Here is a 144,179-nt window from a genome sequence, read left to right as displayed (position 1 = left end):
ATAATATGTGTGTGTGGGTGCACACATGTGCACAAATTTTGAAGTGACAATGGTGGATTCCTATGAACATGTTAGGATTGTTGAACACATGAGACAATGGTGTCATGTTAACAAGTGTTGTACTCACTTGCACTAATTGAAGTTTCCTACATATCAATGTAATGAGTCTAGTCATATTTTTAATGGCTTGAATATTTCTTCTATGTTCAATTAGTTTTATAAATATTAGGTAACATTAATAAAATCTGCAAAGAAGTCTATCAAAAAAAATTAATAAAATCTGCAAAGAAAGTCTCCATCCCCTAGCTGCCTCCTTGACTGTGCAAATAGAGAGTTCACAAGGATATCTTTGGACCTTTCCTTCCATAAATGCTAAAGGAAGCATAGTGGGGCCTTATTCCATTAGTGCTTCTTGTTAGGACTGCAACTCAATGGGTTGGGTTAGGTTGATGGCTTAATCTAAGCCCAACCTGAATTAAGAAACAATCAATCCGAGCCTAATCAAATCTGACCTCTAACTTGAGGTACTTAACCCAAATCTACCTTAACCTTATTTTTCTAAGCTTAGGTTGAGTTCGAGTTGGTTGAATTAGACTTGGATTCATTGGGTTATATGATTCAAACTCCACCCACAATATTTTTTAAAAGTTTTTTTTCTATATATTTTTACCAGCATTTAAATATTTAATAGGATGATATTGCAATATAATAACCAAGAAGTAAAAAATTTATATATCTTTCTAACAAAATGAAAAAGTATATGATATTACTATTATTTTTCCTTAAAAATCTTAAAAAATAAATAAACTAAATATTGTTATATAGGATAATATAAATCATAAATATTATAAAAATATTAAATTGGATTTGAGTTAGGCTCTAGTTCTCCAAACCTTTACTCAAGCCTAACTCAAATTAAGTTCAAATTGAAAAAATTTAAGCCAAAGCCAACCCAAATAGTAAACATGATAAGGCAAGCTCCCCCAAAAAGTAGGGTTGGGTTGGGGTTGTCAGGCCAGCCCACTCAAGTTTCATCTCACCTCTACCTCTTTCCGTTGTGTGTCCTTGCCACCTAGCCAAAGTGGGACCACAAATCATCTCATGGTGAGTAAGAGTTTGATTAGTTTCTTCATGCTTTTTGCACAAATAGCACTAGGTGATTAACATCCTACCTCTCCCTCTAAGTTGTTCTAAAGTAAGAATTTTGGCTATACCAAAGTGTTAAACTACCAATTTTTTTTTTTTATAGATAAACACAGAATATATATTAGAAAAAGGGCGCTTAAGAGGCAACCCGAAAAGTTTAAGTTAAACTTCCAATTGTTGTAAAAGTTTAAGTTGTTTGGATGAGTTTGCAATATATGCTAGGCTAACACCCTACCTAACATGCAATCCCACATACCCACGTGTAGAGACAAATTAACAACAATTACATATTAAAATTAAATAGATGGGAATGGTAGTAGTAGGAGAGACTTGAACTTGAGTTTGGTTAACTAGAGGTCTCAAATTCGAGTTTCTCCTATTGTTAATGTTCCCATCTACTTATCTATAATCTGTAATTGTTGCTGATTTGTCTTTTGATATGAGAGCATGGGGCCACATGTGAGGAAGGGTGTTAGTTATTATACATTGTGGGCTCATAACCGTTTAAGATTTTGGAAAATTAGTGGCTTAACACAAATAAATTTATTTTAAAAGAGGCAAGTGATTCCAAAACCCTTTTATGTAGGAAAAACAATACCAATGTTTTGACTTAGAGCCTTACAGTAAGAATTGAAAAAGAAACAACTGTTTTTTTTTTTTTTTTTTTACTTCTTTTGTGGTGTAGTGGAGAGGACAAGTTTTATAGTAGCTTATCTTCCCCTACCTTGATGAACAATCCCATCTTAGATATACAATAAGAACAACACCGACAATTCTAATTCCTAATCGTGGAAGCTTGTGATGAACTTTAGGTTCCAATATTAATCATACTAGAAAAATGGTGCACAATTTCATAATCAATATGATTTGTATTGCTTTAGAGAGTGATGGAAATGAATAGAAACTTGTGAGTACTTGAAAACTTCTAAGATAATATAGAAGTATAAGCACTAGTGTGATTTGCATGTCTTAAGTCATTGATATCATGTCAATATGGCATGAAACACTTAAGAAATTCAAAATATATGAAAAATTAGAAGGAAAAGAAGGGGAATCAAAAGTGATAATAAATTCTTGGCCTCATGGCAACATTTTGAAATGGAGTGATAAAAAGAACTAATTATGTGTGTTAAGGAAATTGATTTTAAAAATTTTGAGTTTCTAGAGGAGAATTTTCTAAATTTCAATGAGCAATTTTTAGAAATTGTATAGATATGGAGAGTAACTTTGCTTGTGTCTTGTGTTGCTGGAGAAGGAAGAAGTCATGCATTAGCAGCAGAAGACTATGAAGCATGGACATAGACATTCCAACATGACTAACAAAATGGGACACAAACGCAAAGTTGATAATAATATATTTTAAATTTTTATATACATGGTAAGAATCTTCCTCCATTAAAGTCTCTCACTGACCCACACAAAGGAGCACACTTCAGAGGAAGCAATTGAAGCCTAGAATTCTTTCAAGGGGAAAGAAATGCAATTTCATTAGCATAGCAAAAGATAAAAGGACTTCACAACAGAAATACTCTTCTTAACTGCCAGCCATACCAACTTATCCTGACAATTCTACATGGTGTAATAAGGATGGATAAGCTGCCAAAAGGACTCCACAGTTGTCAACTCCAATCTTGAAAGTTCTTCTGAATCTAACAACCAGTGGCCAAGGTTCTCCCCTTCTTCTACCTACAAATCCACAACTCTAGCATCTGTGTACAATGCTAGAACATAAAGGTCAACACAACAATCCTTTAATGCTATCTACCCACAACCCACATCATGCCAGAACTTAGTCACTCCTCCCATTGCTATGGATGTTTGCAGTGGATAAAATGAGGAATTCTGACCATTCTTGAATGGGAGAATGCAGTTTATTAGGTTTTTGAGAGGGATATGAAGTTTGGAAAGTGTCTAGGTATCTATTTGAGAGACTGAAAAGGAAATATAGGTGTTTTTTTCTGCTATAGAAAATATTTTAGCTCTATTCTTGTCCCCAATTTATTAAGCTTACATGCTAGCCTAAAAGAGACTGCTCATGAGGCAGAATGGTTAGGGTTAAAGCCGCCCACTAACTAATGGTTTGAGCGTTTAGGTCAATTGGTAGCTTAATGATATCAATTTTTTTTTTTTTTTTGGTAAATAATAACTATTAATATAATATTACTCTTTCTCTAATAAATTGGAAGGTTGGTTTACTGTACATCGTTATGATTGGACATCATTGTCAATTGTAACTATAAATGTGGCTAACTAACAGAGATAGTGTGCTTAACATTGTTACCTTTAGTGCTCCAAGCACTTAGGGTCTATTTGGCAACGCTTTTTGGAACAGTTTTATTTTGTTTTTATGAACAAAATTTTGTTTGGGAACTCAATTCTAAAAAATAATTTTCTTGACTTGTTCGCCATGAAGGGCACTATGTGCTTATGTACAATGCGATATTCCCAGCCTCTTGATGCCTCTAAATTTTTTCTGAGAACATCTATAAAAGAACACTTGAAAAGCACCTCAAATTTATTTTAAAAAAACCACCTTGTTTTCAAAATAAATATTCAAAAAAGTGTTTTCATCCAAAATTTGCCAAATGTCTTTTTTTTTTTTTTAAGTTGAAAAACTATTTTCTATCCTAAAGAACATAAAAATGCTTTTAAACATAGTTATCAAACAGGCTCTTAGTTTTTTTTGGACAAGATGAAATTGTAGTGCCTTTAATGTACCAAGGCAAAGTCCCTTTAGAAGTTCCCATGTTCATAAGATGTATATATCATGGTTCTCTTATTCCTCTTCTTAAATGGTTGGAACTAGAGGAGAAGAAATTAGAGGATCTGTTTTGTGAAAAAGAAGATTATGTAATTGAAAAGAGGACTCAGAGAGAAAAATATTAGATATTAAGTAAGTTGACCTGCTTTTCAAAGGTCAGTTGCTTTTGTACACCTCCCCTTTTAAACTGGAGGACTCAGGGAGAAGGTTGTGGAAATCAGGGAAGATTATTTCTGGTTTTCATGGTTAGTTGATGACCAAATCATTTGCTTTCCTAATGACATTATTATGACTCTTGCTGTTGCTGCCTTTTTTCTTTGGGGCTGTTGTTGCTGTTACTGATTTTACTTGTCTAGCATTGCTGATACTACCATTTTCATGCCATGCATGTAGTGTCTCGTGCAAATTTTTTTTATGGCTATTTGAGAAAAAGGTTATGATAATTGAATTTACTAAATTCAATCTCTTTTAACTTTTAAGCTGCACTTCTTTATTTATTCTTTACTTTTAGTTTTTTTGCTTTATGAAGTTATACTGCCCTCGACCTACTAAAAAAAAGGATATATTTAATTTCATGCCCCTGAGGTCTGGCTCAGGTGGCATGGATTTAGGGTGGGAAGGAGGCTCAAGTTTGATTCAATGTAGAGTGAAAGCAAGATATATAAAAAGTAGTTTTTTACCCCATAAAAAGAGAGAGAGAAAGAAAGAAAAAGAAATAAGTTTTTTGTGAATATCATCCCTTTTACATCCTCGTCTGTACAGTATGACACTTGTTTTGTCTGTTGTTCTGTGAAGCTTATAGATTATTATGCTGATTGCTTTAAGGTTATTATCTCTGCAATTCATTGGCTCATCAACTGTTTCTTCATTTTGTTACAGGCCATACTGGAGATGTTATTTCCCAAATACTCAAGCAATAATTTATGTTGTTGACTCAAGTGACACTGATAGAATTGTAATAGCCAAGGATGAATTTCATGCAATTTTGGAGGTATTTTCATATGATTCATGTTTTGATATTTTATGACTAATTTGCAGAAAAAATGGACTGCACTTTTAATCTTTCCTACAAAACGCACAATTTATGTGCTCTTTCACTTTATTAAGCTAACGGTCACAAGCTGATTCCAAATGAGCCTCCCCATGGGCTTATATAGAGTCAGGAAGCTTCTGGAGACTCCTAGAGTGGGAAGAGTGTGGAAGGTTCTAGAGAAGCCTGGAGGAATCCATACCATTCTACACTATGGTGGAAGGCATAAGAGGAGTCTAGGGCTTTCTAGAGAATTCCAGAAGACTCTTGTATATACTTGTACATAGGCTTGTACCTAGAATGATGTAGGACATTCTAAAATAGTCTTGAGTTGTAAGGAACCCTCTAAGGTTCCAGAGAGTTCTATTGGTGCCTATAAATAGGTGAGGGCCTCATTTGGCCAAGACACCAAGCAAGTGAGCTTCCAAGCACTTGTAAAGGCTTTCTTAAGTTAATAAGAGCTTCCATTCTTTAAAGAGTTGCCTACCAAGCTTCTTAAGCTTTTGAGTCGCGAGTGTCTTAGCCTAGCAAGCTAAGCATTGGGGAGCAAGGCTGACTTAGCAAGATCAAGCGTCTTGGCTTGTCTAAGTGCCGCACGAGCTTAGTGAACGACTAAGTCCATGACATAATGCTAGCTTAGTGGGTAAAGTTTATCCGAGGATGATGTATCACAGGCTTGAATTCAATTTCCCTCCTAAGCATGTACTCTTTATTCATCCACTTTCCTTCAAAAAGTGGTATTCAAATTATCAATATTTGAAGTTTTTATTGTAAGGTTATCTGATAAAAAAATGGCATATTGTAAGGTTATGGATGTTGGAGAAAAATTTTCAAGAATGCAAACAGAACAAGTGGTGTTGCAATGTTGGAATTGCAGTCATGTTTGCATTCCCTGCAGAGGTTCCCTGCAGAGGTGCAGGGGGTGTTTCATGAATGAGATATGGGACTTGTGGTGGTTGAGAGATTCCTTGCTGTCAAAATCAGTTAACATGTTGCTTTGTCATTTTCTCTTTAATGGCATAGCTCATTGCTGCACAGCCAACAACTTGGTCTTGAACTGAAAATTGACGTTCTTTTCTGGTGCTAATTTGTATGTTTGCATCTACTGACAGCCTTTACCTATTTTTAGTGTTTAGCTTAGTGGGCATTTTGGAATGCTGATCTGTGTTATTGAACATTTGGGCAGGAAGAAGAATTGAAAGGCGCCATTGTCCTCATCTTTGCAAACAAGCAGGTTACTACCATTAGTCTTCTATCCTTGGATATTATCAGATAGGAAAATGTTCTTTCCAGAGATTTTTGTTCACTGTCCACAGTTCTCACTTGTGCATCAAGGGAGATGCTTCAAGCTGATTGGAATGCATCAAATACAATGCTTAAGCTGTTTCAGCAATTCGGGAAACTTTGACATAATCTAGTCATATTTATTATATTCTAATGGGGAAATTGACCTGATGGTCAAGCCCTAGTCTGCATTTTCCATATTTCTCCTTTGAAAAAAAAACTGTTGTAGCATATTATATACCCAATGTGGTGACAATTTTCTCTGCTCTTGATGGAATTCTTAGAACTTTGGTTCATGATTCATCTGATGGTTCAGCTCACTGTTTTAATGTAAATTAGGATCTTCCTGGTGCACTTGATGATGCTGCTTTAACAGAAGCTTTGGAGTTGCACAAGATAAAAAACCGCCAATGGGCTATTTTTAAAACTTGCGCCATAAAGGGTGAAGGCCTCTACGAGGGCTTGGACTGGTAAGCATGGTTCATTAGTAAGTGCTCATTTTTTCAGTTGTTTAATGCCTACTCTCGGTATCAACTTAAGATCAAGTTTCTGTAGCATATTACCATGCTCGCCTTCATACAAGGTCTATGCAAAATTGCTAATTGTTAGACATCACAGGTTCTTCCTTCCCTCTTGGGCTTGTCGTCTTATATGGTGCCTCCAAGACTAGTCCTTTATTTTAATCTCATAGATTGCCTCTGTACCATTTTATAGTTTACAACAAAAGCTGTTGCTTTTGTAATCCTAGAGTGACAATTGAACCTCTTGCTGAAATCCTGCCAAGATCTTTATCTTGTGATGTTGAAGGATTTATCTTTTGGCACTGAAAGGGATAAATACTGCAGATTTGAGGACGATGATGAAAACCACAAGCAACGCCTGAATCATCAACAACATTAATGCATAATCAACAGCAAAAATATCATAATCAGGAAATTAGTACATTACATGTGTATGATTAATTGATATTAAAATGTTGTCTGGATTCTTGTTTCTAAACTTAAAATCCAATGAGCATGATTTGCCTTCTACACAATATTCGGTTTGCACATCTGTGGCTGAAATCTAATCATAAAATTTGTTGTCAAACTGCAGGTTGAGTAATATTCTCAAGTCAGGTGGCTAAATTCATTTTCAGGAATAATCAGAGCAAGCTTTCTGTAGACTTAGAAGGGGCTTTGTTGTCAACATGGCCACTGGGGCTTTCGATTCCTTTTCTTAGGATTGGGGCTTTTTCTGTGAATTTTGGACTAAAAAGATATTTAATCACCCCTTAAAAATGCTGATTAGATATGATTTCAGGGAAAAGGTAAAAATTATTTTTCTATTTTTAATGATATATTGTGTATTTTTATTCTTTTCTCTTTCTTTAGGACTTTTGCTTTCTTATGCTTGGTAGGATTCTGGGTGAGGACCAACTCTTTACGAAAAAGGAAAAAATTTGTTTGACATATTTGTATTTTCATTCTAAAAAATGAGGACAATTTTTGAATATTTAAGTTATTGATCGATGATTTATTGATCGGACTAATAGTTGAATCGACAACATCATAAATATATAATTTATATGTTATTGAAAATAAAAATAATTATAAGAAAATAAAAATAATAAATTCTATCAAAATTTTGATAGCATCTTCTCTATTTGTTGAATTTTTTTACAAATTTTTTTGCCCTATAGAGGATACCATATGTCATCTTTAACACACTGTAAAATGTTATACTTTCATTAATGTAAATCAACACAATGTTTATCAAAATATTAATTAATGACATTCACACATAAGTAAATAATGATCAAATCTTATAAATTTGTTAACACATTAAACATAATACAAATGTCTATAACACTTAAATAGTTACTCAAAATATAACATATTATATGTCAATATTTAAGTAATTTATGAATTATTTTTTATATTAATAAATATAAATATCATGCCTTCATTCATCTTGAAGATAAAAATATGAAGATTCTAAAGGAACATATGGATCACCAAAGTTTTCCAAAGTAACCCCTTTTAGAGCCATGTCATCATCATCCTCATCATCTATAAAAATATTGAATACCTATTAACAAGAAATCATTTAAAAAAAAAATATTAATTATTGAAAATTTGTAACTTTACATAGTCTATTAATCAATATGACAAATTGAACATTCTATTTCATTGATCCTTCTGTGGACCCACATTTTTCACAATGCGTTCCCACTCGATTGACGAAACTCGCTTTTGATTAAAGTGAAAAAGTGATTTTTATAAAAAAGTTGGAGTCACCACTATTATTTATTTTTAAAGGAGAAAACAAGTAAGAACAAAACCCTTAAAACTACTCCTGATTTTTTTTTTTTTTTGGAAAAGTTGTTTGCGAAAAAATTGAGTTTGGGTCCGAGGATTAGGTTACCTATCAAGAAAGTACCTTCAAAGTGGTAGCACCCCTGTAAGCCCTAACAAGGTCTCTACTAGCTTAGTTGAGGGAAATATGACAATTAATCAGTTGATTACGAATACCTAGATAAGTTAAGGTGATTTCAAAAACTCTACTAATTCTAACATGCCAAACAAGCATTCAAACCACTATCATAAGGAAAGGATAATACACATACCTAGATCTATAACTTAAATGCTATCATAAAACACCAAAGTTAGTTCAAGTATTATATTACTCAACATGCATTTTATCAAAGGAAACCAAATGAACATCAAGGCACCCAAAGTCAATATCAAACAAGGATATAGTTCTTAATGACATACATATTCATGAAACTTTAAAATGGGAAGATAGAAAGCGTACCTGTGTAGCAAGCGTCAGTGATTCTATAAAAATGAGGTTAATTCACCAATAATAATGATAAGATTAAAGAATAATAAATAACAAAAATAACTAAACCTATATATATACACTTAGCATGTCTCAAGTCAAGGAAAGTTCACAAGTATGATCAAAAGTGATTAAATTATCAAAAGCCAAGGAAATATCATTAAAATGGTAGAATATCAGTTCACAAAATAAACTCCAAATAAATATCAAGAAAGGTTATCTCACCAAAATAAAAATTAGGTAACATCTTTAACATGTCTAGATAAACATATAATAGGCCAAATTAATCGATTATATTCCAATCAATAACAAATTTATTCACAAAAGGGTTACTTCACAGAAAAAAGTCAGCAAATGATTAGAATAGACTCGTACAAAATAAATCTAAAACAAACACCTAGAAGTTAAGTTTTATCAAGAAATTTTTTAGAGAACATCTCCTATATGTCTAGTTTATCATCTAAGTGATCAAATTAATTAACCAGCCCTCATTTAGTACCAGATTTCATGATGATGATAATAGGTCCAGAACAAAGCATCTTTTAAAGGTATTCAACAATTGATTTTTTACAATTAACTTATAGATGTCCTAAAATCATATGAAAATTCAACTATCTTAATGTGTTTATTTTATATTAAAAATAATCTTAGAAGATAACACATTCATAACATATTTAAATATAAATAAAAATATCTTAGCTCTAGAAGAGCACTCATGCAATGGGTACAAGAATAAAAAAATATATATTTTATTTTAGAAATTATTTATTAATATTTTATACATCAAAAATTAAATTTAAGAAGTCTAAATTAAAAAAAAAATATTAAAAAAAATTAAAGAGATTGTTTAGTAATTTAATTTTGTAAAACAAGACTGAGTGTCAAAAACAGAGTGAAAACTGAACCTTCTAAAAAATTGATTTATATCTCCTAATTGGAAAACCCTATTTGACCCAAGAAAGATTCTAAAATCAAGTTCAAGGAGATAGAATGTCATAGAATAGTTAGAAAAATTTAAAATGGTTTCTAAGTTATCAAATTCCAATTTATAGATGCAGAAGTATAGTGCACTATAATGAAAAATTCTAAACTAACTAAAACGAATTAAGATAAATCAAGACAAATTTCAAAATAAAAATTGCATCACCTAGAAGCCAATTTACCAAAAATATAAGAGACACTCAAACTAAAAGAATGGGATCAAACAAAATCAAAGCATGAACTATAACACCAAGGATCGATTAAATTAATGATGAAAAATCATAAATGGACCTAAACTAATTGAACAAATTAAACTAATCTAAAACAAGAATTTAAAAAGAGAACTTACCTTTCACCGTGTAAGAAGGGTTGGTGTTAGAACACTCTTAATCCTTCCAATCTGATGCTTTATATGTTGCATGTTCTAAAAGAAAATCCCGAGATGTCCTCAAAGTGGCAGCTTGTTGTCATATTCTTTGCATGGTATGGTTGCTCTCCAAATTCAAAAAAATGTGTGGAAACCTTTCACAAAATCTAGTAGTGCCATATTCTTAAAGTGGCAGCCTTTTTTTTTTTTTACAAAAAATAGACTGATGTGTAGTAGAGGTTCAAAGTGGCAACCTTATTCTCATCCTAGTAGTGTGTGGTGGATACCTCTCACAAAATTTGGTGGTGCAAAAATCTGTGTGGAGGGGCTTTTTGAGTGGCAATCTGCTATGTAAAATCGACGGATGCAGCCTTGATGGAGATCTCTCAATGGAGCTGATTGTGAGCAAAATGGTGCCATCCTCCAAAGACCATGCAGGATGATGATCAGATTTTCTCCCCATGAACTCACGATCTTGTTAATCATGTGATACATGTATAGTTTTTGTTCTCAAAACTGAGACATGCACACACCCCAAAGTGGAGTTCCAAATTTTGTGTGATAGTAGAATCCCCCCTACAGCTTGAACTGATCTTCCCTCCAAAACTCAAGAATTAATCCTAGTATTCTCAAAATGGATGTTAGAAATCATGTGGGACCCCGCCAGAATTTACATATCAACATTTGAATCAAACCCATTTGCCAACTATTGCAATCAAAGGTGAATACAGTGATGGTGATCGAGGGTTGTACTGTTGACCCACTTCTTAAATTGTTTCAATCTTCATATCTCTGAAGACTTTTCTTTTTATTATCATCTCCGAGTGGTAGTCTCCTCCATTTTTCACCAGTCCATGATTCCCTTCATCCAAGATGCTCCTTCATTCCTTCGTTTGAAACCCCCATTTACGCTACTCCAAATTTCTGCCAAAAATCTTTGTGATCTCTTCAACCTCTCCTTAGAAAATTCTGGTGTTAATCTCCACCCAAAAAATTTTGGTGCTTGTGTTCTCTCCCAAAAATATAATCTAATGATCTTTCTCTTCCAAAATCATGTCTTCAATCTTTAAGAGAAAATCTGGTTCTCAAATTTGATGCGCACTATTATTCAAGGACAAATTGATGACATTCTCTCACCTCCCATGGCTCGTGTTGATGCTTCCTAAAATCCTCAAATGGTTGCCCTCTTCATCGTCTCTCCTATGCATCAATCCTTGTTTTTTAAATGGTGTTCATCCCCACAACAAAATCTGCTCATCCTCTTGAAAGTTCCCAAAATGTCTCTTTAAAAAATCACGCCTATGTTGACCTTCCTCATCCCCTTTCTTCTCAATTCTCACGTCTCGTAATCCCTCAGTCTCTCCGTCCCAATGGAGGCTCATTTCCACTTCCCCACTAATTTGTTTTTTCTTTTTTACCTAAATGAACGAGTAAATAAAATAAAAATAAATAAAAAGGTATTTTTAAAATAGAAATGAAAATATAAATATAATATAATATAATAGTAACAATAATATTAATAATATCAATAAAAAATAATAATCTTAATAATAATAATGACAATAGAAATAATGGTAACAAAAACAATTCTAATTATGATAATTAAAAAAAAAATACAATGACAATAATAATAATAAAAATATACAATGACTATATATATATATATAAGTAGTTATGAAAATGAACAAATAAATAAATAAATAACTAGATATAAGTGCGCAACATGTATTTATAAAGAAACCATGCAAGCTACGTAGGCCATGCAAGCCACGTAGGCCATGCAAGCCACGTAAGTCATACAAATGCCTTAGGGGTGTTGGAGCAAGCCCTAAAGGACTAGGCGCACTTAAATGGGCCAGGTGTGCCTAATAGGCCTAAATAAGTCTAAACAAATTGTCATAAATGTGTATCTAGTATCCAGAATGACTCAAAGAGGTAAGAGATGTGAGTAACAATAGGTTTCCAAGAACTGCTATAAAGTATTGAAAGAGTATTTAATCAAGGTATGTGCCAATGGGACAAAATGGAAGGTCTACACCTTCCTCATACAATTTTATTTTATTTTTTCATTTCTTCAATATCTAACTCTCTTGACTCATCACCATCAACTATCTAAAATTTAGTCTCATCAATGCATGCATAATCTATAGGATCATAGTTATTTTCCTTATAAAACCTAAAAATGAAAAACATGTAATCATTCAAATCTTTCAAAGCAGAAATTCACATTCAAAACAACTAAGAAAGTATTTATACTGATTTTTTAGCCACAAGTTATAATGAATTGGGAAAGTTTGGTTTTGGGCTTTTAATAGCTCAATATAATTAAAATGAGAACCCACTTTTACCATTTCTAATTTTACAATGTTGAACCCAAAATATTTTGGGTTTCATGCACTTTGGGTTGACATGTTTTTTAATGCCTAATATGCCATCTCTTACCTGCTAGGTCAACCTCCACACACACACACACACACACACACACACACACACATATATATATAAACCAAAAAAAAAAACTTAAAACATTTACCTTGTTCACCTTCTCCGGTATACACTGAAATCCAAATAAAAAATTCTCTATTTGCACTTTTCCTTTTCAAAACCTAAATTCGGAAAAACCCTAACCTCCCCAAGTCTCACTTTCTTCCTATTTTCGTCTCTTTCTTTCCTGCTACCTCTCACATCTACAACTAGCATGCTTCATCTCCCTTTTGTTTCCTATGACGAGGACTCCCTTTTGTTTCCTATGACGAGGAGGCCTGCAACCAAGGAGTGGAATAAGGGAAAGGAATTTTAGATCACGATGAAGATGAATCATGGGTAGATCGACGTCGCTTTTTTCTCTGCTCCTCAGTCTATGGGCTTCTCTACAACTCAAACCCACAACCTATTCAATTTCTCCTCCTCTTCACACTAATTAGGTTTTTTCTTGGCCAAAACCCTACTTTATTTTGCGATTTATGCTCAAATTTAAAGCTTCTACAAAACAATGCTCATTGAGTTCTGCAAACTGAGAGTTGATAATCGTATAAGGAACCCTAGTGTTCGTAATTTGATACCCAAATGACTATTGGTCAAGTTATTACATCATGTTTTAGTATTAATGAAAACAACATATCAACAATTTGAAATTTGGTTTCAAATGTGTTGGAACAATGTGTCTTTTTGTTATGTTGCTTCGATATGAGGTAATGAGGTTTGCACTCTTTATGAGTATTTTTGTGTGTTAAACCATGCAGAGTTTCAATGACAAGAACAACCTAATTCAATTTAATTGAATTGTGTCTTGATGTGTTTTACATTTAGGACCATGGTTCTCTCTAGTTTCAGAAATGAGGTTCAATATGAGCTTGCAAGACATATTATGGAAAGTATTTATCCTGCTCTGTGACTTGTGTCTAGTACACCACTTGTGTATGATCTGGAAATTAACATTCTTATGTAGCCTCCTTTCTCCAATAAGGCTTTGACCCATTCTTAGTGTTCTGATAGGGTAATTAACAATATTGTTAGTAGAAGTTGATGGGATAGTTCTTGTTTCTTATGTTGAAACGGACATATGATGAGGGCACTTGTATTTTGAAAAAAGAAATATGATGCCAATTGAACTCTCTTATTGCATATCAAAGACTTCAGATGCTTGATTAAACAAATCTTCATCTTTATTGTTGATTTATGTTTCTAGATACAACTTAATATTATTGATGTGTATTAAAATATCTACACTCTCTTGTATCCTTCTTTGTTGTTTTGCTCATGTCTAACTATCCTTGCCATCTAGGAACATTTGAGATAAGGGCTTTATTGAGTTGAATTCAGTTAGATAGCATAAGATGATAGGAGAAATTGTTTTTCAGAACTTGGGCAAATTAGGAATGTGCCTCTTTTCTTTTATTGGTTATTCTTGCATTCCAAGAACAATTCATGTTGCATCTAACAAAGGAATTTAAGTCATTTACCTTTAAAAAATCAATCCCTATTGGTCCTGGAAAATTTTTTTTTGTACAAAGTCTCTTTTAAACTGTACTATCAGAACATTTAAAACCAATATTTCAAAATGTTGTCAAGAAATTTATCAAGAACTCTAATTTTCCTTAACATCTTAGGAGCCAGAATTAATTTTTTTATTTTCTCAAAGTATTTTATGGGAGTAGAATTGGGTACATTCCTTTTTTTTTCACTCTATTCTTAGTATGATTTCCTAGGCATTCTAACTGTTTAGATGGAACTACAGGCCTTTACATGAATATTATATACACTTAATTAAAATAAAAACAGAAATAAGTTTGTCAAAGTTACGTATTCCTAAATCCTACTAATGCTACCTAATCCATGCTTTCATAAACAAATTATGCTATGGTTGAGCAAGGTGCTACCTAGGATTGATAAACTAACTACCTAAGGTTCACGAATGAACTACCTAAGCTCCATTAAGGTAATACCTAAGGTTTACAAAGGTAGTACCTCAGGTGCATTAGGGTAGTACTTAAGGTTCACTAAGGTAGTACCTTAGGTACATTAAGGTAGTACCTTCACACCATTAAGGTATTACCTAAAGGTTCTATCGACTAACCAATTACAATATAATAATGTCATTATTAGCAATTTGTTTAGGATTATGGAAAGATAAGTTAGCTACAAACTATAATGCTTAAGTGAGATAATTTTAACTAGACTCTTGAAGCAAAACAAACCTTTCACTTGCTCAAACACACTAAGAAAACAACACTAGTTTTTGCAATGCACAATTTTGATAAGATTTTTGTGGTGATATGTGATGTCTTTGTTATTGGATTAGGTGAAATACAAATGTAACAAAGAAGACTCATTGCCTTTGTAAGCAAAGCCGTAGCTACTATCATAGTGAACCTTGGGTACTGCCATAGTGAACCTTAGGTAATCAACCTTAGGTACTACCTTGATCAACCTTAGGTATTACCATAGTTAAACTTGGGTACTACTTGTGTGAAGCTTCAAAACTTCATTTGTGAACATTTGTGAGACTTAGTTACTTCATTTGTGAGCCTAAGGTTCACTAAGGTAGCATCCAAGGTTCACTAAGGTAGCACCCAAGGTTCACTAAGGTAGGACCCAAGGTTCACTAAGGTAGGACCCAATGTTCACTAAGGTAGTACCCAAGGTTCACTATGGTAATACCTAAGGCAGATTTGAGCATGACATTTGTTTTCTATTGGTTTTTCCCTTTCCAACCTCAAGTATTAGATGTTTCAACCTTAGGTACTACCTTAGTGAACCTTGGGTTGGGTATTACATTAGTGAGCCTTAGGTGCTACTTTTGTGAGCCTTGGGTACTACCTTAGTGAGCCTTGGGTACTACCTTAATGAGCCTTAATTACTTCCTTAGTGGACTTTAGGTACTACTTTTATGAATCTCAAGTACTACCTTTGTGAATTTATGTACTATCTTTTTTTTATGTGGTTCAACCTTTAAGTTGCTTGGAAATGAAATACAAAGTTGTTTCTCTTTGAAAAGGAAAGAGAAAAAATGATATCTTTTGCCAATATTTTGGAGGTTGTTCATTCCAAACAATTTAATAGTGCTACACCAACTCAAGGATTCCATGGTGTGTTTTTTATCACTCATAAATTTGAAGGTACCACAATTCACCTATATACTATCCATATTATTTATTGATAAAGTTTTTTTGTCGTTATTAGACTTTATTGTTTGGTTGGCTTCTAGTTAAAGGGATGGAGGTTTATTTGTCTTACCATTTTTTTCTTGGTTGGTTAATGGTTGTCTTACACTACTTGTATACTTTGGTTGGGCCCTTTTTGTTATGCTCTTTTAATAGTGTTTGTTTGTCAAAAAATATTTTAGCATACCATGTTTTTGGATTAAACTGAAAAAGTTTGACTGAAGAATTTTTGCATCATATTGTCTGCATCATATTCCTTCCCACATTTTTTTTTCTTATTTTTTTCTTGGATAAATACGCTATAAAGGATTTTGTATGCTCTATCTCAACTCTTTTTCTCATTGACTTATGATAGTTTTTTTTGTGGGATGAATTTATATTTTTTTTTCTCAATTCTATGTATTTACTTTTGATTTGAATTTATATGTGGTTGTGGTGCAGATATATGATGTAAATTTTGCTATCCGAGGCTTGAAAAAAATCACATAAGGCTTTTGTGGCTGCTAATTTACTCTTGCAAGAGGCACAAGATAGGGACAGTATCACTTCCATTAGTCATTTAGGTCTCATTGGTAGTACAGATTAAGTCGACCCTATATATCTAATGTGCACTTGGAATCAAGAAGAAAAAAAATGAAAAAAGAAGCCAATTGGACCTATACTTGGAATCCATCAAAGGGGTTGTCATTCCTCTTTGTACATGTGTGCAAAAAGTGAAATTGATTTTTGAATTTTATAATGTATTATTTCAATGTCCAACTTGGGCATGACATGTTCCCCAGTTTTCATATGGGTGATAAGGACTTTCTATATTGCTACCATTTATTTGAATTTTTAGTGAAATAGAAAATCAAGCTCTTGGGGAATATTTCTTGTATATAAGAACCCTTAACTGTGTTGGCTTTCCCTAGTTTAAAAACTATTTGAATACATATATATCTAATATTTTATCACTATTTCGAGAAAGTTCCTCTTTGCCCTCATGTTTTCTAATGCACAAAGTGTAGTGATTTTATCTTCTTTGTTTTGGTCATATTTATAGAACTCTTTGTTGCTTCAATTGGAATTTAAATCATTGTTTTCAATAAGACAGAAAGAAGCTAATATGGTTAAAACAAGAAATTTTGCAATAACCTACATGGAGTCTTGGCACACTGAGATTTTGGCTAACTTGAGTTTTCTTTACCAAGGTTAGCAAGGTTTTGGTTTATGTCAATGAAACAAATTATATGGACCATTGCTATTTACTCAAAATCACCAAACTACAAAAACAAAACCCATCATATAATATAGGTACCCATGAATGCATTTTCATTGTAGGTAATTAAGTTTTTATCTCCTTGAGCTCTTCTCATTTGCTTGATATCCAATTGGACCATATAATCTGGATTTTAACTGTTCGGGAAGACCCATTTTTGCTACTATCATCACCTACACCAACTTCTTGTTTAATATAGTGACAAGTATATATATATATATATATATATATATATATTTTCTTGGCAACAATTAATTGGAATGTAAATCTTGAATAACTTAATATAAATTGAAACACAATTTATCAATATTGTTTTTTTTTTTTCTGTTACTACTTGATGAAAGTTTCAATCTAATCTTAAATTAAAAGAGATACAAAAATTGTACAGAAAATTCACACCACCACTAACAGAAAATTTCATGCTCCACTAAAAAGAAATGAAAATTTTTATGGAAAAAAAATTAAATTAAAACGGATGCATCCAAAAATGCCTTCGCTTTGGGTGGTGTCAATCAGCTTGCCGAACATAGGAAGCACACCCTTAACAACACCTGTATGCCCACCTTCAAGGGTGACCCTATTGCTTCCATTAATTGAAAAATGATAATCAACAAAATAATAAACCTGCAAAAACACAAACGCAATAGGAAAAACTAAGGTGCTTTCACATGAAAACTCTAGAAAATTTTACACTAATTAGCTTGAATGAATTCACACATTAACAATAAGTTCTTCCCAAGAAAACCTAAACTTGGAAACTCAAGGAACCAGCCCCAAAAACTTATCACTTCCTACTATGTTCCAAGGAGCTAGAAGTAAATTTAGGGTTTGCTTCTACTTAACATCATGTTCATCTAACAATTCTAATATCAAAATCAAAACATGCAAATCTCATAACCATGATAGCGTAGGATCATCAAGATCAATATTAAGTGTAGAATGAATGGGTAAAACTGCTATAAAAATTCTTATGCAAATTATTTCACCTATTATGAACAAGTGGAAGGGTATACGCTCGTATAGGCAGTAACATAATAAATAAGGAACAACCTACAACTTGGTACTACTTTGCAAAAAGGAAAAAACAGAAACACAAAGAAATGAAAAATATATAAGCAATAGAAATTAAGGAAACCCTCAAAGATGGGAATGTTAACCTAGGTTGCATGCAAAATGAAACAATACCCTAAAGTTCTCACATTTGCTTTAGAAGAAGCAACACCTATAAGTTGTTGATTAGTTGCATTAGTATGGATGTCCTCATACATCTTTGACGCCTAACAACATATGATCAATAATGAATTCACCAATAATTAAAATGAAATTTTATATTAATTAGATCAAAGGCTATCAAATGAGCAACAAAAAAAAAAGTGTCCAAAAATGAAGTCATAGAAAGCTCAACCAGGTCACAAGAACATCATTGCTTGATTAGTGAGGCCATTTCCTTGGCACCATAATGCTTCATGTTGTATGGGATTGATTACTTATGCCTCCTCCAGTTTCAGAATGGAATTTGCAGTATTAGTAATAGTTCCCCACAAAATTGTTATTACAAGTTAGTATACTGTAAATCACAGTCATTGTTTATCACATATATTCAACATAAAACTGAAAAAACAACAACAGTTATCTTAAAAGTATATGAAGAAAATCAAATACCTTCTATCATTTTCTTTGAATCCCTACCATTTTGAAAATGTGATAATTCAAGTAATGTTCCTCCCAATGTTGTTATATATATATATATATATATATATATCTAAAGAAAAAAATATAAAGATATCATTATATCATGAAATTAGAACTTCAAACACCCTAAACAATTAATCATTCAATCTAAATGAGATTTCACTAAAGCAATAAAGAACACAAAAAATATGAGAATGCATGATAGAAAAAATTGGAAAAGTCAGGAAAAATGATAAAAGAATTCCATGCCATGTCATGCATGTAGGGAGAATGAGAACTTAAAGAAAATAAAACCTTTTGGTTGCTGAGATATCCAGGAACAGGGAAATCAAATTTGAAACTTGCATTAGATAATTCAATGGGTAAATAAAAGAAAATACCAAATATGGATGCATGCAATTAAAGAGAATGTGTATCAGAATTTAAAAATAAATTAGAAATATTTGCTTGGTTAGTAAGAAAACAAAGGTAAAACAATAGAGAACTCAGAAACTTGCAAAGGCAAATTCAAAGACAAAATATGTGCTTATTTTCCTACAAGAAAACAATATCATGGATAAATAAAAGACAATATCAAATATTGATTCATATAAATAACGGATAATCTAAATTGAAAACTTAAAAGTTTTTTTTTTTTTTTTTTTTAAAAAAACATTTGTCACTGCATACAATAGCTAATTCAACCATAACCTTTTCATTTATTTTCTTAACAATTTATCAGATGAAAAACACTGCAAAAGTTTAAACTTTTTCTTAACAAATGTTTTTCTTCTCACTTAGCAAATTGAAGCATGAATTTATTAAGTATGCTTGAAGCCTTAAAAGAGTAGCATCCTAAATATCTACTGACATCATAAATTTGGCAAAACCACTATAGCATCCTTCAAAAAATAGTTTTAGGCATCTCATTGCCTCTAGTAACTACATATTGCGAATCATCCATAAAAATCAAGAAAATAAGCAAATCAAATAGCATGGTCCCAGATTCCTATTAAAAATATATGAGAATGAGCACGATGGAAGATCCAAGGCCATATAAACCCATTCACCAAGCTTAAATAACAGTGCATGAATCATTGCATCAGAAAATTAACTAAAAAAATTAGTAATAACCAAAAGTTCTAACAATCCATGGCTTCAATTAAGCATAATCCAAAATAAACAATAAGAATGCAAAAAAGAATAACCATCCACAAAAAAAAAAAAAAAAAAAAAAAAATTATGTTAATTTATTAAGCCCTAATTTTTCAATATTAAATCCAAAATCAGAAATGCCAAATTTCTCCCCCTTTTTCCCTTCCTACCTCATCCATCGAACAACTAGCGACACATCATTAACACACTCCATCTGTCATTATCCAACTACATCCAATTTCATCAACATATAAAAAAAACCAAAAAAATAAAAAAAATAACAACAACAAAACAAAATCACAAAATGAATGATACAAGCATGATCGGAATAGCTATGGAAAAAGATATTCACCTAGTGATGGCGACGAAGAGAGAGACTAAGAATTAGAGCCTTAGAGAGATAACGACAGAGCACCTACAACTCCCCATGTCCTTGAATCTACACCGTGAAGTTGTGAGTTAACAATTTTCTCCATTTCAGTTACATGAATTTTGTGATTATGGAGGGTTTATGGGAAATGAAGAGGTTAGCATCACGGGATTTGGGTTTTCAGGATGAGAGGAAAACGAGGCAAAAGTTAGGGTTTTGAGGGTTTTAGGACTTTGCATTTCTTGAACATCTTCTTCATATTCTAGTATATCCCTTCAAACTATGATACATTAGAGTTATATAAATGTTCATATTCATAAGCTTCTTGAATAGGCTTTTTAAATTTCACAAACTCCTACAAAGAATTTTTCACGCAAAATTTAACATCAAAAGGAACCGATTTACATGGTCTAATATCATCTTTCACTCTAACATGGTGTTGTTTCATTTTATAAATTCCTCTATCTTTCATAAATTCTTTTGCAATACAAACAAATGAAAGCTTTTCTTCTATTTGCATATCTTTCTTCAGAAATATGGTCTCATGCAAGGTTGGTCTTACCTTTAAATGATTGTGAATTTCTAGTTGACTATTGAGCAAATGTTGGTGCCAAGTTTGATTTTTTTTTTCTTTCTAGAAAATTGTAAAAAAAAAATTAAATGATTATGAATTTCTAGTTGACTCTTGAGTAGATGATGGTGTGGAGTTTGATTCTATTTTTTAGAAAATTGTATAATAATAATAATAATAATTTTAATCATCATTCAAAAAATAAGTTATCAATAATCACATTGATACTTATTATAAATTAAAAATAATAATTTAAATTTTTTTTATCATCATTTAAAAAATATCAAAGCTTGCTTCCAACCTTTTTTTGTGTCAAGAAATTATGCAATATCATGAATCAACTATCAACCCATCATCACTTCATTGTGATGTTAAATTATCAAAGTTCAAATTCAAGCTAGCATCAACCAAATAGCCTCCACTTGATTGAAGCTTAATAAACACTACATCATCTAACCTTTTTTCTCCTTTAACACAAGCATAGAAACAAAATTTCAAACTTAAAAATATCCATATGATCTAAACGTTGTTGTTGAAAATTAACTTTTAGTTCCCAAACTAGGCATGTTCATATATATATATTCCTTAAACCCTTGAAAGCTAAAAAGAGATTTATCAACACACATAGTATCATTATTAGTGAGTTTGTAATGCTAATTTGCTTAGGATTAGAAGGAAAGGTTTCAATAAGGGTGAAGCTAAGTTAAATTCCCAGATGAGTAGGGGTGTAGTAAACATGATATCCAAGTTTGAAGCATGTCATGTTGGCTTGAACTAAATTAAGATGCTACTTGAAGAAAAAATAAGGAAGAGTTGTATTAATTGAATCCAATAACTAATAATAACATCAATTTTCCCTATCTTACATTCTTCATTATTAAAATGGCAAATAGTCTTGGGTACGTTTCTAAATCTAAGTCAATTATTTTCTTAAAAATAGTGCCTAGGCTTAGGTTTTAAACATCTCATCCAAATTTAAGATCTATTATAATGTTTTTAAAATTGGTGCTTAGGTTTTAAATATCTCATCCAAATCTAAGCTTGACTCTAATGTTTACAAATCAGTATGAATCATACAAATCAAATAACCAATCTTTACCAAATTTATCATTTTTGGAAGAATCAAGAGCTTCTTTTGATCAAGATACAAAGTTTTGAAATGATGATGGGGCATTCTCGATGAGCTTCAAAATGGCGATGGGTCATCATTAGTCCTTTTCTAGAATCCAGTGGTCGAGCATCATAGTGAAAGAGCTTCAAAATGGTGACGGGGCGTTGTCAGTTGACTTAGTCATCCTCCAAATGTCATTGTTAATGTTGGCGTTGGTCACCTGTTGAGTTATCATCAACACACATGAGCGAAGAAACAATTAAGAACTAGAGAAAAAACTCAAGCAAGAAACTAAGTTTGAGAAAGAGTAAAGCAAGAGGGTGCTAAATTAACATTAGCATGAGATGGTGTTGTTTAGTTCTAAACAACATCAAAACATTATTTTGACTAGAAATATTTCAAAAAATAAATAGCATTGAATTATCCAATTCAAATAGTTCATTGATCCAACCATCAATTCAAGCGGTTTAAGGCTAATGCTTTGTAAAAATAGTTCAAATTAGTAAATTAGATTGAAAAGGTCACTAGTCATTGCTTAGACAAGTTGGATTGACCAATCAAGTCGGGTTTTTAAAACATTGCAATTTAAAAAAAAAAAAAAACCATTTCTGATTCAACTATTTAAACCATTTTTTAGCTAGTCCAATATTTGGTTGGGCTTAGTCCATTTGGAAATTATGGGATAAAAGTTTCTCGACAATGTCGGGCCAATTGAAGTTTGACTCGCTTTAGGCATAAGTTGTTAACGTTAATTCATTTCTACTAGTGAATTTTGAAAATAATCCTCAAATTATGTTCCAAAATTAATAAATAAATATAGAATCCTTCTTTGTATCATCAAATTTATTTTTGGGTTGCCGATATTTTTTTTTTACTCCCACTTCAATTCCAAAATTCTTCCTTTATAACTACAAAACCTTTTAAGGATTAAAAAAAATGCAAAAATAGGGTTCGAAAGGTGTAACATAAATCTTTTTTTTTTTTTTTTTTTCTAGAGTGATTGATTATAATATTAAAAAACAGCTAGTAAGTTTATTAATATCTCATCACTACCATCACTTAACTAGAAGAAATATTATTTTTGTATTTTTTAACTTTTATTATATCAAATTATCTTTAAAAATGTTATGGAGTTTTAGGAAATTCATTGATATAATAATCATCAAATCAAATGATATGCATGTATTTTAAAAACAAACTGTTGGTGAAGAAAAGTGCTAAGACTCATGTTATTTATATAGATATTGTTTGTTACGAGTTTTTTAGCCCACACAACTTTAAAATTTGTTTATTTATTTATAACACTATGGAGGAGCCATCCATTATTTATTTATACCCTAAAGTTCTCGCATTTGCTTTAGAAGAAGCAACACCTATAAGTTGTTGATTAGTTGCATTAGTATGGATGTCCTCATACATCTTTGACGCCTAACAACATATGATCAATAATGAATTCACTAGTAATTAAAATGAAATTTTAAATTAATTAGATCAAAGGCTATCAAATGAGCAACAAAAAAAAAAGTGTCCAAAAATGGAGTCATAGAAAGCTCAACCAGGTCACAAGAACATCATTGCTTGATTAGTGAGGCCATTTCCTTGGCACCATAATGCTTCATGTTGTATGGGATTTATTACTTATGCCTCCTCTAGTTTCAGAATGGAATTTGCAGTATTAGTAATAGTTCCCCACAAAATTGTTATTACAAGTTAGTATACTATAAATCACAATCATTGTTTATCACAGATATTCAACATAAAACTGAAAAGACAACAACAGTTATCATAAAAGTATATGAAGAAAATCAAATACCTTCTATCATTTTCTTTGAATCCCTACCATTTTGAAAATGTGATAATTCAAGTAATGTTCCTCTCAATGTTGTTATATATATATATATATATATATATATATATATCTAAAGAAAAAAATATAAAGATATCATTATATCATGAAATTAGAACTTCAAACACCCTAAACAATTAATCATTCAATCTAAATGAGATTTCACTAAAGCAATAAAGAACACAAAAAATATGAGAATGCATGATAGAAAAAATTGGAAAAGTCAGGAAAAATGATAAAAGAATTCCATGCCATGTCATGCATGTAGGGAGAATGAGAACTTAAAGAAAATAAAACCTTTTGGTTGCTGAGATATCCAGGAACAGGAAAATCAAATTTGAAACTTGCATTAGATAATTCAATGGGTAAATAAAAGAAAATGCCAAATATGGATGCATGCAATTAAAGAGAATGTGTATCAGAATTTAAAAATAAATTAGAAATATTTGCTTGGTTAGTAAGAAAACAAAGGTAAAACAATAGAGAACTCAGAAACTTGCAAAGGCAAATTCAAAGACAAAATATGTGCTTATTTTCCTACAAGAAAACAATATCATGGATAAATAAAAGACAATATCAAATATTGATTCATATAAATAACGGATAATCTAAATTGAAAACTTAAAAGTTTTTTTTTTTAAAAAAAAAAAAAAACATTTGTCATTGCATACAATAGCTAATTCAACCATAACCTTTTCATTTATTTTCTTAACAATTTATCAGATGAAAAACGCTGCAAAAGTTTAAACTTTTTCTTAACAAATGTTTTTCTTCTCACTTAGCAAATTGAAGCATGAATTTATTAAGTATGCTTGAAGCCTTAAAAGAGTAGCATCCTAAATATCTACTGACATCATAAATTTGGCAAAACCACTCTAGCATCCTTCAAAAAATAGTTTTAGGCATCTCATCGCCTCTAGTAACTACATATTGTGAATCATCCATAAAAATCAAGAAAATAAGCAAATCAAATAGCATGGTCCCAGATTCCTATTAAAAATATATGAGAATGAGCACGGTGGAAGATCCAAGGCCATATAAACCCATTCACCAAGCTTAAATAACAGTGCATGAATCATTGTATCAGAAAATTAACTAAAAAAAATTAGTAATAACCAGAAGTTCTAACAATCCATGGCTTCAATTAAGCATAATCCAAAATAAACAATAAGAATGCAAAAAAGAATAACCATCCACACAAAAAAAAAAAAAACATTCTGTTAATTTATTAAGCCCTAATTTTTCAATAATAAATCCAAAATCAGAAATGCCAAATTTCTCCCCCTTTTTCCCTTCCTACCTCATCCATCGAATAACTAGCGACACATCATTAACACACTCCACCTGTCATTATCCAACTACATCCAATTTCATCAACATATAAAAAAAAAACCAAAAAAAAAAATAAATAACAACAACAAAACAAAATCACAAAATGAATGATACAAGCATGATCAGAATAGCTACGGAAAAAGATATTCACCTGTTGATGGCGACGAAGAGAGAGACTAACAACTAGAGCCTTAGAGAGATAACGATGGAGCACCTACAACTCCCCATGTCCCTGAATCTACACCGTGAAGTTGTGAGTTAACAATTTTCTCCATTTCAGTTACATGAATTTTGTGATTCTGGAGGGTTTATGGGAAATGAAGAGGTTAACATCACGGGATTTGGGTTTTCAGGATGAAAGGAAAACGAGGCAAAAGTTAGGGTTTTGAGGGTTCCAAGATGAGAGGAAAACAAGGCAAAGGTTAGGGTTTTTCCAGTTTGTTTTGGGTAACTATGAATAAGAAGAAAACAAACCATTAGGGTTTGGCTTTGAGGTTTCTGGAGAAAATTTTGAGGGGTTAAAGCAAAATGAGAGAAAGAATTTTTGAGAAAGTAAGAAATTTCAGATGGTTCTCGGGTTTGAGTGGTGAGTAAGTGAAGAGAGAGAGAAATGTAATCAAAACATAAGATTTCCTTTTTTTTTTTTTTCTTAAACCTTCCCAACAACGTGAATGCTAACGTGGAGACTGGTGAGGGCAAAATGGGTATAAAAAGCCTACTCAACACAAAGTGCACATAAATTATATTATTTTGCACATAAATGGGGGAATCTTAAATTTGCAATTCTTAGGTTTCGAAAACCCAATTAGTCCTAAAGGGTCGACCTAAAACATAAGTTTTCCTAATGAATTTATACAAGATTATTAAATAATTGATGTTCCAATCTATTCCTCTTATGGTATGTATATGTTTAAACACATTCCAATTCATCTCACATCTAGAAGAGGATGAAGTTTGATTTAATATTTGATTTCCCAACTTTTGCAAATTTGGTGCACTATACTTGTGTAGCTTACACCATTCATCTAGTTATCATTTTCACATTAAAAATAGGAGGAAAAAGGAATTAACAAGTTTAAAAATATAATAATCTATATGTAAAAGCACACAAGTAAATATTAAATAGTAACTAGTGAAAAATAGTAAGCATACTAATTAGTTATCTTTTACCTGATTGAAGTATATCATGTGAAGAACAAGTAAGGTCTCTTCCAAAGCTTTCTAGTTGATCACAGAACAACCTCAATTGATTCATCATTTTATACTTAGCTTTCATAGTTTTCTTATCAATAACATCTATGACATCTCCAATAACTTCTTACTTATTACAAATGTTTTCCTAGCTAGAGTGGAAATGTGGATTCAACCAATAAGTTGTTGCATGAATGTTTTTGTGTAGTTGTCTATCCCAACGTTGTTTTACAATATATGTATAAGGCTTTTATGGTTTTTTGTTTATAGTTAAATATTTTATTGATGCTCACATGAACTTTATACATGCCTTCATACATGTATACCATTGAAGGTCTCCCATCATAATCAACAATACATAGTAAGTGCACAACTAGAGATATGAGTTTCACAACTACAAAACAATCATTCCAAAATTTATTATCTAAAATGATAGAAACTACAATTTTACTTTTATTATCCTTCAAATGTCTAGAGTCCACAAAAAACTAGCTAGTCACTAAAGCTTGCAAATTATGTTCATGATTACGAAGACTTTTTAGTGCAATGAATGTGATAGCAAAGCCAATTGCACCATATCATATAATCTCTATCTATTCTTCTCTTTTTCTGAACCAACTTAACAAAATAACATGATTATACACAAATACGATCACCTTTGATGCACATCTTGCAAATTCAACAACATGGTCCTGCATACTAATATCCTTCAATATTCAAATTAAGACAATGAGATGGACAAGGAGACCAATTGATGTGTTTATACTTTTCAAAAATCATACTTCCTACAACTATATAATTTGTTGCATTATTAGTGACCATATGAACTACATCACTTGGATTGACCCATTCAAATATCTCATCAAATAGATGAAACAAATTAGTTGCATTCTTCATAATATTTAAAGGATCAATGGATTTCATAAATATTATTCCTTAGGGACACTCAACAAGGAAGTTGATGAGTGTTTTTGTATTTTTTTTTTTTTTTTTAATCCATCTAACCATCACTCATTATTATACACCCAACTTTTGTCAAAATTTCATGACAAGAGTTCACAAGTAATTGAACTTCCTTCTTAACGTCCTTTAACAAATTAATCCAAAATTGATGGTAAGTTGGACCCTTACATCCAAGACTAATTGCAAGCATATCATCTAATATTGGTTTGAAATAAAAGAAATACATAGCATTGCGAGGAATGCATGCATCATAAAAGAATCTTCCAATGGTTATATTTACTCTCCAAATATCTTCTTTTCTAGCTAATACACTCGTATTGGAAGGTTGTGCTCCTAAAGTACTTCTTGGTGTAAAATTCTTATCCATTATTGATTGTTTTTTCTACTACTTGTTGTTTTAGGACTTTGCATTTCTTGAACCTCTTCTTCATATTCTAGTATATCCCTTCAAACTATGATACATTAGAGTTATAAATGTTCATATTCATAAGCTTCTTGAACATGCTTTTTAGATTTCACAAACTCCTACAAAGAGTTTTTCACGCAAAATTTAACATCAAAAGGAACCGATTTACATGGTCTAATATCATCTTTCACTCTAACATGGTGTTGTTTTATTTTATAAATTCCTCTATCTTTCATAAATTCTTTTGCAATACAAACAAATGAAAGTTTTTCTTCTATTTGCATATCTTTCTTCAGAAATATGGTCTCATGCAAGATTGGTCTTACCTTTAAATGATTGTGAATTTCTAGTTGACTCTTGAGTAGATGATGGTGTGGAGTTTGATTCTATTTTTTAGAAAATTGTATAATAATAATAATAATAATAATAATAATAATAATAATAATAATAGTTTTAATCATCATTCAAAAAATAAGTTATCAATAATCACATTGATACTTATTATAAATTAAAAATAATAATTTAAAATTTTTTTTTATCATCATTTAAAAAATATCAAAGCTTGCTTCCAACCTTTTTTTGTGTCAAGAAATTATGCAATATCATGAATCAACTATCAACCCATCATCACTTCATTGTGATGTTAAATTATCAAAGTTCAAATTCAAGCTAGCATCAACCAAACAGCCTCCACTTGATTGAAGCTTAATAAACACTACATCATCTAACCTTTTTTTCTCCTTTAACACAAGCATAGAAACAAAATTTCAAACTTAAAAATATCCATATGATCTAAACGTTATTATTGAAAATTAACTTTTAGTTCCCAAACTAGGCATATTCATATATATATATTCCTTAAACCCTTGAAAGCTAAAAAGAGATTTATCAACACACATAGTATCATTATTAATGAGTTTGTAATGCTAATTTGCTTAGGATTAGAAGGAAAGGTTTCAATAAGGGTGAAGCTAAGTTAAATTCCCAGATGAGTAGGGGTGTAGTAAACATGATATCCAAGTTTGAAGCATGTCATGTTGGTTTGAACTAAATTAAGATGTTACTTGAAGAAAAAATAAGGAAGAGTTGTATTAATTGGATCCAATAACTAATAATAACATCAATTTTCCCTATCTTACATTCTTCATTATTAAAATGGCAAATAGTCTTGGGTACGTTTCTAAATCTAAGTCAATTATTTTCTTAAAAATAGTGCCTAGGCTTAGGTTTTAAACATCTCATCCAAATTTAAGATCTATTATAATGTTTTTAAAATTGGTGCTTAGGTTTTAAATATCTCATCCAAATCTAAGCTTGACTCTAATGTTTACAAATCAGTATGAATCATACAAATCAAATAACCAATCTTTACCAAATTTATCATTTTTGGAAGAATCAAGAGCTTCTTTTGATCAAGATACAAAGTTTTGAAATGATGATGGGGCATTCTCGATGAGCTTCAAAATGGCAATGGGTCATCGTTAGTCCTTTTCTAGAATCCAGTGGTCGAGCATCATAGTGAAAGAGCTTCAAAATGGTGATGGGGCGTTTTCAATTGACTTAGTCCTCCTCCAAATGTCATTGTTAATGTTGGCGTTGGTCACCTGTTGAGTTATCATCAACACACATGAGCGAAGAAACAATTAAGAACTAGAGAAAAAACTCAAGCAAGAAACTAAGTTTGAGAAAGAGTAAAGCAAGAGGGTGCTAAATTAACATTAGCATGAGATGGTGTTGTTTAGTTCTAAACAACATCAAAACATTATTTTGACTAGAAATATTTCAAAAAATAAATAGCATTGAATTATCCAATTCAAATAGTTCATTGATTCAACCATCAATTCAAGCAGTTTAAGGCTAATGCTTTGTAAAAATAGTTCAAATTAGTAAATTAGATTGAAAAGGTCACCAGTCATTGCTTAGACAAGTTGGATTGACCAATCAAGTCGGGTTTTTAAAACATTGCAATTTTTTTTTTAAAAAAAAAACCGTTTCTGATTCAACTATTTAAACCATTTTTTAGCTAGTCCAATATTTGGTTGGGCTTAGTCCATTTGGAAATTATGGGATAAAAGTTTCTCAACAATGTCGGGCCAATTGAAGTTTGACTCGCTTTAGGCATAAGTTGTTAACGTTAATTCATTTCTACTAGTGAATTTTGAAAATAATCCTCAAATTATGTTCCAAAATTAATAAATAAATATAGAATCCTTCTTTGTATCATCAAATTTATTTTTGGGTTGCCGATATTTTTTTTTTACTCCCACTTCAATTCCAAAATTCTTCCTTTATAACTACAAAACCTTTTAAGGATTAAAAAAAATGCAAAAATAGGGTTCGAAAGGTGTAACATAAATCTTTTTTTTTTTTTTTTTTCTAGAGTGATTGATTATAATATTAAAAAACAGCTAGTAAGTTTATTAATATCTCATCACTACCATCACTTAACTAGAAGAAATATTATTTTTGTATTTTTTAACTTTTATTATATCAAATTATCTTTAAAAATGTTATGGAGTTTTAGGAAATTCATTGATATAATAATCATCAAATCAAATGATATGCATGTATTTTAAAAACAAACTGTTGGTGAAGAAAAGTGCTAAGACTCATGTTATTTATATAGATATTGTTTGTTACGAGTTTTTTAGCCCACACAACTTTAAAATTTGTTTATTTATTTATAACACTATGGAGGAGCCATCCATTATAGGTGATAGGAACTTCTCTCTTCAATATCATGCATGGTTCATGAAATATCAAAACTCAATAATTTTTTATTGGTTTGAGATAGACTATTATAGCATCTTGAGTCCATGTCTAAGGTAAGAGTCATTTCACACATTAAGCTTGAAGACCCGATATTAAAAATGATATTTGAACACACTAATTATAAGTGGCAATGAAATTGAAGAAAATGTTGAGATGTCAATTTTATACCTATTGAACTTATAATCTCAATCATTGAAGGTATATGGTTAACATTTAGGTCGTTATATGAGGGTATAAATATATGGAATAAGAGTATAAACAAATAGAATCAGGTACAAATAAATGAGACCAAAGTACACAAAAATAATACCAAAATACAAATGAATGAGAGGCAAGTGAGGTACAAAGAAATTAGATCAAATTATACACTTGGCATATTATGGTTGATTCCACTTTTAAATACATATCGACTCAATATTATAGCAAAACTCTTTAAGTTATTTATTTCAAATTAATCACACTTAATATGAAATTGAGCTTTAGCTTCCAATACAATGAATAAGTATTTAAATAAAAATTAATTAACTAATGAAAAATGTATCCAAATTTTACAAAAAAGAAAAGCTAAAATGATCACTAATCATTTCAAACTACACAAAATAAATAAACCAGAGACGAACTAATCTTTGAAAGACCCATCCTAACTTATTTCAAAATGCTCCTTACTTGATCCATAGATGGCTAAAACTTGAAAGGTGGAAAGGAGAAAAATTCAACAACTCATAAAAAAAAAAAAAGAAGGAAAAATATGCAAATGTCTCTTAAGGTATTTGGCAATTAAACTTTACTCATTTAGGTTTTTGAAATTACACTAGCACTTTCTTAATTGACCATTGGATGACATTATCACCTTTTTGACTAGTGACAATTGTTGACTATTATCTATCTAATGACGTTATCATTTAAATTTTTGTAGAAAGCCTAAAAATACTCTTGCTTTCTTTCAAAGTAAAACACAACCCTCAGTAAAACATCATCTTCTCCATTATCAACTAAAATCGAAGGCTTAATCTCATATTTTCTTTTAAAATATCAACTAAATCTCAAAAGCATTACACTTCTATTTCATTTTTAATTTCAAACATTCTAAGTGCTCTATACCTCTATTTCATTTTCAAGTGAAACCCTAAATCAAAGATGAAGAAAAAGTTGAAAAGGAAGATAAAGATGATGGTTCATGAAGGTAGTTATTCAAACCATTCATAGTGCAAAACTTAAAATTTTAGAGTAGATGAGCTTAAATTAGATATAAGGTTTCTCCTCTATTTTTTTAAATTAGGCTTTGTTTTTTAATGATTGCTCTAATTTTTATGTTTATTTTTTTTATTATTAAAGAAGATTCATGTTCGTCATCTACTACGTCCCCGCTTAGCATTAGATTCAAAAATTGAAGGTATTAGTGTAAGAAGAAAGTTGTTACAAAGATCAACCAAGCCCAAAGAAATTCAAATATACTTTTCTAAATTTATTTGAGTGATGGGAGCCTGATTAAAGGGAAATGGTTGAAGATGAGAATTTCATTTACAGTTGGAAATCCAAAATCCCCTTGCATTGATGTGAAACATTTTGCACAAAAGAGGTTAGAGAGATCTAGAAAATTTTCAAATAATTTGTAGTATTATTTGTGTGTGTGTTTTGTCTATATGATGTTGGTAATGTTCTTCATCATTGTTATACATGAATGAGAATATTAGTTAAAGAGGTTGTGATGTTTCAATTTGCAGAGTAGATGCATTGGTTGGATATTTAAGTTTAAAGTGCAATCTTTGAATTTTAGTTTGACTCTTAGATTTATTGATATTGATTCTTGATATTGTTAATTGTTCTTATTATTAATGTATTTTAGTTATTGACTGTAAGGATATGGTAGCTATTCATCGTAGGAATATTGACCAATTCATTCTTATCATAATTGTAGTAGTTCCAATGCTTTGAAAATCATGCAATGCATTGGAAGTCATGTAGTGCGACTGCATATATATATATATATATATATATATATATGAGAAGGAGGTTAGTGTGCCATTTTGAAACTCTCCTATAAAGAATTTTGTAGACATCCTACAAGGAAAATCGTGTTTGATCAAGCATATATCTTGGTTGGATCATCCTATATCAATAGTAGTCAACAAAGGATATTGTGAAGGCTTTCAAAGTGGCTAGATCATCCTATATCAATGCTCTTGCTCTTACTTATGCCCTTGCCCCTACTGTTGCTCCAACCTTAATCCCTACTCCTAATTATGATGATAGTAAGAAAGATGATGAGGATGATGAAAATGATGACACATTTCTTACTAATGGCCCATGTTTAGTATATGATGATATGATCTTTGTATTTTATAAATTATCACCCTCCTTCCCGTCACCCTCCTCCCTTTCCCTCCCTTTTACCTACCCCTACTATTAATGGCCAGTATATTTTATAACACAAGTTTGATATTAATGGAGAAATGACTTTATTTCTTTAGTATGTTGTAATTTTTTTAATTTATAATTTTCTTTATTATTCTAAAAACATTGAAACTACTTCAACCGTTATCCTAAAAACTATTGAGTTCTTAATAAAAAAATCCTAAAAACAAGAGGTAATAGAATATTTAAATTGAATCATAAAGTGAGGTAGTGAAATTGGTTCCATAATTGACTAGGACATCAAACTAACATCCACTAAAACAAGAGAGCTTGTTTGTTGAAAACAGACATGAAACATCCAAACAAATATTTAAACAACCATCTAAACTAACCAAACTTATCTAAAAAATATTTAAAAACATGATAAAAAAAATGTTGAAATAATACCTAGATAGCCCCCACCCAAATCCTTATCTCTATTGTTAGTCAATAATCATAAAAGTCTCCCTGCTTATTACTTGCTCTTTGTTCCTAGCCAACCTAGGCTATGACTCTAAGGTCACTTTGAGCAAGCTTATTTCCTCTCTCTTTTTATTTTTTTATACATTTTCGTTTCCATGTTATATCTAACTTCATTGTTGTTCCCCTTTGTTCTCATTTTCCTTCTCATTCTATATCCAACTTTATTGTCATAACTAGTAGTTCCTCCTCAAGTAGCTCTAGTTGAAGTACCAAGTTGAAAATCCCCTTACATTGTTATAGCTAGCTTTACCTTTATTTTCATTGGCTGCTCTACTTAATCTTCCTCTAGCTATCTCACTTTCTAACAAGGCCTATTATAGTCAAAGTTTCTACATGAGAAATACCTTAATATTAAAGACTAATGCTTCCTTCTTAGATCAAGCTCATTAGTTTCCTTCTTCTTTGTTTATTTTTTTCTTTTTTTGAACCTACCTAGTTATCATTATAATGGTGAGGATTGGCTAGGGCTAGTTGACTAACATGTCTTATCTGGAATTAGGTGAAACTTTCAATCATCCCCTTTCACATACATATTATGAAAATAAGGATGAAAATATTCTCCTAAGTTCCCATTTTGGCCAAAATGCATGTTATAAAATTCCCAATAGGGAATTCTTAAAATTTGTCGAGCCTTACACCCTCACTTCTATTTTTCCAAATTGATAATGGTTTGATTATATGGTCATTCACTTGTTTATATTCAAAACCCTTACAAAAATAACAATGTAATTTCTACTATCAAACCTTCATTTTTTAAATAAATCTTAAGACATTGGGTGTGACCATTCCTTCCAATACTAATGCTTACTAGAATCTCTTATAAAACTATTTATAATTTTGTTTCTAATAAAATCAATCAAATGCACAATAGGCTACCCCTAAGCTCATTAATCCAATGATCGAAAGAGTTATATTGTTTGTTAGATGATCAATCTTAACCTTTCAACAAAAGCATAGAAACTCTATTATGCTATTGAAATCTTTCACTATCCATCATAAGCATTTTTACATGTTTTTTTCATATCTTCCATCACCAAATTGAATTTTACATTTGTGTAAGCTTAACTATTACCTAAAACTAATTCCTCAAAATGAGACCCCAAAATTTCAACTTGAAATTGTTATAAATGTGTTTATAACAAAACCTTTGAGTACTCTCTAGTATCACTGCATTTATAGCATCACAACACTTTGTAAAAAAATCTATCATTATACCATCTTTTAACAATGCAAATAAAAAATATATTTAAAGTCGAAAAAACATCATATCTTATGTCCATCAATCATTAACACCCAATGCATATTTAATGAATTCATACCTAAAATTGTCTTCAACCACTGAACAAAAAATGTCCAACACTCTTTGTTCTCACTCTTTACAACCTCTATTGCAATAGAGAACAAACCATTATTCACATCCAAAGCTATTACAAATGGTAGAACACCTCCATACGACCCTTTTGAATGACATCCATCCAATCCAATGAAAAGTATACATCTATTTATGAAGCTTCTCTTCATAGCCTCAAATGAAACAAACAATTTTTTAAATGTATGAGCATAATTGGAGTTTCTTTATCAACATTGATCTTCACTAAAGACCTAGGATTTTTTACCCTAACAACTTCAACATATGCTTGAAGTTTTGCAAATGACTCTAAATGTGATCTTTCATTCTAATCCTTTATTTTCCATTTAACCTTGTAAAGTTGCATCTTACTTGACTTAATACCATGACTTCCACTGAATTCTTTCCTTATTCCAATCAATTTCATGTCAAGATCCTCCTTTAACCTTTTCCTTAATTTATTCATTATCCATGTAAATGTTGCATTCAAAGTTTTTAAGATTCTCACATAAGTGTGTGTGTGTGTGTGTGTGTGTGTGTGTGTGTGTGTGTGTTTGTCAATGTCTTGAGCATGTATATCACCCCATCAATAATAAGAGAAGTGTGAATTCTCCAAGTACAACCTTAAATTACACATTTCAAAGTCATTCTTAATCTCTCATTATTTATCCTTTTTACTTCAAAATTCTCCTATATCGTAAAATCCCTTAAGACAACTCTAAATTAATGTACATTTTCAAATAAAAAATTTTTCAAATTAGTCTTCTCCCTTTCAAACACATTGTAGTATCCATGCTAAAACTCTTATTTATGTCATAACCAATCTTTTTTTATTCTTCATTTCTTAATCTTGAACTACCTTTGTCCCAATCATCATCATCATTTGGTTCATACTCTAATAGTTCATCATAAATCTCTGTTGTGTATATCAAAATCTTGATGGCTTGATGTGCTTCTCTATATAACTTGCTAGAAAGCACTCAATGTCATTTTCATCATCACTAATGCCAAAACCTTCATACTCATCAACAAATTCCTAATAATCCTCACCATCATTGTCAATTACTACATTCTCATCCTAAACCTCACATTGAACATCTTTTGTGGCTCTATAACTACATTTCCTCCCACTACTCTCCAACTTTATGTCATCTTCAACTTTTGAGGTCAGTTCTACACATGGTATTTAAGCCTTTACTACCAATAAACCCATACCCAATGGGCTAAAGGCTCAACCTCATTTTCAAATCTACATTGATCAAGCTTAACTTCTATCATGTGACTTTCCACAAGCTTGCGAAGATTGTGTTAAGACCACAAGCTCAACTAGAGTCACTCTTCTAGTTACACCATGAAGTAAATTGTCCTCTACTATTCATAAACTCAAAACATCTATAGCAATTCTTCATTAGTGTTCAAGTTAAGACATTGATTCAAACTTGACAAGTAATAGGTTACAATAAAATGTAACACTACTTTCTCCCAAATCATCCAAACTAGTAGCAAACAAATCTTCAAAGAAGTCAAAAATGTAATAACGATTTACAATACATATATGATGTTTCTTTCCTTGTGGTAGACAACCTAGTCATGATATCCCATTTTTTCACCTATACAAAAAAAACAAAAAAAACAAAACAAAACAAAAAAAACAAAACAAAACAAAACAAAAAACCCATAAGAAATTACTAACCATCACATCTGCAAAAATGAAACAAAACTCTAATTTTGAGAACTTTGTGTTCACACAAATCAATCTTTGCATGGTTGTGTACTACAATTCCACAAACTATTCTTTATAATTCAACAACTCAGACAACTCTTGCTAATGTAATTTCAACTCATGGAAACTTAATTTCAAGCTTTAGATTTTGGTATTGATGTACCTTATGTTGCAATTGCAAATTTTTTATCTCAGACAACTTAATTTGGGGTCCAAATTCAAGACTAGAAGTTATAAAAACAAAAATTATGGCTTTTTTCTTTTCAAACTATGATGTTTCAAATTGGGGCTTCATGTTTTCCTCATATTATGTGATCAAATGATACACTCTATCTTATAAAGAGTATATGTCAAATTTCATTAAAGAAATTACTACGGCGTCACAGGTTTCATGATTACACATTCTTAGGATCACCCAAAGGAACACGTTGTCTCAAAGTCCATGAGATATCATAATGCCTTTATTGAGAATATTTATTACTACCTTTTCTATCAACAGTGACCCAATCCATAGGGAATATGTGATCACTTTTGGATCTTACTCGTAGGTTAAACCCATTGCTAACTTTGGCATAAGCGCAATATTCTCTCAAAATTGAGAGACAATATAGTGTAGTAGCTTAGTAAAGTCATCATGACTACCTAATAGCTTTATGTCATGACTCACTGTAAGTCTCATTTTAATGTGCAACTATACACACTAGTGCACTAACCATAGGAACCTTATCCCAATGGCCAAGACCAGTCATCCTTCCGTAATGCATTCAATCTCAAACAGATTTCCCAAGTCCATGAATTGGATGTGAATAAATCATTTATTTACAAGGAACCCCTGACTTGAATCTTCTATATAACTCCTAATGCACCTAAGTCATGTACAATGCAAGAGATGTTAAGCAAGAATGCTCATAAAGTACAATATATGAAATAAGGATACATGAATGTGAAACTGGAATATCATTAAATAAATGATAAATTCTTAATTTTTTATGTCATGTTTTTAACAATTCTATCCTAACAATTATCAAGTTATACATGTATGGGAGAACAAATATGGCATTTTTCATTCCTGGTTGAGCGTGAATAAGTAGTCATTGAATCAATCCTAATTTAATTTTTTATTCCCAATTTCTAGTTTTATCCCTTTAAATTAATTTGTTAGTAAGAGCAAACAATCTATGCACAAATAAATAAAATTGACTATACAAATGAACACAAGATATTGCATGGAAAAATCTTATAGAAACCTACTAAATATAAAAAATCATTAAATAGTTCACTAACTATGAAAAAAATTGCCCATAGTTTTTACCTTATCACATGAACCTATTCCCTAGGATCTTATCATCGACACCTACACTCCTTTTCCACGCCCCTAATGCAGGACTCCACTGTGCTCCTTATCGAATCCTTTCAAACCTTTATCAAAGTTTCATGATAAAAATCTCTAACCTTCACTAAAATCAAAAGGTACTTTTTTCTAGAAGGTCGTAAAGGTTTTTTTTTTTTTTCTATTGGATTTCCTTTTAAGGGCAAATTATAGTTTACGAAAATGTCTATTGCCCCACTTTAAAAATAGTCTCTCTCTTCCTTAAATGCATGTTTTACTTTGTTTCTAAAGTGTCTTTGTTTTGTTCCTTTTTTCATACACCCATTCATGCAAAGAATAAGTCTAAAAAAGTTATTTGATAAAAGCATAGTTTTATCACAATGTGACATTTTTTTTTTTTCCAAAAGTTTGAAAAATCCTTATCTTACTTATACTAATAAAGTATTTATGGATATCTGTTTTAGGAATACAAAAGCAGTCGAATGGTTGCCAAAATTTATGAATCAATGTTGAACTATTTGTCATCTTACAAGGAACTTATAATTGAATCTTTTGTATAATTCATAATACACCCAAGTTATACACAATACAAGTGATATAGGTGTCAATGCTCATATAACGATTAGTGCAATCAAGATAGAATTAGGAACAAAAATCATAATACTCTTAGGGTTCTCTATCCAAATCCACAAATGTTCAATAAAACAAATCCTTTTATTCTTCAAAAACCCTAATAACCATTATGGAGAGTTTCTCAATTTTATAACATTTTAAAAACCCTAGTAACCAATTAGAAGAGTTTTCAATAAAATACCCAAAAAAATTTCTTTTTCAAATTTAAACCGATTTAATTAGGAAACAAAAGGAATGAGGCCATCTAAATGCTTGTGGAAGGACGTTTGAATACCCTTAGTGGCATTTGAATGCCTACCTTGGGTGTTTGAACATCTAAGGCAACCATTTTTCTAATTTCGCTATTTTTCGAGTTCCATTTTCATGTTATTTCAACTTGAATCATATAATTGTCATTCCAAGAGCCTTACCATACCAAAAACGCATACTTATCTCAAATTTAGCAACTTTGAATCAACACGAATCCAAATATGATAAAATTTGAAGTTGTCTTTAGATAAATAGAACCCAAGGAAGTAAATCACATCTAATGAGTAAAAAATGAAACAAAATTGCTAACTAAATAAAATATCCTAACAATAATGACTTGTTTAACTCATTTAACAAATGTGCTAGGTTATATTGTGTATGAATTAACACATATAACCAATTAATAGGATTATAACTCATCAAACCTATGAACATAATTATAACATGTTTAACCTATTTAAAATTCCAAATTTATAAGAATATTATTTTAAAAATCTTTTTAGTTTCTTTAACTTTTAATTTTTAATTTTTTAAATATTAATTCATTTAATTGTTTAACTTTATTTTTATTTTTTTAATTATTTTATTTAATTTTTTAATTATAAAATAATTTTAATCTTTATAATGAAATATATAAGTTTTACTTTAGTTAGTTATTCAAAAATTTTAATTATATGATTTTTATAATTAAAAAAGTATTTTTAATTTTTATAATCTTTAAATATATAGAATTAAAATTTTATATGGGTTAAATAGATCATCAATGGGTAAATTATAAAGGAGTCATTTTGACACAATTAAGCGATTAATTAAACGTGTTAAACGGATTAGACAAGTTGAATAGACAATCCCAGTTTATTTATTAAATGATTTATACGAATTGTTAGGATTATGATACAAACACCATTATACATAACTCAAATGCATAAAGAATTCATCATCTTATCATGGCAGTATGTGTTAAAATTATCAAAGGTGGGTTGAATGTGATAATGACCCTAAAGAATCACTAATTAAATTATTGTGAAAGACTCGATCTATAAGATGACAACTTTACTTTTTGTTCAACATTTTCCCATTACTCCTTTGTTTTCGTAGGATTGAAAAAAAAAATTAGAAAAATGAGCCATGAGATTACAATTTTACCCTTTAATTCACATTTTTTTTCCGTTACTCTTTTGCTTATGTGGGGTTGAAAAAGAATTAGAAAAGTGAAAAAATAGAAGAAAAAAAATTATATATATATATATATATATAAATCAATAAAAATAGGTCAAAGGAAAAATAATAAAAAATTAAAGTAAATTTTTTTTTTTTTTTTGCTTATTATTATTATTTTTTCTTTATATTTTTTAAGAGAACACACACAAAAAAATAAAATAAAATAAAATAATTTTCAATCTCTCTTTAATAAGAACCGAACCCTAAGGTTACTATGTCATTTTATGCATGTAACAACAAGCTTTAGCAATAGCTTGTAAATAAGTGAAACTTTATCACCCTAATAAAATGAGTAGTTATTTTTCATAAACACTCATCAATTGAATAACATACAAATATTTATTTGGCATTATAACACGTGAAAAATTCAAAATTTTCTAAATTAGGTTATGTTGTAATATATCATAATGTTTGTGTATTTGTATTTTAAGTGTAATGTATTAACATATCATACCGTATATTAACATCATTCACTCAGTGCATTGAATCTGCTTAATCATTTTTATAAATGATAATAATAATAAGTCTCATGAATTCAAATTTGTACTTCATTTGGCTTCAAAGATGCTTCATAATATAATTATGCTAGGGAGTATGTTATGATCATACCCTTGTATTAACATCGACAACTTGTGCATTGAAAATAAATAAATAAATAAAAATTAAGAAAAAAACTATGCAAAGGAAAAAAGAAAAAAATATACAAATAATATAATTTTTAAAATCATTTTATCATAATAAAAAATAAAAAATAAAAACTAAAGAGGATTAAGCATTTTGCATCATTTTTTAGTTCTTTTAAACAACCCAAATGAAAAATTATGAGTCTGTTTGACGGAGTTTTTAAAAACTATTTTCCGTTCTTAAAAACAAAAAAAAAAAACAGTTTTTAAAAACTCATAACGCTATCTGGTTATTATTCTATGTTTCTAGTTTTTAAAAACAAAGTGAAATAAAGAACAATTTTTAGATTTTCACCGGTTTTTAAAAATAATTAAAAAAACACACATACTTTATTATTTCTCTTCTACATATAATCATTATTTTTCTATTTTTTTATTATGCAAATTAACTCCAAATTAAACAAAACTTAATGCTTTAGATTTGTTAACAAGTCTATTAATTTTTAAAAATAATTTAAAACTTAAATAATACCAAAAATTTATGAACAAAAATTGGCTTAAAACAACTCTATTGTTTCTCTTCTATATAAAAATATTTTTTTTCAATTTTTTTTACTAGCCAAATGAACTCCAAATTAAATCAAAGTTAATGTGTTGGATTTATTAACAAGTCTAATAATTTTTAAGAATAATTTAAAACTCAAATAATAAATTTATTAATACCATAAATTTATGGATAAAAATTGGTCTATAATGACTATTATTTATTTTTTGCATCTAATTAAACTTTTATAAATTTTTCCACTAGAAAAATGAACTTCAAATCAAGTTACACTTTTTATTGAATTTATTAATGAGTTTAATAATTTTTTAAAATAATTTGGAACTGAAAAATAAATCTAATCATTGAAAAAAAAAAATAAGAGAGGAAAACCGATATACCATGAGTCATGACTTTACTATTTATCCTATCCACAACTATTTAAAAAAAAATCACTAAGTAAATAGATTATAAATTAAGTAAAACATAATTAATACTTTAAAAATTTTAATAAATTCTTTAAGTTTTACAAATAATTTGCAATCAAAAACCAATCCAATTAATTATAGATTAAATAAAAAAATTCTAGAATATTATGTTTAAAATTGAGTACTAAATTTGTGCATATGTAATAAAAAAAAACTTGACTCATTTATATGTTAAAAAAAGTAAAACTTTATTCATTATTCATTTTAAATAAAATATTATAGACAATTAGTATTATTCTTTTTTAACAAAAAAAAAAAAAGCAAAGATGTTAATATCCTTATTTTCCTAACATATAATAAAATAATATATTTTCTACTAAAAATATAATTTATGATTTTATTATAATATTATTATTTATGCTTTACTAAAAACTATTTATTTTTTAATTAAAAAATTATTTTTATTTTCAATAAGACTTCAATTAAAAAATAAAAAAAAAAGCATAAGAAATCATGGTCAAACAAGAAATTAAAAAAACTTAATTAAAGTACTTATTTGGCTTATATTAAAAATAAATATTAAAATTATTTTTATCTTACAGTAATTTTTGCTTCACTAGAATAAAAAAAATTGTTTCATAATTAAAATATAAATATATCTTTAAATCATACATAATTGTATATTTATTTTTTATTTTTTAATAAGACTTAACTTGAATTTGATTTCATATTATTATAAATTAAGCTTATAAAATTTCTATAAAATAAAAGTAAAGACATTATGTTTAAAAACAATATAAATTTTTTCATCCAAACAAGTTTTTTGTTTTTTGTTTTTAAAAATATATTGCCAAACACCATTATTTAAAAAAAAAATTAAAATTTATTTTTTGTTCTTTACTTTGAAAACAAATTTTAGAAAACAGCGCCAAATGGGCCCTAAGTGTTTATTGATTACAGCTAATATGAGGGCCACATGCTTTAAATGTCTTGAAAAACTTTCATACTCTTTAAATGCCTTGAAAAAATGCCACCCACTTTTAGTTGAAGAATATTTATAAAATTTTATAATATTATTTTGCTAAATGGTATTTGAGGAAATTTCTCTCTTTTATCTAATCCTATACAAGAATTATCAAAGTAGATGACCCTTTAACGTCATTATCACCTTTAACCCACCCTATTCGATAATTTTCCTTTAAAATGAGTAAAGATGGTTATTGTAATTGTCTTGTCTAGGGAGTGGGGATAAGAAAAAGGATGCATGAGATGCAATGAAAACATGGATTTAAACTCAATCCCCCATTTTAAATGCATTAACAATCAAAAATACTAAAAGCAAAAAAATAAACACAAAAGCCTAAAACAACTTAATTAATATTTAGGTCAGACTAAAGTAGCAAATCAATATATATATATATATATATAATTACATATAATTAATCAAATCATAACATATGTATTGAAGTCACATTGCATCTTGCTCTCATTATTTATAACTTCATCGAGTCACTTAGAGGTGTTTAGAAACGTTTTACAAAAAAGTTCTCAAAAAGCAATTTTTGAAAACAATTTTCAAAAATTGTTTATTGATATTTTCTAAAACAAAAGTTTATTTGAAAACTTGATTTTCTTAACCTATTTTTCATGTTTCCAAATTGGCATAAAAATAATTTTTAACTATAATTTTTTATCTTCAATTATTTTTCATATTTGTACAATTAATTTTTAAAACCTCCAAAACATAAACAAAAACAATTCAAACAAATTCTTAGAAAATATCCCATTTTTAGAAAAAGTTTTTAAAAAATTGTTTTCTATAAAAAAAATTATCAAACATGTTCTCAAGTCTAAAAAACAATTTTTATTTTTAAAAAATTATTTTGAAGAACACTTTTTCATCATACTATTAGATTTTTATATACACTAATATGAAGACATGTATCATGCACCTAAATACATGAGTAATGTTGGATTTTTTTATAGTCACCCATAATAATTACTATTTCAAATAAATTCAAAATTTACTATGGTAACTCACTATCAATTCTTTTTTATTTGAGAATGAATAGATAATACGTGTAAAAATATTAATAATATAGGCTATTAATCTTTATGTTTTAGAAAGTGTTAGAAAATTACATTTACAAAGAAGAAATTCAAGCTTACAAATGAGAGATACAGACAAAATTTCTCTAGCATGAAGAAGGAAGAGACACTGAAAGATAATCAGAAAAGATTAAAAAAAAATGAAAAATAATGGTTATTATAGAATGGGGAATGAACTGATATCAAAAGGGGAATGAAAGGCATGAACTAAAATCAATATGGATAGGGGAATGAATGGGCATTAACGGAAAAGTTACAAGGAATGAACCAATGTCAACATGCATACAAGGGAAATTAATTAGTTTTTTTAGGTTTTATTTATTTATTTTTTGAATAAAAAATATAAATTAAATAAATAATGATTAGGCAAATAAGTATCCAACTTTTATTAAAAAAAAATCAATTTGAATTGATATAATAATAAATACATAAAATTTCATTAAAAATAAATTAGTTAAAGGACATGAAGAAAAAAAAATTACACTAATGGTTCCAACTTTTGAGTAGATGATCATGTTAAAGGGTATCCGTTTCTAGCAAATGTACTGGCTCAAAGGATAAAAGTTTATACATAATTTATATAAAAAAAAAACATTTTAAGAATTTATCAAATGAAATACCAATAATACCCTTAAAATGCTTAAAAACATTGCAAATATATTCACAATAAATAAATACAATACAAGCATATATGTAAATACAGATATCTTAGTATAAATGTCTTGTATATAAAAATATAAAAGAAATCACATTTAATATTTATGTACGTGCATAAATAATGTTTGTAGTGGTATAAAAACCGAAAAAGAAAAAAAAAAGAAACATAAAAACATTAACAATGGGAAAGCTTGTACAAGTTTTGTATAACTAGGTTAAATGTCTTGTTTATTTAGTATATATATACATATATTTAACATAGAAAATAAAACATGCAAATATATGGTGTGAATAGGAAAGAGTGTTGAATTATGCATGTGTTGTGGACATGGGCCCATGGATGAGCAAAAGACAACGACTGGACACTAGTGTACCATAAAAGTTTGCATGCTACCTCAATGTCACCTTAAACATTTCTTTATTATTTTCTCAAAAAGTTGGTGCAAACTGCGTCATGCATGACCTAAGTTCTAACCCTTTCATTGACCACACGGCATTCTGCAGTAGCTCTTCACAAGGAGTTTGGAATTTGGACCACCTCTCATCACCTGCAATTTTCCTCCTCCAAAATCTCGTTTATCCTCTAAGCCTCACATTGGGCTTCGTAAACTAAAAACCATTCACCAACTCCCAAGCCCCATTCTCCGTCTCATTTTGAGCTCTCCAGTCTCCACTACTTCGAACAAACTCCTAGTTTACTTACACGAACTCAGACATGGGACTCATTCAATCAACCCATTTTATTTTTCAATTTTTTTTTAAATAATTAAAAATTTTAAATAAGAAAATGCATATTACAAAAAGAAGGTCAATAATACGTTCTACTATTAATTTTCTGATTTGAATTCAATATATATATATATATCATGTTTTGTACCATTATTTATATTTAATTTTTTTTATATTAATTACATTATTTATATATTTATTTAATGATGGAACATTTTTAACAACCCATTTCAATTCATGGCAGGGAACTTTTCTAATAAATTTTGTATGGTGAAACATATTTTTTGTACTTGTACGAACAAACTCACAGGATAAGTACTAACAACGAATAATTGAAATGAAGAGACCGGATCTAAAAGGCCTTTGGAAAAAGACGCCTTACATAGCTATAATTATCAGGATACTGTAGATTTCGTAGCGTATGTTTTGTCAATCAATGAACGTTAATTATCTCCCCCCACCTCAACGTGTCCAAACCGACCATTCAAAGGACTTACGTGTGACTTTCAAATCATAGTATTATGCCACATTAGCATCAAATATGGACAACAACCAAATTAATGTGATGTGAGTGTGGCTTTTAGTAAAAAGAAAAAAGAAAAAAATTTGTGACAAAAAAAAGAATTTTTTATTTAATGTGAAATTTTTTTAATTTTAGAGTTTTCCTAAGTGGGCTTTCTCACCTCATCCTCCCAAACGAGAAATTACCCATTTTCAACCTCTTCTACTTCAAAATATTTTAATTTATGTATAAATACATTATGTACTCAAGACTATTATTTTGCAATGTACAACTCTTGGAAATGATATTATTTTGGTCGAAAAGTTGAGTTCTTCTTAAGGCTCTTGACCTTTTATAGTTTATTGAGGATGACACATGTGACTTGTTGGACGATGTGTTTATTAATAAAAAAGATTCTTTGATCATGTTATCACGAATACAACCTCTCGTATTCATGAAAATACAAGAGCTTGTATTTGAGATAACACAAAATGATTAAGTTGTGCTAGCAAACACATAGATATTTGTGTTCAAAACTTTTATCTATTAAAGATATCTTAAAATTAAAATTAAAGAAAATTTTAAAATTATTGATAACTATTTTAATAAGAAGGTTGATATTCTCATCTTAATTCTGATTTTAGTTAAAAGTGTTTAAAAATTAATTCAAAATTTAAAATTTTTCATGAATGTGATGGTATTCATGGAAAAACTAATGTAATTATAGTGGTTGTTTTATAAAATCTCTCTTTTGAAAGGTGATATTGTTGGTAAATACTTTTATATTTACATATTTCTTACTAAAGTTTAAAAGAAAGAAAATTGAAAAAAAAAAATATGAAACAAGAAAATAATATAAAAAAATATAAAAATTTCCCTAAATATTGATGTATTCATTTTCCTATGTTTTCCTAACTTTTATTGAAGGCGGATGAGGAAAAATCTTTTAATATTTTTATTATTATTATTATTATTATTATTTCTTGCATGCTTTCTATCAAATTTAATCATAAGAAAATAACTTTTTATATATAAAATATTTTTCATTTTCTTAGTTTTTTTTTTAAAATCAAACATGGTCTTACTCTATATTTGTTTTATTTTTAAATTGAAAAAAAAATGTGAGAAAAAGAAAATATGGAAGAAAAGTAGAAGGAAAAAAAGGGAAAAAAAATTAAAAATAGATTTAAACCTAATAAATTATGTTTATATATTTTTTAAAAATTTATTTCACTTATATTTTAAATTTTATAATGATTTAATAATTTAAAATACATAATTTTAAACTTAATTTTAACTATATTTTATCTTTATTCCCTATGTTTAGTGATAAATTAAAAAAAAAATCACTTAAAATTTTTTTTTTTTTCAACCACTTTGAAATTATTTTCAGTTGAATAGAATTCATAAAGGCCATTTGTTCGTGAAGAAGTGGGGCGAGAAAATGATGATACTCACAGTCACATGTGGTGAAGGGAAGAAATTGTAATTGAGCAACAAGCAGAACTGCAATTCCCTTTTTCTTCTACTTTTATTTTTCTTTTATGTGCATCATGTGCAAAGTCGGGGGAACCTTCATTTTGCTTTCTTGAGAAGCAAGTCCTTGAAGAATATTGAGCTTGATTTCTTTGAAATTTTGTATTAAATAATAAATATAGCTCCTTCCAGAGAGGAGAACTTGATGGTCGGTAAAGGACTTGACTGAAAAATAGCGTTGAATAGCTTTTTAATTAAATATCATCTTTTCCCTGCACCATGAAATGAAGAAATATTTGTTCAAGACTTCAAAGGCGAAGCGCATATGAAAGGAAACCAACAATATAGTCAAACAGCAGTCGGACGCTCGCCGGATGTTTCTAATAACATAGGCTCTCAGCTACAATGTGTGTTGCATAGACGATAAGCAAGTTGAAGCAGCGTCAAAATGTCATTGTAGTAGAGCAATCCACAGTTGTCCCAAGTCCTTTAATTTCAATTTTTCTCATTTATAAACTGAGATGACTTATAATTTAAGGTAATAAGCTTCTAATGATGTATAGCTTTCCTTGGATAGGTTCTATGGACTGAAAAGGGTTGAGTGTGATACAGTACACGGGAGCATTCCTCTAGGAGTAGATAGCCAGCTAAGTCCGCTACGGATCTATCTGGAACAACTAAGACGGGTGAGCCCCGCACCTCCCCAAACTCTTATACGAAAAGCCAAACAGTCAACCACGGCTCACGTGGGCTCCACTCCTGCCCATTTTCTAACTCTCCCAAATCCATTTATATGGCTAAGACTTCCCCACGTGTCACCCCCTTACTCGTCCCTCTTCAGATATCCTCTTCCCCACTAGATAACCCTTCCACCCTAGATACCAAATTTCCTCATCACAATTATCATTTCAGTGAGACTGCGGAAAATACTGAGAGCACTGTAGTGGAGACATGGTTGTTGAAGTGGAAAGTTGGAGGATGGCGTCCAAGCTCTGCGACTCCTGTAAATCGGCCCCGCCCACTCTCTTCTGCCGTGCCGACTCCGCCTTTCTGTGCGTGGCCTGTGACTCCAAGGTCCATGCGGCCAACAAGCTCGCCTCTCGCCACGCGCGGGTGTGGATGTGCGAGGTCTGCGAGCAGGCTCCTGCCCATGTCACGTGCAAGGCCGACGCCGCCGCTCTCTGCGTCACATGCGACCGCGATATCCACTCCGCCAACCCTCTCGCTCGCCGCCACGAGCGAGTTCCGGTGGTGCCGTTCTACGACTCTGCCGCCGCTGCTGCTAAGTCCAACGCCGTCAACCTTCTAGTTGACGACCGTTATTACTCCGATCCCGACGGCGATGCTAGCCGCGAAGAGGCCGAGGCCGCTTCCTGGTTGCTCCCGAACCCAAACCCTAAGCTCGCTGAGAGTTCAGATCTGAATTCGAGTCATTACATGTTCTCTGACATAGATCCGTATCTGGATCTGGATTATCCGTCGATGGATCCAAAGCTTCAATCGCAGCAGCAGCAGCAAAGTTCGGGAACTGATGGAGTTGTTCCAGTACAGAACAAGAGTGTTCAAGCTCCATTGGTGAACGACAACTGCTTTGACATGGATTTCTCAGGCTCCAAGTCCTTCTACAACGGACAATCTCTCAGCCAAAGTGTAAGTATCGTTTCTCAAGCTCTCAATTTGTTTACCGACCGTTTGGTTAACTAGAAAACTCGACGAAAATGCAAGAAAAAATTTGAGATGCTGACCATGGTACTTTGAACTTTTAGTGTGTTTTTTCATTCCGTTTCTAAATGTTTTCCGAGAATGAAGTGAAAAAAAGGTGCAGATGGTTTTTTTCTTTTTTGTTTAATCTGCAAAATTTTATTGCTCCCCTTTTCTTACGCTTTCTGAAGGATATCGTTTGGCTGTTGAGAAAATTGAAGATGAAAAAAACAGAAGAGAAATCGTACATAAAAATCTAAAATTTAAATATTAATAACGCTCTGCCTCATCTCCAGGTATCGTCCTCCTCTTTAGAAGTGGGAGTCGTGCCAGATGGTAACGCCATGGTTGATGTAACAAACCCTTTCGGTAGATCGATGAACACCGGATCCGAATCAGCTAATCAAACTGCTCAAATTTCATCAGGAATAGATCGAGAAGCTAGGGTTTTGAGGTACAGAGAGAAGAGAAAGAACAGAAAGTTTGAGAAAACGATCCGATACGCATCACGAAAAGCCTACGCCGAAACGAGACCGAGAATCAAGGGAAGGTTCGCGAAGCGATCGGAGATCGAAGTCGATTACAGCTCGTCTGGAGCACTGACCGCCGACTCAGGATACGGCGTCGTTCCATCGTTTTGATGGGCCATGTACCAATATGCTAATCGCTTTTTATTGTTGTTATTTCTTCTCGCTCTTCCTTTTTGCAGAGCAATTATGCTGTGTTGTTCTTGTGTACGAATGTTTTTGTATATACTAAGTGACGATGTTTGATCGACGACATGGTAGCCGTGGATTTGTTCCAAGTTATGTGATTTTTTGGCCTTTTGATGGAGCTGTGGAGAAGAGTTCTTCATACGTTTCAGATTGTGAAGCTTTCGTCCACTGTTTTGTCGGTGTGAGATCAGTCCACTGTGTTGTCGGTGTGAGATCAGAATCTGAGAGGCCATTGGTGCATGTGATACCATTAATTAGTGGTTAATGATTTAAATATAGAATTAACTGTCAATTAACTAGTTTTATATTAGATTGACTTCTTAAGTCTTAAATTAGATTGTTGCTAAGAGCTTTTTCCTGAAAGGCCATAAAAGTACTTTTTCTGTTGGATTTCTTTTAAGGGCAAATTATATTTACGAAAAATAGTGCCCCTCATCCCTTAAATGCATTTGTCTCACTTGTATCTAATGTCTCATAAAAGTCTCCTCACACACCCGTTTATATGTGTGTGAGATATATTTAGATAAAGGCTTAGGTGGTGTTTGGTTTTTTTGGACTTTTGTTTAAAATAATTTGTTTTCAGAACTTAGATCATTTGTTTTTTTATTTTTTTTATGACTTGTTATAAATTTTTTACTAAATAGAAAAAGTTAAAATATGTAATTATTTTTAAATAGAAAAAGTAATATATTAATTTTTTTTCTTCTATTTTTTAATATTTAATCGAAATAAAATATTATAAAAACAAATAACATAATATTTAACACTATTAAATCTTAAAGTTCTATTTAGAATTAAGTTAAAAAACAAATATCATCTTAATTTTTTAGAGTTTCAAAAATACTTATCTTATTTATACTAATAAAGCATTTACGAATATCCTTCTTAGGAATAGAAAAGCATATCCTCTTGTAGGAATAGAAAAACAATCGAGTGGTTATCTACATCCATGAATGGATTATGAACTAATTATCATCTTGGAAAAAACTTATAATTTGAATTTTTTATATAATTGCTAATACACCCGAGTTATACATAATACAGGTGATATAGATTTTAATGCTCGAATAAAAATTAGTGCAATCAAGGATAAAATGAGGAATAAAATATTATAATTAATAAATTTATTAAAGAAAACTTATTTTGTTATACCATGTCATGTTTTCAAGGAGTTTATCTTAACAGTTACAACAATTTTTATATGGATTTAAGGAATTTAGACCTATATAGTATAATCGCCTTTTTGAAAACTTAATAAAATAAGGGTGTGTGAATAACCTAATATGTTCATGCATTTTCACTAATAAATTAGAATTGGACTTGCAATTATTGTAGCATATGTAGGGATGGCAAAATTAAATTAATTTAATTTTTATTTTACTAATTTTAATATATAGATAATAATAAAATATTTTTTTAATAAAATAAGTTATAAAAAATATAATAATTTAATTATTTATAAAATATATTTATTTTAATGCAATTAAAATTTTTTGAAAATTAAAAAAAAAAAAAAAAGTTAAGTGGGGTGGGGTGGGATGGAGCAGGTATGAGAAATTCTCATACCCATCCCCCCGTTCAATTTTTTAAATGGGACAAAGAGGAGAATTATTTTGAATAAATGGGACAGGGTTGGGATGGGGGTGACCCCTCCCGAACCCACCCATTGTCATCCCTAAGTATATATTAATGATTTAAATCTTATTAGAACTCTTGAAGAGCTCATGAGAAAAATAAATTATTTGAAAAAAGAATTTGAGATCAAAGATTTTAGAAAATCAGATATTTAAGAAAATTTTGAAATGTTTTCATATGAACAAAGCACATTCTTTATGTTTTTATAATGGATCACTTGAAGTGAAAAATGACTCATTTCATCTTCACAAAAACGGTGAAGAATTACATGTTCCTAAAGTACCATATCTTAGTGTTGTTGGTGCATTTATGTATCTTGTCAATTGTACATGGTCATATATTATTTTTTATATCGATTTTTTTTGCAAGATATAATTTCGCTCCAACTCAAAAACATTATAATGATATCAAACATATATTGTGCTATCTTTACAAAACTATTTATACGAGTCTATTTTATTAAAAAAAAAAAAATCAAAGCTACAATTGTTTGGATATGTAGATGCAAGATACCTTTCAACTTATTTACTTACATCCTACCTATGACTTGTATTTTCTGTACAACTCTTAATATACCTAAGTCATGTACAATGTAAGAGATATGAGTTGAATGCTTAAATTAATATCAATACACCAAAAGGATAGTAAGGAGACATTTAAGTCTAACTTTGTTACATTATGTCTTGCTTTTAGGGACTCAATCTTAGCATTTACATCTAGAAAAACCTAGGAATAGAATATATGCACCTTACGAGATCCAGAGCCAAGGAATAGAGTAATCTAGGTTTCCTTACAGATGCCATTACAGTGAGTCATTATATTATGTCTTCATTAAGCCATCACACATTAGGTCCTCTGTTAATATTCATTTTTAAGTTAAGTAAATAAATGTATTAAATTCTCAATTTTTATAAGCTTGTAAAAGGTTTTTGGAAAGAAAAAAAAAAGAAGACATCCCTAAGCAAGAAATTTTTTTTTCTACTTTTTCTCTAATCCTCTCAATTCTCCTCTATACATTTTTTAGAGTATTTATATATTTCCCTTTATTCTTCTTTATATTGCATTTCATTTACTCTTGTTTTATAAGATTTTAAATTTATTATCATTTATCATTTAATGTAGTACCTAACATTCATCTAGAACTAGAAATTCCTCTAACTACTATTTTACTCTCATTGATTAAAATATGCAAAAAGAGATAAAATGAAATAGTTTCATTTTACCATTTTTTTTTTTTTTTTGCATATTTGAATATTAAGAAAAATATTAAAAAAGGAACTTTTATTTTTTGAGAAGATATTGTAAAAAGAATTCCAAGTTTTATGATCAAGAAAATATTGAAGTAAGGAATTGGGTTTCTTGAAGATGATATTGCAAGAAGAATTTGAGTGATTATAAATGTTAAAGTAATTTTTGTTACTTTTTCATTTAAATGTTAATTTTGTAAGTAGAAATTTTATGTCAAGTAATATTTGAACATTTATTGATTAACACATTTTTTTATTTTGAATTTTTAAGAGTTTTTTAAGAATTGAATTTATCGTAGGTATAAGTGTTGGATTTAATTTGACTATTTGATAGTAGAAACAATTAAAGTTTGAAAATGCTTTCTTTTTTTATAAATTTGGCCTTATTTTTGTCATATGATATCTTTTAAAAATTTAAGTATTGTACATAATGTTGGGATTGAGCCCTAGAAAGCATGACATGGCGTAACATAATGAGATTCATATATAAATTTATTTATCTATGTTTCTTGGTTTTTTATTTATTATCCCATAATGCATTAATTGTTTATTTAAGCATACATGTTCACATCACTTGCATTGCACATGATTTGGTGTATTAGAAGTTGTATAAAAAATCCAAATCATAAGTTCCTTGAAAAGTGATGAATATTCCACCTTCGATTCATGAATTTGGACAATCTATCTGAGATTGTAGTGCACTACCTCCTAATTGGAGGGATAACTTGTCTTGCTCATCAAGATGTTTTTCTCATGGTGAGTACACTATTGTATGTGATACACATTGAATAAGACCTAAATTAAATCATGTCATAAGACTATTAATTGTCATGATTCACTAAATTATTATATTGCATGGATTGTCAACCTTGAGAGGATATTGAGTTTGTGCCAAAGTCAACAGAAGGCTTTGACCTATGGTGAGACCATAAGATGATCACATATATATCCCTATGGATTAGGTCACTATTGATGAAAGCTGGTGACAATATGTATTTTCAATAGAGGCATCATGATATCTCATGAGATTAAGATAGTGTGTTCCTTTGAGTGATTTAAAAGACATGTGATCTAGAAGACTATGACCATAATATTTCTTTCAGTGAAAATTTGATATATGCTCCTTAGAAATAGAGTATGTTAATTAATCACATAATAAGTGAGATCTATAACTCAAGGATTGGAAATGTAAGCTTAATAGGTGATAACCCTATCTTATTAGATTACGGACACTAATTCATGTGGAGTCTGTATGAAGTGGACAATATGCCAGGAACTCAAGCTTCATTTTGTTGTTATTTACATATGGTGTTGGAGTGCAGTTGATTCTCTATAATGAGATGTTGAATCAACTTCAAAATTGGATTTTGAAGAGTCAATACTCTTATAGGTCCCAATGGTCCCCACTATAAGCTCATATACCATGATGACATGGTTTGCAAGGGTTGGATAAGTCTAGAGTCATTCCAACTGTCCAAGTTTGTCTGCTAACCTTTAGAACAAAACCAAGTTCTTCTATAAATAGTGTTTCAAAGAGGCTATTCCCATGTGAAGTCAAATCTAAGGCAATACCACAATTCCTAGTAAATGCCATCTCCAGCACACATACAACCAGTCTACCATAAAATAAATCTCAACAGCTGATTGAAGAAACTGCAACAAACAACTTCCCAAAAAACCTAGCCTGAGCCATTCTCACAAAAGACCCGCAAAATATAGCTTCCAGACATTTTATTTGAATGGCTTGGTTCAACATTGTTGATAATAAATAAACACCTTCCCTAACAATATCCCTTCATCTCCGTCTTGTATCTACTATAGCAATCCAAACATCCACAGTAAAAATGAAGAATCCCAAAGAAACCGTATAAACAGAAACCCAGAAATCCTCTTCTCGAATCCACGGATCCATGGCAACATGACAGTGAATGGCATCAATTTCAACCTCACAAACAGTTTGAAGAATGAATATCTATCATTAATTTCACCAAAGAACCATAAACCAAGAAGCTAAGTCATTCCATCCCTAACTGCCCATCTCATGAGACTAAACCCAGAGAGCCTCTTCAGTCCCAATCTAGGACCATCCCAAACTGTCCCAATAAATGAAGTTGGCCTCCACAGATGATCATCAACATGAGAGACGAACACGATGCCAAAGACTCGTGAATATGTAACCAGAAATCCAAGAATTACCCAGCCATAAGCTGCAATCAAGAAACACACAAGAAAGAACGACGTCACGGGATCACGATTGCCCAAATCCATTTCTTTGATGAAGAAGGGAAAACCCCTCATTTCCTTTTTATTCTCCACAACAAACGTCTGGTTCCCCTCATCTCCATCATCATCATTCCCATCTGTAAACAATAAACCCTCACTTTTGAACGAAAACTTCGACCAAACAATCTTCGAAACCCTAATTCCATTATCCTCCACAGAACCCGAAAACCTTAATTTGGGGTCAAAACGTCTTAAACTCATAAAACTTCAGTTGATTTGAGTCCTCCGACCACCTCCGAAGAGGGTCCGATCATCATACTCATTTCGGCGATATCATGCCAAGAGAGGAGAGCCCAGAGGGAAGGATTGCGGTCGATAAAGGAGGTGAGGATATGGGTACCGTCCTCGACAATAGTGCAGAAGGAGAAGATGAGTAGAGGTGCAGAGGTCGAGCAGCGAAGGTGGAGGCGGAGAAGTGGTCATGACGTGAGATGGAGTTGCGAGGCGAGTGGATTCTATTTTCGTCTTCTCTACGAGTGTATATGGGTCCCCCCCACCTAGCGGGCTGCTCCTCTTCAGTTGCGACTCCCTCTCCTTGATCGCTCCAAGTGACCTGCAAAATTTAAAAAATAAAATTGAAACAAGAAAATCTTGTAATTGGAAATATAATTAAAATAAATTAGAAAATCAAATCACATGCCAAAAAAAAAATCTAAGATGCCAATTCATGGAATTAAAGAATGTATAAATGAATGAGTAAATAAACAAATAAATTGATAAGGGTACAAAAATAAATATTAGACGTATGCAATTAGAAAAAATTAAGAAATTAAATTAATACGACATATCATAACAATTTAAACATCAAATTTCAAACCCTCAAAAATAAAAAATATTCATTTCATGCAATATATAGTCAAGCCAATACTCATCTTGTCTCGAAAAAATAAAATCAAGGACATGCCTAAATAAACTATGCCAAAAGAAGTGTCCAAGTGACCTATTCTGAAAAAGTGCTTAGGTGACCTCAAGTGAATGTGTGCAAGTTGGAAGGTGTCTAGGTGAATCTAAACGAGCCAAGGGGAACCTAAGCGGGCGTAACTAAGTCTAACCTAAAGGGCACCTAAGTGAAGCCTAATCTAAACTTGAAGGGCAGCTAAGGTCGTAATGTGGAACTGGATAAACCCCTAAACCAAAGTCTCTAAAGTGGCTCAGAAAAGATAAGCTACACGAGTAGTAATGGGTCACTAAGGAACTATTTATCCATACAGACTCCCCAGGAATTGGTGTCTATGATCTAATGAGGTAAAAGTTATCATCTTCTCAAAATTACATTTCCAATCCTTGAGTTACAAATTCTTCTATTGTATGATCAATTGACAGATTTTTAACTTATAAAGATTTTATGTCAAATTTCATTTAAAGAATATTATGACCACATATTTTATGATTGCATGTTTTTAGAATTGCCTAAAAGGATAAGTTATTTTAATTCCATGAGATATCATGATATATTTATTGAGAATACTTATTGTCACCTGTCTCTACCAATAGTTACTCAATTTGTAAGAGTATGTGACCACTTTTGGACCTTACCCATAAGTCAAAGCTTCTAATTAATTTCAACACAGACTTAATATCCTCACAAGGTTAAGAGACCATGCAATATAGTAACTTAATGAATTATGACTATCTAATACCCAATATCATGATTCATCATATGTTATGTCCAATGAGTAATCATATAAACACTAATACACTTATCATGAGAAATATATCCCAATGACTAGGACTATTCATTCCTATAATTAGAAGATAGTACACTATAGCCTCATATAGATTGCCTAAGTATCATAAATCTTGTAAAGAACCTGTGACTTAGATTTTCTATGCAATTTTTATTGCACTCAAGTCACAATTTAAGTTGAATGCCTAAATCAATATCAATGTAAAAAAACCGATAGAAAATGAATAGTCAAATTTAACTTTATTATATCATGTTTTTCTTTTAACAACTTTATCTTAATATATTATACCCTATTATACTTTTTTTTAAACATAATTTATCATTAATAAGCATAAATTATCTTTTTACGGGTTCAATATAAGTGGTTACTATTAATACTAAATATCATGTCATACATGCACAAAACAAATAAAAACTAGATTTTAGATGCCTTATATTTAAGATGGTTACTCGATGACATTTATTCACAATGCAACAAAACAATCATCATGGGAAAACAAATTTGATCAATTATATCTTAATCTTCATACCATACTTAATTTGTCTTTTTCTTTTCCCTTCTCTTTATTCTGAGGTTGCAACAAACAATGCCATGTATTCACATATTTCCTCTAAAGTTTTCAAGACCTGTTCATGTGCCCTCCCTTACAAAATAGATCAATTATGTTATCCATGTCTAGGCAAAGTACCACGTTTAGCATGCTGACCTGACCTATACCCAATAAAATATGTTTGGGTATAAGGGCTCTTGGTGCTTGGGTTATTAGGGCTTGTGAATGAGAGAAGTTAGGTCTTGTTTGGGGTTTTTTTTATTGCAAATTTGCTTTGAAGTGGCACATCAATTTCATTTAATTTTTTTTTCTCAAATTCCAATTCCTTTTAATCAACCTTTTTAAGGGTAGTTATAATATTATGAAAATATTATATCCTTTTTCCCAATTATATAAAAATGCTAATTTTTTAGCTCAATTTTGTAATTATTTTTATTTATGTATTTATTTAACCCTTCAACACAATAATTGTTTATTTTTCAAGGTAGATTTAAAAAAGAAAAATACCCTTCCTAATGGGAGCCATTAATACCCCTTACATGTGTCATAGAGAAGGCATGACCTAGTAAATAATAGATCCCATCAAAATAAATCAAATTCATCACATAATTATAACCATTCAATCATAATTACAAATTTTAGCCAACTAAGCAAAATATTAAATCTTTTGTAATCAATTAAAGCTTATCTAATCAAGCTAATGTTGAAGATGTTAACAACAATGGGGGGTCATTTTAGTAGAAGAAATGTCAATTATCTTCTACTTTGGAAAAATAAAAAAATAGAGTAAACTGAAAAAGTATAACGAGTTTAAGACATGATCTAATCATATAATTTAAAATATTTAAAAATAATAATAATAATTTCAAATTTCAATTTCATTTAATCAAACTAAGTGGGGAAAATAATTTGGAAAATTAATAAAAGAAATTTAAAATCTTATAGAAGATGGTAAAATGAGAGTATGATAGTGAGATAACATTATAATAAAAATAGCAAAAGACATATGTAAAGAAGTGAGTGACATTATTATTATTACCACCAAGAAATGATATTTTTATAAATATAATGAACAAGAAAGATGCAAATTTTAAAATTAAACAAGGGCAAATAAAATTCATAATAAAAATAATGATAATGGAACCAACTGTAATTTGTGTTGGTTTTGGGTGGTGGCTAAAGCATTTTGAATACTCCCTTTTGGCTTATTCATATAAGCATGCCTTGGGAAGCAAGGCGAAGGCTAATGTAGATGTGGGTCAAGGCTTGGGAAGCAAGGCGAAGGCTAATATAGATGGTGGGTCAAGGCTTGGGAAGCAAGGCAGAGACTAATATATAATCAATTAAACAAAGTAGACACTTCTTACTATATAAATGAGGCACCCTAATGACCATTTCACAATAGTAGATCTCTCTCTCTCTCTCTCTCTTCTCTCTCTCTTTTCTCTCTCTCTCTCTTCTCTCTCTCTCTCTCTCAATATAGAAAGAGGACAATGAAGAAGAAAATTTTGGTTTGCTCGTCGTACTTAATGGCAAGATTGCCTTAATGATGCCAACAATTCAATTACTCTGAGTCCTCTTTCTATTTATATTTTATCTTTTATATATATATAATATTTGGTGTTATGCTTTTCTTTCTTCTCATAGTATTTTTTTTTAAGTGCATATTTTTTTGTATGTAATTGATGTTTTTTTTTATGGCATTAGATATTGTCAATTTTGTCAACTTTTGGGCTAATGGGCTTTTAACAAATCCTTTAAGATTTGCTTTTCTAAGTGGGCTGAGTTTCGGCAGGCCTTAATCTTAGGCCTGTTTTGTTGATCCTCTTTGGTTTTGTTATAATTATAATTATCAGAAAGCAAAAGGATTATAATTAATAAAAATAAATAATTGTTATATAAAATTAAATATGTAAAAATTAGTCAGTATCAGAGAAGGGAAGAATTAAGCTTCTGTTTAGCAAGGGTGTGTTTGTTTGAAGTATATATGAAATGATATTAAATTAAATAATTCACAAATAAATTATTTCTCTTTTTCCATAGAAGAAGAAATTATCATTAACTATAAATAATTTTACTCACCAGATTTTTATACATTTTTAGCATAGTTTCAAAACCCAAAATTTTAACAAGTTTTACATATGGATATATATATTCTAATATTTAATTTTTAAAATTTTTTTGTTATGATTTTATTTTAGTCAAATATGATCAACCAAGAATGATTTCTTTGAATTTATTTTGGTGCAAATGAGAGGGCAATTCTAGAATTTAACACATTTGTGTTAAGTTTGCTTCCTAAGTTTGGTTCAAGAAAAGTATTAAGGAAAAGAAAACATTTTTTTCATGCTTAGTTTGACCATAGAAAATATGAAAGAAAATAAAATATAATTAAAATTAATTATAAACTTATGTAATTCTAAATAATTTAATCTTTCTATAAGAGTTAAAAAAGTGAAATGAATTTGAAATAACGTATAAAAATAATTTATTTATTTTAAATTTATTTTTTATTGTCTTTCATTTTACTTTTTCTTTTTTTTCTTTTTTCTCTTATATTTTTGTTCAAATTTTTAGACAACCAAAAAAAGAATGGTATGAACCTATTTAACAATTTTTTTTCAAAAATAATTTTTTAATTCTCTAAAACAAAAATACAAAAAAACAACACTTGGCAAACAAAAAACTCTTTTTAGTTTTTTTTTATTTTTAAAAACAAAAAAAATAAGGTATTTTCAAATAACATCTTTTAATTATTTTCAGTTTTTTTAGATTTGTTTTAAAAAAAAAATTATAGAAATATGTAGAATGAGTAAAAATAAAGTATTAGATATAAAAATTATTTTTAAAAATATTAAAAACATTTGAGATTCCTAAAAGATTTTTGTTTTAAAAAATATCGTAAAATGGTTTTCAAAAACTATTTTCGAAATACTTTATTTTTTATTGTATCCACCTCATTTAGTTTTCTTTAATTTGATAAATACCCTTTTTCAAAAAGACCAAATGGTCCTCTTTTCCATTTCTACCAATAATAAAGAGTGGAACAGTTACAAAGTGTACTACAATACTAAGGTGCCAAACAAAATTTAATACCAATCACCATATGACTTCTCAATGTTTGGAAACCGTTACTATAGAGGTTTTTCTTTTGGGAGAATTGTGTTTTGGATCCGGCTAGACCCAAAAATTAACATTTGATCCATATAATTTCCATAATTGATGAAAATGATATAAGATATTAAAAGACTAATATATCCTTCAAATTTTTATATATTACCTTTTAAGGATATAAAATAGTGATGGACTAAAATACTCAATGACCTTTCACATAAGCTTTTTTTATCTTTATTGCACCACTATTCATACAACCATAATAATTCTATTTTAACAATTTGGATTTTTCATTATTTTAAAAAAAAATTATAAATAAAGAAAAATTATGTTAAAAAACTATTTAAAAAAATATTTTCTAAAAAAATGGTAATATGATTTATATTTTTTATATTTTCTTTTTGAAAAAACATTTAATTAAAAAATAAAAACTACTTTTAAAAATAAAAATTGAAAACCTTGTTTAGTACCATTTTTTATATGAAAATAATAAAAAGAATTAAATTTCATTCATTGATTATTCCTTTTTATTTTTTTCCATTAGTTATTTTAATAATAAAATAAAATATAGTATGTGTAGACCCCCTCTTCGGATTTGTTTTTTATATATATATATGCATTTATTTTTTTTAGTCTTTCCCGCCACTTTGGGGAACACCCGGAAGAAGACATTTGGAGTGGGGGACCAGCTTCTAAAAAACTCCATGCATGAGGCGCGTGGCTGTGGAGAGGACTACAACCATGGTGGTGGTTGGGACTACACGTGATGTTGAGCAGGTGCTAGCTTTCCGGATCGAGAGAGGGAGCCATTAGAGGAAGCCATTAGGAAAAGAACAGGGGGGGGGAGGCGTAGCTGTTTTTAGAGAAGACGAGGGAGGATCTCCAAGTAAGTTTATCATGGTTTTCTAGTCTTTTTCTTATTATCATAATTTATCCATTACTCTTCCTGCTGCTTCTGGGTATTGTTTGATGGCTTGAGTGTGGGTACCTTCATTGTTTGATTTCTATTGATTTTATGAGATGAATGTGGATTTATTGTTATAGTTTTTTTGTCTCTCTTTCCTCTTGGGTTTTGCTAGAAGATGACCTCACTATGTTTCAATTCCACTGTGAAAATGCTTGAGAATTATGTTTTGTTCATATTGACATGGATTTTCCCACCTAGTTAGCAGGCTCACTGTCGACCCATGAAGTGAAGCTTTAACTGAAAATATTTTAGCCTGTTCTCTTTGTGCTCTGTTTTCATGCATTCTTCATTGTCGAGGCCGCTTCTATTCTTGGATCTTGTTCATTATGTGGGCTTTGGGAAGAGAAGTTTAGTTTGAGAGAGGAATTTTGTTGGAGGGAAGAATCAAGTTTGAGAACAGAGAGGGAAACAAGCTGAGAGACATTCTTCAGGGGGGAGTTTCTGTTAGAGAGAGAGGTACGGTGGCTTGGATAATGGGGATTATTAGGGAGGTGCTGCCGAGGGGGGTTTTCAGGAGAGGGAGCAGAAATGGAGAGAGGAGAGATTGAGGAACAGGAGGAGTTTTTTCTGGGGAGGATTTCCTGGAGCGTTGCTGCGACAGAGAAAGGATAGCTGGAGCTGGGTGGAAGGGAGGAAAATGGGTAGCAGGTGAAGGGTACTCAAGTGGTTTTCTTTTTAGTTTCCTAGGTTTTTTTATTTTTATTTTTAATTGAAGAATCACCAGGTTATCATGATTGTTTTAGTCAAACTAGTCTTATGGTATTGCGTGAGGGGGCTTTGATGGGTTATTTTCTAGTATTAATGCTAATCATCCATTTATTAATTTTTTTTTAATTCAATCTTTTAACAACTCTTCAAAGTTTTGACTTTCAAAATTTAATTCCAATCTCCGAAATTCTAATTTTCATATCAATTTATTTAATCATTATCATTTTATTCAATTATTTATTCTTTTATTTTTTAAAATTCAATCTTTAAATAACTCTTCAAAATTCCGTTTTTAAATTTAAATTCCAATTTTCTAAATTTTAATTTTCACATCATTTTGTTTAATCATTACTATTTTTTTTATTTATTTGTTTATTTTTAAAATTCAACCTTTAAATAATCTTTCAAAATTCTGATTTCTAAATTTAATTCCAATTTCTGAAATTCTAATTTTCATATCAATTTATTTAATCATTATCATTTTATTCAATTATTTATTCTTTTATTTTTTAAAATTCAATCTTTAAATAATTCTTCAGAATTCCAATTTTAAACAATTCTTCGAAATTTCGATTTTCAAATTTTATTTCCAAAATTCCAATTCTTAAATTCAATTCGGGACTTCAATTTTCAAATAAATTTCAAAAATCTAATTTTCTCCCGAATAGTTTTAATTCCGCTCTGGCTTTCAAACAATCTTCTGCTCCTCTTGACTTTAATAAGCAGGAATTTATAGAATTAAATTCCGTAATTCCAATTAATGGAATTTGCGGAATTACTTCATGCAAAAATAAACGGGCTTTGGTGGGGGCCCTACATACATGAATTTATAATTGACTGATTGATTTGATTTTATTATGATACATGATTGATATATCCTGCTCTATGACATGCTCGAAATTATTTCTTAATTGTGCACTAACCTCACTTTTTGATAGCTTATTGTGGCTCGTCGCCCAGGTACGTATCTACTCCCGCTCGGGTCATTTTCTGTATGCATGTTTAGATTCTCACATGTGCATGATCACTCTGAGTATTCATTGATTCCCTCATCAATTGTCATGATTGCTTCATTTTATTAGTAGAGACCCGACTCTAGGGACTTAGAGGGGTGCTATGGTTTTTACCGTACCTTCCTGATAAGTAACCTGACGCCCGAACCGATCCGGTTTTTCACAGACCACCTTTTCCAAAGCAAGGAGTCACACTTAGGGTTTTTTTTTCTTATTTTGTTTACCCTTTTAAAAAATAAAACAAAAATAAGTGGCGACTCCAAGTCATTTTCTTAATCAAATAAAAATCAATTTTTCAAATCAAAATCGAGCTCGCCCATCGAGTAGGAAACGCATGAGCCGAAATGCGGGGTCCACAGTATGTTTACAATTAAACAAAGAAATTGATCAATTACATGTTTTTTGTGGGACTATCTTTTACATGAAAAATAATGAAATAACTAAATTATATATATTTATTACTCTTTTTAGTTTTATTTTCTTTATTTATTTTTTTGTCTAATAGAAAATTTTAATATATCCATAATTAACAAAGTAATAAATCAATTGTGCACATTTTAATCTATTAAGATAAATTACTTTCTAATTTAAATAAATAAAATGAAATAAGTAAATAAATTCGGGGTTATTTCTATTTTTTAACATAACTTATATCAATATTTTTTATGGTTAAATAAATTTTTTATTTTTTTTCTTTAATTCCAAAAATAAAATGAAATAAATAAATAAATTTGGTATTTTCTAACTAATCTTATATTCATATTTCTTATGGTTAAATAATTTTTTTATTCTTTTTTCTTTATTTCCAAAAATAAAAGGAAATAAATAATAAATTTGGCTTAAATAATAGTTTTTAAGTAATTTCTTTGTCTTATTTTTAATTACATTTTGCATTGAAAATAAAATAAAATAACGTTTTATTTGTTTTAATTATTTTAAATGTCAAACTATTGAGAACATAGTTTACACATTCATGTGGATATAATTTATACATATATATGAAATTTATACCATTATACAATGTTATTACACTAATTGTACAAGAGGTGTACAAAATTGTACATTTTGAACAACTTTTTTTTTTTTTTTTTCTTGTCATCTAAGAATTATACATTCTCCTACTACAAATTCTTTTATTTCATGTACTTTATTTACTTTGCATATAACAATTCAAATATTTACCTTAATAATGATGTTTAGAGAAAAATTTTGTTTTTACGTTTTATATCATTTTTTAAATCAAACAATTGAAAACATGGTTCACATATCATATGTGACACATAATGTATGCTTATGGATGAAATTTGCACCATTGTACAAGGGTGTTGTACTAACTGTATAAGGTAAATGTTCAATTGGACAAGACAAATGTTTTAACTGTACAAGACAAATGTTCTAACTATACAAGGGGTATACAAGGCTATCATTTGTGAAAGATTTTAATCAATTTTGGACATTTTTTTTTTATCTTGTCATCTAAAGATTGCACACTCTTTTAAGGTATACATTCCTCTATTACACACTCATCTTATGCACTTTATTTAACTTGTACATAATAATTCGAATACTTATCTCACTAATGATGTTTGAGAGAAAATTTTGTTTTTTCATCTTCTACTATTTTTTGAAACAAACCAATAAAAACATTATTAACCTACTTATGGTTACACATTAAGTAGGGTATATGGAATTTGAGTCACTGTACAAGGTATTTCCAATAAGTGCACATAACAAATATACTAACTATACAAGGGTGTACAAGACTATTATTTGTGAAGGATTTTAAGTGATTCTGAAAAACTTATTTGTTTATTTCCCCTAACCGAGGATAAATGACATTCCTTACACACATTGGTTAAACATACATTCATCTCATGCACTTTATCTAACTTGCATATGGTTATTTGAATAGGTACCTCACTTATGATGGTTGTAAAACAAAATTATACAACAATTTTTCTTCTTTTTTAAAACCAAACCAATACAAACATGGTTAACCGACCTATTATCAAATATTCATGAGATGATGTATGAAATTTGAGTTATTGTACAAAGGTATGCACTTTATCTAACTTGTATATGGTCATTTGAATAGGTACCTCACTTATGATGATTGTAAAACAAAAAATTATACAACAATTTTTCTTCTTTTTTAAAACCAAACCAATGCAAACATGGTTAATCGATCTATTGTCAGATATTCATGAGATGATGTATGAAATTTGAGTTATTGTACAAGGGTATTACATTAACTGTACAAAACAAATTTACTAATTGTATAAGGGTGTACAAGACTACGTTTTGTTAAGGATTTCAAGTGTTTTAAAAAACTTTCTCATTTTTTTCCACTCAAAGATTTTTTTTCCCCACTCAAATTCTCTCAATCAAAAATTGTTTCGAATTTTATTTTTAAATTTCATCATCAAAATTTTGTAATTGCATATTTTGTTTTTGTAGTTTTAGCAATGTTCTTTCTTTCCACTATTTTTTTTTTTTGTGAAATTTTATCCAAATGAATCTATATTTAAAATTATAATCATATTTATCAATTTTTTTTACTAAGATTATCTTTAATTCTTTTAATATATTTATACTCATTTATTTAAAAAATGAAAAACTAATTTTTTTTTTTTGTAAACATGTTCTATTACCTTTCAAGTAAAAATTTAGATAAGTTTAAAAGTCAATAAAAAAAAATTAAATACCACTTTCAATCATTTTTAGATAAAATTTTATATAATATATTTTATTTAAAATTTAATTTCTAAAGTTTAACTGAAAAATTGTATTGACAATTTTCTTGTTGTGAGTCAAAATACTTTGCATTAGTCTATCTAGATAAGAAAAATTATTAATATAATATTAGAACTTCATATCTTAGTTATTTTTTCAATAAATTTATCTGTTTAAAAATTTTAAAATAAAAACATTAAAAATTAAAAAGCTAAAAGGATATATATATATATATAATAAAGTGAAGTGATAGTCAATTTTTAAATTTTTTTTTAAATGGTTAATGTAGAAAATATAAAAAATAATTAAAAATAAGAGAAAAATATAAATGAAAGGGTAATATAAATTTAAAATAAAAAATGAAAATTAAACTAAAAGATAAATACAAAAAGATAAAAAATATTTAGATGAAAAATCCCAAAATTTTTATCATTGCTTATAATAAGAGCAAAAAGATTCAATATCTTTAAAAATCAAAAACAAAAAAAATATTATTGCTTTTTATTTGACATAAAATAAAAATATAGATTGAAAGAAAAAAAAAAGTTAGAAATGAGTAATACTTAATAGAGAATAAAAAATGGAAAAAAATACAAAAAAAATTGAAATTTACTCTCACTTTGTCCATGTAAGGGTTAAGGGTATTTTAAGGATTAATGAAAGATAATATCCTTTATCTTAATTTTCATACCTTGTTTGGGTCTTGAGCTTAAATATACATGATATATGGACCAAATGTTAATTTTTTGGCCCACTTGGGCCCAAAACACAATTCTCCCTTTTCTTTTTGCTTCATTTTTTTTTTCTTTCCCATATTATAATTTTTCAAGTATTTCTTATCATTTTATAAAGTTCTAATCCTTAAATTGAGAACACGATGCACCTTTAAACCATTTCCATTAAATAAACCAATTAAAAAATTAGTTTTTTTGACACTAATTAGTTTGCTCATTTGCTAAGTTATGATCTCGGTATTTTTATTAATTCAATTAGTAAAATTATCATTGAACCATTTATTATACGAACCAAAAAAAATTGACCAAGAGAAATGACAAGTCTCCTTAGGGATCATGATTATCTTTTAATGAAGGAATTGACATTCAAATTGAACTTATTGGTTTATTGGTACCATCGACTTAAATGAAATTTGATGTGATTTTGAAGTAAAATTCTTAGGCAAATAGAGCGATAAAAGTAAAGTGAACAAGAAGATGAAATTGTCTTGAGAAAGTTTTGCATCTAAAAGTCAAATTTTTATGGAAAAGAATCTCATCAATCCTCAAAATGATCTCACTCTTTCAAATTCACAACTCTGCAACTATTAAACTCTAATTCATCTCAAAATCTAATAATATAACATTTTATATATCATTGATCAAACTATGTCATCAATGAAACAAATCCCAAAGATAAACATCACTAAGGTTTTTAAGCATTAATGATATTTAATCTTAATAAACTTATAAAAAAATTTCTCCTATGGATAATTGAGATGTAAGAATATAGAAAAAATTTCACCATAAGAGATGCAATCCTCCTCTAGGTAAATGAAGGCCTAGCGTAATCTTAAGGAAATCAAGCTTCAAATCTATGTTTGGTAGTCAAGAAGGTGCAAGAAAATGAATTGGAGGGAAAATATAATTTCAAAATGCTCTAAACTATATTAAAAAATGTGAGTTCCAAAAATGTTCAAATCCTCCCTTTTCTCTTCTAACTAACCTAACAAACTAGCTTATATACTAACACCAATGCCATATGACAATATCTTAACATGCCACATTATCTAGTTTTAGTTCAACAAAAAATTACAACATAAAGGAACCAAAATTAAAATCATGCATGTGTTTTTATAAGGACGATCAAAGATTAGTAAAGACAATCAATCTAATTCAAGTCTGACGGCTTGATCACTCTTCAATATGGCAAAATTATCACAAGCCCGCAAGGATGATTTGATTGTCCTTGTGATTATTTCTTTAGTAAGCAAGAGAATTAGAAGTTTTGTTGTGTAGGATGTTTAGTCTTCTCTCCAACAAACAAAACGATCGTAAGCTCTCAATGACGATCAATTGTCATCATGATCATTATCCTCTAGTAGCCTAACTTCTCTTCTTTGCTTTTAGAAATTTACCTTAGGACAATTAATCATCCTCACTTGAACATGTAATCTATGCCCATTTTGAATAATCCTTTTTTCCTTTGCCCTTTTCTTGTTTGGTTTTGATCACTTTACCATCATCCTTTTAACTTGAAATGACATTTATCAACTTTTGTTTCTTTCTTAGACTAGTTTTTTTGCCACATATTGCTTGAAATAAAGTATTAGTCCTTCAAATGGGACCCTATTAATAATTCAAGTTAAAAGCAATTATTTACTCAATTGCATACTCAAAATCTTTTTTTTTTTTTTTTGGTTATCTTTTTATACCAAAATTGAGCATGAATCACATACATTATTTTTTTTAAAAAAATATATAAGAATGAAAATGGAATAATTTTGAGACTTAAGTTGAATAAAAAGCTTGAATGAGGAAAAATAGAGGTTTTTTCTTCTTTTTTTTGGAAGATACATCTTAGAGGAAAGATTTTTATATATTTATTTATTTAAGGGATGATGAAGAAAAAATATTATAAATGAAATGGGTAAAAGGGTGTTTTTTTTTTTTTTTTTTTGGAATGTTAAGTTTAGGTGTGTGTGTGTGTGATAAGGGAATGGAAAAGACACGATGAGTGAAGAAATTGGGTGGATTAGAAAATCCAAAGCTTGGGCGTCAATATAATATGCCTTTTTGCTCTCACAAACTTCTTCCCAATATGCATGGTTTTATTCACGGGTTCAGTGACACATCATACAGGTTGCAACTGGAGGGGGTTGAATTATGATTGTGCCTAATCCAACAAAATCGAGAAACATGCCATCCAACTTCACTTTTAACAAGCTTGAAATCAGTCGGATTGTTCAAGTTAGACTTGAATGATTAAATTGTATTAATCAAAATCAAGTTGGATTGAAACCACCCAAAAGATAATTATCCAAATCTGTCCAAACATGGAGTTAATGGGACCGAGAAACCCGCTCAAACTGACAAACTCTTGGACATTTATCCCTACATACTTAAGAATTGCAAGCGCAATTTGATTGCATCTCTTGACTACCATCTCTTCCATCGGAATGAGCGCACCACTCTCTACAATGACTAGTATTTCAATTTTTACTAGACAAACTGGGATAAAACACGAAGGCCACTGCCCTAGAAACAATTAAAACTTCATTCATAGTAATTACTAATTACATCAAATCATCATAGAAATGGAACCAACGACTTTTACTTGCGCAACTCTTCCAATTTCCAAAAGATCCACCTCCACCACCACTAGTGCGCCTACTGGATAAGCAATTGAAACAAGTCTGTATCCTAGTGGTGTCAAGGTCCGGCCCCAAGGTGCCCAGTTGTTGCCTGGTATTTTCATCCTTGAATCCCTTCAAGATAAAGCTGGGCCTCTTTGGTGGTAACTATAATTTCCATGGGCATGGCTCCACACAGCAAGCCAAGTCCATATGGTTACTGCTGAGAAGGGAAACATAGTATTAACTCTTTACAGATACACACACGTGCGGGTTTCTAGCTACATTCAACATCCAAGTACAGAAGCTAAACTCATACACAGTTCTATTCTAGAGGCTGAAAACATGTAATGCGCATTAGCAGCCTCACGAGTTCCTTTATGTTACTATACTTATACAGTACAACTAACACCACCTTCCTACAACTAACTATTTGAGTTTATTCTTCCCCATTTTCATCAGGTAGGGAACCAAACCCTGGAACGCAACTGGAACTACCAGACAAAGATAAGCTTATGCGGGGCTGGAAAGGGACGAACCCCCTTGGTTGGCCAAGAAACGCACAACAACACAGGTAATGTTATCTGCACTGCCTCTCTGATATGCTTCCTGCATCAGCCTCTTTGCTGCCTCCTCTGGGTCTGGGATTGGTTTGATCATTGCGACAGCCTCCTGATAAATGGTGACGTATTAGCTATGAGGAAGACTGTGAAGGGTTGTGTGTGAATATCCACCATCTACCATACAAATGGGCATAAAGAAATAGGGACGAGAAAACAAACCTCATTTGTGACAACATCCCACAGTCCATCACTGGCAAGGATAAGAAACTCGAGGGAGCTGTCAATCTTTTCCTCCTGCAATTTTCAGAAAAATGCCAGTAAATTAATTAGTGCTGATTCTGCAGAAAGTTTTGGAATGGAGGGAGAAGGCAAAGAATGACATAAATCTAAAGCAACTTCCACATAGTATCAGTATTCATCTATTCTGCCTAGGAGTGCCCTTGGAATAGATTTTAACTGCATAAAATTCGCTAGATGCAAATTATGTCAACTAGCTTTACTATCAACTCTCAGAGCCAGACCTGGATTTCTGGATCAGCAACAACATACTGCTTCAAGAGTCTATCACCAAATGCACGAGAAACAGCAAGAACACCCCCAACCCTCCAAGTTCCTGTAAACGAATTTCAATCATTAGAAGATGCAAGCAATTACCAAATCACTGGAAACTTTGTTCTATGATTAATACTTGGAAAAACCTAACGATTGATGTCCTTACCAGCCCACATCACAAACCCTCCAGCATCCTCAATACGCTGCCGCTCATCAGTTTGGTCTGGCTTGTGATCTCGAGAAACAGCAATGGCTGGAGGAAATTACAAGATGTTTTCATCAGATGATCAAACACTGAAACCAGTGAACACTAGACGAAGCAAATTCTCCATAGAGAAGATCTTTAATTCATCTTTACATAATTGAAAGGCATCATAAGAACGGTGGCATGCATCATCTGTGGTACCATCCTCTGATAGAAGCCTCATTTTGAATAAGTATGCAGAAAACATGTGCAAAAGGTAATTGAATTAGGAAAACCAAAAAATCCAAGTTACAAGCTACAACATGAAGACCATAAGAACTGGTTCAATAAGGAGAAAAAAAAAAAGGAAAACTGGTCTCCTGGTCTCCCTCTCCTTCTCTTACAGCAGTAACAATAATGAGTAATGGCAACAATAACAACATAAATAATCGGGCTTTAAATTCTTAACCCTGGTGTCAACAAGTTTGTTTTGTTGTGTTTCTATTTAATCAAGACTATTCTAATGTTTAATATAGCACCAAGTCAATAAGTTAGATGCATGGATGCATAGATGCTACTGTTCCAGTTAACAAATTAGTTAGAAGTAAAAAATATCTTTTGTCACCATTCTTATATTTGTTCTAGAACTCTGAAAGATGAAAATGATAAGTCTTACAAGTATGATGAAGTAAGAAAAGACACTAGAATAAGGATAATGAATTCAAAGCTTTCTCATTTACTGAGCACCACATGAAGTAAAAAAATTTCAACCATATACATTTCCTAGATAGGGCACAAGAGATGGTGGAAAATATCTTCACCCAAATTGGGACCATAACAAAAAAACTATGAGGAAAATTATTCCCAGATGCAATGAAATTAATCTTATCGAGAAGGTAAAAATTATAAATTCCATGCATAAAAAGAGTAGAAAAGATTTAAAACAAGCTGCATATGTGACAAGGTTCTTACTAAAAAAATTATTAAGATATTACTCTCCTTTTTTTACTTGAATAATATAGGTATTCATTGCATAATGGGAATTTTAGAAAAATAAATAAAGGGGCAAAAAAATAAAAAAAGAGAAAAGTATCAAATATAGAAAATGAATTCCTTTATTTGTAAAATCATAAGACACCAACATCACATTACAAATCTTGGAAATATGTAAGGGCCATAAAACATCATTCCCAACTTCTAACTAAGCAATATCTACTATAAGACATCATAGGATATAACATCCAGTAAAAGTCAGTTTGAAAGTCATATAAATGCTCTTCAAGATTCAAAATTACGATAGAAACTCTGATGCACAAAAAAATTTCCAAAAATAAAAATGACACACTAGATCTTACCATTACCACCCCTGCAGATAACAGCTCTGGAGTCCCCAACATTTGCAACCAGCAAACGGTCACCAACAAGGATAGCGGTGGAGGCAGTTGATCCAGCATCTCTATTCTGATTATTTTCTGATTTCAGAAATTCTGAGTCTGTGTGCTTGTATGCATCAGCTGCATGTACAGAGGATAATTTAAGACAGTAGTATTTAGAGTGAACACTTCATACAGGCTATAGAAAGTGACATTACTGGCACAGTCAGGAAACAAACCTATAGCTGATTTTGTATCAGAAATGAACTTTGGATGCCTGATCAAATTACTAAAAAGGTTTTGTTTAACATATTCAGCTGCTCGAGCACCTCCATGACCTGAGACAACCATACCAGAAGAATACGCAAGCATTATCTAATATTGACATTGGAAGCTCGATCTATCAAAGCTAAACCCATATTTGCGAGCGGCACATGGCATTTACAAAGTTGGCAAGAAGAAGATATTTAAGTACTTCAAGACAACAATACAGAATCAAAATCCTGCCAACAGAAAACTTGGACAAAATGATGAATTTATAGGTCTAAATTGACCACAAGATAGAGCACAATTCAACTGATCCATGAGAACATAGCCCGACCAAATCAGTCATCAAAAATGGGTTGAGACTAGCAGGATCAGTTTGAAGTAGAAGCAATACATGTCCACTAAGATGCCCCAGCTTTGGCCAGCTAATAAGCACAATAATAGCATCTGAGTAAGTGTTCCAAAGAATGCAATGTCATGATCACACTTTCATGTAGATCAAAGGTGGAATCTCCATTCGAAAGCAAAGTCAAAACCACCTCAGCACATATACCAGTGTAAATCCCTCATCCCAGGCCCAATTCAACCTTTGAGAATGGTTTTTCACTGCAACCAAAAGGGAGCAAATACCCAGATCCACATACAACACTCCCACCTGTATCCCTGTGCTGGAACTTTGAACAGAAAAGAAGGAAAATTTGCCAATCTAATAATACCCCGCAAAAGGTACTAAAATAGAGGGCACAATGAGTATGCAAAGAATTGCATGATCTACCTAGCACATGGATGCAACATACCAACAGAGATACAAGCTACACCAAAGACTGCATGCAGAATCTACCTACCTATGCTTGAGTGTTGTTGGGGGATGGGTAGAAGAGAGAGAAAGAGAAAGAAAGAGTACCATCAAAGACTCCAAAAAGGCCAACTATCTCTCCTTCAACACCATCAATTCTTGTCTCATAAAAATCTTCCATTGAAGACCTTTTCCCGGGAGAACTAGCATATCCGTAGCTGAACTTCCCATTATGACTGTTAGACAACATCTCACACTATGTTAGGAAGATCCTGTGCACTCTTATTGTTGTAGATGATATTAGAAAGATAAAACCAAACATTATAAGGTCCTCAAAACTACCAAAGTCCCAATCAGATTGGGATCAACAACATTTTTGGGACCAGTTACACAGTTAATTTGATTAGCACAGTTGACAAGTATGATTATGTTAATCCCAAATAAATAAATAAATAAAATGTTAACAAGATTTCATGAAAGAATTGGGTGATGAGTCCTTCTCATCTTAAACATACTAAAATTAAAAACCATATATTGATAATGACATGTTACAAGAAAATTTAGCATAAACATTCCTGCATCATATTAGCTAGTTGACAAAATAATGGTGGAGGTTAAGATTAAAGTTTTTCATTTAGATTAGCTTTGGCCATTTCTTAAATGGTGTGGAATATTTAATATTCAATCTTCCAAAATAATATTATAGGCCAATTTAGTAGGGGACATATGATGAACTTCTCAGTCATAAGTTATATATGAGAATACACTTTCTTTATCACTCACTCTTCCATTGTTCTAATGACTTGTTAGTTTCTTCATGAATTTTAAGGATTTTCTTATTGCATAAATTTTGCACTGCACAACATTATAACAGAAAATTTTGCAGCATGCACACCAACAACACAAGACTAAATACCATCTAATACACAAAACCACTCACATGTCCGCTTGACCCAATAGAAAACTTTCAATGAAATCATCCTGATATTTTTTCCATGCATCCATAGAAAATAAAAATTGTATGAAAACCACATCTCATGATAACAAATTTAATTTAATTTTTTTTTCCACACAAAAGGGCATTGTTTTATTATCACTTTGAAAAAGTTGAGATATTTCAACACCAGAACTAAGGAAACTTTTGGTTTTAAAGTTACGTTTCGAAGATTACATCATCGACGCCATATGATTCTTCAATCCACAGCAAGCGATACTACTGACTGGTCAAAATGCCAAAATGGTACTTTTGTCGGACTTACAGAATTGGATCCTCTGAGCAGTTGAAAGTGGTTTGAACGTGTGACAACATGACAAAATGTGATTTAAGCATGACCTTTTCTCATCACACAAACTGATAGGATACTCATATAAATGCACTTAGATCTAATAGTGGACACCAGATTTAATAATACAAAAGTGATTATGAAGTCAAAAATGGTACAAAATAACAGAGAAATATGCATCAAACCTTGCCAAAAAGAGAATTTGTGACATCAATTTTAAATTTTCTTATCAGTGAACCAGAAAAATGAAAAAGCAACCATTTGATAATCAATTTAAAAGAGTTATTAACCACACATGCATGATCACTGATGATATTTCCAAATCATAACTTAGGGGCACATCCCACGTGTCCAAAATCATATCGCCACAATCATGTTACTTATCAATCCATTGAATATTGTAAGATCCTGCAAACAACCAAAATAGATAACTAGTTTTGTTCCCCCAAGGCAACGACCATACGCGCCTAACACGACAAGGTGTGATTTTCCAGCATGAGCATCTCCAGCCATGCAGATTCCCATAATATAAATAGTGGCATGCACTCAGATAACACAGAATAACATATCTAGTAGTAGAAAGGCAAATGTGAAATGAAGAACAGAAGAGAGGTTGATATATGCTGCTCCTCACCAAATATGATATTTTGGGGTAGAACAGTTTACAAAAAAATTAAAAGCAATCAAAACTCTTTTAACTACAGAAAATAATGACCAGAAATGCCAGATAATGTGGTGATAGTACCAGCATTTCATTAATATAACAGAAGAATGTTTTTCAGCAATAGGGAAATTAAATAAATAAACAATAAATAAATAAAAAGCTCATTTTATTCAAAACTTGAATGCTGGAAATACCCATGCTACCGGTGAATGCTGCTAGCCAACAGGTCAGGTTGGAAACATGTGACATTAAAACCTTTAAGGGCACTCGAGACAAGCAATTATCATAAAAGATGTTAAATTCTTAGAACATATCATTTAATAAAAGACTCATCACTTCCTATCTGTCATGCTTTTCTTCTGGTTTCATTGGACCCATCTAAAAGTGTCATTTGCTAATCTACCAAATTGAGATCTATCACATAATTGAGCATTAAATTAACAATAAATAAACTAAACTAACAAAATTCAAGGTTACATAAACTCATGATATGTACATGAGATCAACACACGCAAACCATCAATGCTAACTAAATATACATAAAATTAACAGAATACAATAGGAATACACGTATATGGAAAGAGAGTTAACCTGAGACCGCCACCGCTAACAGGCCCATCATCAACGTGAACTTGACTTGAGGATGACAAAACCGAACTAATATATCCCATATTATTACTTAATTTTTTCTTCTATCTGACTGACAAAAGTAAACAACAACAAAGGTTGAATTTTTTAAATATATATAAAATTAATCAAGCAAAAGGCCTATTTTCCAACGCCAATGAAGCCCAGCGATCTCAAGATTCATTGCACCATTTCGAATTTTACAAATTATCAAGGATAACCTGCAAAAACAGCACATAAATTTAAAATCCAAGAACACAAATAGAACGTCAAAAAGGAAGATATAAAAAAAAAAAAAACGACAAAAACACATGTAGAACAACAACAAATGTAAACCTAGAAAACAAACCAAACACAGAAATCGCAAAAGTACCTGAAACAACGAAAATTTCAAATTCAAAAAACAAATTTAAAGCAGATACACAGATCTCATTATTCCAACCACATGCAGACCCCACAACCCTAAAACTTGAAGAAGAAGGTGTGATTATTGAAGAAAAACGCGAAAACGAGCAGATTCAAAGGACTACATGAAAACTCACACCAATTAAAAACACAAAAACATAAAATCTGAAAATAAATAAATGTAAAACTAGATTTGAGAAAAATAAAGTGAGAGATAGAGAGAAAGAGAGAGAAAGTACCTGAAAGAGGAAGAGGAAGAGGAAGAGGAAGGAGGAGGAGGAGGAGGAGGAGGAGGATGGAGGAAATGGCATGAAAGAGAGGAGCTTAAAAGGAGAAAATGACGAAACGAGAAAACGAGCGAGTGGGGGATTCTGTTGTGTGCTCTTTTTTTTTCTTTTTTTCTTTTTGTTTTTGTTTTCAGTTTGATTTTGGTTTGTTGGCATTGGAAACGAAAGCACCCAAAATAGAAATTCATCTTTCTTCCACTGCCTTCTTCCAATTTTTGCTTAATTTTTTTCAGACCCTTCATTTATCGCCAAATGTTACTTAGACCCCCCTTTTTTTTCTTTTTCTTTTTTCATCATCCTCACATGTCTACCGTACTAACCCAACTGAATATCATCCTCTTCCCTGTGTCAAATCTAGAAAGTACGTTTGAGCAGTGTTTTTTAAAAATAATTTTTATTTCTTAAAAACCAAAAACTATTTTTTTAAGAAAACACATTTGATAGCTTATTTTGAAAATATGATATTTTATCCCTGGGATTAATTTAAAAAATAATGGTATAAAATAAAAAATAATTAAAAATAAAGCACCATCAAAGTAATTTAAAATATATATTTTTTAAAATATATATTTTTTAAAATATAAAAAAAGATTAGAAACATTTTTATGGTTTAAAACAGATGTTTATTTTTTTAAATATCAAATTTTTTTTAGAATTGTTTTCAAAAATATTCTAAATGTGTACATATTTTGGGTACATAAATTTGAAATGAAATCGGGAATAAAAAATGAAAAGAATTATTATTATTAATTTATTTTAATAAACTTTTTAGTATTTTTTTTTTTTAAATGATGACATTCCTAATTTTTATCAAGCTAATGATGGTTTGGAGGACTAAAAAAAAATATCTTAAGGAGAGGAGGGCTGCAAGTAGATTTAAAAAAAAAAACTTAAGAAAGGATTGAATTGAAAAAGAAGGGGGGTGGTTTCTTCATACTAAAAATAGGGGGACAGGTGGCGAGAAAAGGGTGTAGAGGCTTTCGAAGACCAGGTCAAAACTCGACAGAAAAATGTAACGCATTGCGAGGATCGTCCTATCTACTTCCACCGTACACGTGTCAATCGTGCATCCAGGTGTATGATGCAGCACCTTCATGCAAGTATACGGTACAATCTTTCACTTACCATAATTTCTTTCTCTCTCTCTTTCGAAATGTGATGCTCAGACTTATTTGAATTTTCTAAGTAGCAACCAGGGCCAGAAGTGGAGCAACATATCTCTGAGTAACACAACACCCAACTCTCAAATATCTACAATTCTCATAAGATGAGAATGATGAGTCCCAACTTTATTCCAAGACAGGCCTCGATGCAATAATCATAATGTTATTTGATATTATTATTCATGGCCAGTATTAATCCAAATCACCCATAATAAAGTAGGATTAAGTCTATAAACCCAACTTCACTATCCACCCATACTTGTATCAATCCTTATCATGCATTACTAGTTTTTAGGAAGCTCAGAGAGATGGGTTCGTGAAGGGGGACCTCCTTTTTTTTTTTTTTATCCTTCTCATATCCTTTGCTTTTACGCATTGATTGAGTCTTATCGGCAACATTCTTTCCTTTTTGAATTTTCTCTCTGGACCAATTTAATATTAGAAAGATATGATTTCCAATCATGACAGGAGTATTTTCTTTAGATGGTAAGAAAAGTATGTAACTTTTCTAAGTCCACTTATCATACTGACCCTATCAAAACAAGTCACATCAAATCTTCTAAAAATAAATTCTTGGTTTTGAACCCAATAAACCATTGTAGCATAAAAACGCATCTACATAACGTAAAGAAACTCTTAGTCAAATTTTTTTTTACTCATTCGATGTGGGATATCATATTGGAAATTTTTTCCTAACTTTTCACAAGCTTAAAGTAGCCGTACATTACCAGAATGGATGATGCACATACAATCTCAACAAGGTTTTTTTTTTTTTTTTTTTCTTTCATATAAATACAAAAGTCTTGAGATTCATACCCCCCTTTTTTTAATTTATATCTCTCCATCATCAATCCAACTAATCAAAATTAGTTTTCCTTTAAGCGATCATAAACAAGTGTATATAGAAAAAGGATGTTACAGCTTGAGCATCAGAACTAGGGAAAAAAAATTTGAATGTGTTGAAGCATGTCTTCAAGTAAGCGTTCCATGCCTACTCCGAATTAGGGAAAGATCGGCAGTACTAAAAGGCAAATCTTGGATCCGTCCTTGTTGGAAAATCAAAACAATCTAGAAGGAAGCAAAGATAGGTTCTGAGCAGCCAAAAAACCATGTGTTCAATGCTTTGATCCTTCAAAATCTCTGGGTTCCGTTTTCTAAACTAGTTTTCCCTGGTTTTCTCTTCACTTGGATCTAGAAATACAATTTCTTTGGGCTCTGCTCATAGAAATTTTGCACTTCTAAACCCTGTGTGAGATATTTACAGAGTCAAGCCTCAAATAAAATTGGGCTGTATAAGAGATGATTAATGAATGCCCCTCTTATAAATCATCAGGGCTGTTGTTTCTCACCAACTTGTGAAGGAGCTTAGAGATACAAACCCAAAAAGTCTCGGGAATTTTATGGCGAAAATGGATGGCTAATGCTGAGATTATGTCCAGCATAAAACTATGAACCTCAGGCTTTAATGACATGCGTATTAGCATGCCCGTCCACACCTCTGGTGCCAAGTTTATTGCTTGTTTGAGATATTGAAAGCCATTGATTACCCTTGTCAGCACTGCATCTCCCTGAAACAATACAAAGTTAAAGATAAAATAAATGCCAGCATCATAAACCCTATATAATTAGTCCTTTTTATCTTGTTCTTCTTGACATGCGTTGCTCAAAGGAAAATTCAAATGCAGAAAAAGCAATTTGAAATTTTAATCCTGAAATTTGAAAATTCAACCAACTAAACTCTATTTTGAGAATTCTTAGTGCATCACTTTCATCAACATTCAAGGAAATGCACACGAGTCAGGACAAATACGTGTTAGAAAAGAATTGAGACAAAGCATTTTATTTTGTCATGTTTTCATAGACAAATCAAAAGGGAGAATTCAAAATTCCTTCCAACCCTTTTCTTAGTACTTTCCAAGATCCTAAAAATGAAGTTCAAAGAAGATTCAATGAACTTTCACTTCAAAGTATTATCATTATTTCTACTTTTTAGCTATTTCTTTCTTTCTTCTCTCTGTCATTTTTAATCCATAAAGGAAAATTTTAAGTTCACTTGCCGCCTTCTTTTCTTTCTGTTAAAGCAATTTTCCCTTTCACCAACAATTGCTATCAAGGATAAACATTTCTAGGGTGCCATGTTATGTAGGAAAATAACAGAGTGTGATTTAGTTTCTTAAACATTCAAAATGTTTCTTTTTTTATAATCAAGGAACCTTCCTTGACCAAGCCCATAGGACTCTCCATGGGAACCCAAATCTCGGGGTGCTAACTACCCCGCAACAACCAACATTGGGTAAATTCAGGATATCATCAATGGCAGGATTCGAACTCAAGACCATGTGTTACTTACTGGGACCACACTTCCTAGTGTTCGCCCTAACCAACTAGGCTACCCTGACGGGTCAAAATGTTGTAACATTATATTTGATGATACTAGATTACTTCTATCAAATAGAATACACACATACTACATAAACATACCTAACCTTTTTTAGAATGGCGTCTTTTTTCCTAGTGCATAAGATCAATTGAAGCAGGGCACTAAGAATTTTTATGCTACAAAAGATTCATTAATAAGGCTTCATGCTTAAGGTGTGCTTGAAAGCAATCTAATGAAATAATGGCATCAAAGTTAATGACCACTAGGATTATCACTATCAGCTTAGACAGGGTGGAATTAATCTTAGAATTGTGGGCTTACTCATAGTAAACCAAGAAACAGGAAGCTTGCAGATTTCTGAAAACTAGAAAACCACTGAATTATAAGCAAAACCGATTCTATACGACAACTGAAAACTTAGGTCAGGAAGACTTCAGCTAATTGGAGAATTTCTCACAAGGGAGGTGCTGGCATCTTTGAAGAATCTCTTCAGGAATAAAAATTTTCAATGTTATTAAACCTACTTCAGACTGCAGTTTATTAAAGTTCGACAGAGATAAAGCAAAGTATTTAGACAAACCTCCGATTCTGATGGTGCTTTTGCTCCAAGCTTCTCATAAAAAATGCATGCGACAACTTCATCTTGCAGAAAAATATCGGTTGCTGAAATTATGTCTCGGATGAGAAAAACACGTACCCTCAAACCCTTTCTAGATAGAATGAACTGGAAAAGATCTTCAGTGGCAGCAACAACAGCACGCATGTCAAATGATTTCCATTCCAAAGGACTTGAAGAGTTGCCTTTAGTGTCGGGGGGCTCCTCTGCAGACTCAGAAGCTTGTTCAGATACTGCTGCTATCTGAAACAAAATAGAGATGCATATAGAACATTACTCCAAGTGAGTCAGAATAACAAGGCCCAGAAAACATAAATTAATAAAAACTATCTAAAGCAGACCACCCAGGCAGAACTTCTAAAGAAACTAGATCAAGTACTAGGTTTTAAGAAAATCTTGAATCTGCATGGAACTTTTAAAGCAATTACAAGGTTTTGAGAAAATCTTGAATCTGCATGGAACCATATCAGCGGATTGGTTTAGTAATTTCCCAAAATGTGAGTGACTAAAAAAATCTGCAAACATTAGATTCCTAATTTCACTAACATAAAAACATGCACAAGAAAAAAATCATTACATTCAGCTATATATAATTTTTAAAAAGTTCACATCTAAAAGATTGATATTGATTAAAGCCAGAATGACTCATGATTTTCTTCAGATAATGCTTGCAGTGTGCTAGGATCAACCATTTTTGCATACATGTGCGATATTCTCAGTTAGAATGAGCTCAGATTAGGGTCTCAGATACCAAACATTCTGAGTGTTATATGAAATCGAGGGTAATTTGCCAATATATTATATATTTCTTTGTGTGCATCCTATGTTGTTCAGGTTTTTGTGTATGCCTGCGGCCTATGTTGCAAAGGTTCAGGTACAGGTGACAGGTCTAAACGTCTAATTCCTCACACATGAGAAGGATGAGAAACTTCAAGAGAGAAACACCATGTAGAAAGTAGTTGCTCTACAACCAAACAGCTACCAAAATATAAAGTTGATTTGATTATTGTTAAAATGCTTATACATGATTGATACTAATTACAAAGCTAAGAGCGCAATGTAGCCCATGGCATTTTAGATACCATCAGCACATTCTCCAAATGGCAATCCATGAAGCAAATGCAGCAAAATGAGAATTTGAATCAAGGTATGTATTCTTTTAAAATAGTATGCACAATAGAGATCTTATTAAAGACTAAGCTATGTCGCAAGATAGAGAAAGGGGGGGTTGGGGTGAAAGGAACCCACCAGGCGCTCAAGCCGATTCCACCTTATGGAGCCATTGTTACGGATGAGAAGTTCCCTCAATATTTTCCTCATATCAGGATTTGGGTCTGCCAAAAGCCTCCCAATGACATATGGATATGCGCTCTCAACTACTTTGAAACTAGGATCCAAAGCTTTTGCTGTGCCTTCCAGCGATCCCAGTGCTCTTATCACCAGGGCATAATCCGGTGGAAGAGAGAAGTTCAATTCATACATAATATCGTACAATTGGATCATTATAGCCTACAATCAAATGCAAGTTAAAAAAATAAAACTTGTAACTCAAAAATCACAATAGAAGATTTCAGTGAATAAAAAAAGAAAGCATAAAAATCAGGAATAGAAGACATCAAGAAAAACCCAATTGAACTTCATCCTCAATCCTCAGATACAAGGAAATTTCTATATGAGAATTTCTCCCACTTTTTCTTATAATGAAAATTTTTATTTAAAAATAAAGGATGCTGGGAAGGGACCAACAAAGGTCCTCACTTTGAAAGCAAGAACCAGATAATTGGAACAAAGACATAACAATAATTCACCTTAAAACCTATATTATTTAATGGACAGTCACTAAAAGTTACCAGAATAGAAATTAACAAAGTGAAAAGAGAGGTGTGTGAGGTTAGTCATAAATTCGCCTCTACAAAACTGTCAACTTTCTCCCTCACTAATTAAAAGGCAAAGAAAAAAAAATATAAAACAACAGCCAAAAATCAAATTATTCAAAATTTTCACATGAATTAGATCTTGCATTTCATCAGCATTGCAAAAGCCAATGCACTGTTTCTAACTTAAGATAACATAGCAGAATGAAACTGGCATATTATAAATTGTGGAGACCTGCACAGAATTCTACTCGCATATGTCCTAAAAAGAGTGCATTAGTTTCACTCTAAGGGTTGCATTGGAACTTAGGATTGCCAGCACTAATCTCCCTTACTTTGTATCTCATTGTTTAGTTTTTCTTCTTCATTTATTATTATAATTTTTTTCCTGTAGCAGTTGCAATGAACTGATAAGCTTCCTTCCAACTGCTCGTAGTCACTTGTACATCTCCTCCAGATGTCATTCCACTCTCATTAGGGCTCTTCTGTCAAACCCAAAAGGAGATCATTCAAGTCTCCCCACCCACAATTTTAAATGTTACAATTGAAAACAAAGTAATTCTTGAAGCTCACGGAGCATGGAAAATAGCAGGAGAAACACAAAAGGTAGAAACTTCCCCCAATTTAGTAGCTAGCTCCCCTCCATTTACTAACGTATACAACAGAGGCAAAGAGGAGATATATTCCACCCTCCATCTTGACATATATGCTTCCATGTTTTTCTTCATGAATCGTTTAACTAGTTATTACATTCAAACATGAAAAAATAATGATAAGATTCACACATTTTTCTATAGTTTAACTAGTTCAAACTTGTGAAGTGGAATAACCTTCACTTGATGCCTTTCATGCTATTTTGTATTTTAACAAAAGGAAATTAAACAAAGAATAAGTGAAGAAAAGCCATCAGTTATACCCCAGAGTCCAGACAAACTATAGAAACTCCAAAAGCAAACCTGGAAATCTTGGGATTGTCTAGTCCCATCACCAAAGGATGCTTGCAATGCTTCTGACACCAATTGAATATCAACCCCTTCAGGAATAAATCCCAAAGAAAGAAAGTCATTTGCCAAACCCAGAGAGTCACGATTAACAAAGTGCACAAGCTGAAAGAAACAATAACTCATCAACAAATACACAACCACATGCAAATTGCAATGCAATAGTCGGCATAAAACTAAACCAAAAGGTGGCAGCATAACAAGAAAGTACAATATGAGGCAACATCTAGAGTTTTAGCATGATATAAAAAATGAAAAAGAAGGTATAATTACACAGTTTCAAGTTAACAGTACTGAAAGATATCAGACCATACACCCACTAATTGGGTCCACTAATGATTCTTGAGAAGATCAGGAATTCCCTCTTTCTTTCGGGAAGGGCGTAGGCACTTTTCGGATAGTTGGTTTAGGTCAGAGAATCAATATGTCCTTCCGTTCCAGCTCTAAAGGTAAGTGCGGTTGATTGAAAAACTAGTCGGCATGGATAGGAAGAAAGGAGCAAGTAGCCATGACCTAGAACATTGAATTACCAATGCATGCTAGAAATTTCCATAAATCATAAGCTGTATCATTTGTCTATTTTACTTAAGAATCAAATATATATATATTCTCCATCCAGTGGTGCTCATCTCTTGGTGTCAAGGTCATTCGGATTGACCGGGCAGGAATCAGTTACATTTTGAATCACATCAATCATAATTTTGGGAACAATAAAACTAATTTAAGGGGTATCATGATCATCTTATGAGGAGATGGTCGACAAATGAAATCTTTGTAAAGCTAGTGAAGAATGAGCAAATCAGATTTTAAGTTTTTAACTGTTATAGGACCAAATAGTTGTGGGATATGTTACTGGCAATATCTAGACTCTGACAGGTTTTTTCCACAATCAATTAGAAAGCTCTTTTTGTTTGAAGTTCGAATAAGCAGCAGAGAAAAAGTCCTATCTCAAATTGCTTGTCTAACTCTAATTTAATATGGCAGGAAAGAAATGTAAGAATCTTTGAGAACAAGTGCAGGACTTCAGAGATGATATGAGATCTAATCTATTTCTTTTCCTCTTTTTGGGCCTCAGCTACTATAGCTTCAAGGGCCTTCATCTCATCTTTATACAACTCGATTGGATTTCACAATGTAGATCAAAAAGGTTAAAATAGCAAGTACAGGAACAAAGCTAAAGGGAGTAGTTTTCTCCACTGCTGTTTTTTTATCAGATTTTGTAAATCTAGGAAGGACTTCTCATCCTTCACTTATACTTCTATACCTTTTAATTTGAATATGTTTTGTTTGCGATTTTTTTGTTTTTATTTTTTTTTTATTTTTTTAAAGAAAGGACTGGACTTCAAAGAGGAAGGGCTTTCAATCAAAGTTTAAAGTAGACATGTCATCAAATCCCTGTCGAGTGAGCTAGGGCCCCATTGGGATTCGAAAAATGTATATTGCTGAATTTCATTGACAGACTAAATTATGCATGACTGGATATAGCTTTGCAGTTTTTAGTGGGTGATTTGGTTTTCTTTTCCTTTGGTGCCTCCTGTATATACCTTTTGTACATAGGGTGCACCCCTTTTTTTGTTAGGTGGCTTCTATCATTTTTCTGTTCGCTTATCAAAAAAAATTTGAGGGTACCATGAGAATCCAACTTCCATCTAACCCACAGTTAGAGCAACAGTTTCAGGCTTTAGTACAAAGATCTTCAATATAATGTTCTAGAGTCAAAAAAAAAAAAAAAATAGTGCACATTATCCATTTAATGCATGGACATCTTTAAAAATGTTAGTAAAGAAAAAGAAAATACCATATATACAGAGAATACTATATAGACAGAGGCCTTTGGGATTATATGCACATTCATTGCAGCATATGGGAAACATATGTTGAAAAGATGATATGTTTCCCATGCAAGGCATGAAACAAAATCTCAGTTAAATAATTGGTAAAATTCTATTACATCAATGACCTGAGACCCCATTAAGAAAAATGTTACAAATCAAATGACTCCAATTTGATGAAAATATTAAGAGGCATAATCCTATGACATCATTGATCTTTAACCACTTCTTTACATGCTTCTTTTATAGCAAAACAGAGATTTAAGTTTTAGTTTTGGTTGGCAAAGAGAGCTCATACTGCTAATCTCAGCCTAAAAAGTAGACAAACAAATCAATAACTAAAATGCAGTTCAGACATTGAAAAGTGGCATTCAAAGTTGATAATATTACTATTTTGCAGATTATTACTTATGATATATAAAGATTCTTTTCAACAAGTTAAACAGCCTAAGGTTGACTGAGGACTGTTGCTACAAAATGTGGTTTCCAAATAGGAATGTTGTACTAAGCTATAATATGTATTGTTTGGTCACATGTTAGAGATGTCTTACATGATACAAAGAAATGGAATGATCATTGAAAGAAAAGGGGATGCTACAGTTTGAAACTTTTAACACCTGTTATATATATAATGCAAATCCTCAACTTTCTTTAGGCCCCCCACTCCGACATTTGAAAGATAAGACTAACAGAGCACAAATTGATGCTAGCATAATTTTGCCCCAAACTTATGCTAGCACTTCTTCTTCTTAAAAATAAAAAATAAATTTAAAAATAAAAACCTAATGGATTCTAAACCAAATTAACAAAACCTTCAAATCCATCAATAGGCATTCTTGCTGCAGTTTTTGGTCAAACAAAATAGACTGTTTTTCCACCCAGTAATAGAACATGTTATTTGGGAACTGCTTAAACACATAACTTTCTTCTCAAGTTGATTAGTTCATTGTATAATTACTTCTCAAAATAATAATTTTGCCCCAAACTTAATGCTAGCATTTCCTCATTTTCTTCTTCTTCTTCTTCTTCTTCTTCTTCTTCTTCTTCTTAGTGCAACTTGTGTACCTTTTTTGTGCTTTTCTTTTAGCATCCTCTATCTATTTCTAACTGTGATATGCTGATAAAAAGCTGCATCTCCTAACAGCTTTATGGCTCACTATCTTCTAAATACTTGGTGATTATTTTTTACCTGTTAAAAGCACTATATTTTATTGATCCCATGTTTCTGCATGCTTGAACTTTTGTGTTTGGTTATTCCCAACAATCATGATAATTGGAACCTGCTACAAGATGCTTGCCATTTCTTCATTTTTTCTTCTTCTTAGTGTCACTTGTGAACCTTTTTTATGCTTTTCTTTTAGCATCCTCTATCTATTTCTAACTGTGATGTGCTGATAAAAAGATGCATCTCCTAACAGCTTTATGGCTCACTATCTTCTAAATATTTAGTGATTATTTTTTACCAGTTAAAAGCACTATATTTTATTGATCCCGTGTTTCTTCATGCTTGAACTTTTGTGTTTTGATATTCCCAACAATCATGATAATTGGAACCTGCTACAAGATGTTTGCCATTTCTTCATCTTTTTCTTCTTGTTCTTAGTGTCACTTGTGAACCTTTTTTGTGCTTTTCTTTTAGCATCCTCTATCTATTTCTAACTGTGATATGCTGATAAAAAGATCCATCTCCTAACAGCTTTATGTCTCACTTTCTTCCAAATATTTAGTGATTATTTTTTACCAGTAGCTTTTAGGTTTCGTTAAAAGCACTATATTTTATTGATCCTGTGTTTCTGCATGCTTGAACTTTTGTGTTTTGTTATGCCCAATAATCATGATAATTGGAACCTGCTACAAGATGCTTGCCATTTCTTCATGAGGCAATCACAGTGATTAGATTGATTGTATAGTTGTTATTTATAAAAAAACATATACACAAAAAGAAGACATTGTTTTCTCAACATCAGCTACCATATGAAGGGCAGAAAATCAACAATTTGTTTTCACCTGGACATACAACGTACATGTCCATATCCCATACCAAAGGCAAAGGCAAGAAGTAAAATCTCAACATGATTTTTACTCACAGAACATAAATCAAACTATCTAAAACTTTCTTTCTTATTGGAAGTATGGAGCATATGGGAGTAATCACTTATTTGAGAAAGAAAAAGTGACTCTAGAACCTTTTTTCAGCCAATAACTGATAGATTTGATAGTAGTACCCACATGGTGCATGCTAGGTGATACTGACTTAAAATATGGCTGCAATTTTCAAAAACAAATCTCTCATCCTATAACACAAACATTTTGAAATGTACATAGACTGTTGAAAAAGATAGGATCAGCTGAGATAATTAGCAAGATATTAGGAGATTTAAATGTACAAGATATTAGGAGATTTATTCCTTTGTAATCTGTTAGACAGCTGTATATTGTTAGGTTGTTAAGTTGTTTCCTATTTTAGTGTTGAGAAAATCCTCTATAAAGAGGCAGCCGTGTATACAGTTTTGAATATAGAATAAAAATACAAAAAATATATTCCTTTCCTATTCTGTTTACATGGTATCATAGCTGCCCTAATTCACCCAAAAAAAACCCTTGAGATTTTTTTTTTCTTTTTGTGTATTTCTTTTCCTAACCAATAGCCATGTCTAACGTCTAAGTCAAACCCACTTGTTTCCTTTTCCAGCCCAGCAACTAAACCTGCAACCCAAACCCATAATATCAAATCCCATCCTGTTCAGATTACCACCATTCGCCTCAATGGTGACAATTTTTTAAGGTGGTCTCAATCAGTTCGCATGTATCTTAGAGGGAGAGGGAAGATCGGGTACTTGACTGGAGACAAGGTGGCACCGGCATCAGAGGATCCTTTGTACACTACCTGGGATGCAGAAAATTCAATGGTGATGACATGGCTTGTGAACTCCATGAATGAGGAGATTGGCTCCAATTATATGTGCTACTCCACAACCAAAGAATTGTGGGACAACGTGAATCAAATGTACTCTGATTTGGGTAATCAATCCCAAGTGTATGAACTGACCCTTAAACTTGGTGAGATTCGGCAGGGAGAAAAATCTGTCACCTAGTACTTCAATTCGTTGAAACTTCTTTGGCAGGATTTGGATCTGTTCAACAACTACGAATGAAAGTCCACTAATGATGCTAATCATTACAAACAAACTATGGAGGCTCATAGGATTTATAAGTTTCGTGTTGGACTCAGTGTAGAGTTTGATGAGGTTAGAGGATGGATTATTGGCAGAGTTCCTCTTCCTAAAATCAGCGAAGTCTTTGCTGAAGTTCAAAGGGCAAAAAGTCGTTGACACGTAATGTTGGGAAAGAAATCTAATAGTGGAACTGTTGAAAGTTCTGCTCTCAATGTTGTTGAAGGTTTTGCCAATAAAGCAGCCAGTTTTCAGCAAGGGCTTGGAGAAAGGCCACGGGTCTGATGCGATTATTGTAACAAACTGCGCCACACTTGAGAAACTTGCTGGAAAATCCATGGAACACCAGCAAATTGGCAGAGCAGCAAGCCCGGAGAGAGAAGCAATCGTTCAAATCCCAAGGTCAATGCTGCTGTCAATGAATCAGAGTCAAGTCCCTTCAGCAAGGAGTAGATGAATCACCTTCTGAAACTGTTAAAATCCAATTCTCTGTTGGGTATTCCTAGTGTTTCTCTAGCACAAACAAGTAGTGCACCTAATGTTTTTCATGTTGTTTCAATTCTACTCCATGGATAATTGATTCTGGAGCTTCTAACCATATGACTAGTTTTTCAAATTTGTTCAACACTTACCATGTTCTGGCAGTGAAAAAATTAGGATTGCAGATGGTAGTTTCTCACCTATAGCCGAAAAAGGCTTGGTAAAATTATCTGAGAACATAGATCTTAAATTTGTTCTCCGTGTTCCAAAACTAGCATGTAATCTTTTGTTTGTGAGTAAACTTACCAAAAACTCTAATTGTCGTGTTTTTTTCTATGATTCTCACTATGAGCTTCAAGACCAAAACTCAAGAAAGAAGATTGGCAGTGCTAAGTTGATAGATGGCCTTTACTACTTTGATGGTGTTTTCTCCAATAAACGGGCTCAGGGTCTTAGTAGTGTTAGTTCTTTTTCTGTTTATGAACAAATAATGTTTTGGCACTTAAGACTAGGACCCCCTAGTTTTATATATCTTAAACATTTGTTTCGTACTTTGTTTAAAGGATTGGATTGTTAATCTTTTTATTGTTTTGATAGGCAAAAACATAGAAAATAGTATATCAAAAGAAACAGGGTGTCTAAAGGCAAACTCAAAGCATACAGGAAGTATACAACATGCGCCTTATAAGCTAAAAACAAAAAGGAGAGGGATACAAAATATTTATCCACCCTCATCTACAGCCCACCCACACAAAAAAGTTAAATAAAGAATTAGGCCAATCAACAGGCGCCCTATAGGCCAGTCAAAGATGATTGTTCATCTTTTTATTGTGAAAGTTGCTATTTATCTAAGAGTCATCGTACTACTTATTATCCAAAACCTTACGTTCCCTCAAAACCATTTTATTTAATACATAGTAATGTGTGGGGACCTTCAAAAATTACAACTATTTCTGGAAAAGTAATGTGTGGGGGCCTTTAAAAATTACAACTATTTCTAGAAAAAAATGGTTTGTTACCTTCATAAATGATCATACACATTTATGTTGGGTTTATTTGATGAAGGAAAAATCAAAAGTTGGAAAACATTTCCAAATTTTTATAACATGATTGAAACTAAATTCCAAGTAAAAATTAGCATTTTTCACATTGATAACGGAACTAAGTATTTTAATGAATTTTTGGGTAGTTTTTTTGAAAGAAAAAGGTATCCACCATCAATCTATTTGTGTGAATACCCCTCAACAAAATGGAATTGTTAAAAGAAAAAATAAACATTTACTTGAAGTGGCTCGTGATATTATGTTTTCCATGAATGTTCCAAGATACTTTTGGGAAAAGCTATTTTGATAGCCTCCTATCTCATTAACTGAATGTCTACCAAAATTCTTAAGTATAGCACACCACTAGAATGTTTTCAAAAAATCTTTCCTTTATCTAGAATGTACTCTAACTTACCCCTAAAAGTTTTTGACTGCATTGTTTTTATTCACCTACCTAATCATAATCAGTCTAAACTTGATCCAAGGGCAAAAAAATGTGTTTTCATTGAGCATGCCTCTAATAAAAAAGGGTATAAATGCTATAATCCCCAAACCAGAAAAATGTATGTGAGTATGGATGTCTCTTTCATTGAAGATAAATCTTTTTTTGACAAAAATTCTCTTCAGGGGGAGAATGATGTAATGGAAGAAAATTTTTGGGACTCATCTCCCAATCCATTACCAAATACAATTTTAACTACTACTCCACCTCTTATTTATAATCTTAAGGAACAATGTGATAAGACTGACAAAAATTCTAGTCATATAGTGCCAAACATTATTGTATCTAAAACAAGGGGAGAATCAGTACAACCAAATACTGAGTGTATGGTTTATACTCGGAGAAAGACTCATCAAAAGAGCCAAAGTCAACCTATTCCTCTTGGTAATGACCAATCTTGACCTTCGGGAACTGAAGCTCCCGATATCACAGGTAGTCCTACTCCTAACATACCTTCAGTTCCTATCATTTCTTCTTTAGACCTTGAGTACACAAACATGCACTAAATATCCCATTGCCCAATATCTATCCTATAAAAAACTCTCTAAAACTCATAAAGCCTTTACCTCAAAAATCTCACACATGTTTGTTCTAAGAAACATTCAGGAAGCCCTTGATGATCCAAATTGGAAAGTAACAATGATGGAGGAGATGAATGCTCTTAAAAGAAGTGGTACTTGGGAGTTAGTGGATTTACCTAAGAAGAAAAGAACTGTAGGTTGTAAGTGGGTCTTTACTGTGAAATGTAAAGTTGATGGGAGTATAGAACGATACAAGGCAAGACTAATAGCAAAAGGATTTACTCAAACCTATGGTATTGATTACAAAGAAACTTTTGCTCTTGTAGCCAAGATAAACTCAATCAGAATTTTGTTATCTTTGGCTATAAATTTCAACTGGCCTTTACACCAGTTAGACATAAAAAATGCCTTCCTAAATGGATATCTGGAGGAGGAAGTATATATGAACCTACCACCTGGATCCGAGGAGAAGCTTGGATCAAACAAAGTTTGCAAATTAAAAAAATCCCTATATGGTCTCAAACAATCTCCTAGAGCTTGGTTTGAGAGATTTGGAAAAGCTGTAAAGAGTTGTGGCTATTGTCAGAGCCAAGCTGACCATACTATGTTCTACAAACACAATAAAGATGGTAAGATTGTTATTCTAATTGTTTATGTGGATGATATAGTTTTGACTGGCAGTGACAAAGAAGAGTTGGAGAGATTGAAAAGAAGACTTGCAGAGGAATTTGAAATCAAGGATTTGGGAGCCTTAAAGTACTTCCTTGGAATGGAGTTTGCTACATCCAAAGAAGGTATATTTTTAAACCAACATTAATATGTCCTTGATTTACTTGGTGAAACAGGACAACTAGGTTGTAAACTAGTCGAGATACCTATTGAACCCAACATAAAATTACTGCCCTCCAAAGATGAAGTGAAGGATAAAGAACAATATCAAAGGCTAGTTAGGAGGCTGATTTACTTGTCACATACGCATCCAGATATTGCTTTTGCGGTAAGCATGGTGAGCCAATTCATGCATGCACCTAGACAACAACACTTTGATGCTATTTATAGAATCCTTAGATATCTAAAAGGGTCACCTAGAAGGGGTTTACTGTTTAAAGGTCATGGGCACCTGCAGGTTGAAGCATTTACAAATGCAGATTAGGTTGGGAGTGTACTAGATAGGCGTTCAACCTCTGGTTACTACACCTTTGTTGGAGGTAACCTTGTCACTTGGCGAAGCAAAAAAAGGGAATGTGGTGGCTAGGAGTAGTGCAGAGGCCGAGTTCAAATCAGTTGCTCTTGGAATTTGTGAGGTGTTGTGGATTAGACGACTATTGGAAGAATTGAAGATCTCAAGTACCCACCCTACCAATGAAACTGTATTGTGACAACAAAGCAGCTATTTCAATAGCTCATAATCCAGTACTTCATGATCAAACAAAGCATGTGGAGGTAGGCAAGCACTTTATTAAGAAAAAACTCGAGAATGGACTGATATGTATGCCATATATTCCTACTATTGAGCAAGTGGCTGATATGCTTACAAAAAGAATTCCTACAAAGCAGTTTGACAGATTAATTGGCAAGCTAGCTATGGAAGATATCTGTAAGCCAACTTGAGGGGGAGTGTTGAAAAAGATAGGATTGGCTGAGATAATTAGCAAGATATTAGGAGATTTAAATATACAAGATATTAGGAGATTTGTTCTTTTGTAATCTGTTAGACAGTTGTATATTGTTAGGTTGTTAAGTTGTTCCCTATTTTAGTGTTGAGAAAATCCTCTATAAAGAGGAAGACGTGTATACAGTTTTGAATGTAGAATAAAAATACAAAAAATATATTCCTTTCCTATTTTGTTTACATAGACAAAGCATTCACATGAATTAAAGGGTAGTTCTAACACTAGCAGGATGTCAAACGATGTTGAAAAGTTTCATCTAGACTAGAAGAAAATACCTAAATCATAATAATATTTGGAGTTGTTTCCTTCATAAATGTCTTACCACTTGTATAAGTCCTACACGATAATGGCGAGGAATATCCCCCATCATTCCAAAGTCGAAATATGCCAGAGATCCATCAGCAGTAGCGACAAGGTTTCCTGGATGAGGATCAGCATGGAAAAATCCTACCTCAAGTAATTGCCTTAAGGAGCAATATAATCCCTGGGAAAATTCAAAATATCTTTAATAGATCATGACCAAAAGTAAGTTCCATAAAATTATTAAAGATATGTCAGAGTATTTTGTGTAAAATTAAAAAAAAAAAGATCATCATGAACTGCTAATGCATGGATTCTGTTCAATACCTGGTCAATTAGTTCCTTTCGGTTTAAACATGCTTTCTCCATGCCAGCTTCATCAGTAAGCTTAATTCCATCTATCCACTCCATTGTCAGCACAGCCTTGCGGGTAAAGTTCCAATATATTTTTGGAACCTTAATATGCTTCACCTTCTTGTACTCAAAAGAATCACCAGTTCTACCTTTTGGACTCTTTACAGCACTAACTGGCATCATATTTATCAACATAAATTTTTATACTTAACTAAATTTAACATGAGCTGATAATATTAACACATGAAATGACACTCTTGCACCAAAAAAAGAAGTCATCATTTGTCCCAGCAGTGCTACATTCCAGAAAGCTAAGATGCAAAGGCACTTACTAAGATGAAGAAACAATACTTATGAAACTTCTCCAGTGGCCACCTGATTCAAAGTCCTTACCGGTCCATATATAACTATGATGCCAATACAAATCTATAAAAAAAAGGTTGGTGAGTAAATTTTGGTATATAAAGGTCTTCCACCTTTATTTAATAACACTTTAACCCCCTAAGTTGATGCTTCTGAATCCCAAAAAAATTACATTTCTTTCATTTTAAAGATTTTCAGACCACAAAAATATAGAGTTACCAATTAAGTATTATCTAGTTTGTTTCAACATGAAGATTTAAGAAAACAATTCATTCAGTTGATCAAGTACTATACAACCTTTCATCCTTTCATGAGGTGATCCTCAACCAGGCATAAATTTAGAAACATGGATCTTCTTAAAGAATCTTGAGATTTGGGACCCTTTTTAGTCCAAGGAGTTATTAAGAATTTTTTTTAAAAAAAAACATAAATACAGGTTTACAAGAAATTAGTAAAAGAATAGTCATGGAGCAATGACAGCCGCTTCCTTATGATAAAGTGGGACCCTGGAATAAGCTTTAAAACTTATGTGAGTGAGGCTGTCAGGAAAAACAACAGAGGTAAAGAAATTCTGTGATTAGATTACTTTATATAGATTCATAGGATTAACTATTAGCATCCTAGACTCTCAACAGTTAGTTGCACTTGCAATTTCTGTAAAGATCCAATCTTCTAAAGTAAGATTCAGAATTGAAACTAAAAATTCCAGGGTGGTATGATATCTTATGACACTAATGTTATAGTTACATGAGCATATATTTCAAATGTCTCTTGTCTTTCTTAAATGAACCAATCCAAGACATCAACGCAAACACTATTATCTTTCTTCATAAAGGACTGAAGTGTCACCACATATGTGGCTGTAACTTTCTTCAAAACCAAGAAAGCTATGAAAAATATGGTCTTGGATGACACCAAGTTGTTTAACTATCTTTGGCACCACCAATAAATTTCAGTTTCAGCTTCATCTCAGTGATAACCTGTTGCACTACCCAGAACATAGTCCAACCCAAACTCCTATATTATTTTTCTCATTTTCTCTTTGCCTTGACCCTTTCTTATTGCTAGGCACCCTAGGTATTCAATTAATCCACCTTGATAGATATTTGAATTGTTTGAAGCAGAGATCCAAGAATTCTAGGCACCGCATTCATTCAACCATCCTGCTTATGCCCTTTTTCTTTATTTTTCTCATTTCTCAAGTCCTACCCAATTTCTTGGCTAAAATCCAGGTCTTTGATTATTCTCAATCTAGAGCATATCTGGACTTCACTGGGCAATAATTTGTTCAACTTCAAAGTTTCCTCTGCCTCAAACAAATTATCAGTGAAAAGATAACTTTCCTTTTCTTCAATTTGTTCTCCTACACATTATTTGTACCTAAAGAAGGAGCTATAGATTAACTGTCAACCACTAAGAGCTTCTAGTATAAAGAGGCACCCAAGTGAACAATATTTGCAACAGTATCAAAAAGGATAATCAAATTACAAGGATCATGGTCCCCAAAAGGCCAATAGAACTCACTCTAATGACAATCCAAAATCATTTTTTCTTGAAACATATCTAAAGATTATTGCGCCAATGGAAGCTTCAATGTAAACATGTTAGTTCAAGAACATAAAGATAAAATAATCCACATAAAGGTATATGAGGTTTTAACGTGATTTGACCAACCATGCCTACATTCACGAATGAAAGGGAATCATGCCACCATACCATAGAGTATATCACAGAGGATAAAAACCAAATACAACTATCGGGTTCCCCACTCCTTGCATCTACAACCTAAAACAAAAGTCCCTTTGCTCCACTAGTTGTATCCCATTCTTCCTTACATCTCCATCCACCATGTAGAATTTTCATAAGTCCATCTCCATTTCATAACCTTTCTCCTCATGACCTAGAATATTTATATAGATATTCCTAATAACTTTCTTTATTCTATAAGGAAATTTAATATTTCATTAACATATGAATATAGGAAATATTCTATACAATATTCTTTACAAAAAAAGGAATATATACTAATTAGGAATTTGAGACACTTCCTAACAATTTTCACCTTGGATAAAATTCCATTAAATTAGTCTTCCACCTTTCTTGATACACATTTTCATATCACATCTTGATGAAAGAACAATCAACTTCAGCTTCAACTAAAATTCCTTTTGTCATCCTCTTATGTGCTTTGTTCTCTTTGGTTCTTCCAAAAATATTCAACCAAGGCTCTGATAGACTGATACCAATTGTTGTGTCAGGGGAAGCATCAAAGTAAACATGTTAAGTCAAGAACACAAATATAAAATAATCCGCACAACGATACACGAGGTTTAAATGTGGTTTGGCCAACCATGCCCACATCTTTGGATGAGAAACAAGCATTCTACCATACTATAGAACATATTACAGAGGGAAAAAACCAAATACAACTATTAGGTTCTTGAAACATCCTAGGTTTCCTTACTCCTTGTATCTACACCCTAAATTACAAGGTCATTCACTCCATTAGGTGTCTCCTATTTTTCTTCATATCTTTATCCACCATGTATAATCTTCACAAGTCCATCTCCATCTCATAACCTTTTCCCCTCATGACCTAAAATATTTATAGAGATATTTCTAATTAATTTCTTATTTTATAAGGAAATCTAATATTATTGTTGGATACCAATTTTCCTAAAAGCTTAAACTTGTAGGATTTAGGCTCAAAATGTTATATAATGTACTCCAACAATTATAATGACATAAATATATGAAATACTCTATACAATATTCTTTACAAATAAAGAATCTACATCAATTAGGAATTTGAGACACTTTCCAATAATCTCCACCTTGGATCAAATTCCATTGAATGAGTGTTCCATCTCTCTTGATACACATTTTTGTATCACATCCCGACGAGAAAACATTCGACTCCACCTTCAACTGAAATTTGTTGTTTGAAAGTGACTCAAATTCTTAATTGATATAAATTCTTTTTTTGTAAAGAATATTGTATAGAATATTTTATACATTCTTATATCATTGTAATATTAGATTTTCTTATAAAATAAGGAAAGTTATTACGAATATATCTACAAATATTCTAGGTCATAAGGGAAAAATGTTATGAAATGAAGATAGGCTTATAAAAACTATATAAGGTGGATAGAGATGTAAGGAAGAATGGAAGACACCCGATAGAGCAAGGGAGCTCATGGTTTAGGGTGTAGAGATATAAGGAGCGGGAAATATGCGATGTTTCGAGATTGCAATAGTTGTATCTACTTTTTGTCCTCTATAATATTCTCTATGGTATAGCAGAATGATTCTCTCTCATCCGTGACTGTAAGCATGGTCAATCATGTGTGAATTATTTTATTTTGTGTTATTGAACTAACATGTTTACATTAAATCTCCCGTTGGCACAACAAAGACACCCTCGAACAAGGATAAAAAAGGAAACCACAAAATAAAAGGATGTTCAAAAAGGACCTTAAAGATGGAAATCCTCATGTGCTTAAATGTTATTCACAATATTTAATTTTCTTATTACTTATAATTTACAAGAAACCCAACCTCATTGTGTAATCAATTAAGCAATCAAATATAACCACACAATAATTTGGAAAAAATTAAAATATCTATCAAAAAAAAAAAAATTGGAAAAAATTATAATGATCAAAGCTGAACTGATGCGATTTTGATTGTGATTCACGTAAATTGGTCACAATCTATGCTGCTAAAAAAGTATACCTTTTTTAATTCAGTAACATATTACAGGAAATACCCTAGTCAAGCCCAACATGGAACATGTATAAATTGAAACAGTACTCAAATTTGAGTAACTGCAGTAAATTAGCTTATAACAGGGTGCCCATATACATCTTCAACAGTATAACTTCAATTATGAAGTTTTTAGCCAATTCTTATAACAATGCAGAATGATCAGATTTTAGAAATTTTCTGCAGACATCTTTAGGTATATCTAGATACAACATTAAGATATTGGAGTACATAGGTAGTATTAGCTGTAATGTGACATGTAATGCACCCATTTTTTCATAGAATGAAGTAAAAACACCCTTGCAAGTACAATCCTTAAAACGTAGACATGATAGCAAAAATGATTTTCAGAAATAACCTAGGCAGGCTTAATTTCAATTTAGAGTCAGGTACACACATGAGAAGTCAATACAGTTCAGCACCAACAAACTTGATACTATCTTCAGAAGGCAATCTATGATAGGTTTATAACCACCCTCAAGATTTGCACAAAAAAAGGTCAATGTAATCACTCTCCCCATGAACCTAGTCCCATTCCATATACGTCATTTGACAACTGATTTTATTCAACCAATGAGTCTCTTGAATCTAATGTAACCAAAGATTCAACTCTCCATCCATACGTGGGTTTACAGCTGTAAAATATAGGAGATACTTATGTATTCTGATCTAGAACTCCAGTATTCTGAATCTGGTGCAGTATGCCCCAGGAGAATAAATAAAACAGAAGCCTCAGCAATTGAGTGATCATTTCCTCTGGAACAAGCATAACTATAATTTTAGGATTCATGAAGGAAGCTAAACCTTAGTTCCAGACTTCCATATAGTACATTAAACTATGTAAATTGAGAAATATAGTTCAACTGGTTACGAATGTGGAAGAACTTACATTGGTAGGAACCATATAGGGAAGCAAAGCGCTCAGCATTCTGTCCCTCTAGGATGTAATCAATTTCTTTAAACATATGTCTTACCTGCCAATACAAGGGAGACCTGAAGATATCCATAAGCATGCATTGACATTCTCACTGAAGATAATACAATGTTTAAGGAGCTACACATTAAAATAAATAAAAAATAAAAAAGAGTGAAGTGGATAGGACTAAGTAAAAACAATGACCATTTAATTTGAACTTTGGGAACATGTGGACCATTGATTAAAAAATTTAATGTATATCCATTTCCTAGAGAGAAACAACTGAGGATCTAGCAATGCTGTGTTAATAAGAAACAATTAGGTTTTGAGTTGTAGCACTCCCACATGGGGGAGAGAGAATGATAGGCACATTGTTTGGCCTGCAAACTGATTATTCTGACTAAATACACTTCTCTAGAATAGGTGGAACACACAATGCCTCCAGCTCTTACATTCAAGGAAGTAATTCACCATAAAACCCTTGATATTCTGTATAAATAGGAAAAAGGTCCTAAAGGATGCATCTACAATCTTCCTGAAAGAGGGTCATCCCACCACTCCCCAGTTTAGAGCTGTTAAATCATGCAATAAAAACTTTCTAGACAATTTTCCATACACCTATCCTGTATTTGAACTACCATCCAACCCCAGTATTGCTAGTGTGACCTAGCTGCCTACATTTTAAATTTAACTCAGTACATTTTATCTCCTTTGCTTCCGTTAACTTGGTTAAAAGGAAACCTTTTTTCACATATGCAATGTATGGATATATTTATGCATAGAGAATAAATGAAATAAAACTATCATTCTAGACTTAGAAATTTGAGAAAATGGTAAATTAAAGAGGAGGCTAGAGAATAATAGAGTTCCTGAATCCCATTATCAACATGCAATTTGCCCATGTTCTGACCATAACTTTGTCCCTTTTTGAAATGCACAGGCTTTATCTTGCTATCACAAAGGTACCAAACCTTCAACTTAAACAAAAAATTGAGAATGCACTAACTTGACACAAATCATCATGTCCATGGCACAGCAAGAAAATTTTAAACCAATATATTATGAATATTAATCCCCAAAAAATTAGATAGATAGAGAGAGAGAGAGAGAGAGAGAGAGAGAGAGAGTAGCCAAGCCATTTAGCTTATTCTGTTATATTTACTCAAAACATAAAGTATCCAAGTAATACTCAGGTCTCTAATTACTGGGTCCAAGTGAGAATTGAAAGGAAACAGAAATGAGTTGCCAAGACATTTAAACTGAATAAAATCCTACTGAATTGTAAATGATTTCCTTCCAGTCAGATAAACTACAGATAAGGGATTCCCCAACTGCTAGACAGAGTAGAGCAAGGGCTAAAATTAGGGGTTGAACCACCACATACCCCTTAAATTTTAGTCTCCTGCTTCACAGACTCTGTCCATACATGTAGACACTTAACCACTTGTAGACCCTCCATTTTGTCCATGTTGCACATGTACCCTAATCTTGTACTCAGTCCCTCTTGCTTTGCTTCCTTACATAGTGTGTGTAAGCTTTCCTTCTTCATCGGTTGTTGTTGTACTTCTTAGTGGTTCAAAAGATAACTCTTGTCTACTTAGTGGTTCAAAAGATACTCTTTTTAAGCATGATATGAGACTTGTCTTCTTGTACATTCTTTTGATTTATTCAAATCTTGAGGAACACCCTTTCTATGTGTTTACCTCAGGGTTTTGAAGGTGATTTGTTTGTCTTTGGAAAGAAAAAATTAAGAGCAACATGTGTTTGACATTTTGCTAAAACCTTTTTTTTTATATAGAAAAAGGCTCTTTAGAGTAATTTTTGTGGGTTTTGACCATTTTCTCAAAACTGAAACTTATTCACTTCTTTTTGCCTTGTTTTAACTTCACTTCAAGCTTCTTTCAATGGCCATTTTCATGGCTAAGGCAAGGTTCAAGAAAATGGCCTTGGCCTCATTAATTTAACTTGAAAAACCAACTAGGTGCTCTTCATTTCACCATTTTTCAAAAAAAAATTTAAACTGGTTGTTATGAGTCATATTTTAGCCCTTATGAACTCCATTTTATAGTCATTTGGGGCTTGAAGGTACGGAGAATTTATGATCATTAATGGTTTCCATGAGCTTTAGCATACATATCTTAAAGTCACTTAAGAGTATGCTTAGTTATGGATGTCTTCGTGTCTTTTAGCCCCTTTTCTCAAATCTTAGTATAATTAGGCATTCCTTGATTCTTATGAACTTCATTACATGTTCATTTCAGGGTCAAGAAAGTGTGGGAGCCCTATAGTTGAACTATGGTTATGCTCTTAGCCAACATCACTCACTTTTCCCTAATCGTTGTTTTTCAACCCTTCTTATTGCTAGAGTCGGGGATTGTTCTTAAAAAATCTGAATCTAACAAGATTGTTCTTGGCCTTATGAGCCTCTTAATATACACATTTGAGGGCTAGAATGTTAAAATATCCCTGCAAATTAATTTAGGCTATTGTTTAAGCCTACATTTTACTTCTAATCCTTGGTTCAACTTTCTTCCCTTCATTTTACAGCCTTTGAAATTCTTTTCAAAATTGAATTTTATGGGACATATCCTTAGCCTTTTGAACTCTTTTACATGCTCATTTGAGGCTTGAGAATGTGGGAAGTTCATTGCAAAATAAAACTAGGCCAAGGTCTTGGCACATTTGATTGAAAGTTTTCAATAGCACTAGTTCATATGCATGCGTCTGATTTGCTTCAGCTGTGCTTAATGTATCTCCTTAAGCTCTCTTTGAGTAATTTTTATTTGTGTCGATTATGTAATATCCTTTATCTTGCTTTGAGAATCATTTGTGTATAATTTAGGTTGCAAGTCATTGCTTAAATAATATCCTCATGCAAGCTTAAAATTGTTGTTTATTTAAATTTTAAAATAATGTCCTATTTCGGGTGTTTCTAATGTTTCATTAAATCTGATTTTTTTTAGGCTTTTTGGTGCCTATTTAGGTTTTTATTTAAATTGTACATATATATTGAATAATGTAGAGAATTCATTCTTTGGTGGTTCACTCTTCCATGTTTTTATGTTGTATAACTCTTTGAAGCCTTATAAATTGGTTCATTCTTCTATGTTTTTATATACTGCCCTGTTTTTGCATCATGAAAAGTTTTTGTGACTCAATCCTGTGTGTTTTTAATTATTTTTTTTAGCTTGGAATATATTCTAGACATCTTAAATATGGTGGGGAATTTTTCCTTGTTCAAAAATCCATCTCTAAGCTTATAGAATAAATTGATCTTTTGCATGCCTATGTGCTGTCCTGTTTTTGTGCAATGAAATGTTTCTTCAACTCTAGATTATTTGGTGTATATTTGGGCATCTTTAAACCTTGAAATGTATTCTAGACATCTTGTATATGTTAGAGGATTTTTTCCTTGGTGTGTAACTCACTTTTAACCTAGTTTAATAAATCATTCTTTGACAAACTCACATGTTGTCTCCTTTTTTTTCACTCTTTAATGTTTCTTTGAGTCAACCCCATTTGATGCATTTTTTACCATTTTTGACCTTTGATATGTGTTTTATATAACTTGTACATGTGTCTTGCTTTGGTGTATGATCCCTTACAAACCTCGTTGAATGAATTTATTTTTCTCATACTTGTGTGCCGTCCAATTTTTGAGCCATGAAATGTTTCTTCAAATTTGATTTCTCTTTTAAGGATGTTTGACCTTATTTGAGTCTTGATACATGTTGTAGATACCTTACACATACTAGAAACTTTTGGTTATGATGTTAAGTCTCTTCCTAACCATGTGATTTAATTTATTCTTTCCTATGTATTCATGTTGTCCTGTTTTAGCACTCCTGGGGTAAGCTTTGCATATTTTGTTGATTAACCTCTTTATTGAACTTGTTTATCTCTTTTATCCTTTTTGCTTACTTTGTCCAGGTGCACCTTGGTTTTCTTAGATACCCACACGTTCACCATCGTTCCTTTATCTTTTTTCATCATGCCTTTTTGTATATATGTGCTCTTGTTTTCATAATATTTATGATCAACTCATTTTTTATTTGTGAAAATTTGATTTATGAAAATTGAAGTCAACGCTTATTTTTATTTATTTTTAAAAGGAAAAACAAAATAAGAAAGAAAATCATAGTATGACTCCTTTTGGAAAAAGAAAAGGCATGGCTATGAAAAACTGAGTCTAAGCTTAGGGGCTAGGTACTTACTGGGAAGGTATCATAAGGATAGCACCTCTCTAAGCCCTAAAGAGCTTTCTACTAAACAAGTGGAGGAAACTATGGCAATTGACTAATTAATCATGGATACCAAGAAAATAAAAGCACAAATATACATACAACAAGGCATGGTGACAAAAGGCACGGGTATGATGACGAATACATGAGCCATGTGTGTTGGAAGATCAAGGTCCACCAAAGCAAAGCAAGCAAAAGAGACCAAAGAGATAAATAAGTTCAACAAAGAGGTTAACCAACAAAATATATATGACTTACCTCAAGAGTGTAAAAATAAGACAACATACATACATAAGAAAGAATAAACTAATTCAAAAGGTTAGAAAGAGATTTATCAACAAAACAAAACTTCTCAAGAATGTACAAGGCATCTAGAACATATCAAGACTCAAGCAAGGTCAAACATCCACCAAAAGAATCACATTCAAAAGAACATCCTATAACTCAAAAACTGGACAGTGCACAAGCATGTAAAAAATAAATTTATTCAACAAGGTTAGCAAGGGATCATTTGCCAAGGTAAGACGTATTTAACATGTACAAGATGTCTACAAATAGGACTCATAAAAATCAGTTTAAAAATCTTTAGAAATTAACAAAAAATCTAGAGCAACTAGTTAATGTTTTCAAGCAAATTTACAACACTAAGGTCCATTGCCTTGAACCTAGCCTTTGGGCACGAAAATGACCATTAAAAGGAGCTTGAAATATGATTAAAAAAAAAACATGGAAAAAATAGAACCTAACATTCAGTTTTGAGAACAAGATCAAAAACCCACAAAAAGGGCTCTAAAGAGTCTTTTTTAAAGAATGGCTCTAAAGAGCCTTTTTTAAAGAATGGCTCCAAAGAGCCTTTTTAAAAGAATGGCTCTAAAGAGCCTATTTTAAAGAATGGCTAAACAAAGCCTTTTTTAAAGAATGGTATTGCCAAAATAACAAACACATGTTGCTCTTGATTTTCTCTTTTCAAAAACACCCCTAGAATCTTGGGAAAACAAGAATAACTCATGCTCAACAAGAAGCAAAAAAAGAAAAAGAGAAAAAAAGTATATTACATATCCAATCAAGGCTCATATCATGCTTTAAGGATCGACGAACTCCAAAAAATAAAAATCAGTCCAAGAATAGAACAAATAACCACCATCCAAGGTCTAAACAACATCAAGGCACCAATTTCGACGTATAATCAAATATCTAATAAGCACACAAGACAAAGAAAATGAAGAAAACCATATTTAAATTCAAAGCTGAAGAGAAAAAGTACAATTAAACAAACCATGATCTTCCAAGATCCACATCTTATATATTCACCATCAAAGAACCCCAAGAAATAAACTAAAACAACACAAATCTCGGAATTATAAGTGATCGATCCAAGAAATTCTCCTCCAAGCAAAATACTTGGCTTCTAGTTTGCAAAGAAGTCCTCTTCCAAGCCAAGGATGCCTCTAAGTATTCAAATTCTCCTTACTTCTTCAACTCTCTCTCAAAATGGGAAGAGTTTCCCCTCAAAATCGAAGAATCCCCTCCCCCCACCCCCAAAACAAAGAAAATAAGCCCAAAGACTCCTATTTAAAGGCAAAGGAGGATGGAGATCTAGACACATCATCATCTCCCTTAAGCCTCCTATCCCCCTCCAAAGAATCACAAATTGTGCAATTAGATCAAGTGTAATCAAGAAAGCCAAGTGTCATGCCAAAAAGGCCCTGAACAATGAATGAAAACCCCCCAAAAAACAACAAAAAGAATGTGCAAAAAATGATATTTGAAATGAACAAAAACACGAGTATATTTTCACCCTAGTTTCCAACTGCTGAAAAATCGCATGTTCACCCATCAGCTGCAACTGGCCCCCTCATGAATCACAATGATTAAATTTTTCCTACGGGCTATGATCTTCGAATCCTCCCAAAATAAACACTCCTACTATGAAGACATGAGTTCCAACAGAAAGCCTCTGATCTTCCTCACAAGCCATGCAACCAACTAGATATTTTGGCAGCTGCTGAGCTATCCAACCTGCTCCTTCTCTCTCAAACTTCAAGGCGCTGGGATGGAAGTTCCTTGACTCCTTGCAATGATCAAAAAACCAGACCCCTTCACTACCATCTTGCTCTCTAATCTCAAGATTTTCCTCTTGATAGCACACAATTTTATTCTATCATATTCTCAAAACTCTATATTTGATTAAGATGAAAACAATTTGACTGAAATGCTTGCAGAATCAACAGAATAAGTCCATGCAGATATAGTTTACTAGGCAAACCTATAACTTCTAGACTCGTAATGTGGCAAGTTGTAATGGAAACTTTAGATACCCATAGCTTGATTTTTTTTTAACCAAGCTGTAACAGAGCAAAATACAACCAGAATGGTTTAAATGTATTATATGTGTGAGTATATGTATGCTTATCTTTGTTCATCATTTCCAGTTATAAGATCTAAAAAATACTGGGGCAAAATAACCTCATAAAAGCAAACCAAATAAATATGAGATATGGACCACAGGGAATTTTACTTTACAATTAACATAGAATATATAAGATTTTCAAGAGGTAAAACAGATGTCATATTGTTCCTCAGAAGCCATCTATGAAGGCATTTAAGTGGCTCACCATCTCATTAACAGCTACTAACAGATCCCGACGGGCCTTGGCAAATCGCTTTAATTGGCCTCCAATCATATTGAATAACAAGGCATCAAGAGTTAATAAAATCGACACACCAGGTCTTTGCACTTTAACAGCTACTAGCTCTCCAGAATGCAGGTGAGCTGCAAAACTTGAAGCAACAAAACATGACATTTAGCTTGAGTTTTCCTTGCAGATATAAATCCTTCTTTATACATTCAAGTGCGATAATGAAGAGAAAACTAGCACAACTAAAATAAAGGCATATAATCTTCACATCCAATCTAACCTTTATACACCTGTCCTAAGGATGCTGCAGCAATAGGCTCAGGGCTGATGTCAGCAAATATTTCTGAAACAGGAATGCCTAACTGGGATTCAATAGATTTAACTGCAGCACGAGTTGAAAATGGGGGTATTTGATCCTAGCACAAATAGAAAAGTTTAACTGTGAGAATGATAAACTAAAACAGAATTGCATGGAATCCACTAAAAGTGAGCTTCAAACTATGCATCATAGCATGGCCAGTACTGAAAATGATGGGCATATGCATGGTGAGAATATGACAGTATAACAAATACATACACAATTACATCACTCTGTGTGTGTGTGTGTGTGTTCGTGTGTGGGTGTGTGTATGCTCACATGCGCGTGTGTGTATGCTCACATGTGTGTGTGTGTGTGTAACAGTGACAATGATAAAATAAAATGGAATCCACATTAGATCCATTAAAAGAGAGTTTCAAATTATGTATCACAGCATGGCCAATACTGAAAATGTAGGACATAAGCATGGTGAGAACATGACAGTAAGAAATACATAAACAAACACACAATTACATCACTCTGTGTGTGTGTGTGTGTGTGTGTTAAATATATAAGTTTCATTATTTATCTTAATTTTTGTGCTACTAAATAACTTAGAACAAGAAGTGTGACACAACTAATGCATACAAATATATTTTATGTTATCACCAGCATTACTCCTCTCCTATCATAAATTTTAAATTTTTCTTTAAAATTACAGTCTCATTTTCTACATGAAAACATAATAGTCATCTCCCAACCTGTCCCTTGCATATTTGACTTGTGTATGCCACATGTACATGTAGAAAAAATACATGTCTTTGGAGTACCTGACATGTGTCCAAGAGTGATGGAGGTACATCATATTTAACTGGGTGCCCAAACTCCTCTTCAGATTTGATAGCTAAAAAAGTTTAATCATATATACCAGCATTCAGTAAAGCAGATCAAGAACTGAGAAAAGCAAGCATACCTGTAACTTGGCAAGCTCTTGGCAATATACAGCTGGTAATAAATCTGGTCTGGTGCTCAAAGCCTGTCCAAGCTGAAATTCACAAAAATTTCATTGAACAAGTGAAGTTTGCCATGAAGTAATTCAGGGTCTATCTAACAATTAAAAATTTTGTACTGGGCAATAATTAAACATCATTTCAATCCAACCTATAATCTACAACCTCACAGCATACTTGAGACTGATATATTGCCAAACAGATTTTAGCGAAATACAGAAGCTCAAATCTAGAAATAAACATTGCTAGAGGAATTTTAATTCTATTAATATATGCTAATCCATTGCTCTGAACATTCTCATTGCCTACCAAGCCTGCAAAGATTCTAAATTTAAAGGAACTTTGAACTTCAAGATAAATTTGGTTTCAGGAGAGGAAAAATAAAAAGACAGGACTATTGCTCCTGGAAAGGGCATGAAGAAAAATTTGGAGGAGAGAAGGTCTGAAAGCTTCAAATTCTAACACCTCTTCTACAAGAACAGAGAAAGATAAACAAGATACAAATAAAGGAGAAGAAAGGTCTCCAGTTTCTTGATATGTCAGGTTACAACGAACAACCAGTATATTATTGCCACAAACCTATGTTCACTCCCTTCCACATTCCAACAAACTCTCCCTCTAGTCTCAATGGTCTCTTATATGATCCTCACCTCACCTTGATATTTATGTCCCTTCTTTTCCGAGAAATGGGAAAAAATTTTGCTTTGTAACTGGAGACTGTCACATTGACTTCAAGGTATGTGAGGTATCAACATTGTATAAGGATGGGTTTTACATGCCAATTGCATCCAACATAGAAAAAGGATCGAATTCCTATCACACTTTAAGTAACCCAGGCGTCAAGTTAGATATCCAGACCTATGAAGGGGGAAAAAAGGAAAGAATTATTTAGCCATGTCTCTAGATCCTAAGTTATTGAGAACTAAACAAATCTAACACTTACAGATGCCAGGTACCAACATTTGCACCCAAGTCCATGTAACACAAACTGAAGATATGTTTGGAGGCTTAAAACTAGCCTTTTGGGACCCATGCCAATGATAAGGAAGCCTTCTCTGTTCTCCCAAAAAGAAAAGAAAAAAAAGAACAAAGTATTTATGATTGTTCAGGCTTAATTATTTATGGTTTTTTTATTTAAAGTAAGAAGTTCCAAGTTGATATACTATTGATACTGCAAAAAACCGCAGCAGGTATTATAGTGAGTTAATGTTCATGCTACTGTAGTAAACAACTAAAGGCTTTTGAGTTTTGTGGGTTTCTTTTACTTTTAGGGAAAATTTTGATTAAAGGATGAGATAAGTTTGATTCAAGAGAAAGGATTGATTTTTATGAGGGATATTGCCTCTGAAATGGAACCCCTACTGGATTTTTTCATAGCTCCAGGGGTTTAAGGCAAGGAGATCCCCTTTCACCTTATTTGTTCGTAATTGTGATGGAGGCTTTCAATTGTCTGTTGAAGAGAGCAGTTTCTGGAGGCTTTTTATTGCCTTGCTCGGTTCGGGGAAGAGAGGGTGAAGGGGGCCAGGTCTCTCACTTGCTGTTTGCTGAGTATATTATGATTTTTTGTGAGGCGAGGGAGGAGCAGTTGACGTGTTTGTGCTGGCTGTTAATGTGGTTTGAGGCAATTTCAGGGTTAAGAGTGAATCTGGACAAAAGTGAGTTGATTCCAGTTGGTAGGGTAGAGAATGTGGAAGAGTTGGCTAAAGAGTTCGGTTAAAAGGTGGGAAGATTGTCTTCCACTTAGGAATGCCGTTAAGTGCTCCTTCTAAATTTGCAACCGCATGGGATGGAATTGAAAAAAGACTCCGCAAGAGATTGGCTATGTGAAAACGTCAATACATTTCTAAGGGGGGGAGGACCACCTTAATTTGCAGTACTTTGTCTAATCTGCCGATATATTTCATGTCTATTTTCCAGTTGCCTAGGACGGTTAGAATGAGAGTCGAGCAAATTCAAAGGGATTTTTTGTGGGGTGGTGGGGCTCTTGAGCAAAAACCTCACTTAGTAAGGTGGTCAATCGTTTGTTTAGATAAAAGAAAAGGAGGGTTGGGGGTTAAGAGTCTTAGGACTTTCAATAGGGCTCTCCTTAGCAAGTGGAGTTGGCGCTTTGCAAATGAAAGAAAGGCCCTTTGGAACCAAGTGATTAGAAGGAAATATGGGGAGGAAAGAGGAGGGTGGAGCTCTTGTGAGGCTAGGGAGGCTTATGGAGTTGGGTTGTGGAAAGCAATTAGAAAGTTGGGGCACCTAGTGACCCCTTCTTTTGACTTTGTGGTGGTTGATGGAAGGAAGGTGAGATTTTGGAAAGACAAGTGGTGTGGAACCACTCCTTTGTGCGAGTCCTTCCCTCGTTTATTTGCTCTAGCAACTTCTAAAGAGGCTTGGGTAAACTGCGGGGAAAAGGGAGGGAAGTTGGAGCCCTTGTTTCACTAGACCTTTCAATGATTGGGAGATGGAAAAGGTGGAAAAATTGTTTTGTTGCTTGGATGGGAAGAAGGTTAATGTGGGTGAGGAGGATAGGGTGAGGTGGATGGACTCGAAGGATGGCTTGTTTTCGGTAAAGTCTTTGTATAGAGCCTTGCAACCGGTTTCTCTTGTTTCTTTCCCTTCGAAGATTATATGGAACTCTTGTGTGCAGCCTAAATTAAGTTTCTTTGCTTGGAAGGCTTCATGGGGAAAAGTTCAAACCTTGGACCGTTTGCAAAAGAGAGGTTGGGCTTTGGCTAATAGATGCTTTATGTGCCAAATGTTTGAGGAGTCGATTGATCACCTCCTTCTCCATTGTGAAAAAACAAGGTAAGTGTGGATGTTGCTCCTTTCTTTGTTTGGAGTGTCTTGGGTATTTCCCTTTTTGGTAAAGGAAACCCTCTTAGGGTGGAGGGGTTCTTTTGTGGGTAAAAAGAAGAAGGCGGCGTGGCAAGTGGGACCGTTATGTTTGTTTTGGGCCATTTGGAAGGCAAGGAATAAAATTGCCTTTGAAGATAGTGAGGTCCATCCAAAGGCTGAAAACTTCTTTTGTGTATTTACTGTGGTAGGAGACCAAATTGTGGATAAAAGATGGTCCTTCGACCTTAATAGATTTTATAGATTGGGTGGGTTCGTGGTGAGGGAGAAGGTTTTGGGTTTAGTTGTAAGGGGGTGAGTGTCTCTATACTATACTTCTTTGGGTCGCTATTTTAGCGCCTCTTTGTAATACAATTCTTTTACTTATTTATCAAAAAAATTGCCTCTGAAATGGAAAACAGTCATCTCTTTTGAAAAATATTTTTAACTGAGAATTACATAATTAAGCTTTGCTTAGAGAGTGAATAATTTTTTCTTACTTTTCTATCTTCTCTTTCCTATGTAATTAAAGCACCAATCTGCTATTTTTGATCAACCTCACTTCTAATCATTCAAATCACTCTTAAAGTCTCATTACCAACAATATTCCCATACTCTTCTATAAAAAGTTCTAATCCTAACTTTATCATTTTACTACAAAGAACATAATTTTACCAAATCCACCAAAAGGAAATATAGGGAACTGTTGTTGTGATAACAAGTGAAGGAAGGTGAATAAAAAAGTAAAGAAAAAGCAAAGCAAAACCAAGAAAACCAACATTAAAAAAATCAACAGCAACATCAATGGGGGTTAGAGCTAGAAATCCCCATAACTCCTCTAGGGATCTATAGATCGCTCTTCACCAAGCCAACTGCAGCCTGTTTAGACAATCCCCAAATATGTAAGGAAAAAATCTACCTAGAAAGGTCTCCAATCCTCCTCAACCAGTGGTCAATATGCCAAGGGCCATTGACCTACGAAGAAGCCCAGTAAATAACATCCAGAGAGTCCCCTTCCAGGAAGAGATCCCTGATACCTGTATTAGTAATCATTTTCAAGCCTTCCTAGAGGGCTAGAAACTCAGCCTCAATGATAATCTCATTGCCAGCCAGTTGGGAAAACACATGTGACATTTTCTCCTCTGATCCTTGATAAACCTAATCCATCGCCATAGAGCTGGGTTTTGAAGAGCAGAAGGGGCAGGTGATCATAAATTCATAACCATGCATACAGCCCCAAGTTCTTATATGTAGGTCAATTCAGTTGTCCACGAGAAAGGAAGATATATTTTAGGAAAGCTCTAAAGAAACAACACTATGATGAAGTCAGAACAATAAAGAAGCTCTTCAGAAAAACTTAAAAACTCTCAAACAGGGTTGAAGAAGCTGTGGTAAACTCTAATTCTGATGACAGACAGGAAGGAAAAATCATCACAATTCGTTTCCTTAGCATACCAGGTTTTTCAATATCACCATTAGCAGGAAGAGAAAAAAGATTAACAATTCCACAAAGTTAATTCTGAAGAAAGCAACAGAGAAAATTAACAGGCTCTCCAGAAATACCATACTTGGCCTAAAAAAGGAAGCAGTACACTCTCCAAATAAAGCTCAACCTGGTGTCCAAATTCCTAAGAAAGCAACATCATGAACTCTAGATTTTCTTCTAAATAATAGAAGTTATAAACCAATACATTATACCAAAAAAATAACAAAACAAAAAGGAACCTGAATGATAGGACTGCAGCAGACAAGGAAAAACAAACATAAGCAGATCCAAACGCCTAAAGCCTAGACACAGAGAAACCATATAATCTGCACTCCAGACTGTTAAAAATGACACCAATATCGAAAAGGTTAGACATATTATGACCAATTTACATGCATGTAAACAGACTACAAGTAAGTATACAACCTTTAAAAAATAAGACAGCAAAATATAATTATAAAATTAAAAACAACATCCATGAAAATTTCACAGAAAATAAACTAGCTTACCTTCACATAGAAAGGCCCCAAGCGGATCAGAGTTTCACGAAACTGCAATAAGTTGCATATAGTTACCACAGAATTTCAGAAAGTTACATGCTTATTCCTTCAAAAAAATCAAATTACTAGATTTCAAGAGGAAAAAACAAAAGAACTTCATATATGATACTTCAAGAATATTCAATTGCCTGACAACCTGGAATTGAACCACATGCACTCTTGCATGGTCAAGAACTCTACATGAAGTTCATGAATGTTTTCCAAAATCATTTGAAAATTCCAGTATTTTGGTAATATTTCCATAATATATTATACATAAATATTGCAATACCACAGTCAATTACCCTCGTTATGGAAGTAGCATAGATGAGAAAACTGGAAATTAAGAGTGCTCTAAATAATATTTCAAGGTCAAGTTCCAAAACTCTTATCACTTGAAATCAAAACCTAATCTTCAAAATATCAACTCATCATTGGGAAACTCAAGTTGGGCAATGCAAAGATTGAAAGTCATGATTGTTTCAAATCACCCAGGGTGATTGCCATTGTCAATCTTAAGCATCATCCACATTGATTTCTTATCTAATTAAATTCTCATATTATGAATAACCAAGAAGCTAGATACAAGGTTGCTAATTCATAGTTGTAGATAGGCATGTAATAATTTCTTTTTTTTTCTTTTTTTTTTTTTTGATAAGTAAAAGAGATTTCATATAAAAAAGAGATGCTAAAAAAGCGGCTCAAAGTATACAATACCTATACACCCGCCTTCAACAAGGCCAAAAAACAAAGAAATCCCAACACCACAATCCTACTTAGAGTCCAATCAATCAATAAAATTAGCTATAGTTAGAGGGCAATCATCTATGAACAACTTAGTCTCGGACCAAAAAGAAAGGATAAAAGAGTATTTCAGTCTCTGAATTGACAACATATCATCCTTGAAAGTCAATCTATTCCTCGCCTTCCAAACCGTCCAGAAAATGTGAAGAGGAGCAGCTCTCCACGCCTTCTTGCATTTTTTGCCCACGAAAAAACCATTGCAGCTTAGAAGTGTCTCTCTAACTGACGAAGGCAAAACCCAAGAAACTCCAAATAAAGTAAAAAGTAGATCCCATAACACCCTTGTTCTTGAACAATGAAGTAGAAGATGGTTTATGTTCTCCTCTTTCTCAAGACACATAAAGCATCTATTTGCCAATGCTCGACCTCTTTTCTGGACCATATCCAAGGTGAAGGCTTTGCCCCACGTAACCTCTCATGCAAAGAAACTAATCTTGGGCTACACATTCACATTCCAAATATAGCTTGAAGGAAACAGAGATGAACCACCCGCTTCAAGGGCTACATAGAGAGACTTGACCGAGAATTTACCACTCTTAGTTTCAGTCCAGGACACCATATCCTCCACATCCTCAAAAACTCTCTTACCATGTAGCCTCTCCAAAAATCTTTCCGCCTCCTCTACCTCCCAATCATTAAATGCTCTTAAAAAACAGAGGTTCCAACCCCCCTCAGCCAAGGGGTCCCAAATATCTGTCACCCACACTTCCTTCTCAACAATCAAAGCAAAAAGAGAAGGAAAGGGCATACACAAAGGAGAATCCCCGCACCATCTATCCCTCCAAAATCTCACCCTCCTCCCATTACCAACAATGAAAACCATCCTATCGCTCACCATCTTCCAATCCATCCTTATTCCTTTCCATAACCCCATACCATGAGCCTCTCTCACTTCCCGAGAGCACCAACCCCCTCTATCTTCTCCATACTTCCCTCTAATCACTTTATTCCACAAAGCCTCTTTCTCATTTGCGAAACCCCAATTCCATTTAGCAAGAAGTGCCTTGTTGAGAAAGGAAAGGCATTTGACCCCCAAACCTCCTTTCGTCTTACTTAAACACACCAACTCCCATCTTACTAAATGAGGCTTTCGCTCCAAATTGCCCCCACCCCAAAGAAAGTCCCTTTGGATTTTCTCTAATCTCCGTCTGACTGAGCTTGGTAAGCACAACAATGACATTAGATAGATAGGTAGATTTGATAACGTGCTTCGAATAAGGGTCGCCCTCCCTCCCTTAGATAAATATTGTCTCTTCCACATGGCTAACCTTCTTCGGAAGCACTCTTCCACACCATCCCAAACTATAACTGACTTAAAAGGAGCACCCAAGGGCATCCCCAAATATGTGGTTGGGAGACTACCCAGTCTACAACCAAATTCCCAAGCCAGATCATCCATATTCTCTACCCTTCCTACTAGAATGAGTTTGCTTTTATCCAAATTTATTCTCAATCCCGAAACGGCCTCAAACCACATAAGTAACCAACTGAGATAAGTCAATTGATCTTGTGTAGGTTTACAGAACACCAGTGTATCATCGTCAAACAATAAGTGGGAAATTAGGACCCCTTCTTCACTCCTACTCTTCACCCTACAACCCGATAAGAAACCTCCCTCTACAGCCCTTTTGAGAAAAGCACTAAAAACCTTCATAGCTATCACAAAGAGATAAGGGGAAAGGGGATCGCCCTGTCTCAAACCCCTGGAGCTTTGGAAGAAGCCCGCAGGGGTTCCATTGACCAACACGGAGAAACTTGCAGTGGATATGCACCACTTAATCCACCTAATCCATTTTTCCCCAAAACCCATTTTCTGCATAACTAAGAGAATAAAAGTCCAGTCCACCTTATCATATGTCTTCTCTATATCCAGTTTGCACAAAATGCCACTCTCATCATTCTTGAGGACCGAATCAATGGCTTCATTAGCTATCAACATTGCATCTAGGATTTGTCTACCTTCCACAAACGCCCCTTGAGCCTTGGAGACCACCTTTCCAACCACCTTTTTTAGCCTATTGGCTAAGACCTTGGCCAGCCACTTGTACAAGCTTCCTACCAAGTTTATAGGCCTAAAATCCCCTAAAGCTTTAGCCCCTACTTTTTTTGGAATTGGGACCATAAAAGTTACATTTAGGCTTTTAACAAATTTACCATTTTCGTAGAATTCCTTGAAAAAGCACATCACATCTGCCTTCACGAAATCCCAAGCAAATTGCCAAAAGGCCATAGAGAATCCATCCGGTCCCGAGGCTTTATCCCCATTACAGCCCAATAGTGCATCGAAGACCTCCTCTTCCGTAAAAGGAATCTCCAAGGCACTAGCGTCCAAAGGCTCCAATGTCTCAAACTACAGCCTGGAAACAGAAGGGCGTCATTCCCCCAAACTGGACAGCAACAGCCTAAAAGCATTGGCAATCCCTTCCCTAATTTCATTCTCCTTCGTAAGCCAAGCTCCATTAATCTTAATTCTTTCCACATTATTCCTCCTCCTGTGAGCATTAACCATCTTGTGGAAAAAACCGGTATTTCTATCCCCCTCTTTCAGCCACACTTCCCTAGAATTTTGCCTGCAAGTGATTTCTTCAAGTAAGACCCATTTTTTATAATCTTCCCTCGCTTCATTTCTAACTTCCAGCTCTTCCAGCGACAATCTGCTAATTTTCTCCTTGGCATCCCAAAACTCCATCTGCTCCAAAGCCAAATTCTTTCTATATTCAACCCGACCAAAGGTGTTTCTGTTCCACTCCTTCAACTTAGCCTTCAGAGATTTTAGTCTTTCGGCCAAGATAAAACTTGGGGATCTACTGAAGCTACCTTCTTCCCACCAATACTTCAATAGGTCCTTAACACCTTCCACTTTCAGCCACATATTCTCAAATCTAAACGAGGAAGGGCCTCTTCTCAGGCCCCCTCCGTCCAAAAGAAGTGGAAAGTGATCAGACACCGGTCTTGGTAGAACAAACTGCCTCGCATCACCAAAATGACTGTCCCACCCCTCATTAACCAAAAAACGATCCAGCCTTGAAAAAGACTGATTATTCACCCCTCCAATCCAAGTAAAAGGGCCCCCAACCATTGGCAGATCCTTTAACTCTAGATCTTCTATAACTTCTGAGAACCTTTTCATTTTTGAATTCAAGCTCCCTCCTCTGCTGCTCTCTTCCGGACTTATAATGGCATTAAAATCCCCTGCAACACACCACGGCCCATTCCAAAGCCCCTTAATGGCCCCCAACTCCTCCCAAAAACTCTCCCTAATCCTCCTCAATGTTGGGCCATAAACCCCTATAAACATCCATAAGAAACCATCCTCACAGCTCTTAAAAGTGCAAGAAATAGAGAATAATCCTTTTTGAATGTCAACTAACTCGAACACCTTGTTATCCCAAAACACCACTATACCTCCAGCTGCGCCCCTTGAATCTACAACTCCCCATTCAAGGAATCCACCCACTCCTAAACTACGAATAATGCCCATTGATATTTCCTGTAGGCAAACTAGATCCACCCTATTCTTCTTTATCAAAGCTTTGATCACCTTCCTCTTGTCGCAATTATTGGCCCCTCTTACATTCCAAGTAAGCAGTCGGAGCTTCATTTAGACACCCCCCCCCCCCCCCCCTCTCCCCTTCTCCTCCTCCTTCAAGATAGTTCACTGTCCATTCCAGCTTTCTCAATTCTCTTTCGAATTTTGACGACTCCAATTTTTTCCTTTTTCTACCATTCAACTTTCCTTTTTGAAGTTTCCTCTCTTTCATTCTTTTAAGCAAAAGCAAAATTTCCCCTTCGAAGCCCTCCGTTGGCATTCCAAGATAGCGGCTAAACTTAACCAAACTACTAGAGTGCCAACACAATTCCCCCTCTTCGACCCTCTCCTCCTCATTCTCTTGGGAAAACATTCCTGAAACCCCCTTTGACGCCTCCTCGGAAGACCTAGACTCCCTACCCGCCAAATTCGAGACCTCGGCCTCCCTCTCATCCGCCAATATCATCCTTAACGGACCCATAATAGCTCTCTCTACGGCTTCTGGACCTTTGCCCTAATCAGAAACCTTGGCAATGGCAACACCTTCCCCGTCCCGCCCAGAAGGAGTAGAAGAAAGAGAGATTTCCCGTTTCCCCAAAGAAAACAAAGAACAAGAGAATTGATCAGAATACCTGGAAGCCTCCTCCATCAACGCTTTGTCGGTGATTTCTGAGCAATTAACGGCCGGATGAAGCGACCCCAGCTGGGAACCAAACAATTCCCCCTCTTACTCTCCACCGACGTAGAGACTCCCATCGGAAGCCCTAACACCTCTTAAATTCTCCAATATGGGTCGTCCCACCTCCACCGGGCCTTTAAAAGACTCCATCATGGGCCGGCCCATCTCCTCTAAGTCTTTAAAGACTTCAATCACTTGGCCCTCCTCAGCGGGCCCTCTCCCCCACCCCAAATCCCTTTGCCGGCCCAACTGAAATTTTTTCCCAGGCCCGATACAAGAACTTTTCCCCCAAACTGGATGTTGGCCTCCTTTCGTCCCATCAGCCTCTGTTACTGTTTCCAACACAGTACCAGAGGACTCAGCCTCCTTTATGCAGCCCCCTTCACCAACTTTGCACGGCTCAGCTACTTTTGCAGGTTCCCCATGCATCTATACCTTCGCCATTTTGAATCCAGCGTGTGAATCTCCTTCTCCGTCATCCCTAACCTCCCGCTCCTTACCCTTCTTGTTTCTGATCACCGGAACCACTTCCGATAACCCTGGTTTCACCTCCCACCATAGCTGTAAAGCATAACAAAAAGACCCAACTACTACTTGCAAGGAGCTCGGCCACTCTAAACCTTCATATCTCACTAATAATCTGGCCCATTGTAGTTCCTTAAAATTAACAATGTCTTCATCCACTGTGACAAACCCCCCGCAACAGTCCTCGATTTTTTTAAAAACTTCTTGACTCCAAAAATGTAATGGCAAACCCACAACTCTCACCCAAACACTCTTGGCTCTCTCGCCATTTTGAGAACACCCCACCTTTAGGTCCCACCTATCCAAGTGCAAGATCGATTCCTTGAACCATCGGTGTCCTCTTAAAAGCACCTTATCTGCCTCTTCTTTATTCTCAAATTCAATCAACAAGAGAGGGCCCCCCAGCCTCGCAAACTTCACCCCTCCTTTAATATTCCACAGGGATCTCCCCCAACTTTCAAGAGCGGGCATATCTGGATCCGACATTGGAGACTGTCCCCATCTCCCAACCAGGCACCGGTCCATTAACTCCCTTTCGCTTAGGATATCTTTCTCCCCCAGTTGTAACCACACTGCTTCCCCTAACTTTTTCACTCTTGTTTTCACCATATCAACATAGGATTTTTTGGCTTTCCCCTCATATTCCTCATTTGTACTCCCTGTCCCATAGAAAACAACAGTTCCCCTGGGCTCATCCCGAGTCAAAACTCCAAGGAAGCGAAGCTTTTCAGCCAACAAGACCCATCCTCCCAAAATACCTTTTCCTTCTGGGAACACTAAACAATATCTCTTTGATTCCGGGTCAACCACAGAGCACAATAAGAACCTACCTGCCTCATTTGCACGACTTTCCAACTTAAACCTCCTTCCTCCATCTTCCCAACTTTTAACAAGACCCTGCACAATAACACCCCTGCAGCAAGCCTCCACCCCTTCCAACAAGCTTAAATCTATAATCGAAGTTCGCTTTGGCTCATAGATGCCCTTTTTTTTTCTTGTTTTCGATAAGCATTTGGGTTCATGGCTGACTTAAAGAGAGAGGATTACTGGATTCCCCCAATTCCATACGAAAAATGAGCATCACCCCGAGCCATCATTTTTGGAGCGCATGTAATAATTTCATATTTGGAACAGAAATAAACAAAAAATGATGTAAGAGTTCCTGTGGAAGTAAAACTGGATGCCTGAACCTGAGATTTCCTTCTAGGAACTATTTAATCGCCATGACCAAATAAAATTCATTAGATAATCCTAAAAACATCAAAAAGCTAATCACACTTCATAGGCAGAATGCCCTGAAATTATAAGCTAATTATGACAATTTAGGCAAGCAAGGCTGTTGAAGAGGATGACTAGAATAAAGGGGCAACTGTGTAACTTGGTTGGAAGGTAATTTGGTAACTCTGTCCTTAACATTCTTATTATGTAAGAACAGCTGAACAGAGAGAATACTTTAGGGAACTATTTCCAATTAAGGTTTCAGCAGTCAATAAACTAACCGGGAGCTCTAATTTGCCTGAACAAAGATGTAGCTATTGTGTCATGATCCCGTAACAAAATCTCTTGAAATTGATAATCAGTGACCAGTGCATCATGCTAAATATTAGTATCACCATAACACTGCTAAGTGGCAACCATGAATATATAAAACAAGAGTAAGATTTAGGCAATTAAAAAGGAAAACTAACCAACTATTGTGCCACAACCAGCTATTGTGTGAATTTTTCATTGAACATCAGTCATGAACATGAATGTTATAATATCACACAGATACATGGTTATGCACCTAGGTTGAGATAATTGGCTCAACCATCACAGTTTCAAGGGAAAACATTTGACTCCTACAAGAATAATTTAGCAATATGTGCAACATTTTATAGTGCTTTGGACATGAGAGAATGGATACAGATACGCCCATGGATAGTAATGATGTAGGCAGCTTAAAAAAACATGCAACCAGTGTTGTACAGTTTAAAATCCACTGATGATCATATTGTTCATTGTGATGAGAACAAGTGCCAGTACAATGTTCAGTTTATGACTCAGCTTTTGACACTAAACCAATGCACGTATGTCAGCATATTAATCTCTAACATAAATCTGCAAGCAAAAAAACCCTAAAAGAGCCTTATCTAATTCATGTCATTGGTTTCATAACATTTTGGGCTCCCTCTTTAAAGGTAAATGATACAGAATTAAATTAATGAGTGCCCCACAAAAAGGAGCCAACGTTTTGAGTTCTTGAGTGATGAAATATCTTGATGCTAGATTGGGACTAGATTGTAAATAAAATGTCAAGTAAATTTCCAAGAACTGAGAAATGTTCCATTAGATCACACTTCCTTGATTCATACATCATAATTTGAGCAAAATATAAATTTATAAAAAATAATCATAATCTCCACCTAGCATCCCCCATGGATAACCATCAAAAGGAAACATAGCTCTAAATAGGTGTGCTAGTAACATGAATTATAAAAAAGGGGAGGATGAAAAACCATCAAAAGGAAATGTAGCTCTAAATAGGTTGTGCTAGTAACATGAATTATAAAAAAAGGGGAGGATGAATAACCATCAAAAGAAAATATAGCTCTAAATAGGTTGTGCTAGCAACATGAATTATATATAAATAAATAAAAAGGGAAGGTGGGAGGAGGGGGAGAATACCTTAATGGAACGTTTTTTTATGTCTCGGAGACAGAAGTGCCAAATGCTTAGTTTCAACACCTGAAATGAGATTATTGCAGCTCTATACAAAGCCAAAAATGGGCCAAAATGGAAGAAAATCGAAGCACTTTTTGAACTATAAGTTCCAAGGATATTCCCAAATTCACTTTCTAGTGATGCTTTCCTCAACTTCGCATACTCTGCAGATGGCCTCTCGCCATGCACACTGGTATAGCCAGTAGAAAACCTGCACCAAAGGCCCTAAATTTAAACAGAACATTTGCAGAAGCAAGTAGTAAAGGAATCTAGATTATTGATGCGAGTGCTAAACTGCTACATAATTTAATGACGTGAGAGCCAAAAAGGAGCAGTAATCTTGGCAACCGTGCACTTACGCATTCCGGGCCAAGAGATACGGCGGCAAGCAGTTATCCTCTCTTCTTCCAATTCCAATACTTCTCTGACATCTGGAGGACAAAAATGTCCATAGAAAAGTCCCGACATTACTGTCATGCTGCAAAGCTGCAGAACGAACCCAAATTCAAAATGGAAAACACAACAGATAAATCGTAGGGGAAGTTATGATTAGGACACTAGAAAAATCAGAGATCTCCATGTATTAGGTTAAAGTTAAACAAATGTCTTCAAATTTATAAAAACATGATACCCAAAATTTCATTTTCTTTGCTTTTTCCTCGGCTTTCTCGGCAACCAAACGGAGCTCAATAAATCAATCACCAACAGTCATAGTGGAAGATCGATTGACGAGATTGATGGAAAATAGGGGAAATTGAAAGGTAGAATGAAGATTGAGAAGAGCACCTCTGGGAAGAATTGAGGCGTGGTGAGGGCGAGGGAGAGTGGCGTGGCAGTGACGGTGACGGTGACGGGCGAGAGACGTAGCTGCATTCCTCATTGGGTGAAATGGGTTGGAAGAGAGTTGAGAGAGGTCATGAATCCATGGGCGAAGAGACGTTGGTGAGAAATGCCCAGTGAGCGGAGGTGGAGAGACTTCAATCGGCGTAAAACAGTTGAGAGATGCGGGGAGGGCCTTGGGAGTTCCTTTGCTTGAGGTTTGAGGAAGCTGCCACGTTGCCTTTTACATGGCACCCCCGAGACCACTAAACTGCCTAAGCTGCATCCAATTTTGAACCCTTCTTGTTCTTCATCTTCTTCTTCGAAATTATATTTAAGTTAAACACTTACGAAATTTATAGTTACAATTATTTAATAATAATAATAGTCTTAAATTTAGTATATATAAAAAAATATGATTAATTAGATCATATCATGTATTTTATTTTAAATTTCATTACTTTGTACCCAACTCCGATCTTATTACTTTGTATCTCAATCCCATTCTTTTGTACTCCAATCTTATTTATTTATACTTAATTTCATTTACTTTTGCATTCATCTTATATATTTATATATTATCTAATGACTTAAATTTCATCATATACTTTTAATGAATCAAATTATATTCTTTGACAAATACTATTCAATACCATAGGTTTATTCAGTATCATAGGTCGGTATTGTTGTTGAGGTAACAAGATATCCCAATAGACTAAATGATGGATGACATGATGTTTATCATGGAGAGTGCAGACTAAGGGATAAAATTTGAGTGGGTTGGAAGAGGAATGTCGTCGCCCTAAAGTGGGATAGTGACTTGCAAGTCTCTTATTTTAAGTTATTTTATTTAATAGTTACTTTTGATGAAATCGCTCACAAATTAACAACAGAGGTTTCACACATCAACATGAATGATAGGAAATCAACTTTTTCTTAATCTTATATACTTATAATCTAGGAGGTTGTCGTTATCTTCATAAATCTAAAATATTATAAGTTTTATAATTCCTTAAGATTATATTTGATTGATAGCATAAGAGTATCCAATAAGATACACATATCCTAGAGTATTGTTTTCATAGGATATCTTATATGTTTTATATTTACAATATCACTTTTTTATAATATAGATGAGAAATTATGCTCCATTTAATTAAAAATATATATTTAGACATGGAATTTCTTTTTCTTACACATGGTGTCAATGTATTTAATGTTGAAGAGAGCATAGCACCATATTAAGACCAAGCAATTCTACAACCAAGCTATCACTTCCGCTATTTCTCTTTTTTACACACAGTGTCAATGCATTTAACGTTGAAGAATCAATTTCATCCAATCTATAGACAATTTTTGTTGACTTCTTATATTCCTTGATCCTTTCCAATAAGTTATACAAACTCATTGTAGTAAGGAAATGGTTTCTTTCTCATTTTTTTAGCTTTAAATTTGTCGCATACATAACAAATTAATATTATCCATAAGTTAATAATGAATTAAAAAAAACTCATTTTATTCGCGTGTTAACAATGATATTATACTATTTTTTGTTCCATGTTTTAATTTTTGACTCAATATAAGAGACAACTTTGATATTGAATGTACAACAAGAAATCATCATTGTCTTTCTTATTGTATAACCCAACTTAGATGTGCCATTATTGCATTTTTTGTTTCTAATTTTTTAATAGCTATTCTAATCATCTACACATAAATAATAATAAAAAATTATGTGAAATATAACTAAATTGTCTCATGGCTAAAGAATATTTCTTCTATAAGAGATGCTTGTGTTGTTAGAATTTGACAATTTAGTGTTTTTTTATGTTGAAAGGGATGCATGATTCTCCAATTTGATAGTTGTACTATCTAATTTGATGTCATCATATAATTCAACATAATGAATTTTTATGTCACTTATTTTAATGCAAATTGTCTCAAAGTCATATGAGATGTGACACTTAGTTTCCAGTTTTACGTAATAATATGTGTTGTAGGAATTTTAGGAATAATTACATAAACCATCCTAGGCCTTGAATCTTAAGGGCACATGTGAGATCTATCCTAAACTTCTCTTGATCTACATAGAAAAAGCAAATAAAGTATTCGAAAACTTAAATTTAAGGATTAGGAACAATACCTGTGATTTGGATATTCCCAAATCAATTCTAATCGATGAAGAGATGTCATGAATCCTAAAGACCAATGGATCTTCCACTAAATGACTTTTTTTCGTAGATCTTAACACATAAGGAAGGTAGATTCCTCTCTAAAGGGAATGAAGGCTACATTCCTCTTTATGAGAGACTAAATGATAGAAGTGTCAAAGCCCTAAACTGCTAAGAGGGTCTATGTAAGCTTCCTTATATTATAACTTGAGCTTATCTTAGGATTGAATTACTTAATGTAACCCATCGAGTCATAATTAATTAATTAGTCATATTGAGTTCCAATTAATTAATTAACCTAATCCAGAAATATTATTCATAAGTTATTAAGTAATCTTGGATATTACCGAAACTTTCTTATGCACACATATGAATAGAGATAACCTAAAACCCCTCAAATAATGTGTCATCAAGGAATATGAGTTTGAGTGAGGACTATTGGGACCCTTAGAAAAATATTGGCTCTATTAGAATCCAATTTTGAAATTGAATCAACATCTCTTAATAGAGAGTCAACTGCACTCCTATATCCTATGATATTAAAATGAGATACTAAATTCAAGTTTATGACTTACTATCCTTTCTATGCAAGCTCTCCATGAATTGGTGTTTGTAATTTAATGAGATGAATGTTATCAACCTCTCAAGATTACCTCTATGATCTCCAGTGTTAGGATTGAGCCCTTAAAAGCAAGACATGATGTAATCAAGTTAGACTTCATTGTTCCCTTATTATCCATTTTATGTATTAACATTGTTTCGAGCATTTAAACTCATATAACTTGCATTGTATACGACTTAGGTGCATTAGGAGTTGCACGAAAAATATGTCATAGATTCCTTACAAGATGATAAGTTGTTCATAATTAGTTCATGGATTTGGACAATCTAATAGAAACTATAGTACACTACCTCCTAATTTGAGGGATGACTTGTCTTAGTCATTAGGATGAGTATCCTATGATGAGTACACTAATATGTATGGTAATACATTGGACAAGACTTATGGTAAATTACGACATAAGATTATCTAGTTATCATGATTCATCAAGCTATTATATTATATAGACTCTTAACCTTAAAAGGATATTAAACTTGTATTGAAATCAACAAGTGGCTTTAACCTATGGGTGAAACCTTAACGGGTTAGGTCACTGTTGATGGAGGTTGGTGGTAACAGAGATTCTCAATAAAAGACACCATAATATCTCATAAGATTGAGACAATATGTCTCATTAGGTGATCCTAAGGACGTGTGATCATGAAATATATGGTCGTAGTAATTTCTTAAGTAGAATTTGACATATGTTTTTTGGAGTTAGAGTATGTTAGTTAACCACACAATATGAGTATGTTAGTTGTACTAGATCTTATAAATTGACTTTCTAAAATGGTTTAATTAATTAATTGAAGCCTATTATGACTAATTAATTAATTAATTAGAACCTAAGTAGGCTAAATTAGGTGACCAAGCCTAATTTGGGCTCAAGTCGTTTAAGTCTATAAGGAAGCCTGTATAAATTCCCTTTGGGGTTAAAGTTTTAGTTTTCCTATTCAGTTTTTTGAAATTCCAAAGAGAGGAATACTAACTACCATTAACGAGAGAGTGAGAGAGAGAGAGAGAGAAGTTCACCCTTCTCTTGTGCCAAGATCTGTGGAGGGAGAGATCGGGTGGAAGACCTTTAGGTAGACAAGTTCTACGATAACTATTGAGGATTTGACTTCTTCATCAGCTTGGCAACGATCTGGGAACATCTAGATCATATGTTTTGAGTTTCTATATCTAAATCTATGTTTAATGTTGGTTTTTAATGTCATATGCATTCTTTGTGATAGATTTAGAAAATCCTAAGATAGATGCATAAACCCTACATGATTTGGGCCTAGGGAATAAAGTAATCAAGAGTTCTTAGTACTTAGGTCTCGGATTTTCTTATAGTGTGATCCATTCACATACTATAACTCTTTAATAGCAAGCCAAATTTCATTTAAGGAATTACTATGACTATAGATTTCTTTATCACAAGTCCTTAGGATTATCCAAGGGAACATATGATCTCAAACCCATGAGATAATATTATGACTATTTTGAGAATACATGTTGCTATCTACCTTGATCAAAAGTGACCTAATCTATTGAGAATATATGACCACCTTAAGGTCTCACCCATAAGTCAAAGTCACTAAAGACTTCAACACTAGCTTGGTATCCTCTTAAGGTTGAGAGCTCATACAAATAGTAGTTTGGTATAATCATGACTACCTAATAATCAATGTTATGACTCACCATAGGTCTTGTCAAATGTGTAACCATGTACACTCATCATGAGAAACTCATCATGATGACCAAAATAAGTCATCCCTTCAATTAAAGGGGTTTCACAACAACCTCAAATGGATGACCCGAGTCCATGAATTAATTGTGAACAACTCATCCACTTATAAGGAACTTATAATTTGGATATTTCTTTTAACTTATAATACACCCAAATCATGTGCAATGTAAGTAATGTTAGGTTTGAATGCTCAAAAAATATAATACATGAATAGGATAGTCACACGGGAAACTAGAATCATATTATAAATAATAAAAATCAAGTATTGTTACATCATGTCATGCTTTTAAGGGCTCTATCCTAACAACCTCTCACTAGCCCTCAAATCATATTGAGAATATATTCGACACCTATACTATCCCTATGGTCATCAAAGACTCTACTAAACAAAGTCTTGGTGAAAAAATTCGTCAAGTTCTCCACATATGATATTTTTTCCATAGTTACATTACCTTTCTATACTATCTCATTAATTAGGAGGAATTTCCTCTTAATATGTTTACACTTTTAGTGCTTTCTTAGTTCTTTAGATTGTCTCTTTGCTCCATTATACAAAACAATCCCATGGGCAGTACAACTAAAGGAACTATCCTCAGACCCATGAGGGGACTTTTTAAGCCAAACGACTTCTTTTGTAGCTTTAGAAGCTATAATATACTCAACTTCTATAGTGGAGTTAACAATGTAAGATTCCTTCAGACTTCTCCAACTAATAGTCACACCACCTAGAGTAAATACAAAATCAAAGGTAGACCTAAAAAAGTTCTTATTAAATTGGAAGTTTGAATTTGTGTACCCAATGGGTACCAACTCATCACTAGGGAATACAACTCATCCTTTATTTTCCTAAGATGCATGAGCATATGCTTGATTGATGTTCAATGCTTTGATCTAAATTGGACTAATATCTACACACTATCCCTACAATAAAGTAAATGTATAATTTAGGATAGATTATCTAAGCTTAGAAAAATTTATTTCAAGATTACCTAGACTTTTCTCTGAAAAGATTAGGGTCTGTTTGTTTAGTGTTTTCAAGAACTGTTTTCTGTTCTTGAAAACAAAAAACACCAAAAACTTGTTTGGTTGAGATAGTCATTTTTGTTTTTGTTGTTCCCCGTGTTCTCAAAATGGCACTATTTAGAGAACAACAAAATGTTGTTTTCCCCGTTTTTGTACTGTTTATAGAACAAAATTAAAGAACAAAAAACTCATATGTTCTCCGTGTTTTTTTTTTCTTCCCGTTCTCATCTCTTCTCCAGCACAGTCGCGTCGCCTCCTCTCCAACACAGTCGCGACATCTCCAACAAGAAACAAAGGTAATTTCCACAGATGTTGAAGTTATTTTTTATAGATCTAATAAAATAGGTTTTTTTTGGCAATATTTGTTGAGGGAAATGTTAGATCTGGTAAAGAGATATCAATTATGTTATTCGAATTTTTTTTTATCACCTGCTGTTAGCTTCTTTTTTTCCCGTTTATATTTTCCTGTTTGGATGCTGAGAAAAGTAGGAAACGAGAATGAAAATAGAATGAGATCTGAGCTTTTTTTTATCACCTGTTAGTTTTTTTTTTTCGTTTATATTTTCCTGTTTGGATGCTGAGAAAAGTGGGGAACGAGAATGAAAATAAGCCCAAAAATTCCTGATTTTTTCCTGTTTTGATTTTTGTTGAGTTGTTCTGTTAAAAAAAAACAAAAACCTTACTTAAAGACATGGAAATCAAACGGGAAAATCCAGGCTTGAGTCTTGACGGGTGAAATACCTCAAGGAAAATGGAAAAAATGAAGAGAATCAGAAGAGGATGAGGTGTTGAATCACCAAGAACCTTTTCTCTCTGTAGATCTGCTCTTCCTCTCTCTCATCCAGACTCCAAAGCCCGATTAACCTCTACTCTTTGGGCCTGTTTGGTTGCTGCACTAAACAAACAGACCCTAAGAGTTGGGGGTTGAATGCAGCGTGTGAAGCAACAATACCCTCCACGTGTTTGAACTTTGAACCTGCCCTTTATAAATTCCAAATTCCCACACCTCACCAAACATCCTGTTTTGTCATAATCCATTTTTCCTATTTTTTGTAGCTTGTTTGTATACTTGTCTGATTTAGAAATGCTATGGCGCCCAAGCAAAGCTATTTCTTCCCTTCTTCCCACCTTCCGATTTCATGAAAGCAAAAATAATTAAAAAATTATAATAAAGTAAAAAATAAAATCAAAATTATTAAATTATTTTCTATATACTACTTCAAACTTATTTTAATTTTTTCATATGATTATATAATTTAAAATATATAAATTTTAATTAATTTTAATTGTATATTTTTGTAGTAAATCGAACATTAAAAAATTAATTTTTTAACATTATTGAAATCAAAATTATTGAAATCAAACTTTTTAAAATATTAAATTATTTTGATGTCTTATTTATTTTATTTAGATTAGTTATAAATATTAAATTAATTATTTTTAAAAAATTTTTATCTCATCTTAATAGAATATACTATAATTTTTAATAAAATTAAATATTAAATCAATAAAAAAAATAATAAAAATGATTTTATCATGTTTGATTTATTTTAAAAAAATATAAAAAAATATTTTAATTTTAAAATTAATCAAATATATAATTAATCAAACTTACTTTTCTTTCATTTTTTTCCCCCCAATTTTTGTTTCAAATTTTATAAAAACTAAAAAAAAAGTCTTTAAAATCTAATTAATATCAAATCTATTTTTATTTTTATTTATTTTTCTTTCATATTTTTATACACTACACTATACGTCAACAATCTTAATTCTCATTTAAACATAGCCTTAAGTTCTATTGGTGGTTTTAAAAGCTGTCTCCTCATAGAGTTCTTATTTGTGATGGGATTGTACAGATGACAACTGAGATAACAGATGTTGAGGATGTAGGAACATGGAGAGGTAATATAGAGAAAATCTTTATTGACATCATGGTAAATGAAGTTAATAAAGGTAACATGGATAGTGGTACATTTAGTACCAACACATGGAGAAGGATCTTACTTGAGGTCAATAGTCAAGGGAAAAGAAATTTCAACTTGAAGCAGCTTAAACAAAAATTTAATAGACTACGTGCAATGCACCGTGAGTTCTTTGATCTTTTAAAGCATACTGGATTTGGTTGGGATGCTGAAACTAACACAGTGCATGCTCTAGAGGAAACCTGGCAAAATTACATTCGGGTAAAAATAACTTTTAAACTAATTACTTTTTAATTTAAATATTTGGTAAACACTAAGAGTGAATTTTTTTTTTCTTTCTATTAGGCACACCCAAATGCAAAAAGATTCCGCTCAAAGGGATGCCCAAACTACAACTTGTTGGGATTGATCTTTAATCCATCAACAGCAACCGGTGCCCTCCACTACTCTTCCACCCAAGATCCACCAAACACTGATGATGAAGATGAGATGGATGACAATTTGGAACATGGTGGAGTGCATGTGGATGTAGATACTGAGATCCCTGATGATCCTCCACAACCAGAAATGGCAGGAGGAGTGACCACCCGTTCTGGAAAGCGTGTAACTGATTCTCTATTAGAGCGTAAAGGTAAGAAAGAATCCAGATTAAGTCAAATGGGAGATGCTTTGAAAGCTTGGGTTGAGGCATCAAAGGCTAGAACAGAAACATCTCGAGCTAGAACTGAGGCATTATTGGCTAGAGTGGACAGATATAAGAGTGGAACTAGTAGTGAAGCAACTAGTGGAGGTACCACTGATTTTAGCATAACAAGGTGCATGGCAGCCTTACAAACCATTGAACTGTTAGATAATGACAAATATTTAAAAGCTGTTGAGAAATTCACAATGCCGGAGTGGAGAGAGATATTTATGAATATGCCTGATGAGAGGAAAATGGCACGGCTTGATAGACTTTAAATGTGAATGTTTGGATGCATAACTATTATGATGACATTGTAATATGTACTATTTATCTTTTGGTTAGAATCTTTTACCATGCTCTTTAGTTTGTCATTGTATGGATGTTATTTATGGTTATGAAACTTATATTATAACTACTTTAATATTCATTTCGTGCTATTTTATATTGTGAGTTCATTTGTTTTATGTAGTAACCAATGGATGATAATAACACAAGCAGTGGTGAACTATATGAGTCAACTTCATCTTCTGAAGAGGGTGATGATTTAGATGAAATTTTTATTGCTCACATTATGAATGAGTATGAGGAAATATTTTTATGCAAGACACCTCAAAGGACATCAATGTTAAGTGGTGCACAATTTGTAAGAGATATGATAGAAGGTCATCCTCAGACATGCTATGAACTATTTCGGATGGATAAAGAAACATTTATGAACCTTTGTGATCATCTTAAGAGACATGAAAACTTACAGGATACACGATTTGTCACAGTTGAAGAGGCAGTGGCTATGTTCTTACTAATCGTAGGACATAATGTGAGAATGAGGGTTGTAGCAAACCGTTTTCAACACTCCACAGAGACTGTCGCTCGACACTTTAAAGAAGTTAGACGTGCATTATGTCGACTTGGCAAAATTCTCATATGTCCTAACAATATGACCAATGAGGTGTCTTCATATGTTGCTAGTAATCCTAAATATTTTCCATGGTTTAAGGTAAGAGTTTATAAAAAAAATATTTATAAATGTGAATTTCATGATGATTATTTAATTTATTTCCTTAATAATAATAAATGTTTGTTGTTGTAGGACTGTATTGGTGCAATTGATGGCACTCATATTAGTGCATGGGTCCCAACTAATAGACAAACCAGTTTTAGAGGTAGAAAAACAGTTATAACACAAAATGTTATGTGTGCATATAATTTTGACATGATGTTTACATTTGTTTATGCTGGTTGGGAAGGAACAGCAAACGATGCACGTGTCTTTTTAGATGCATTGACTAGACCAGAAGTCAATTTTCCTTGGCCAAGTGAAGGAAAATATTATGTAGTTGATTTTGGTTATCCTTGTATATCTGGATTTTTGCCACCATATCGAGGTGAGCGATATCATTTACAAGAATATCGGGGTAGACGTAATCAACCTATCAGGTATAAAGAACTTTTTAATTATAGACATTCATCTCTTCGGAATATTATTGAAAGATGTTTTGGTGTTTTAAAGACCCGATTTCCAATATTAAAGATGATGCCTTGTTATAAGCCAAGTAGGCAACCATCAATTGTTGTTGCATGTTGTACCCTTCATAATTGGATTCGTCTATCAACTCGAAATGATCAATTGTTTAGAGAATATGAGGTAGAAGACCTTTCAATCGAAGGTGAAGAAGAGAGCACAAGTAGCAGAAACCATTCAATTGATTTATCAGATGAGAGTGCAGCAGCTATGGCAGCTTGTAGAGATCAAATTGCTGAAGTGATGTGGGCAAATTATATTAATGTCAATCCATGACTTGTCTTATTTTTAATTTTAAATATTTGTCAACACTTTAGTGTTTTGTTAGAATTTATATATATTTGTTAACTTAACTAGTTCTCATTAGTGTTATGTGATGTTTGTTTTAATTTCTAATGATTAAATATTGCTTATAAATTTAATTTATAATTGTAAAAGTAGGATGGACAAAAGACCCATGTGAAATACATACATCATATTTTATTTTATTTTATTTTTAATAATTTATCAACTTATATAAAAAATTTAAAATTAAATAATTTTTTAAATTTAAATGAAATGTGTATTTAAAAATATTTATAATAATATAAAGTTACTTGAAGAAAATATTTTATTAATTGAAAAAGAAAAAAAAAACATCTTTCAAACATGTTTTTTTATTAACTAAGCCAAACATGTTTTTTTTGTTTTTGAGAACAAAAACTGTTTTTCAAAATTCAGTTCCCAAACACAATTTTTTTTCTAAAAACACCAAAAACTGTTCTTAAAAACTGTTCTCAAAAACTATTTTCCAGAACAGTTTTCGAAAACAGCAACCAAACAGGCCCTTAGGTTTTGAGGGGGTTTCTACTTTCTTGTGGGGTTCCTTGTTCATTCTCCTTTGGATGTGTCTTGACCTCTTAGTTTTATTCATTCTGTATTTTTCATGTGTTCCTCTCTAAATATATGTTAAACCCCTATATATAGACTAACATTTGAATTTAGTGAAGATTACAACAAAAATATGCATAAATGCATGTATCAAGACAAAATCTAAAGATCTAAGGATAATGGAAATAAAGTGGAGAAATTGCAATGCATAAGAGAGAGGTAAAGATGCACCAAATCATAGAAAAAACAAGAAAAAGAGACATTGTTGATGCCAAAGCTATTGTTATACAAATCTGATACAAGTCGAAGCAAATCAATATATCAACTCCTAGTATTTAAATTTTGATACTCGAACCAATAAAGGGTTCAACATACAAATTGTGGCTGAAAAAAAGAGCCTTTTATTAGTTCCTAATACAATAGAAGAAGGTATAATTTTGATACAAGGTAAAAAGTTAGGTATAAGGCAAAATATATTATTGTAGACCCCCATTTGGGGCTCATTTTCTGCAGCTTGCTTTTAGCCAGGTGTCACCATCTGGGGGAAGCCACGTGTCACATTTTGACTAGCTGCTAGAGAATCACAATAGTGGAGTTGGAGGAGCAATCAGGGGTTGACACCTGTAAAGGTGATTCTGAGAAAATCTGTTGGCCGTTAGTGCAAGCTGGGAGGAGCGTATGAAGAGAGGATGCTTTTTTGCTGCCAGCTGCATGGTAGTGGAAGGGGGATTTTAGGCAGCTGCAGGTGATTTTTGGTAGGGGGACGGTTAGAGATATTTTTGGGTGAGAGAGAGAGAGAGAGCTTTTGATGCTGGTCTGAGACTGAGTTTTTGAGGAGGGGAGAGGCTTTTGGCTGCCGTGGAGCAGAGGAGATGTTTTTGGAGCTGTGAGAGAGAGATATTTGAGGGAGATCCTTGGAGCTAGTGAAAGGAAGCCAGGGGAGAGGGAGAGCGTATGAGAGTAGAAGAGGTGCTGTTGTCTCAGTAGTTTTGTTGATTTTAAAGGGGAACTTGAGGTGTTTGTAGAAGAACAGAGCCTTACTGGAGAAGGACATTCTCAGGTATGAAGGCAACAGGTTTATTGTTTGATTTGGATCCTTGCTATCCCTCTGCATTGCTTGTTGATATTTGGATATTCGTTGTTTTGCTTGGGGTGGATAATGAAGGCCACTTGTTGCTTGTTGAGATATAATCCTGAATTCATACCTGTCATTGTCAATCTTAATATGTTCTGTTTCTATTTGTGACTATGAAATGCCCAAGAACCCCACCAATATTTTCATTTGATGTTGTTTTTCCTCACCTAATAGGAAGGTTCACTGATGACTCATGATGTGAATCTTCCTTTGAGGACCTTTTTATTTGTTTCCCTTTGTGCTCTGTTTTCATGCATTTTTTTAATGGTTGAGGCCACCCCTGTTCCTGGATCTTGTTCATTATATGGGTTTTGAGAGAAGAGATACCTTTGAAAGAAGAGAGATCATCTGAGGATGAGAGGAGGAGGAATTGTTCAAGCAGAAAATGAGCTGAAGGGTACAAAGGAAGTATTCTCGACTGCTGTGCTCTCCACATTTTTGTTGTGCAGGGCTTGCATGACATTGTTCATCTGTTGGTAGAGCCTATCATTATTTGTACCTAGGTGTGGGAGAAGGCATCGTCTGGTTGATTGGTTGGGCATTAATATTGGAATACACAATTGATAGCTCAGTTTTTGCTTGTGACATATTTCTGAATCTGGCTTTATTTTCGGAGGCGAGGATAAGTTGCCTGCTCTTTTAGTCTGCTACACCATCTCCTGGCTTGGTATTGTGGTCAATCCATGCACAACAATTCTGGTTTTCATTGTCACTGGGCTATTGTGTGTTGGGATCAAGGAGGAGTGCTTAATATATATGTCTGGTGGGTACTTGAGTTTTAAGATTGGATGGGTTGGATGTGAACTTCAAGACGGATATTTCCCATTTAGAACAAATAGCTTGTTTGGCAGGTCAACGATTGTTCTCTTTTCATGCATTGGTTTTGATTCAGTCACCAGCACCGTTACTGGAAGTCAACATGCAGCTGGAATAGATATTGTAAGGTTTCCAGCAGGTGGGTAAGAGCATGCCTCCCCATTCTTTTTATGCCATCACTCACTTCACATTGTGGTGTCAGTTGCACCTCTTAAGCCTATTTACCATATTCCTTACACCCATTTCTCATTAACCCCCACCACCCAGTTCACTAACTCCACACCCATGAGCAAGACCCGTACCTTTGATACCCACTGTTACCCATCCCCATGCTCATATCTCCGATTTCCATCCCACCACTCATAAACCTTATCACCATTCCCATGCAAATACCTCGCCAATCATCATCCCATTCTTCATGCTCGACATCTGAAATTTACCTCACCCAGTCTCAACACCATACCTCCACTTCTTGATACCCATTTCCTACACCATGCATGGCCACTCAAAATTAATCCAAAGTCGTCATTAAGATTCCAAATTCTTGCCAAACTCAAATGCATGCATGAGAAAATTTATCACCTCCAATGGGCAGTGTCTCATCTGGTGCAGCAGCCAAAGCTTCAACAACAGCAGCCTGAATTGCCTGGGCATATGGGACTTCCCTCAATGACAGCAACTAATTAGCCTTTCATCTGCTGACATGGTGTCTCTATCCGTTCTGTATGATGATATTTAGCAGCTTCCAGATGTTGACAAGTTCCCATCAATGTATGGCATGTTTGAAGAGCATAGCATCCTTGTTTCAGATGAGAATGTGATCAATGATTATACACTAAAGATTCTGGAACTAGAAATCCGTGGCAGATTTCCTACCAGAAGCAACATCAAGGAAAGACCAGGGGCAGTATTGCTTTTGATATAAGTTTTGATGTGGAAAATGGACCAAAAGCTGCTGAGTATATTCATAATGCTATATCAAAGTGGTCCCCACTTCGGCCATGGTGTTTGACCTTGAAATTCTTCTATAGCAGTGAGAATTGAGTAAGACATATTCTGGCAGAATTGGTTCTTATGTCCTCCTTGCTATACTTCAACCAGCAGATGACCAATGCGGCACTCATAACTGTAGCCAAGAACTGCCCAATTTTACACGCTTCAGGTTGTGCATTCTGGACCCTACACAAGCTGACCCATTAACATGCTCGCCACCACCTACCTATTTTCTTAATCGTCAAACAGCAAGCAAAGCTGTCCTCAAACGCCTCCGCCATCATCAAAGCACCAGTCCAACCATACCCAAATTTCTTTCTTTGTTGCTACCTGATGTAAAAGCTCCTCCATCCATGCATCTTATGAAGGCATCTTAGTAACTATTTCAAGCAGTCCGACAAAGCTTTGGAACAGTAGATTGCTCGGGAAGCAAGATTCTACGGTGCTCTCATTAGATTGCAACAAAACTGGAAAGTTAAGTAGCAACGAATGGCTGACTCTGCTCCTGAGAGCGAAAGTGTCCCAATTGATCTCTTCAGCAATTCATTACATGATCCAGTAGCTGTATTTCGCCCATCTTCTTTATCTACAGTTCGTGTCGACCATGTTTCTACTGGCATACTGGACTGTTGTTCCTCCACCAGACTGAACCAAAACCACTAGTGCACCATGACCCAGAATCCTAGAGTTCAGACGCGCTTCAGTACAACAGAGGCTCCATACTTCTCTCCATTTTCCCTCCCAGATTATTCCGAGGACCCTTTCATGCAGAAGTTGTGAAGCATCTTCTCAACACCATTAAGGTTTTCCACCATCTCCAGGCTTGCAAGTGCCAGTACTGGTTCTCCAAAATCTCCAAGCTTGCAAGTGCCTGTCCTGGTTCTCAAGGATTCTTTTACTCGCGAACCGGGAATCAAGGTCCAGCATGCCAATTTCCAAGCGTCAAAAGCTGTGGCCTATGGTGCTACTGTACAGGCTGCAATCTTAAGCGGTGAGGGCAATGAGAAGGTCCAAGACCTACTGTTGTTGGACGTCACCCCTCTCTCCCTTGGTTCGGAGACTCCTGGTGGTGTATATCCAACTCCACCCACTACAGCTGCTGCAGGAGTCAAATATTCACTTCCATAATACAAGCCATGGACTAATACTGGAAACTCAGCACACATGGGAATGCCAGGTGGCTATGGACCATATGGTTCCTCTCCAGCTGGCTATAATCCTAGTTCGGCTGCAGCAGCTGGGACTCAACTGCTAATGAGGAAATTGTTGCATCCCAATTCATGGAAAATAGTGTTTGCATCACTGGTCAGCAGAGTGAGGGTTCAACAGTCTGGATTGCTGCACCAGATCGGGACATTTCTGACTTGCCAGCAAGTTCTTTCTACAACCTCCCCCACTCAGAGCCAACATGTAGCTTTGACCCCAGCATAGGGTGAGCATGGCCCAATTGTCGGTATCTATCATCCTGCACAGCCAGTGACAGCAACTATTCATCCACTTCTGCAACCATCCCAGACAATGGCCGGTATTGTTGATATAGTGGGACCTACAGGCAGTGTCTATCAGCAGCCCTAGCATGCACAAGTCAACTGGGCCCTATCCCTACCAGGCCATGCATTGGCCATCTTTAGTATGGGCCACCTTTGGGCCATGTGACATTCTTGGTTTTCTTTTTATTTGATTTTGAAAATGATTTCTCACATCCCCTTTTGTAAATATTTTTCTCAAATTATGATTTTCAAATAATCCAAATTTTCCCATTTTCCATCCTTAGAATTTTTGGATACCGAAATCCCATTTTCAATAAAATTTGGTTGCCATTTTCCTTCCGGCAAGCCACTTTTGCATTTTCTTTGTTTTTAAAATGTTTTAAAAATAAGTAAGAATTAAATTCGGTAATTCCAAGTGATGGAATTTATGGAATTGATTCATTCAAAATAAAAGGGCTTTGGTGGGGGTCCAACATCAAATAAATTTTCATCAAAATAAAATTGAGTGAAATGACACATGTGCTATTGATGATTTTGTATTCAGTTTAGTGACATGTATGTTATATCTTGTGATCATTGTTTTGTACTAATCTCATTTTCATGATAGCGTGTTGTTGTTTGCTGCTAAGGTACGCATTTTCTCTCACTTTGTCCATCTCTCATGCATGCTTTAATTCTCAGTGTGTAATCATGTTGATATTAATTGATTTTCTCATTGATTGCCATGTCAGCTTCATCCCTTTAGTAGAGACCCGACTTTAGGGACTTAGAAGGGTGCTACGGTATTTACCGTACCTTCCCAATAAGTAACCTGACCCCCGAACCCGATCCGGTTTTCGTAGATCACCTTTTCCAAAATAAGGAGTCGCACTTAGGGTTTTCTTTCTTATTTTGTTTACCCTTTAAAAATAAAACAAAAATAAGTGGCGACTCCAAGTCATTTTCTTAATCAATAAAATAAATCAATTTTTCAAATAAAAATCGAGCTCGCCATCGAGTGGGAAACGCATTGAGCAGAAATGCAGGGTCCACAATTACCTTTTATTCTAGCACATTTTAGATATAAGACCTAAATTTGGATATATCTAATACATTGGGATACATGGAGATACCAAGCTTAAAGGATTAATAAGATGAAAAAAAATTGAAATCTTTATCAAATTCAATCTGACACCATAATGAAATTTTTTCTATGAGTTATGGATTTTAACATTTTGCTATGAGACTAGATCCAACTTGGCCCATTTTGACTTGTTTCCTCCCAAATACATATATATTTTAAGATTTCCTACTATTTTTTGTGTTGTTTTAGGATTTTCCAATTAGGGTTAGTTACGGTTAATATAAAAAGACCCTTGGTTTATGCTTTTGGGGATTTATATTGAGAGATATACTCAGTAGGAGGGAGCACCTCCATAGTTTTTAGATACAATAAAGTTTTTATTTGTCCATTTATTTTCTTTTTTTCTCATTCATTCATGACTATAAAGAGACATATGTCCTCCATGTGTGGTTGAAAGTTCTTTTTATCCAAATGAAGGATTGCTTTCCATGGGAAGATCCTCAACCAAGGAGTTCATCTTTAGGTAAGTAATGTAGGGCCTATTTGGTTGCTGTTTTTGAAAACTGTTTTTAAAAACAGTTTTTTTTTTGTGTTTTTAGAAAAAAAAAAAAAATTGTGTTTGGGAACTGAATTCTAGAAAACAATTTTTCTTCTAAAAAAAAAACCATGTTTGGTTGAGTTAATAAAAAAGTTTTTTATAATAAATAAAACAAAAAACATATTTGAAAGTTTTTTTTTTTAATTAATAAAGTGTTTTCTTCCATTAATTTGATATTATAAATATATAAATAATTTTCATATGCATAATTCATTTAAATTATTTCATTTTGAAATTTTTACATCAATTATAATTTTCTTAAACAAATGATGATTTTGTAACTATGTGTAAGTATATTAATTTCAATAATTTAAGGAAGAAGAAATGGTTTGCGGGTGGGGGTGTGGTGGTTGGGTGGAACTCACTTTTATGAAAACACAAAAAACAGCTAAAAAAACACAAAAAGAAGGAAGAGAAAACACGAAAAATAATTTATTCTTTGAATATATAAAAAACAATGAAATATCTTTTTATTGTTCTCAAATAAGTGATTTTTGAGAACACAGAAAATACAAAAAACAAAAACACACCCCATTCCCCAAACAAGTTTTTTGTTTTCAAGAACAAAAAAAAGTTGTTGAAAATAGGAACCAACAGGCCCTAAGAGCTTATTTGGTTGCTATTTTTGAAAACTGGTCTGGAAACAGTTTTTGAGAACAATTTTTTTGTGTTTTTAGAAAAAAAAAAAATTATGTTTGGGAATTGAATTCTGGAAAACAATTTTTGTTTTCAAAAAAAAAAAAAAAAAAAAACATGTTTGAAAGTTATTTTTTTTTATTAATAAAGTGTTTTCTTCCATTAACTTGATATTATAAATATATAAATAATTTTCATATGCACAATTCATTTAAATTATAAAATAAAATAAAAAAAACAATTTGAAATTTTTACACCAGTTATAATTTTTTTAAACAAATGATGACTTTGTCGTCATGTGTAAGTATATTAATTTCAATAATTTAAGGAAGAAGAAATGGTTTGTGGGTGGGGGTGTGGTGATTGGGTGGAACTCACCTTTGTGGAAACACACAAAACAGCTAAGAAAATACAAAAAAAAAAGAAGAGAAAACACGAAAAACATTCTACTATTTGAATAGTGAAAAAACAATGAAAACATCTTTTTATTGTTCTAAAAAAAGTGGTTTTTGATAATACAGAAAACATAAAAACAAAAACACGCCCCCTCCCCCAATCAAGTTTTTTGTTTTCAAGAACAGAAAACAGTTCTTGAAAACAGGAACCAAACAGGCCCTACGTCTTTCTTCTTAGATAATATTTTTTCATTAATTTTGTATAAAATTCTCTCAATATCTTTCATGATGAGGCATATTTTATGTTTATTTTTCTCATTGAATGCTTACCCTAGGAGGGTTTAATTCAATGATGTTTGATTTGATAATTTATATGTGAAACCTTTGGCTATATCTTTAGATAAATTAGGGTTTACAATGTTTTCATAATTGAATGCCAAAGAATATGACTATTATTGAATATTTAAATCCTATTTTAATTGACATACGAACTTATGAGCATATCCATTGCTTTATATTTTTATTTATCATTTATCACATATAAATTAAGGTTTTATTTTAAAGTATTGTTATTTGGTTTCAACAATAATAAATTATTTTAACAAAAGCAATTGAATAGTTAAAACCATAATTATCCGTGTGATGGACTCAATCGTAATTACTATAATAGTTTCTTCTTTTTGGATTTATTTTTTATTTGAGAAAGAAAACTTTCCTTCAACCTTGATTCACAAACAAATCAAGCCTTTTTTTTTTTTTTACCAAACCATAATGCCTCTTTGGAATCAAAATTAACTAAAATTCAAATCAAGCCAATCAAAATGCAATTATTACATTAAAAAAACTCTATGAGACAATAAAATGGAGGAGGGCAAAATTAAAAATCTTAGTTTACACTTTATACTACTTTATCAAGATACACACAATAAAGAATATTGTGCTTCTAAATAATTGATTAGAAAAGAAAATGCAACATAAAACAAAGGAAAAACTTTAATAGTATGTTTTGATCTTATTTTATAATAGATCAAGAAAATCAAATCTCATCCTTACAATTAAATATTGACAACTTTGCAAATATCTTCATAATTGACATTCCAAAGCACCCTACTACTGTAAATCTTTATTGACATACTTGTCTATAAAATATATACTTGCAAATGTATATAGTACTTAAGAAAGAATATGGTGTGAATTGAGATGGTAATGATCAAAAGGTCAAATAGTAAAATATCATATATAAGAGTTGAGAAAGAAGATTTTAAAATCTCACCTAAATCAATGCTTGATTGGGCTTTAAATCTAGATCTATTAAACCCTCAAATTAGGAATCCTAATTGTATAGACTAATAATTCATAATTAATCTTAATTTATCTTTAATTACCTTCCAATCATCTAGAATCTTCTCTCACAATCAAAGGCTCTCAAAGAAAGTTCATAGTTTTAATTAAAGAGAAATAATAGAAAAGATCACATTTTTGCATGGGGAACTTTAATTTTGCATGGTCATGCAAAATTGAAATAATTTGGCAACATGCATGTTGTAAGTTCTCTTGACCATTTGTCATGTATGTGTGAAATTTCCCATGAATTGATTCATCCATATTCTTCGACCCCTATCCTTCACCATTTGTGAAGTTCATCTCTATTTCTTTTCCTTTTACTTTCATTGATGCTTGGTAAAAGTCGGTTAAATGTTTGTGCGTGTAACAGGTACACGCCTAATACCCTTTCATACCACATCTATATTAATTATTCTCATAGTTCTTGAGAGGCTTATCTCGTATACACTTCTCATTTTCTTGTTTTACCTTAGTATTACTTCACTTATGGTGGTGCAATAAGGTTTTTTTTTGGGAATTTGAGGAATTACTACCATGAGCACCATGGTATTCGGAATTCCTTCCATGACCACAACTATATCCTCGTCCTCGTCCATATCCACAAGTTTGGGATGATATTGCATTAACTTTAGGGAATGGTTCAACCTAGTTGGACAAGACTAATGATTTCTCGTCAAAAACTCATTATTTGTTCAACAACAAAAAAACATGATATTAATTCAGAGTATTTGGTAAATCCACACTTTTGATATTATTGTTGTAGGAGCACATTGGAGGCATGAAATGTAGTAATTTTTTTTAAACATGTTTTCTTTTGTGATTTTTTCTCCACACAACCTTAACTGAAAGTTGATTTTGAATAATACGAAGTTATATTTACTAACAATTTTAAAATCTTGTAACCTCAAGTGCACCAGTCATATTGAGTTTTTGGGAAAATCACAAATTTTTTTGTGATACATATGTTCTTCAAATCACTCTATAGAGTAAAAGGATTATTTACCGTAAGATTCTCATTTTTTAAATCTTTATGGAGATGATGACGAAGGAAAATTAACGTTTTTGCATGATCTTGTAGAGATACTTGATTTTCTTCTTTGATTGTAACTCCAAGATTCACTACATGAGAACGTATTTTAGTATCAATGATTTAAGATAGATAGTTCTTTATCGAAATGTCAAGTGCCACAAATTTGATTTTTGTCAGATTCAACAGTGACAAAGAACTTTAGATATATGACAAAATAATATTATTAGAATTAGTTACAATAAATTGATAACATTTAGTACAACTTTTTATTATAATCAAAATTAAATAATTTGTTTATTGCTTTTGATAATATATAACATAATTTAAATGAATAAAATCAATACTAATATAAATATGTAAAATTTATTCTATATAAATAACCTCAAGTATAAGATCCGATAATTAACTTAAGAGCAATTCGTACCAATGACATATTATAAAACAAGAATAAACAAAATATAAGCTATAAAAGAGATTTGAGAGAATGAGAGAAAGAATATGAAAAGACTCTTACTTGAGGTATGAATCCTTATACAAGGTAGGAGAAACCTTTTATAGGCTTCACTAAATGACTTTCCATCACTCATCTTTGAGATAAGTATATGGAAGTTCATAAATAAACTTCAATGTTTTATAAATGAAATTCAATTCGGTCATTCACCGCTCATTTACAACATATTGTATATTTTTATCATTTATTATTATTATTTTAAATATTTTATGAGTTTTAATACCCATTTAACCTAAATTTCTTGTTAAAATTTTGATCTATATTTTTCAATATATTCTTAAAATCCAATTATTAATACTTTCGTAAAAACTAATATTTAATCCCCGGAGAGAAACGAATTTTGTATAGATTAAGATTATTATTATTTTTTTCAAAAAAAAAAAAAAAAAAAAAGTTTTAAACCCTCGGGTTCTGCCGTGTCGTGAAAATTAGAGAGGAGGTGGTGTGATCGAAAAATTATTCCATCTCTCGGTCACGGGGCTTCTCTCTAAAATGGCGCAGCAAACATCATCACGGCCATGGTTTCTGGAATTGGTGCCTCTAATGGTTCTCTTTCTGATTGCTGCTCACGTCTTGGCTTTGGTACTTTCCTTTTTTTGTTTCCTTTGCTCAAGCTTCGGCTTTCACTTCATGTTTTTCCGGTACAGATCTCTGATTCTGTCTCTGCCTCTCTTCATTCTTGTCGTTTTAGGTTTACTGGATTTACAGGTTAGCTACTGAGAAACAACCTCAGCGAAGAAAAGCACACTAGAAAGAATTTCAATTTTCGGATGTACACTGAGGTAAAACCCTATATGTGCTTGATTTGATGTAATTTTTCTAAAACACGTTTTTATTTGTGAAAAGTTTTAATGAGGAATAAGTGTGACAAGTGCTTGCTGAGTTGTTTGATTTCTTTTTTGGAATAAGTACTACTGTTATTGAAAGCCTGTTGTTTTTATGCTTTGTGAGTTATTGTTTTGTTTCTGTTTGGATGCTGAGAAAATGTAGGGAGGAAAAGAAATAAAAATTTCTGAATCTTTGATTTTTTATGATTATTCTGTACTCAGAGGAAACAAAAATCTTCTGTTGGCCAGGCCAATGCAACTTCTTAAATTAGTTGAGGGTTTTTTTTTTTTTTTTTTTTTCTGTTCTTAGCAAAATGCAGTGTAAGATTCATGATTTCCTTTTTGCTCTATTTTCCTTAGATTTCCTTGTGACCAATATGAGAGTCAGAGTATCGAATCAATAGGCTTAAAATTACATGGAAATGGAGTAATGGGGCAAATAAGGAAAAGGTCAAAGTTATCGGATGATTACTATTGAGTTTAACCGTAGTTGGTAATTGTTACTTCTGATTCTTCTTTCCTTTTTTTTTTTTTTTAATTAATTTTCAATTGAAGACTTTGGAAAATTCTTGATGGTATGAACTTTCCAGGATGAATGAGGACTAAACATTAGCTTATGTAGGTTCCATATTTCTGTGTGGCCCAACTAAGTTGATTTTGTTTCAATTTGGTGCAGTCCCTCTCTAAATTAATGTTTCAACATTCTATGAAGATTGCATGGCTCTATTTTATGTTTTATGTAAAATTGTGTTTCAAGAGCTATCACTTTGAAATGGGGCTAATACAGAGAATGTTAACCATGGTGGTAACAGATAGTGAGGAAACTAAATGGATTTATTTCAAGAAGTCCTGAAACTGGTTCTATGATTGTTCCATTTTCTTCACTGGGACCAGTTGGCAATGATTTCAGATCTTCAACTTATATGTGAAAGACAATGCATTCATTCAATATCCATGGAATGTCCAAATTAGCTCCTAGTCTTTCTTTGATTCAAGTAGCACTCTCAAACTGTTGTCTGGTTTTCCCAAATTGGCGAAAGGTCAAATTTGGGTCTGGTGTTGCCTCAAACTAATGTTCCCATTTTCCTATTTTGAGGGCTATGAATTGATTTCATGGAATCTTTCATTTGATTTGTTTATTTATATTTCTTGCTTAAAGAATCATCATTGGGTGGCTTTTCATTTTGTTCATATGGAGTTTTCTGGTTTTGATTGCTCAGACTTTCTTGTTTGCTAGCCAAAGGAAATTCTTGTAATATTTTCAGCAATGAAAATTTGGGATAGTCATCCAGGTGAGTTTTCATTGTTCTTTGTATCACACACTCTCTTCTGTTCAATGGAAATTGTATTACTTGTAGGGGAAAAAAAAGACAGAAGCAAATAGTGCATAATGTCTAGCTCATAAAAGGTATATCCTTTCAATATTGCTTTGCTTTTGGTTGAAAGAATTGAAATCTCATCTTTTATACATCAATGTAATGGTAATATAGTCAAAATTTCATTAGGATATTGAGTTTTGTAGATATATGTTGGGATCCTAGCTTGTCTGGGGAGATGTTTGCAATGAATGCATGAGTGCAGAGGAGTAATTTAAACATTTGCTGCCTGTCAAGGGAATGTGAAGGACAAGAGAAAGGGCAAAAGGATTTTGAGATGGTCAGAAAATACATGGTTGCATAGGATTCATGGGGGATATGGCTCTAGATAGTTGAATGATGAAAAAAGGAACATTCATGTGATCCATTCCAAGTTGTCAGGAATCTTGGGATATTGTGCTTTCTTCGTTTCAGTTGAGCGTGGTTACTCTATTCTGTAAATTCATTATATCTGTATTGTGTAGGTGCTGACTACCTATAAGTTCTTTCTTGTTTAATGAGAATGAAAGAAATGCTCCCAAAATCTATGGCAAATCTTAAGTTAAGGGTTTATACAAATTAAGACTAGTGGCTAATCAAAGGTAATTCTGGGTTGCCTTTGACAAAACCATCTATAATTTTATTAGGAAGGCTGGTTAGCTTCAATATTTCTAGATTTGCCTTGCGGAAATACCCTTATTAGTTCTGATCCTCTAAACCCATGTTTTATACTTTGAAATTAGATTTTTTAAATTGTACTATTTATCTATTTATTTATTTATTAATTTCTTATTTCCTCACAAAGGCATAAGAAGGTCTATCTTTTCCTTTGCCATTGTATAGATTTTATCATTATAGGTCACAAATGTGCTTATGAAAATTAGTGCATAGTAATGTAATTTGTGTAGTTCAAGTCTTACAATAACACAACACAAATATGTTAAATAGTTTATTCCAGTGTTATACAAACCGGACTGGTCGGTCCGACCGCCGACCGGCCACCAATCTAGTCTAGTTTGGCCATTTGAGCTGGAGAGCCTTCGAACCGCTGGAACCAGTGGTCTTCAGGTGAACCGAACGGTTCTCATCCCTCTATCCAACTTGTTTCGGTCGCGCCCTCCACCTCCTCCTTTTTTTTTTTTGATAAGTAAAAGAAGTATATTAAACGAAAAGAGGGAACACCAAAAACCGGTGCCCTCTAGGTATACAGGGAGTATACACACTACCTTCCCTAACTAGGAGCCTATCCAGTCTACAAAACTTACAAGAGAAGAATGACTCTCTGCTAGGGAACCCCTGACCCAAAACCAAAGATTACATACAAAAGAATATTTCAACCTTTGAAGCGAAAGGTCCTCATCCCCAAACGCTAACCTATTTCTCTCCTTCCAAACTGACCAAAAAATACATAAAGGCGCCATTTGCCAAGCCTTCTTGCGTCTTTTTTCCACAAACCTTCCATTCCACCCAAGAAGGGTTGTCTTAACTGTACATGAAAGAGTCCAAGATATTCCAAAAAGAGAGAAAAGGAGGTTCCATAGGACCCGCGTCTTGACA

At 32.7% G+C, this 144,179-nt stretch overlaps 5 protein-coding genes, 2 long non-coding RNA genes and 1 pseudogene across 8 annotated transcripts in view; 4 read left to right on the top strand and 4 right to left on the bottom strand.

Annotated features, from left to right (window-relative positions):
* LOC100241677 (ADP-ribosylation factor 1) overlaps nucleotides 1–7,578 on the top strand; it is an 18,313-nt gene extending 10,735 nt beyond the window's left edge. Inside the window, exons 5-8 of the mRNA XM_002263589.5 lie at nucleotides 4,787–4,898; nucleotides 6,124–6,171; nucleotides 6,561–6,691; nucleotides 7,317–7,578. Coding sequence (XP_002263625.1) covers nucleotides 4,787–4,898; nucleotides 6,124–6,171; nucleotides 6,561–6,691; nucleotides 7,317–7,347 — 322 coding nt within the window. The 3' untranslated portion in view covers nucleotides 7,348–7,578. The remainder of the gene's footprint in view (nucleotides 1–4,786; nucleotides 4,899–6,123; nucleotides 6,172–6,560; nucleotides 6,692–7,316) is intronic.
* A 5,365-nt stretch (nucleotides 7,579–12,943) lies between these two features.
* Nucleotides 12,944–17,008, top strand: LOC132253586 (uncharacterized). The gene is made up of 2 exons (XR_009465448.1): nucleotides 12,944–13,316; nucleotides 16,497–17,008. It is a non-coding gene; the product is annotated as an uncharacterized LOC132253586 (long non-coding RNA).
* Nucleotides 17,009–17,651: 643 nt separating this feature from the next.
* Nucleotides 17,652–25,982, bottom strand: LOC132253585 (uncharacterized). The gene is made up of 2 exons (XR_009465447.1): nucleotides 25,521–25,982; nucleotides 17,652–17,937 (listed from the first exon to the last, which is right to left on the bottom strand). It is a non-coding gene; the product is annotated as an uncharacterized LOC132253585 (long non-coding RNA).
* Nucleotides 25,983–47,822: 21,840 nt separating this feature from the next.
* Nucleotides 47,823–49,625, top strand: LOC100246796 (zinc finger protein CONSTANS-LIKE 4). Its single transcript, XM_002263422.4, has 2 exons — nucleotides 47,823–48,797; nucleotides 49,145–49,625. Exons 1-2 carry the CDS (start codon nucleotides 48,099–48,101, stop codon nucleotides 49,487–49,489), a joined length of 1,044 nt encoding a protein of 347 aa, XP_002263458.1. The 5' UTR covers nucleotides 47,823–48,098; the 3' UTR covers nucleotides 49,490–49,625.
* Nucleotides 49,626–53,938: 4,313 nt separating this feature from the next.
* On the bottom strand, nucleotides 53,939–55,148 carry LOC104879064 (uncharacterized; annotated as a pseudogene).
* Nucleotides 55,149–68,749: 13,601 nt separating this feature from the next.
* LOC100251928 (probable protein phosphatase 2C 59) lies at nucleotides 68,750–77,140 on the bottom strand. 2 transcript variants are annotated; one of them, XM_010650483.3, is made up of 9 exons: nucleotides 75,802–77,140; nucleotides 75,122–75,378; nucleotides 72,692–72,819; nucleotides 71,760–71,858; nucleotides 71,503–71,661; nucleotides 70,130–70,216; nucleotides 69,933–70,024; nucleotides 69,631–69,705; nucleotides 68,750–69,520 (listed from the first exon to the last, which is right to left on the bottom strand). In XM_010650483.3, exons 2-9 carry the CDS (start codon nucleotides 75,199–75,201, stop codon nucleotides 69,362–69,364), a joined length of 879 nt encoding a protein of 292 aa, XP_010648785.1. In that variant the 5' UTR covers nucleotides 75,202–75,378; nucleotides 75,802–77,140; the 3' UTR covers nucleotides 68,750–69,361. The 2 variants fall into 2 exon arrangements, with proteins under 2 accessions (XP_010648785.1, XP_010648786.1); XM_010650484.3 differs by having other exon boundaries at nucleotides 75,531–75,803.
* Nucleotides 77,141–77,861: 721 nt separating this feature from the next.
* LOC100246692 (uncharacterized) lies at nucleotides 77,862–120,201 on the bottom strand. Its single transcript, XM_010650482.3, has 14 exons — nucleotides 119,868–120,201; nucleotides 119,441–119,567; nucleotides 119,046–119,292; nucleotides 110,812–110,853; nucleotides 105,960–106,031; nucleotides 104,969–105,104; nucleotides 104,665–104,822; nucleotides 97,782–97,866; nucleotides 92,735–92,934; nucleotides 92,430–92,591; nucleotides 82,839–82,988; nucleotides 81,257–81,517; nucleotides 79,973–80,251; nucleotides 77,862–78,580 (listed from the first exon to the last, which is right to left on the bottom strand). Exons 1-14 carry the CDS (start codon nucleotides 119,959–119,961, stop codon nucleotides 78,332–78,334), a joined length of 2,262 nt encoding a protein of 753 aa, XP_010648784.1. The 5' UTR covers nucleotides 119,962–120,201; the 3' UTR covers nucleotides 77,862–78,331.
* A 7,307-nt stretch (nucleotides 120,202–127,508) lies between these two features.
* Nucleotides 127,509–128,312, top strand: LOC104879063 (uncharacterized protein At2g29880-like). Its single transcript, XM_010650529.1, has 2 exons — nucleotides 127,509–127,613; nucleotides 127,698–128,312. Exons 1-2 carry the CDS (start codon nucleotides 127,509–127,511, stop codon nucleotides 128,310–128,312), a joined length of 720 nt encoding a protein of 239 aa, XP_010648831.1.
* The last annotated feature ends 15,867 nt before the right edge of the window (nucleotides 128,313–144,179 follow it).

The sequence above is a fragment of the Vitis vinifera genome, chromosome 4 (genome assembly GCF_030704535.1).
Source record: "Vitis vinifera cultivar Pinot Noir 40024 chromosome 4, ASM3070453v1".
NCBI classification, from domain to species: Eukaryota; Viridiplantae; Streptophyta; class Magnoliopsida; order Vitales; family Vitaceae; genus Vitis; species Vitis vinifera.
Note: the sequence above shows the minus strand (reverse complement) of the source record. Positions and strands in the feature narration are given on the sequence as shown.

Coding starts and splice junctions, on each gene's coding strand:
- LOC100246796 (XM_002263422.4), top strand. CDS start 48,099: ATGGTTGTTGAAGTGGAAAGTTGGAGGATGGCGTCCAAGCTCTGCGAC. Junction 48,798..49,144: donor GACAATCTCTCAGCCAAAGT/GTAAGTATCGTT, acceptor CCTCATCTCCAG/GTATCGTCCTCCTCTTTAGA.
- LOC100251928 (XM_010650483.3), bottom strand. CDS start 75,201: ATGGGATATATTAGTTCGGTTTTGTCATCCTCAAGTCAAGTTCACGTT. Junction 72,820..75,121: donor GTTAGCGGTGGCGGTCTCAG/GTTAACTCTCTT, acceptor GTTGTCTAACAG/TCATAATGGGAAGTTCAGCT. Junction 71,662..71,759: donor TGATACAAAATCAGCTATAG/GTTTGTTTCCTG, acceptor CTGTACATGCAG/CTGATGCATACAAGCACACA.
- LOC100246692 (XM_010650482.3), bottom strand. CDS start 119,961: ATGAGGAATGCAGCTACGTCTCTCGCCCGTCACCGTCACCGTCACTGC. Junction 105,105..105,959: donor AAGAGCTTGCCAAGTTACAG/GTATGCTTGCTT, acceptor TATTTGTGCTAG/GATCAAATACCCCCATTTTC. Junction 104,823..104,968: donor CTTAGGACAGGTGTATAAAG/GTTAGATTGGAT, acceptor CAAGTTTTGCAG/CTCACCTGCATTCTGGAGAG.
- LOC104879063 (XM_010650529.1), top strand. CDS start 127,509: ATGCACCGTGAGTTCTTTGATCTTTTAAAGCATACTGGATTTGGTTGG. Junction 127,614..127,697: donor CCTGGCAAAATTACATTCGG/GTAAAAATAACT, acceptor TCTTTCTATTAG/GCACACCCAAATGCAAAAAG.